This window comes from Somniosus microcephalus, chromosome 10 (assembly GCF_052327205.1).
Source record: "Somniosus microcephalus isolate GS21.2 chromosome 10, FLI_Smic_1.0, whole genome shotgun sequence".
Taxonomy (NCBI): domain Eukaryota; kingdom Metazoa; phylum Chordata; class Chondrichthyes; order Squaliformes; family Somniosidae; genus Somniosus; species Somniosus microcephalus.
In genome coordinates this window covers 203,552,489-203,696,667 of record NC_140996.1, presented here as the reverse complement: position 1 = coordinate 203,696,667, position 144,179 = coordinate 203,552,489, and the positions used below count along the sequence as shown (strand labels likewise).

At 43.5% G+C, this 144,179-nt stretch overlaps 1 protein-coding gene across 2 annotated transcripts; it reads left to right on the top strand.

Moving 5' to 3' along the window:
- The first annotated feature begins 25,453 nt into the window (after positions 1-25,453).
- Positions 25,454-115,659, top strand: rab6a (RAB6A, member RAS oncogene family). 2 transcript variants are annotated; one of them, XM_085999460.1, is made up of 8 exons: positions 25,454-25,771; positions 71,680-71,738; positions 78,969-79,022; positions 84,845-84,950; positions 95,463-95,574; positions 100,964-101,057; positions 112,085-112,151; positions 113,396-115,659. In XM_085999460.1, exons 1-8 carry the CDS (start codon positions 25,702-25,704, stop codon positions 113,458-113,460), a joined length of 627 nt encoding a protein of 208 aa, XP_085855586.1. In that variant the 5' UTR covers positions 25,454-25,701; the 3' UTR covers positions 113,461-115,659. The 2 variants fall into 2 exon arrangements, with proteins under 2 accessions (XP_085855586.1, XP_085855585.1); XM_085999459.1 differs by lacking the exon at positions 84,845-84,950 and adding an exon at positions 84,649-84,754.
- The last annotated feature ends 28,520 nt before the right edge of the window (positions 115,660-144,179 follow it).

Here is a 144,179-nt window from a genome sequence, read left to right as displayed (position 1 = left end):
CTGCTCTAAGGAAAACAATCCCAGCTTCTCCAGTCTCTCCACATAACTGAAGTCCCTCATCTCTGTTATCATCCTGGTAAACCTCCTCTGTAGTCTCTCCAAGGCCTTGACATCCTTCCTAAAGTGTGGTGCCCAGAATTGAACATAATACTCCAGCTGAGGCCTAACCAGTGATTTGTAAAGGTTTAGCATGACTTTCTTGTTTTTGCCTCCAATGCTCCTATTTAAAAATCCAAGTAACCCATACGCTTTCTTAACCGCCTTCTCAACTTGCCCTGCCACCTTGAATGATTTGTGAATATGCACTCCCAGGTATCTCTGCTCTTGCAACCTCTCAATATAGTACCATTTAGATTATACTGTCTCTCGATGTTGTTCCTCCCAAAGTGCAACAGTTCACACTTATCCACATTAAATATCATCTGCCATGTGTCTGCCAATTTCACTAGTATGTCTAGAATAGAGACTAATGAAATGGGCAGACACTAGTCTGTCTAGAATTTTAAAATCGAGGTGTTGCTTAACCAGGAGTCAATGTAGGTCAGCGAGCGCAGGGGTGATGGGTGAACGGGATTTGGTGCGAATTAGGACATGGGCAGCAGAGTTTACGGAGGGTAGAACGTGGGAGGCCGGCCAGGAGTGCGTTGGAATAATCAAGTCTAGAGGTAACAAAGGCATGGATGAGGGTTTCAGCAGCAGATGAGCTGAGGCAGGGGCGGAGTCGGGCGATGTTCTGGAGGTGGAAATGGCGGTCTTAGTGATGGTGTGGATATGTGGTCGGAAGCTCATCTTGGGTTCAAATATGACACCAAGGTTGCGAACGGTCTGGTTCAGCCTCAGACAGTTGCCAGGGAGAGGGATGGAGTCGGTGGCTAGGGAACAACATTTGTGGCAGGGACCGAAGACAATGGCTTCGGTCTTCCAAATATTTAATTTGAGAAAATTTCTGCTCATCCAGTACTGGATGCCAGACAAGCGGTCTGACAATATAGAGACTGTGGAGTGGTCGATAGAGGTGGTGGTCAGGTAGAGCTGGGTGTCGTCAGCTTACATGTCAAAGCTGGCACTGTGTTTTCGGATGATGTCGCCAAGGGGCAGCATGTAGATGAGAAATAGGAGGGGGCCAAGGATAGATCCTTGGGGGGGGACATCAGAGGTAACGGTGTGGGAGCGGGAAGAGTAGCTATTGCAGGTGATTCTCTGGCTAAGATTAGATAGATAAGAATTGAACCAGGCGAGGGCAGTCCCACCCAGTTGGACGACCGTGAAGAGGTGTTGGAGGAGGATGGTGTGGTCAACCATGTCAACGGCTGGAGACAGGTCGAGAAGGACGAGGAGGGGTAGTTTACCTTTGTCACTGTCACATAGAATGTCATTTGTGACTTTGATAAGAGCCATTTTGGTACTGTGGCAGGGGCAGAAACCTGATTGGAGGGATTCGAACATGGAGTTCTGGAAAAGATGGACACGGATTTGGGAGGTGACAACACATTCGTAAATCCTCAGATAATGAAGCAGTCCATTCCCGAATGCAGCAAGACCTGGACAGCATTCAGGCTTGGGCTGATAAGTGGCAAGTAACATTCGCGCCAAGTAAGTGTCAGGCAACGACTATCTCAAACCACTGTCCCTTGACATTCAATGGCATTACCATCACTGAATCCCACATGATCAACATCCTTGGGGGTCACCATTGGCCAGAAATTTTACTGAACCAGCCAGATAAATACTGTGGCTACAAGAGCAGGTCAGAGGCTGGGTATTCAGTGGTGAGTTGACTCACCTCCTGGCTCCCCAAAGCCTTTCCACCATCCACAAGGCACAAATCAGGAGTGTGATGGAATATTCTCCACTTGCCTGGATGAGTGCAGCTGCAACAACACTCAAGAAGCTCGATACCATCCAGGACAAAGCAGCCCGGTTGATTGGCACCCTATCCACCACCTTAAACATTCACTCCTTCCACCACCGGGGCAACATGGCTGTAGTGTGTATCATCTACAAAATGCACTGCAGCAACTCGCCAAGGCTTCTTCGGCAGCACCTCTCAAACCCGTGTCCTCTACCACCTAGAAGAACAAGGGCAACAGGCGTATGGGAACACCACCACCTCCAAGTTCCCCTCCAAGTCACACACCATCCTGACTTGGAAATATATCGCTGTTCCTTCATTGTTGTTGGGTCAAAATCCTGGAACTCCCTCCCTAACAGTACTATGGGAGTAGCTTTACCACACAGACTGCAGTGGTTCAAGAAGGTGGCTCACCACCACCTTCTCAGGGGCAATTAGGGATGGGCAATAAATGCTAGCCTTGCCAGCGATGCCCACATTTCATGAACAAATAAAAAAAAGTGAGCTTCTCTCTGTCTCCTATCCCATAGACAATTATGTACCCAAGTTACCAATTGTCCCTTTAATACTGAAGGGATAATTACTAGTCCTAGCCCCTTTTAGGCTACCCCAGATCAGGCGTATTCCCCAGACATCAGATAATATGGAGTTTTAGGGGTCACTGTCCCTGATGCAGATGCGGGCACATTATTAAGTGATAGCTGTACCTCCGAAATGATGGTGGTCCACTTATTCCCCCTGATTCTCAACAGTTTGACCAATAGCTTTTTTACTTCCTGGTTTTTACGTTCCACCAGCCCCGTTGATTGTGCATGACGTGGCATGCTGTGCTCTAACCCAATGCCCCTTTGTTCGCAGTAGTCTTTGAAGACCTTGGATACAAAGGCGCCGCCTTGATCGGAGTGTAAGATTTTGGGTGCACCAGCTACAGTAATGATGTCAGAAATAGCCTTGGTGAGTGCGTTTTCCGAAACAGTTTTTGTGGGGACCAGCCAGCAGAAGGAAGTGCATCCATCTACACAAACGAGAACATGTCTGTATCCCAAAGACAGGGGAAGTGGTCCAATAAAGTCAATAAATTTTTTTCCCATTGGCTCATCAACCTTCACATGAGCCAATGGTGGTGGCTTAATTAGTGATGACTTATTGGTTAAATAGCATGGCTCACAATTTGCCACGTATGTTTTACAGGCCACCAATATAAGGGGGTCAATTTGCAGAATGTTGTTCTGGCACCATAATGTGCTTGACCTATGCCCTCGTGAGCTTCTTTTACAAGCTGTTCTCGTTTGTGTCTCGGGGGTACTTCTCGGTTTCCCTTGGGCAACTTAACTAGCACAATACCCGTAGGGGTTTCCGAGTAAAAGTACTTTGATGGATATCTGGTGGATTCTCTTTTGTTGGGTCTAATAGCTGAATCAGTTCCTCATCCTGATTAGCTGCCCGTTCTGCCCTAGTGATTACACTAATATTGGCAGGCCCCTCTGGAGGGGGTGTCATGCAGACCGAACGTTTCGCTTGTTCGTCTGCAAGGCTGTTTCCTTTTGAGTGTACTGTCCCAGTGGTATGCCCGTTTACATGAATCACCTGACAATCTGTTTCTCCATTCTTGAACGGAGAATGTCTTCCCACAATGACTTATGTTTTATGGGTTTACCCATATGATTGGTAAAATTTGTTTGTTCCCAGAAAACTAGATCTTGGTTATATCCTCTTTTACAATAGTCACTATCCATACAGATTAGTGTGGGTTTAATAGGGTCTGCCTTTTCTAAAGCATACCGTAATGCTGCGGCTTCAGCATGTTGCGCTGTCTTATGGCCAAGGGGTATAGACAGTAATTCTTCTGGATAAAAAGAATAGGAATCTCAAAGTCCCTACTACTATCCCCATCCCAGCTGAGGATTGTTGGGATGTCCCTTTTTTAATCGTCATCAAAGATCCATCACAGTAAATGACTTGATGGTATTCTGTAAGCGGTCTCATAGGTATTTGTCTGATTCCCTCCTCCGTATCATCATCCTCCATGATGGGGAGATGCTCTAAGTCCATTTCCGAGGAGAAGAATTTAAAAATGAGTGTAGGATCATTCAAGAACGATGCCCATTTTGATTAAGACACCTTGTTCTGTTAGTTCTTTGAGTGTTGTTAGGAGATCTATTTTTCCTTTGTGGTCTTGAATAGGCCACTGTTTTTTAGGTTTGTGCCAGCCAGCATCAAGTGGATGGGGTTTGATGTCTATCTTTCCACATTGATTGGGATGGCGTTGTGGATAAGGGTAGTATCTATTAATGAGTTGCTCGAGGTGGTCTTTGCCTCCCCCCTCTAGGCAAGTTCAATCAAGTTGTGTCCGAACATGTTTTTCCCTGTCACCCTGATCTGTGGATGCTTCTACAGGTCTGGTTGAAATTTTAAGGTAATGTTTCATGTCTGGTTGTCCTATAATGAGGGAACAGGCCAGTTGTGGTACCAGTCCTACAGCTAGGGTCACCGTGATTCCATACATAGTAATAGGTATTTTGTAAAAATTAATTCTTTTGGTTTTGTCTTGTGTGAATCGCTCTAATGGTTTTTTACAAATTGGGCTCCCCAAACCTGTCCAGTTAGTTTTTATACTTGCAGGATCTATTACAGTGTAATCAGCTCCCGTATCAAATAGGGCCTTCACTTGTGTGTTTGTGGGCAAGGTTGTCAGAGCATAGGGAAATTCAAGAGGCCCTGGCTGGGTGCCAGGCCTCCAATCCTGAGATTGTTCATCCTCAGGATCCTGAGTTTAATTTGCTGCTTTGTCTTCAATTATTTTAACTGATTTTTGTTCCTCCCTCTTGGGGATATCATGTTTTCCAGATCCCTGAGGGGGTTTGTCGGACCGTTTATTATTTTGACGATCCTCCTGTTGGGGTGGACGTTGGTTCTGCCGGGAAGCTTTTTGATTCCCATTTCAGTTTTCTCAGTATCCTCCCATGGCTGTCCCCATAGGAAGTCCACTGTCCTTCGCTTTCCTTTCGAGGTCTAGCCCCTCGTCTATCTCATCTTTCTGGGGAGAAATCTTTCTCGTATTGTGGGCGAGTTGGGGGTGTAAACCTTCTGGAATATCCTCTTGGGGGTTCCGAGCCTCGAGTTTGTATCTGGGCGGGGTGGACTCGAGAGGTGGGTCTATACAGTCCTTGTTTCTGAGTACCAAAGGTACCTTCTCCGGTTTGTTTATCCCTAGTTTCTGATCTCATTATAGGTTTAGTTTGGGGTAGACCTAAGAGGTCATGATTTAATTGCTTTAAGTGTGGAGCGCGAGTCGGCGGGAACCACGGAGCAGAGCGGCGAGTATAAAAGGCTCCAGAGACCCAGGTAGGCCTCAGTGCGGAGCGAGAGTCAGCGGGAATCGCAGAGCAGAGCGGCTGTATAAAAGGCTCCAGAGACCCAGGTAGGCCTCAGTGCGGAGCGAGAGTCGGCGGGAATCGCGGAGCAGAGCGGCTGTATAAAAGGCTCCAGAGACCAGGTAGGCCTCAGTGCGGAGTGAGAGTCGGCGGGAATCGCGGAGCAGAGCAGCGAGTATAAAAGGCTCCAGAGACCAGGTAGGCCTCAGTGCGGAGTGAGAGTCGGCGGGAATCGCGGAGCAGAGCGGCTGTATAAAAGGCTCCAGAGAACAGGTAGGCCTCAGTGCAGAGCGAGTGTCGGCTGGAATCGTGGAGCAGAGCGGCTGTATAAAAGGCTCCAGAGACCAGGTAGGCATACTAATCTCCAATCTCACAGAGAGGGAGAGAAGTAAAAAGCAATCGAAGTGTGACGTCACCAGAAAGCAGGTAAGTGATTGGTTGGTGAGTATTTCTCTCTTTTTTAAACTTTAACTCTGTGGTTTATAGTTTCTAAAGTCTCTGTGGTGTAGCGGGGACTGTTTATAAACCAGGGCCCTTAAATATACCATTTAACTGTAGTGTAACTGGTGGGATTGATTTAATTTAATTTAATTGCAATTACTGAAAGGGTAAGTCATGACAGGACAGCCCGGCGCCGTGGTTTGCTCCTCCTGCGCTATGTGGGAGCTCGGGGACACTTCCTGTGTCCCTGACAACTATGTGTGCAGGAAGTGTGTCCAGCTGCAGCTACTGGCAGACCGCATTGCGGCACTGGAGCTGCAATTGGACTCATACTGGACCATTTGCGAGGCTGAGGACGTCGTGAATAGCACGTTTGATCAGTTGGTCACACCGCAGGCAAAGGTTGGACAAGCAGAAAGGGAATGGGTGACCAATAGACAGAGTACTAGGCACAGGCAGGTAGTGCAGGGGTCCCCGGTGGACATCCCCCTCTCAAACAGATACACCACTTTGAGTACTGTTGGGGGGGATGGCTTACCAGAGGAAGGCAGCAGCAGCCAACTTCCTGGCACCAGGGGTGGCTCTGCTGCAAAGGACGGGAGGAAAAAGAGGGGTAGAGCTATAGTAATAGGGGATTCTATTGTAAGGGGAATAGATAGGCGTTTCTGTGGCCGCAAACGAGACTCCAGGATGGTGTGTTGCCTCCCTGGTGCAAGGGTCAAGGATGTCTCAGAGCGGCTGCAGAACATCTTGGAAGGTGAGGGTGAACAGCCAGTTGTCATGGTGCATATAGGTACCAACGATATAGGTAAAAAGCAGGATAAGGTCCTAAAAGCGGAATATAGGGAGTTAGGAGGTAAATTAAAAAATAGGACCTCAAAGGTAGTAATCTCAGGATTGCTACCAGTGCCACTTGCTAGTCAGAGTAGAAATAGAAGGATATTTAAGATGAATACGTGGGTAGAGGAATGGTGCAAGGGGGAGGGATTCAAATTCCTGGGACATTGGAACCAGTTCTGGGGGAGGTGGGACCAGTTCAAACCGGACGGTTTGCACCTGGGCAGGGCCGGGACCGATGTCCTAGGGGGAGTGTTTGCTAGTGCTCTGGGGGAGGGTTTAAACTAAAATGACAGGGGGTTGGGAACCTGAGCAAGGGGACAGAGGAAAGGGAAGCAAGGATAAAAGCAAAAGATAGGAAGGAGAAAAACAGAAGTGGCAGTCAGAGAAACCAACGGTTTGAATCAAACATGGCCACAGTAAATAATAATTCTAATAGGTGTAAGAGCGTTAAAAAAACAAGCCTGAAGGCTTTGTGTCTTAATGCGAGGAGCATTCGTAATGAGGTGGATGAATTAGCTGTGCAAATAGAGGTAAACGAATATGATTTGATTGGGATTACGGAAACATGGCTGCAGGGTGGCCAAGGCTGGGAACTCAACATCCAGGGGTATTCAATATTCAGGAAAGATAGGCAAAAAGGAAAGGGAGGTGGGGTAGCATTGCTGGTTAAAGAAGGGATTAACACAATTGTAAGGAAGGATATTAGCTCTGAAGATGTGGAATCTGTATGGGTAGAGCTGAGAAATACCAAGGGACAGAAAACGTCAGTGGGAGTGGTATATAGACCTCCAAACAGTAAACGGAGGTTGGGGATGGCATTAAAAGGGAAATTAGAGAAGCATGCAATAAGGGCACAGGGTCATGGGTGACTTTAATCTACATATAGATTGGGCTAACCAAATTAGTAACAATACTGTGGAGGAGGAATTCCTGGAGTGTTTAAGGGATGGTTTCCTGGACCAATATGTCGAGGAACCAACCAGAGATCAGGCCATCTTAGACTGGGTATTATGTAACAAGAAAGGATTAATTAGCAATCTTGTTGTACGAGGCCCCTTGGGTCGGAGCGATCATAATATGATCGAATTCTTCATTAAGATGGAGAATGAAGTAGTCGACTCAGAGACTAGGGCCTAGAAATTCAGTAAGGCGCTGCCAGCTTTGCGGCCAGTTACCGCCCAAAGAGGGCTTCTGCGCCAATAGAGGAGTTTGCGCTGATATTCAGCGCAGCGGTAATGGCGGCGGTAGCCGTTAGCGCTGCGCCGGCACCGATGATGTCATCGGTGTGCGCAGTGCCCCGGTTCCGCCCCGATACCGGCCCGACCCCCATATTGAGTTGCGCAGCGGCCGCAAACAGCGATCAGAAAACGGGGCCGTACTGTAGCCTTAGTGGGGTGCTTTAAGGTGGAGGTGCGGCCGGCCACTTTTTCAGCGGCCGCCTGCCCGCACCTCCTTCCCCGGCCTCCTCCAACCCCCCTCCTGCGGCATTGCCGGCTGCTTTCCGCGAACCCGGCTCTTCTCCGTGGTGCCGGGCACATTTGCCGGCACTATCCAGCGGCGATCTCCCCGTTGCAGGCACCTCCCCCTTAAGAGAAGGAGGAGGCCTTCAGTACCGCAGCCTGCCGCTCCGCAGCGGGTGGCGCAGCGGCGCCTAGAGCGCTGAAATTCAGTTTCAGCGCCCCAAGCGGGGGCGGGCACACCCTGGAATAGCGCCCGGTTCCGACTTGGGGCGCAAAAACTGAATATCTGACAGTCGCAACTGGCTCCGCGCTCAGCGCTAACTTTTGGGCGCACGCCAGCTGGCGGGCCCAAAGTGAATTTCTAGGCCTAGGGTCCTAAATTTAAATAAAGGAAACTACGATGGTCTGAGGTGCAATTTGGGTAGGATTGATTGGTGAATGTCACTCAAAGGGTTGATGGTGGATAGGCAATGGCAAACATTCAAAGACCGCATGGATGAACTACAGAATTTATTCATCCCAGTTTGGTATAAAAATAAAACAAAAAAGGTGACTCAACCGTGGGTAACAAGGGAAATTAGGGATAGCATAAGATCCAAGGAGAGGACATATAAATTGGCCAGAAAAAGCAGTAAACCTGAGGATTGGGAGCAGTTTAGGATTCAACAAAGGAGGACAAAGGGATTAATTAAGAGGAGGAAAATAGAATATGAGAGTAAGCTTGCAGGGAACATAAAAACTGACTGTAAAAGCTTTTATAGATATGTGAAGAGAAAAAGATTGGTGAAGTCAAGCGTAGGTCCCTTGCAGTCAGAATCAGGGGAATTTATAATGAGGAACAAAGAAATGGCAGACCAATTAAATACATATTTTGGTTCTGTCTTCACAAAGGAGGGCACAAATAACCTCCCAGAGATGTCGGGGAACATAGGGTCTGATGAAAGGGAGGAACTGAAAGAAATCAGTATTTGTAGGGAAATGGTATTAGGGAAATTGATGGGATTGAAGGGTGATAAATCCCCAGGGCCTGATAATCTACATCCTGGGGTACTTAAGGAGGTGGCCCTAGGAATAGTTGATGCTTTGCTGATCATCTTCCAGCATTTGATGGAATCTGGAACAGTACCCATGGATTGGAGGGTAGCTAATGTTACCCCACTATTCAAAAAAGGTGGTAGAGAGAAAACGGGGAATTACAGACTGGTAAGCCTGACATCGGTAGTGGGGAAAATGCTAGAGTCCATTATAAAAGATGTAATAGCAGAGCACTTGGAAAGCAGTGACAGGATCGGACAAAGTCAACATGGATTTACAAAAGGTAAATCGTGCTTGACTAATCTACTGGAATTTTTTGAGGATGTAACTGGTAAAATAGATAAGGGAGAACCAGTGGATGTGGTGTATTTGGAGTTTCAGAAGGCTTTCGATAAGGTCCCGCATAAGAGATTAGCGTGTAAAGTTAAGGCACATGGGATTGGGGGCAAGGTGTTGACTTGGATAGAGAACTGGTTGGCAGACAGAAAGCAAAGAGTTGGAATAAACGGGTCTTTTTCCGAGTGGCAGGCAGTGACTAGTGGGGTACCCCAGGGATCGGTCCTTGGGCCCCAGCTATTCACAATATATATTAATGATCTAGACAAGGGAACTAGATGTAATATCTCCAAATTTGCAGACGACACAAAGCTGGGTGGGTGTGTATGCTGTGAGGAGGATGCCGAGAAACTCCAGGATGATTTGGACAGGTTGGGTGATTGGGCAAAAGCATGGCAGATGCAATATAACGTGGATAAATGCGAGGTTATCCACTTTGGTGCCAAAAACAGGAAGGCAGATTATTATCTGAATGGCAGTAGATTGGGAGAAGGGGAAGTGCAACGAGACCTGGGTGTCCTTGTGCACCAGTCGCTGAAGGTAAGCATGCAGGTGCAGCAGGCGGTTAAGAAGGCAAATGGCATGTTGGCCTTCGTAGCGAGAGTGTTTGAGTACAGGAACAAGGATGTCCTGCTGCAGTTATACAGGGCCTTGGTGAGACCACATCTTGAGTATTGTGTGCAGTTTTGGTCGCCTTATCTGAGGAAGGATGTTCTTGCCATGTAAGGAGTTCAGCGAAGATTCACCAGGCTGATACCTGGGATGGCAGGAATGACGTATGAGGAGAGATTGGGTCGATTGGGCTTGTACTCGCTGGAGTTTAGAAGATTGAGAGGGGATCTCATTGAAACTTATAAAATTCTGACAGGACTGGACAGACTAGATGCAGGAAGGATGCTCCCGATGGTCGGGGAGTCCAGAACCAGGGGTCGCAGTCTAAGCATAAGGGGTAGGCCATTTAGGACTGAAATGAGGAGGAATTTCTTCACCCAGAGAGTGGTGAACCTGTGGAATTCTCTACCACAGAAGGCAGTAGAGGCCAATACATTAAATATATTCAAGAAGGAGTTGGATATATTTCTTAAGGCTAAAGGGATCAAGGGGTATGGGGAGAAAGCAGGGACCGGGTACTGAATTTGAATGATCAGCCATGATCGCATTGAATGGCAGAGCAGGCTCGAGGGGCCGAATGGCCTACTCCTGCTCCTATCTTCTATGTTTCTATGTTTCTATGGATAATGCGATTGACATTATCCCATCTTTGTTGGTTATCTCGATAATCATTTAGAGCACCCTCACAGGCAAGTTTGAGGGCTGTATTTTGATATTGATTGGCCAGGAAACCATGGACAATGTCCCAGTTATCCTGCGTCAGTACTTTGCCTAATCTGTAGGCAGCTACCAGCCCTTTAGTTGTGGCTGTATTAGTGAGTATTTCCTTGATGGAACGCATTACATGCCCTCCCTGAGTTGCTGTGAGAACATAGGCGTATATATGAACCTAGTTGTTGCACTGGTTTAATGGGGGAATTAAGTCTGAACTTAGCATCATTTGCAGTAGTTGCCTCAGGTGTTGGGCATTCCAATCTTGACAACAGGTTTCCAATTTATCAAGGTTAGTTAGAATCTAGCAGGTTTTTTCCTGGCTGGTGTTTCCTGATCTACCACACATTGTGTAAATAGAGCTCAGGTTTACTTGACTTAGGGGCGCAATGTGTGGTGGTTGCTGGGGTTGGCTTACTGGAACAGTAATCATTGCGCCTCCAGCATTTAGATAAGAGTGAGCTAGTGCCTGTCGGCATTGATTATAATGGATTCTAAGCTGTCTATAGTTTTCTCGAAGATTTCGGTTATTTATTTCATCATGAGCTTGCCACCTTAACTAGAATCCATGGCCCCCAGGAGCATAGGCTGCTCCGGGTCCTGCTATTCAGCCATGGTTGCCACCACCTTGTTGGGCACCGTTCATTAGGCCTCCCAATTGTGCGGGTGTGCACCTTATCATTAAGGAATTTAGTGGATTTGGAGTATTTGTTTGATTATCCCACTGGATATTCTGTATCCCGTGGTTCTGGTGATCAACATCAATCGTGCCATGAGTTCTAACGGCTCCTTCGGCATCAAAGCCTTCTATTTCAAAAATTATCACTTGGTTTTGTGGAGGTACAGGGATAGGATTATTTCCCCTAATAAAGCAATCGTTTGAATTTCCTAATAAAAGACTTGGCCAATTCCGACAGGATTTGCGATTTCATCAGGACCTAACCTCGGTTAGGATTTAATATGAACTTTATAAGAAATTTCTAGACCTCAATGGTATATTGAGGGAGTTCTGATTTAAGTTCTACAAGGTCTGATCAGGGACTTGTTGTCTCTAGAGACTTAAATCTGGGTCTTAGTACCACTGTCAGTAAAACACTCCTTCTATACTTAACAATCTACAAGATGGATATAGATATAAATATAAGTATAGTGTTGTGTATTTTGAATGTGTATTAGAATTGTCCCACATGGGATACCGTAGTGGTGATTTGCAATGCACTATGGGAAATGTAGTGCATTGAGTGAAGAAGCACATTGTAAATAAAATGGCCGTTAACTAAACTCTCCACCCCGGAGTCCTTCTTAATTGTTATATAGATAAGGGTATAAAACCCCTTGAGACACAATAAAACTGGTGACGAGGATGATGGACTTGTGCATCACTTTGCACTGGAATCGGCGACGTTTAAAGTAATAAGTTCGGCGATGTTTAAAGTAAGAAGTTCCTGTCTTTTCTTAATGGCGCACCCGCAGTTTAGTGCTGATGCAATCGCCTCATAAAGGTGGCGGTTCGTGTGTTACACAAATAAGAAGGGGGAGAGTAACGATACAGTGAAACAAAGTGGAGGAAAAGGACTGTAAAAATTTTAAAAAAGTGGAGGAAAAGGACTGTAAAAAAAAATGGCTATGCTAACCGGAGCATTTGGACCATTTGATGAAACGGCGGAGCAATGGAGTGCTTATACAGAGCGTTTCGGATTTTTCGTGACTGCAAATGGCATTAAAGATGACGTGAAAGTAGCGACGTTCCTCAGTGTGATCGGAGCAAAAACATTTGGCTTGTTACGGAGTTTGATGCACCCGGATAAGCCCGGCGCTAAGACATATGATCAGATTGTGGAAGTTTTGGAAACACATTTCGCACCCAAGCCGCTGCTGATTGCCGAGAGGTTCAGGTTTCACAAACGAAACCAAGGGGAGGGTGAGTCCATAGCCGAATATGTTGCAGTGCTAAAGAAGCTAACTGAGCATTGTGAGTTTGGTGAAACTCTAATGACACTGTCCGTGATAGTCCAAAGATGTGCAGGTTAGGATGATTGGCTATGATAAATTAACCCTTAGTGTTAGGGGGATTAAATACGTGGGGTTAGGGTGGGATATGTGTTGGTATAGGGGTTATGGGGATCGGGTGGGATATGTGTCGGTGCAGGCTCGATGGGCCGAAATGGCCTTTATCTGCACTGTGGGGTTTCTGTGATTCTGTGATTCTGTGATAGGTTTGTGTGTGGATTAAGATGTGCAGCAACACAGAAGCGCTTGCTCACGACTGACAAACTGACGCTTAAATCAGCAGTGGAGCTCGCTGTGTCTATGGAGTTAGCAGCTAAAGATGCACAGCTGTTGGGGGCTGCAACAAGAGTGCACAGGGTAGCAGCTACACCGGATAAGCATGCAAGGGGCGCCAGAGAGTGTTACAGATGTGGAAGGTCAGGTCATCAGCCATCTGCCTGCTGGTGTAAAGACCTGACCTGTCGGAAATGTGAAAAGAAAGGACACATTGAACGTGTGTGTAAAGGGCAAAGCAAACAATCCTACACAGAGACACACAAAAACAAACAAGGAAACACATCCAACTGGCGTTCTAAAAAGAAAAACCTACACATGGTGAAACAAGAGCAGGAAGACAGTGACACCGACTCTGATGGGGAGCTGAATCTCCATGTGTTAATGGTGAATGGAGGCTCATCAGGCTATGGAGTCACTCCACTACTAGAGGGAATACCGGTCAAAATGGAGCTGGATACGGGGGCCGCTGTCTCCTTGATTTCAGAGAAGCTATTCAAAGAAAAACTGAACCACCTATCACTGACGCCGGCCAAGCTCATCTTAAAGACATACACTGGGGAAACAGTCCCAGTGCTGGGTAAGACGGAGGTCAAGGTGGAGCTTAATGGACAAACCGTGATGCTGCCAGTTTACGTGGTCAAGGGTGAGTATCCATCCCTGATGGGCAGGCCATGGTTGGAGAAAATTCATCTGGATTGGAAAAAAGTGAATGCGGTGTCAGTCGAAGAGGCGGGGCTAGCGGCAGTTTTGACAAAGCATGCGGCTGTCTTTGACGGAGAATTGGGGAGTATGAAGGGGATTACGGTCAAACTCAAGGTGAAGCCTGACAGCCAGCCACGATTCCTGAAGGCCAGGAATGTTCCCTACGCCCTCAGACCAAAGGTGGAGGCTGACCTGGAGCGTCTGTTCAAGATAGGGGTCCTGGTGCCGGTTTCGCACAGTGAGTGGGCCACGCCCGTGGTACCAGTGATGAAGAGTGACGGCGCGGTTTGCTTATGTGGCGATTTCAAAGTAACAGTGAATCCTGTGCTCTCAGCTGAACAGTACCCCCTCCCCATCATTGAAGATCTTTTCACGGGGCTAGCAGGTGGTCAGAAGTTTAGCAAGATTGATCTATGCCAAGCTTCCTTGCAGATGCATGTAGAAGAGGACTCACAGCAGTACCTCACCATCACCACCCACAAGGGCCTCTACAGGTACTGCCACCTACCCTTTGGTATAACGTCAGCACCAGCATTGTTTCAGCGGGCTATGGATCAGATCTTAAGCGGCATTCCAGGGGTACAATGTTATCTCGACGATATCCTTGTCACAGGAAAGGATGACAACGAGCATCTGCAGAACCTGACGAAGACACTGGGAAGACTTGAAGAATATGGCTTACACGTTCGCAAGGACAAATGCGAATTTTTCAAGCCATCAGTGGAGTACCTAGGCCATGTCATCGACGCGGACGGCCTACACACAGCACCGTCGAAAGTGAAAGCCATTGCCGACGTTCCTGCACCTACAAATGTCGGCCAGCTGCGGTCATTCTTAGGTCTCCTGAACTATTACGGAAAGTTTATTCCACAGCTGGCATCGCTGTTGAAGCCATTACATGAGTTGCTGTGTCAGGGCAAGGCCTGGGCATGGACGAAGGAGTGCGAAGCTGCATTCAAGAAAGCCAAAGCAGCTTTGACTGACCCCAGAGTGTTGACGCACTTTGGCCCATCGTTGCAGATTCAGCTGGCCTGTGACGCGTCGCCTTATGCGTCGGCGCGGTCGTGTCCCACATCTTTCCCTCGGGCGAAGAGAAGCCGATTGCATTCGCGTCAAGGTCCCTGAGCAAGGCGGAGATGAAATACCCGCAGATCGAAAAAGAGGCTTTGGGCATCATCTTTGGAATCAAAAAGTTCCATCACTACTTGTTCGGAAGGAAATTCACCTTGCTGCCGGATCATCATCCTCTGACATCGATCTTTGGTCCACACACAGGAATACCCTCCCTGGCAGCGTGCAGGATACAGCGCTGGCCGCTGATGTTATGCGCTCACAATTACAACATCAAATACCGGAGGTCAGCAGCACATGGCAATGCAGACGGATTGTCAAGACTTCCGCTGCCTGTGCCCTCTGAAGGCTGTGAGCAGAAGATTTTCTACTTTGACATGGTGAGCAATGCCCCTGTCACGGCCCGGCAGGTCAAGAAAGAGATCAGAGTGGACCCTACGCTATCCACGGTGCTGGATCGGGTGATGCGAGGAGATGGATCACGGGTGTCTGACGCACCACCTGAGCTCCTACCTTACCTGTCAAGAGGGAAGGAGTTGTCTGTCACATCAGGATGCCTCCTTTGGGGCATGCGAGTGATCATACCACCAAAGCTGCGGAAACATGTCCTCAACGAGCTGCACTCAGGACATTGTGGTATTGTCCGGATGAAGGAGCTGGCACAAAGCTACTTCTGGTGGCCCGGTCTGGATCATGAAATTGAAGTTGAAGCGAAATCATGCCCATCATGCGAGACAACCAGGGATACGCCAAGAGCAGCGCCACTGCATCCATGGGAATGGCCGGCGACACCATGGCAACGGATCCATCTGGACTTCGCGGGACCACTGGAAGGAGCGATGTTCCTGGTCGCGGTGGACTCCCATTCCAAATGGCCGGAGGTTGCAGTAATGTCCACTACCACTACGGAGAAAACCATCGAGACTCTGAGAGAGATGTTCGGGCGATTTGGTCTGCCGGAGCAGATCGTAACCGACAATGGAACACAGTTCACATCCCAGGAGATGGAGGAGTTCCTCAAGAGCAATGGAATCCAGCACACGTTCTCTGCGCCTTATCATCCATCCACGAATGGATTGGTGGAGAAATTTGTCAGAACGCTGAAACGCGCGTTGAAAGCTGCAAGAAGTGATGCTCCTCTAAAGCAGCGCCTGAATGCTTTCTTGCTGAAATACCGAAACACGCCTCATGCTACGACTGGAGTATCTCCGGCTTACCTACACATGGGAAGGCAGCTACGGACACGCCTTGACCTGCTGAGGCCAATGTCCACAGAAGCAGTGGTGCATGCCAATCAGCAGGATCAAGTCAGCAGACGAACTCAGAGGTCCAAAGAACGACACTTTGTGGTGGGGGGCAAAGTCCTCGCGCGTAACTACACCACCCCGGAGCGGTGGGCCCCGGCTACGGTCATTCAAAAGATGGGCCCCGTTTCATACCGAGTCCGCACCGGAGACGACCGAACATGGAGACGGCATGTAGACCAGTTACTGCCAAGACAGTCGCCACAGGTAACCCAAGAAACAGAGGATCAAGATCCTGCTGGGGGCTCCAGCAGGGACTGGTCATCCAACCCTGAGATGGGGGCACCATCCACTCTTGTGCCATTGAGGGAGGAAGCCACGCCTGCAGGGTCACGGGAGAGCCAGCCAGAGCCTGCTCCTGAGACTAGGCGTTACACCCAAAGAGAAAGGCAGCCTCCAGAGCGCCTTAGTTACAGTTACTGCTAACCTGTGTGCATGGGGCAGAATAATCCCCAGGGTTAGTGGAATGTAGAGGCAGTCTACCCTCTCTTCCAAAGTTATAGTCATTTTCAGTTATTCTGTTTTGTGGACATTCTATTTTAAGGGGGAGGAAATATGTTGTGTATTTTGAATGTGTATTAGAATTGTCCGACATGGGATACTGTAGTGGTGATTTGCAATGCACTATGGGAAATGTAGTGCATTGAGTGAAGAAGCACATTGTAAATAAAATGGCCGTTAACTAAACTCTCCACCCCGGAGTCCTTCTTAATTGTTATATAGATAAAGGTATAAAACCCCTTGAGACACAATATATAGGTTCTGTATCATCTCATTAACACACACGTTGGGCGCCAACTGAAAGGATTGTTACTAGTCCTAGCCCCTGTAGGGCTACCCCAGATCAGGCGTATTCCCCAGACGTTCACCTTCAACTAAAGTTAAAGGTAGCCGAACCCTAAAGACGCTTAATTGGGTCTAAAGGTCCAGACTATCTCTCCCTAATGGAAAGGAATGACCTGAAGATATTACCGTCCTCCAGATAGCACTTTTAATAAGTTTAGCTAGACTGTAACCTTCCAGATATTATGAGGGTCTGGAAAACTCCCCCAGAATTCTGCAACTCCTCACCAAAGAGTGTACAGAGATTGAGTTCGCGAGTTTGATACAGAAGTACTATGTGAGACAATTCTAAAAATATATAGATTTATTAAAGAACCGACATGTAATTACAGCTGGTGATTCAATCGCAACATTAACAGTTCCAAATACAGAAAACTTACAATTCTATTATCAGAGATCGTTATCCTCAAATCTTAACTTCGTTACATTTTTGCATTTCTTAGTCTTATTCCAGGATATCCACCAAAATCAAATACCTTACAATACCTTGATCCCCAAGATACAAAGAGTTGAAGACTTGCAGAGCTTGCCTCTGAAGCCTGAGAATCGCTTTGCCCCTTCAAGTGAATCTCTCTTCCCATTTGAAAGTTCTATATTTATACCCTTTCTCAGTGGTATATCCTTTGAAGTTTTCTGCTGATGTAAGCTAATTATCTCTAGTCATTTTTCTGTTGACTTCTGCTATTCTTACTGTCAGTTCAGCTGTAGCATTAAGAATTGTGTCCCCTCCTTTAGGTGTTCGAAGCTTATCATAAAAACAATGTGACAACAGTGGTTCTATTTGATATAATTTTTATCAAAGTCTCCTGTTTGTATCTTTTGCATTTAGAACACCTCAGCTGGTTGCAACACAGACTTCGGGCTGGATTTTCATTGAGGAGGCGGGTAGGAGGCGGGACGACAACTTTCGTGGTTGTAGTCCCGCCTCCATCGACTTGTGGCCAACCCACGCGATTTTGACTTGATTGACCTTGTTGAGCCCGCCCAGCAGGCTCAGCAGGCCAATTAAAGGCCACCCGGCAACAGGTGACGTCACAGATTGATATTTCATCTGTCAAGACCTTTTGACAGATGAAATATCAGCGTCAAACACTGACAATCTGTACTCCAGGTTAATTCCTTCCTCTCAGGATGATTTAGAGATCTCCCCGGAACAGAAAGCTGAATGCTGGAACTTTTGACAGATCGCGGCCATTATGCTTTCTATGCCGGTGAGATGAGGAACTCCCGAGACCCGAAGGAAGGAAGGCTGCAAAGGTAAGTACATGTAAGTAAAACTTCTTTAAACACTTTAAACACACCAAACACACTTACCTTTGCACTCATGCACCCATCACTCACCTGAACACCGTACATCTCGACCCCTCCAAGCCCTTCATCCCGACGGCCAGCCTTGCTAACTTGGCATGGTTTGGAGCCATCGGGAATCCCACATTTCACCAATGAAAATAGGGATTAGGCTAAAAACTGCCTGTTAACTACCTGTTAACAGGCAGTTAATTGGCACAAATCCCCTTCCCGCCTCGGGGAGGCGGGTCCCAGTGCGGGTCGGGTACTTGCCTCCTTTGAAACTGGCATGGAGGCGGATTGGGGGCGGGATGGGTTTGTGCCCCCCGATTTCGGGATTTTAACCCCCCACACGCCTCCAATCCTGCCTCCACGGCCCAATGAAAATCCTGCCCTTCGTGTCTCCTGGGTGTTCCAAGTTCAACACAAAAACACAAAAACAATGTGATGGCTGGTGCCTCCCGTGTTTCATTTGATGTCAGGTGTTTCTTTTACTTGGTGTCATTTTTACAAAGGCTCATATTTCTTTAATCTTTCTGTTTTTCTTTCCGAAGTGTTGGTTTATAACACTTAAACTGGGTATGGCTATTGTGTTCTTTCCAAGGCTTCAGACTTTTAGGAACCTTTAACTTTCTACTTCAATAGGGCTATTGTCTCAGTGTCAACAACTTATCTTATCTCAAAAGCCTGTATGCTGTTTACAGCTTTTGATTGTTAAGGCTTCCATACTTCCAGACCCAGTATGTCATGTTTTAATAAAGTCAAAATTCTGTTCATACGATGGTGTATTTTTCTGAATATGGCTATTCCTTCACAATACCACGTACTTCTACTTTCTGAATAATTCTGTTACGTGGTACTTTATCCAACGCCTTTTGAACATCCATGTATACAACATCTCAACCATTTGATTGAGGTTTTTAGGATTTTGAAAGGAATTGATAGGGTGGATAGAGAGAAACTTTTTCCGCTGGTGGGAGAGTCTAGGACAAGAGCCAGGCCATTCAGGAGAGAAGTTAGGAAACATTTCTTCACGCAAAGGGTGGCAGAACTGTGGAACTCTCTCCCACAAAAAACAGCAGATGTTAGCTCAATGATTGGCCCTGAATTCACGATTAGTATGATGACGTACTCTCAGAGTATGCCATCATGCTGCCAGTGAAATTGACTGCAAGTTTGGGATTTCCACATGTGCTAAATCCTGAACTTGTGATGTGTCAAGTTCTGACTGGGCATCGGCTTCACTGAACGTTTCACCTACCCATTCAAATCAACGTGCTGGCGGAAAGTTGGGCTAATTGCCAACCTACTGCGCATTAATTGCCCTGAAAATGCCTACGTCTGGTGCAAAGAGGCGCAGGAGCCTGTTACAGCGTAAGGAGAGGGGTGATGAGAAAATTGTATTAGTTTATGCTACAGCCCATAACACTGGTTCGTGTCTGAGCGGATACAAACTTTGTACGAAACTTTCATTTGTTCGAGTTTGAAAACAGAGCCTTTTCGTGTCACTGCCTTTGCTGCCCAAAAGCCCTTTGTAGTTTTGGTTTAATTCCCAACTTCTATTTAGATAGGATTTAATTCACTTTCATGATTTCCTCATGTTATCAGACATTTAAACTCTTGATTTTTTGTTTATTTAAATTAATCAAAAGTTATTTAGTCTAATAGCGGAGAAACTAATTCGATAGGGCTATAAGACTACTTAGAGATTTATGTGTTATAATCTTGGTTTGAGTATTAAATACTATTGCAATGATTGTAATTTATTAATAAAATAACATTTCTGGCTGCTAAATTATTTAAAATGAGTTGTGGGCAAATCAGCAATCTCCTCTGTTTCCTGATTGGCTAAGAGTCAGGAAGTGAAAGGAGCACCGCCCCACGTGATCCCAGGTTTGCATACGCACAACAGTGCGCCCCTGGGATCCGGGGGCCACTACGTTGCGCACAACTCTGCAGCGCTTGAAAGCAACTTTTTAAAGGGGGGTTCACACAAGGTAAGAGCGGATTTTGTTTGGACGTCGGCAGCGTAGTCCTTAGCCACGCCGCTGACTGCGAATTCAGGGCCATTCATTTTAAATCCGAAATCGATAGATTTTTGCTCGCCAAGTGTATTAAGGGAAATGGAGCCAAGGCGGGCGGATGGAGTTAGGATACAGATTACCCATGATCTCATTGAATGGCAGAACAGGTTCGAGGGGCTGAATGGTCTACTCCTGTTCCTATGTCTTGGTGTTCTTCTCTGATTTAACATAAAATCATAAAAATTTACAGCACAGAAGGAGGTCATTCGACCCATCGTGTTTGTGCCAGCCGATAAAGAGCTATCCAGCCTAATCTCACTTTCCAGCTCTCGGTCCATAGCCTTGAAGGTTACAGCACTTCAAGTGCATATCCAAGTACTGTTTAAATGTGATGAGCGTTTCTGCCTCTACCACCCTTTCAGGTAGTGCGTTCCAGACCCCCACCACCCTCCACCGCCCCCCCCCCCCCACCCCGACCCTCTGGGTGAAAAATTTGTTCCACAACTCCCCTCTAATCCTTCTACCAATTACTTTACATCTATGCCCCCTGGTTATTGATCTCGCTGCTAGGGGAAATAGGTGCTTCCTATCCACTCTATCTAGGCCCCTCATAATTTTATACACCTCAATTAATCTCCCCTCAGCCTCCTCTGTGCATTATGTGATCTGGTTCATGTACGGTGCAGATTCCCATCCCAGTTCAGTTACACTCTCGGCTCTTAAGATTTCATTTTTGTCCTTTTCTTCTTTCTTTCCATTTTGCTGAACTTGCTCTAACTGAGTCTAACTGACACCAAAGATAAGGCATCAACAACAACAACTTGTATTTATATAGTGCCTTTAACGTAGTAAAATGTCCCAAGGCGCTGCACAACAGTATTATAAGACAAAAAATTAGACACCGAGCCATATCAGGAGAAATTAGGGCAGGTGACCAAAAGCTTGGTCAAAGAGGTAGGTTTTAATGAGCGTCTTAAAGGAGGAAAGAGAGGTAGCGAGGCAGAGAGGTTTAGGCAGGGAATTCCAGAGCTTAGGGCCTAGGCAACAGAAGGCACGGCCACCAATGGTTGAGCAATTATAATCAGGGATGCTCAAGAGGGTAGAATTAGAGGAGTGTAGATATCTCGGGGGGGTTGTGGGGCTGAAGGAGGTTACAGAGATAGGGAGGGGAGAGGCCATGGATGGATTTGAAAACAAGGATGAGAATTTTGAAATCGAGGTGCTGCTTAGCCGGGAGCCAATGTAGGTCAACGAGCACAGGGATGATGGGCGAATGGTATTTGGTGCAAGTTAGGATATGGAGCTGGCTGAGACCTGAAGGACATAGCTGCCAGTCTAGGCCTGCGACAGGTGGTGAGAGAACCAACACGAAGGAAAAACCTACTTGACCTCGTCCTCACCAATCTACCTGTCGCAGATGCATCTGTCCATGACAGTATTGGTAGCAGTGACCACCGCACAATCATTGTGGAGATGAAGTCCCATCTTCACACTGAGGACACCCGCCATTGTGTTGTGTGGCACTACCACTGTGCTAAATGGGATAGATTCAGAACAGATCTAGCAGCTCAAAACTGGGCATCCATGAGGCGCTGTGGGCCAGCAGCAGCAGCAGAATTGTATTCCACCACAATATGTGACCTCATGGCCTGGCATATCCCTCACTCTACCATTACCATCAAGCTAGAAGACCAACCCTGGTTCAATAAGGAGTGTAGAAGAGCATGCCAGGAGCAGCACCAGGCATACCTCAAAATGAGGTGCCAACCTGGGGAAGCTGCAACACAGGACTACATGCATGCTAAAAAGCAGAAGCAGCATGCTATCAACAGGGCTAAGCAATCCCACAATCAACAGATCAGATCAAAGCTCTGCAGTCCTGCCACATCCAGTCGTGAATGGTGGTGGACCATTAAACAACTAACGGGAGGAGGAGGCTCCATGAATATCCCCATCCTCAATGATGGTGGAGCCCAGCATGTGAGTGCAAAAGACAAAGCTGAAGCGTTTGCAACCATCTTCAGCCAGAAGTGCCGAGTGGATGATCCATATTGGCCACCTCCTGAGGTCCCCAGCATCACAGAAGCCAGTCATCAGCCATTTCGATTCACTCCACGTGATATCAAGAAATGGCTGAGCGCACTGGATACAGCAAAGGCTATGGGCCCCGACAACATCCCGGCTATCATGCTGAAGACTTGTGCTCCAGAATTAGCTATGCCTCTAGCCAAGCTGTTCCAGTACAGCTACAACACTGGCAATGTGGAAAACTGCCCAGGTATGTCCTGTCCACAAAATTCAGGACAAATCCAATCCGGCCAATTACTGCCCCATCAGTCTACTCTGAATCATCAGCAAAGTGATGGGAGGTGTCATCAACAGTACTATCAAGCAGCACTTACTCACCAAAAACCTGCTCACCGATGCCCAGTTTGGGTGCTGCCAAGACCACTCGGCTCCTGACCTCATTACAGCCTAGGTCCAAACATGGACAAAGGAGATGAATTCCAGAGGTGAGGTGAGAGTGACTGCCCTTGAGATCAAGGCAGCATTTTGACCGAGTCTGGCATCAAGGAGCCCTAGTCAAACTGAAATTAAAGAGAATCGGGGGGAAAACTCTCCACTGGCTGGAGTCATACCTAACACAAAGGAAGATGGTTGTGGAGGTTGAAGGTCAATCAACACAGCCCCAGGACATCGCTGCAGGAGTTCCTCAGGGCAGTGTCCTAGGCCCAACCATCTTCAGCTGTTTCATCAATGACCTTCCCTCCAACATAAGGTCAGAAATGGGGATGTTCACTGATGACTGCACAGTGTTCAGTGCCATTCACAGCTCCTCAGATAATAAAGCAGTCCATGCCTGCATGCAACAAGACGTGTACGGCGCTCAGGCTTGGGCTGATAAGTGGCAGGTAACATCGTGCCACACAAGTGCCAGGCAATGACTATCTCCAACAAGCGAGAGTCTAACTACCACCCCTTCACATTCAACGGCATTACCATCACCGAATCCCCACCATCAACATTCTGGGGGTCACCATTGACCAGAAACTTATCTGGACCAACCACATAGATACTGTGACAACAAGAGCAGGTCAGAGGCTAGGTATTCTGCGGTGAGTGTCTCACCTCCTGACTCCCCAAAGCCTTTGCGCCATCTAGAAGGCACAAGTAAGGAGTGTGATGGAATACTCTCCACTTGCCTGGATGAGTGCAGCTCCAACAACACTCAAGAAGCTCGACACCATCCAGGACAAAGCAGCCCGCTTGATTGGCACCCCATCCACCAGCTTAAACATTCACTCCCTCCACCATGTGGAGATGCCGGTGTTGGACTGGGGTGGACAAATGTAAGAAGTCACACAACACCAGGTTATAGTCCAACAGTTTTATTTGAAATCACAAGCTTTTGGAGCGCTGCTCCTTCGCCTGATGAAGGAGCAGCGCTCCGAAAGCTTGTGATTTCAAATAAAAGTTTTGGACTATAACCTGGTGTTGTGTGACTTCTTACATTTGTCCACTCCCTCCACCATCAGCGTACCGTGGCTGCAGTGTGTACCATCTACAAGATGCACTGCAGCATCTCGCCAAGGCTTCTTCGGCAGCACCTCCCAAACCAGCGACATCTTCCACCTAGAAGGACAAAGGCAGCAGGCGCATGGGGACACCACCACCTCCAAGTTTCCCTCCAAGTCACACACCATCCTGACTTAGAAGTATATCGCTGATCCTTCATCGTCGCTGAGTCAAAATCCTGGCACTCCCTACCTAACAGCACTGTGGGAGTACCTTCACCACACGGACTGCAGTGGTTCAAGAAGGCAGCTCACCACCACCTTCTCAAGGGCAACTAGAGATGGGCAATAAATGCTGGCCTTGCCAACGACGCCCACATCCCAGGAATGAATTTTTAAAAATGTGGTTGGAAGCTCATTTCAGGGTCAAGTATGACACCAAGTTTGCGAACTTTGTGGTTCAGCCTCAGACAGATGTTAGTGAGAGTGATGGTGTCAGTGGCTAAGGAGCGGAGTTTGTGGTGGGACCAAAAACAATGGCTTCAATCTTTTCAATATTTAATCGGGAAAAAATGTTCTGCTCATCCAGAATTGTATGTCGGACATGCAGTCTGACAATTTAGAGACCATGGAGGGGTCGAGAGAAGAGGTAGTGAGGTAAAGCTGGGTGTCGTCAGCGTACATGTGGAATGTGATGTTGTGTTTTCAGATGATGTTGCCAAGGGGCAACATGTAGATGAGAAATAGGAGGGGGGCCAAGGATAGATCCTTGGGGGACAACAGAGGTAACGATGCGGGAGTGGGAAGAGAAGCCATTGCAGGTGATTCTCGGGTTACGATTAGATAAGAATGGAACCAGGCGCGTGCAGTCCCACCCAGCTGGACTATGGTTCATGGATCATTAATGGATTTAAAATCTGTTCTCTCTGTGTAGGTTCATTAGATTGATTCCTGGGATGAGAGGGCTGTCCTATGATGAGAGATTGTGTAGAATGGGCCTATACTCTCTGGAGTTTAGAAGAATGAGAGGAGATCTCTTTGAAACATACAAGATTCTGAAGGGGATTGACAGGGTAGTTGCTGAGAGGTTGTTTCCCCTGGCTGGAGTGCCTAGAACTAGGGGGCATTGTCTCAGGATAAGGGGTAGATGAATTAAGATCAAGATGAGGAGGAATTTCTTCACTCAGAGGGTTGTGAATCTTTGGAATTCTCTGCCCCAGAGGGCTGTGAATGCTGAGTCATTGAGTATATTCAAGGCTGAGATAGATAGATTTTTGGACTCTAGGGGAATCAAGGGATATGGAGATCGGGCGGGAAAGTGGAGTTGAGGTCGATGATCAGCCATGATCTTATTGAACGGCGGAGCATGCTCGAGGGGCTGTATGGCCTACTCCTGCATCTATTTCTTATGTTTATAACAAAGGTGTCCTTATGTCTGAAAGCAGCGACTAAATAAATGACGAGATGTAAAAAAAAATGGAAAAGACGTCTTATCATGTTCAGCGTTGCAATGCCCAACCCACTCCACAGGGCCAGGGCAAAGATCCCTGCGTGACAGGCAACGTCACCCGGGTGGGCGGGATGGTAACGTGGCGCTGTGAGTGTGCGCGTGCGCAGGTCACTCGCCGATCAACCAAACCCGACTGCGCGTCAGCCCCGCCCCTCGCCGCCGATTGGGTGGGCGACGTCCAGTCCGCCCGGCTCCTCATCCGTCCATTGGCTAGCTGGGTTGTCGATCAACTCTCTCCAGGGGAACGGCAAGCCATTTCCGGTCAGCGGGTTAGGTCGTCAAGCGGCGGTTCAGTATAGTAACCGTGGAGAGCGAAGTAAAAAATAAATTTTCTCACAGAGCGTCGGTGGATAACAATAATTAAAAAAAATAATAAGCCGGTAAAATCATTCCGAGTTATTTTTTTTGGTTTAAAATTACATTTCGAGCTGTGCGCGTGAGGAAAAAAGACGTTTGTTTTTTTTATATATATATACATCATTCTTCTTCTTCCGCGCGATGACTTCGGGAGGCGATTTCGGGAATCCGCTGCGGAAATTCAAGCTGGTTTTCCTGGGCGAGCAGAGCGGTGAGTAGCAGCGCCGGGCTTTCCAATACATGGGCCAGAGGGGCTGCCTTCTCTCCTTCGTTCGGATGACAGATCGAAGGCTACACTGAACTGTTGTCTCCAACACCCACTACCTCCTCACCCCCTCACCCACTACCCCCCTCACCCACCCACCCTGTGGACACACCTGAGGCCCGGGGGGTGGATAGCGGAAAGGAAATTAAGAGCGTATTTTTAATAAATGCATTGTTACCCTTTTTTTTTGATGCATAGAAGGGCTTGATTGCAAAAAAAAACCCACACACACACCCGCAGTTTTTGTTTGATTCAATCATTTTTGCAGTGATGGGTTTTGACTTGTGCATTTATTCGAAGATTTATCTTTTTTAAGTTTTAAATTACTTTTTTTTTGTACGGTGTGTACGTCGATGTTGTAGCTAGGGTGCAAATATTTAATCCACCCGTCTTTTTGTACAAATATCTCGGGATTAAAAGCTATTCCAATTCATCCGCATTTCGCTGCTGTGTCTTGCTGTGCACCAATTTGCTATTGACTAATCCTGTTTACACAATAAGGGCGTTTTAAAAAAAAAAAAAAAAAAATTGCTTAATTGTCTCAATCGTAATTGCCCCAAATCAAGACCTAGATTTTGGTAACATCTTTGTGCAACTGATTTTGCACTGGAGGGTGAAATATGCAGAAGAGATTTTTTATCTTTCAGCACTGGACTGATAGTGAATTGAAATCTGGCCTACTAACGAGAGTAGCGCTATCTTAGCGATCCAAACAACCGCACCTTGAAACGGTTTTGTGTCCAGTCCTAGAATAAGTAATCCTATCATTCTCCTGTAAATGATATTAAAACGATGAGTCTTGCAAACATTGTTGTGCAATGGTTTCATTGAAATTTGCCTCAATCAGATTCAGCACAGAAAATTTGCATTTTATCAGCGCATGAAACGGGCAAGGCTGCCGCTGATTTGAATCCACATCTTCATTGCGAATCTCGATTATGCAGCAACGTGACCCCATATTAAATAGGCAGATTAACTAGGAAGTAAATATTGCGTTTGATATGAAGCCTCAATGTATCGGTTTCCGAAATATGAATGCAGCTCGTAAAATATATATTAACATATAATTTGATTTCGATAAAGCTGATATGTAATGGAAATGGCCTATTGATTTGCGAGTAGAGATCGCCACGTTTTAATTTTGATTAAACGGTGTCCTGGGTTTTATGTGTTAACGATGCAGACATATGTTGCCGTCAGAAGAAGTTGAGTAAGAACAATTTTGTACAATTAAGGCATAGCCTTTTTCATGAATCACCTTTCCGACAGCCATTCAGTCCAATAGTCATGAATACCTAGATATAAAATCGTTATATATTCCCGTTGAAGTGTGTTTTTTTATTAGATTTTTTGTTGTTGTGTCGTAGTGTGTATTTGAGAGATGACAATCCTAACCTAAAATGTTGACCTTTAAGGTAATGAAAATTGTATTATAGAAGCATTAAAGGCCTCTGGAAGAACAATATTGAAAGCAAAACGTTCACTCGTTACTTTGATAAAAAAAGAGCCCAGATAACTGGAATCTGGGCGTGGTGAGCCAGTCTGCATCATTCACAGCACAGAATACAGTAGCGCAGGTCGATATTTTATTGTTTCTAGACACTAAAACTAACCACAACATTGTACACCAATGTGCCCTCGATTTTGTGTACTATATCAAAAGGCTGAAGTGTTTCCCGTCAGTGAGAATCTTTTAAAGCTATTACCTTCTATAAAAAACAGTAGAGGTTATTTTTGTGCACATTAATGCTTTGCAATAATTGTGCAGTTTATCTGGACAATTTGTGGAAATAGTGCTGTTTAGTCAAGTGAATAATTACAATAATTGATCTACATTAATTTCAACAACTGAGAAATGCTTGGTGTTCCAGACAGTTGGGTTAACCTGCCATTTTGGATAAATGGTCTTTGGGTAAAGAGCTTACTACTGTAATCTTTTCCGAATTTTTACTCTCCACATAGATTGTGAAATCATTTGTGAAGGGAAAGGGGGGAGTTGGGGGGGGGGGGGGGAAAGCCAGACAGACAGACGAGTAGTCTGGGCCCCTCTGCCTCAAAACCATTGTCAAATCACTTTGAGCCGGAGTTATCTTTGAGCTTATCTTTTCTGTTTAGGTTGACACACACACACACACACACACACACACACACACAGACACACACACACACATTCTGAACCTGCTATGAAGTTGTAGGTTGACTCTCAACAATCATTTCTTGCATGCAATTCCAAGCTGTAATGTCTTAAGTTAACTCTACATGTTTCAATGAGCCAATAAAAAATACATTTTTTTATATTGAAGCCATTTTGTGCAAGTAAGTGCACTGTTGCGTTTCTCCTGAGAAAATAACCCCCAGCCAAAGATCACTCTTGCCCAAAGTTCAGAATTTGAAGGAGAAAATCACATGATGCCCCACACAAGTTCCATAAATGTCACCCCTCTGAGATGAGTGCATGAGAAACTGCAGAATATTCTGGTTATTCACCATCATTTAGCCATTCTGGATGGTGGTCAGGGATAATCCAAGGGTCATAACCACCTCCTCAATTCCATAGAACATAGAAACATAGAAGATAGGAGCAGGAGTAGGCCATTCGGCCCCTCGAGCCTGCTCCGCCATTCAACGAGATCATGGCTGATCATCCAAATTCAGTACCCTGTCCCTGCCTTCTCTCCATATCCCTTGATCCCTTTAGCCTTAAGAAATATATCCAACTCCTTCTTGAATGTATTTAATGAATTGGCCTCAACTGCCTTCTGTGGTAGAGAATTCCACAGGTTCACCACTCTGGGTGAAGAAATTCCTCCTCATCTCTGTCCTAAATGGCTTACCCCTTATCCTTAGACTGTGACCCCTGGTTCTGGACTCCCCAACCATCGGGAACATCCTTCCTGCATCTAGTCTGTCTAGTCCTGTTAGAATTTTATAATCAACCCATTGCTTGTTGGCCTAACCCTGCTATAGTGCAGACTCGGCCCATAGACACATAAACCTGGATACGCCATGTGTGCGTACCATGGAGCCCCAAGAGCCACGTTTAAAGTTTAAGAATGTTCCCATATCTCAGGCAGTTGATTAGGATTTATTTGCCAGTGAAAGAGCAACGCTAAAAGCAGTCCTTTCAAACTTCCAGGTCCGTAACATGCAAACAACACAGACCAAGCAGTAAATGTATGCGCAAGTAGGCTTGAGCTGCCTGGGCTTTGGGGACTGCAGCTGTGGGCCTCCAAACAGCAAACATGGGTGAAACACCGGTCGGACACATTCTAATCCAAACAATGTTTGGGCTTCACCTAGAACTGGTGAACTCGCAAGTCGGCTCTGAACAAACCCTTTCCTACACACCAAGCCACATTACAGGAGGAGAAAGCAAATCTGCAATAGCGACTGACCCACAGATGAGCACGGCAGCAACCCCAACCAAAAGAACAGGATCCTTTTTGTTTCCTCAATCCCAGATGCCAAAAACAATGTTTCTCCCCGTAAACTGCATTATTCCTGGTAAAAGTACAGCCATCCTAAGAAAGTAATCTTTTAATGTGCTCTTCCTGCAAGACCTTATAATCAAAATGTGCAGTGACTTTACAATACATATGCAAATGTACACGCTTGACAAATTTGAAAAGAAAAACATTTCTAGCAAAAGGAAAGGTCATCCTTGTTTGGTCAAGTGTGGCCTAGCTAAATCAGTGACCTCACCAATAACTTATATTAATGTTGTTTCTTAAGCTTTGCAGCAAGGCATAGATTTGAACAATGCAGGAAGAGATATTTCTTGGTGCAGCTTTCTTCCCTGTCAACCTGGCTGAGTGGAAAACACTTCGATGTCTTCAGTCATTATTGATCAATACTGGGATTCAAACTTTCCTTTCATAGTTAAATCTGAACCTCTTTGGAGCTGCTGTCACAAATTTTTAACACAAACATTTGTAGAATAAAGCCTACTATTGCCTGACTCTGTGAAACTTAAAATGACTTCTATTTTTGGACATGTAAAGACTGTCTTGAAATGTTAGCAGAATTGTGATCTGCTCTGAATTTCGATAATTACAGTAATTCAGAGAAGTAATGTGATTTTACTGCAGGAGCCGTTTGTTTGATCCTGCTAAAATCAACCCAATAACACCACTGGGTAGTTCTGAAACCGTTTAAATTTTAATTGACAGTATTGAAGAATGGCAAGATGCGGGCTTGTCTGAAGCTTGCAATTGTCTCTAAGTAGCAAGAGATGCTGAATTAAGGGTTGTGACATCCCCTGGAAAAAAACATCATAGGCCTGGCTGCCAGAAACTAACAACTAGCTCAATGCTGCATTGGTCAAGGCCGTGACACTGGTCACTTGACCATCCTCTTGGTGATGTATGGATAAACAATTTCACAATGGAGTGACAGCTCTGAGGAAGGTCTTGCACCTAAAATGCTAACCTGTCATCTCTTTACAGATGCTGACCTACTTACTGTGTATCCAGTATTTTTGTTTTAGATTTCCAGCATTTTCAGGATTTGTGTTGGGTGATTTTTTTCTGATGTGTATAAAAAGCTATTTTCGGACTTGCTTTTGCAATGGGATATATTATTTTTTAATACATAGATGGGCAATATTCCAGCCACCTTGGAAGATTCTAAATCGTATAGCACTTGGATTATTTTAGTTTCATCCTAAAATTGTATTTGCTGTCTTGAATTTGATGCTGAGGTGTATAGATAATTACTTGCTAAACCAGGTTTGGAGCTCCCATGGGCGTGGTCTTTACCATTATTGCCACAGTGTATATTTTTTGGGTCTTTAATCACTAAAAGTCAATTTAGTAAGACAATAGTTCCCATTTCACAGAATCACAGAATCACAGAAACCCCACAGTGCAGATAGAGGCCATTTCGGCCCATCGAGCCTGCACCGACACATATCCCACCCGATCCCCGTAACCCCACGTATTTAATCCCCCTAACACTAAGGGTCAATTTATCATAGCCAATCAACCTAACCCGCACATCTTTGGACTGTGGGAGGAAACCGGAGCACCCGGAGAAAACCCACGCAAACACGGGGAGAATGTGCAAACTCCACACAGACAGTCACCCGAGGCCGGATTCGAACCGGGTTCCTGGCGCTGTGAGGCAACAGTGCTAACCACTATGCCACCGTGCTGCCTCTAGTTGCCTCTACTTATACACTTTATGGATAAAGGAATCCTGGATCTTTTGGACGCTGCAGTCTTTGATCTTATCACATGAGGCTAATCAAACTTTGGAAATTGGAATTGTACCAAAGGACTGGAGTGTGGTGAATGCTATCTCACCTTTTTAAAAAAAAAAAGGAAGGGATAAACCAATCAATTCAATTCAATTTTATTTGTCATATATGCAGCAAACGTGTGTACTGTACAATGAAATGTTGATTTTTACGATTCCTCCCAACATTGGAATAAATATGGCATAGCAATGATAATACTAATAAATACAGTAATAATAAATAAAAACAACAATAATAAATAATTATTCGTTCATGAGTCTTATGGCCTGGGGGTAGAAGCTGTTTCGAAACCTGCTGGTACGAGACCATATGCTTCGGTATCTCTTACCGGACGGGAGCAGGGCGAAGAGGTTGTGGCTGGGGTGGCTCGCGCCTTTGATGATTCTCAGGGCCTTCCCCCGACACCTCTCGGGGTAGATATCCTGGACAGCAGGTAGTTTAATTCCTATAGTATGTTGTGCAGCTTTCACCACCATCTGTAGAGCCTTGCGGTCTGTGGCGGTGCAGTTGCCATACCAGGTAGTGATGCAGCCGGACAGGATACTCTCGATGGTGCACCGGTAGAAGTTGGTGAGAATCTGGGGGGCCATTCCAAATTTCTTCAGTCTCCTGAGGAAGAACAGGCATTGGCATGCCTTCTTGGTTACGACGTAACAACAGATCAGTTAGTCACTTAAAGAAAATTGCTAGAAACCATATAACAGTAAATAGTGAACATTTAAAGAAAGATATGGGTTATAATAGGGACAGTTAACTTGGATTGGTCATGCTTGACTAATTCAGTTGAATTCTTCAAGGAAATTAACAAGTGCACAGACAAAGGGAATTTTGTAGATGTGGTATGCCTGGATTTAAGTGTCACTTAAGAGACTTGTTAATATTAAAGCCAAAGGTATTAAGGCAAAGAGATAGGATGGGTGAAAGGTGAAAAGAATAGGAGTAAATTGATGTTTCTTGAATTGGTAGGATATAATTTGTGCTGTGGCCCAGGAATTTATGTTGGCTTGTTCTTCGTGAAAATAAATGATTGGGTATAGAAGAAATATCAACATTTGCCTGTTGTACTAAAAAGGGACATGGCAAACATGAAGAATGCAGGGCACACAGGATGTGCATGGGTTAGGGAGTGGACTGATATTTGAAAAAATGTAATTCCGCATTGATGAATGTATAGTACATTGTGGGGGGGGGGGAAATTAGTATACACAAAACCTTGGCTTGGCCACAGTTAGTGCTGTGTATAGTTTTGGAAACTCCATTATAGAAAGTATAATAGAGCTATGGAAAAGGTGCAGCTCAGAATCACTCGGATGATGCCAGAGATGAGAATATTGTTCTGATTTAAGCCTTGGAAAAACTGGGTTGTATTTGGTGGATCAGAGACTGTTGAGGGGGATTCAAATTTGAAAGGGCCTGAAGGCAAATATTTCCACTGGCCTATGATTTGGTAATAAAGGGGCATAAGCATAGAATTAGTATTAGAAGCATAAAAGGGAGATTGGAAGAATGTTTTTCACGTAAAAGATTGTTGGAATATGGAATACATTACCACAGGTGGCTGTTGAAGCAGAGTTGATTGCAATGTTTGAGGGAACTGGATAAACACACAGGAAAATACAAAATGGTCTGAAGAAAGAGCAGTGGAATGGGATTAGAGAAGATGTTTCCAGTGTAGAGATGCAGAATGGCTACCTGCTGTATGAAAATTTCTGTTTTATATGAATTTTATCTTGTAAACTTTAAATTTGCTTGGACTCTCGCACAACCTGGTGCTTGAGCACTGAAATTTGAATATATGATCATAAACAGACATTGTCAGTAATTTGAAATCACAACAGAAAATGCTGTAAATACTCAGCAGGCCAGGCAGCATCCATGGAGAGAGAAAGAGAGTTAACGTTTCAGGTCTGTGATCCTTCATCAGAACTATTGTATTGTCAATTTGTTTGAAATTCCTATGCTTCACAGTAGACATTGAGTAAATTATACAACTGGGACAAGAAAAATATTCACTTTAATTATATTACAGTTCTCCCAAGGGTGGGATGCCCTGCTCTATAGAGTTCTGAGGATTGCTAGATGCTGCCTCAAGAAGTGTGTTTTTTTCCCCCCCAGTGCACTGGATGCCATAATTTTGTTCTGAGGCTTTTTACATTTAACACTTGTATGGATCTCCCTTACGCCCCCTGCTCCCCTCCCCCCCCAAAAAAAAACACTGAAGGGCTGCAAACAGAAGTATAGTTGCAATTGCGACTTTTGAACTATTGCATGCACCCAGTTGTTTGTGCTCACACTGGTGCTTTGGTGGCCACCCTGTAATACAAATGAGGCGAATTCTAGAGCAACCGCGGTATCTAATTGTGGAAGCAGTTATAAATTAGAGAATGAGAAAGGAAATGGTAGGAAAGGCCAGTATTTTAAATTAATAAGTGGAAAATTAGGTTGAATGTAACCTGCTGTTTCCTGGAAAAATGCAAGAAACTTTATGGATTTATGACCTGGAGTCAAATCTACTCTCCCCACGCACACACAAACTTGCCTTTCGCACCCACAATGCATCAAACCATGTTCAGCAAATTAATTACTTAAGTAGTCCAGTCACTATTACGTAGTCAAATGTAGATGGGTTTGCACAGACGTCCCACAACCAGCAAATAAGATGAATTGCCAATTAATATTTTTGGTGGTGGTGATTGAAGGATGAATGTTGGATAGGACACCAGGTGAGTTCCCTGTGATCTTTTATATCCGCCTAAACAGGCAGAGCAGGTCTCTCTTTAATGTCTCATTTTAAAGATGGCACCTCTGACAATGGAGCAATCTTTTACTGAACTCCAGTCTCAGCCTAGATTGTGTGCTCCAGCCCTTCTGACTTGGAGGTAAGAGTGCTAACAATGAGCCAAACAGACTCTAATTTGAGGAAATATCTGAGTTGACTTTTTTTTCTTGCCCAGACTCGCTTTAAACTTCAGCACTACTAATTAAAGATTTTGGAGAGAGTGAAAAGAACTGGAGCATAAATATCAAAAATGAAAATGTTGTTTTTGTTTCTTATGCAATAATTGCTCTAGAAATGGGATTCTTTAAGATTAATTTTAAATGTTTCAATTTAGTCCCAAAACCTCAGTAAATGTAATTCATTTGTTACAATTGTTTTGTGATCAAGTGGAGTTTTAAATTTTCTTACAAAAAAATTGAAATATCCAGAGAGAACGTGAGCAATTTTGTCTTCATACTACAAAGGTTTCCTGATAATACCTTGTACCTCTGCAGAACTATCAAATCCATTTAAAATTGTATAAACTTTTAGCATGTTCATAAGATTAACAGTGGTCAAGCTCTAGCTGACTTTAGTACACCGATCTGAAATGATGTGGTGTGGTTGCAATCATCAGTTTAGTGTTAAAATTTTGATGAGATTATGAGATGGCATGGTGCAAGAGGTTAGATTTTCCTGAGGCTCTTCTATAAAATTACAATACGTATAACTAAGGCTACACAAGTAAAGCATATATCTCACTCTATCGTGGCTTTCAAAAGGGAATTGGATAAGTACCTGAGGGGAAAAAATTTGCAGGGCTATGGGGAAAGGGGGGTGGTGGGGCGGGGTGGGGGGGGGGGCGGGGGCGGTGGTGGCGTTTGGACTAGCTGAAGTGCTCTTGCAGAGAACTGGCACGGGCTCGACAGGCTGAATGGCCTCCTTCTGTGCTCTAACCATTCTATGATTCTATAGTTAATAATCTCATTGAACTCTGGCTGTGGTAGCATTTGGTTCACTTGGTCTTTTTAAAGTACATATAGTGTGGCCCCACCACCACCTTGGGGTAACTAGGGATGCCAACCATAACCATATCCCAACAACAAAAAACAGAGCTTGTTTTAAAATAATGTTTAAACTTTACCTTGCTCTTTCCTTTCTCTTTCCCCCAGCCCTTTGCACATGCTCCATACAGACTTGTATAGCATCCCACTCTATAATTGAAATGTCTCCAAGCTCTCCAGACAATAAATTACTTTTGGAGCCGTAGTGGCCGTCATTCTGTGTCTGTAACGTCCTGTCAACAGCAGCAAGAAGAATGGTCAGTTAAGATTTTATGGTGGAGGGAATAGTGTTAGCTGGAATACTGGGAGAATGCCGTGCTTCCTCCTTTGAATAGTGCCATAGAATCTTTAACGTCCACTTGACCAAGTAGTTGAGACCTTCGTTTGAGACCTTCGTTTAATGTTTCATTCAAAGGAGGCACCTCGGGCACATCATTTCACTTGTCTGGCAAAGGTTAAAACATTTAAAGACTGGCAATTTTGTCTCCCACTTACCTGGGGAAAAAAATGTGACCATCAACAGAAAGTAATTGGGCTCTGTTCATACCCAACCTTTCCATTGTTTGATGTTAGTTAAATATTAATAACAAGCATACTTGGAAATTTTTTGTCGAGTTTGTGGAGAAATGCCCATGGGTGCCTTAAAGACCCGGTTAGTATTATGATTTCAAATAGGAAGGTCCAAATGGATACCAGGAGTGAGTTGATTGTAAGAACCCTGACTATTCACATGCATGTTGGCATTTCACATGTAACCTTTTAAGACTACTTGGGGAGTTGGCTATGACAGTTTTATTCCTCAGTAGTTTGCTTTGCTAAACTTGTTATATTTGTAGTTCAGGCTGAGCTTCGTTGTAGCTAAGCACAAACACCGAAAATGTTACAGAATACAGTATTCTACAAAAAAATTAAACACGGAGAATTTAGTTTTAAAGCATTAATTCCAAGAGCAGTTCAGATGTTTGGAGTTAATAAACTGTTAGTTTTTGTTCTGTTTTGGCTTCATCTAAATAACGGAAGCAGCATGCTATAGACAGGGCTAAGCGATCCCACAATCAATGGATCAGATCAAAGCTCTGCCGTCCTGCCACATCCAGTCGTGAATGGTGGTGGATCATCAACTAACTGGAGGAGGAGGCTCCAAGAATATCCCCATCCTCAATGATGGTGGAGCCCAGCACGTGAGTGCAAAAGACAAGGCTGAAGCGTTTGCAACCAACTTCAGACAGAAGGGCCGAGTGGATGATCCATATCGGCCTCCTCCTGAGGTCTCCACCATCACAGAAGCCGTTCTTCAGCCAATTCGATTCACTCCACGTGCTATCAAACGGCTGAGTGCACTGGATACAGCAAAGGCTATGGGCCCCGACAACATCCCGGCTATCGTGCTGAAGACTTGTGCTCCAGAACTAGCCGCGCCTCTAGCCAAGCTGTTCCAGTACAGCTACAACACTTGCATCTATCCGACAATGTGGAAAACTGCCCAGGTATGTCCTGTGCACAAAAAGCAGGACAAATCCAACCCGGCCAATTACCGCCCCATCAGTCTACTCTGAATCATCAGCAAAGTGATGGAAGGTGTCATCGACAGTGCTATCAAGTGACACTTACTCACCAATAACCTGCTCACTGATGCCCAGTTTGGGTTCCGCCAAGACCACTCTGCCCCCGACCTCGTTACAGCCTTGGTCCCAACATGGACAAAGGAGCTGAATTCCAGAGGTGAGGTGAGAGTGACTGCCCTTGACATCAAGGCAGCATTTGACCGAGTCTGGCATTCAGGAGCCACAGTAAAACTGAAGTCAATGGGAATCGGGGAAAACACTCCACTGGCTGAAGTCATACCTAGCACAAAGGAAGATGGTTATGGTGGTTGAAGGTCAACCATCACAGCCCCAGGACATCGCTGCAGGAGTTCCTCAGGGCAGTGTCCTAGGCCCAACTATCTTCAGCTGCTTCATCAATGACCTTCCCACCAACATAAGGTCAGAAATGGGGATGTTTGCTGATGACTGCACTGTGTTCAGCACCATTCACAACTCCTCAGATAATGAAGCAGTCCATGCCTGCATGCAACAAGACCTAGACGACGCTCAGGCTTGGGCTGATGAGTGGCAGGTAACATTCGCGCCACAGAAGTGCCAGGCAATGACTATCTCCAGCAAGTGAGAGTCTAACCACCGCCCCTTGACATTCAATGGCATTACCATCGCCGAATCCCCCACTATCAACATCCTGGGGGTTACCATTAACCAGAAACTGAACTGGACCAGCCACATAAATACTGTGGCAGCAAGAGCAGTTCAGAGGCTAGGTATTCTGCGGCGAGTGTCTCACCTCCTGACTCCCTAAAGCCTTTCCACCATCTATAAGGCACAAGTAAGGAGTGTGATGGAATACTCTCCACTTGCCTGGATGAGTGCAGCTCCAACAACACTCGAGAAGCTCGACACCCTCCAGGACAAAGCAGCCCGCTTGATTGGCATCCCATCCACCACCTTTAAACATTCACTCCCTCCACCACCGGCGCACCGTGGCTGCAGTGTGTACCATCTACAAGATGCACTGCAGCAACTCGCCAAGGCTGCTTCGGCAGCACCTCCCAAACCCGCGACCTCTTCCACCTAGCACCCGAACGACCAGATTTAGGAACAGCTTCTTTCCCAGGGCTGTCATCCTACTGAACTCCACAAATAAACTCTGAAGCCTGCACATCTGCCAATGCACTTTATTATGTTTATGTTTATGTATTACAAGCCAAATGAATGTTGAATGTTAAATGTCTTAATCAAAAAGTACACTCTTGGGAGCCGCAAGCCTACATTTCGTTGTACTGCACGTGTGCACTAACAGTGACAAAGTTGATTATTATTATATATTATATTATTATTAAGGGCAGCAGGCACATGGGGACACCACCACCTCCAAGTTCCCCTCCAAGTCGCACACCATCCTGACTTAGAAGTATATCGCCGATCCTTCATCGTCGCTGGGTCAAAATCCTCAAACTCCCTACCTAACAGCAATGTGGGAGTACCATCACCACATGGACTGCAACGGCTCAAGAAGGCGGCTCACCACCACCTTCTCAAGGGCAACTAGGGATGGGCAATAAATGCTGGCCTTGCCAACGACGTCCTGATCCCATAAATGAATTTAAAAAAAAAAAAAAAAAAAAAACTCAATGGAAGTGTTGTCTTTTAATACATTCGCTTCCTATGTATCTAACATCTGCAAGAGCTTTTACTGTCTCCCATTTTCCCCTCTCCAGCAGTGCGGAGCCATGGCATACAAAAATAGTGTACACAAACCTTTATTAGTGCATTTCACTTAGGTTTTTCCACTGAAGGGAGTTCATGAACAGGAGCGACAGTATGATCGTGCTTGCATGGTGAAAGTGTCAGGGCGTTTGTATAAGTATGGGGCTGTGTACGGAAAGAGCTTGCATTTTATATAGCGCCTTTCATGGCCTTGGGACCGGCCAAAGTGCTTCACAGCCAATGAAGTATGCAGTGTACATAATGAGTGATCTCTGCAATCTGTCGCGCTGGAAGCACATTACCAAACCATTTTTGTTCAATTTATCTGGGATCTTCTTTCCTTTTTAATGGTCTGTTGCAAGTAAGGTCCAGGAAACAGATAATGTATCCTTTCATGTCCTTGGGGCTAGTTTTAAAGGACAACTAAAACTAAAATGTAGCTCTTGCTAGAAGGTCATTAGCTATATTACTTCTGGTTACTTTGAGGCTTTTAATTAGGGTGCTACCATTGTGCTTTTTATGGAAATATGCAACTCGGGATGGGAGGTTTTTGTTACAAGTGTACCTTCCAGTGGGAAGTTACCCAAAATTGCATAATTTAAGAAGTCATTGTGGTTAGAAAGAGTTTGAAAAAAGTGGACTATTATTGCACTGTTAATTTTTTAAGAATGTTTGCACAAATTTGTGTGCCTTGAGATGCATCAGGATAGAAACCCAAGCATGGTAATGAAGCAAACTTGCTTATGTTTTACTATTCTAATATTTCAAAGAAGCAATTAATATTAGACATTAATTGTCTAATGGCTTGTGCCGGCTCTTTGAAAGAGAGATCCACTTAGTCTCACTCATCTGGTCTTTCCCCATAGCCCTAATGTTCCAGCAGAATATTTCTTCAAAGGTACAGAGTTCTTAGTACTTGACCTCGCACCTTTTTGATTTTTACAGGCGCTGTATCCCTTAACTTGGCGTTTTTAATCTTTCCATCTCCATTCTTTCAAGTCCAAGGGATGCAAGTTGAGCATACGAGGTGAACAGCAGTCTCAGACATTCATTGCCAAATCTGGTGTATCCACTTCAAGCTCTACTGGGACTTGCTCTCTTCTGCCAAAACAACCCACTATTCTAAGATCATCCTGGAGGACATTGATAATCCCAAGCTCCTTTTGTATGCTACCAACTGCCGCTAAACCCTTCTCTCCTACCTCTAATGACAAGTGTGAGCACCTCAGGAATTTCTTTGTCTCCAAGATAGAGACAGTCCATTCTACTCATTCTACTGCTTCCTCATCTTTCCCTTGCCCAGCACACCCAATCTTCCCCCTGTCCTATCCTCACCGTAACCCTGAATCCATGTCTCTCTGGTTTCTTCTCCCCATGCCCACTCCTATCCTCTCCAAGCACATCTTTACCATATGATCTTTCTCCTGTTCCTTCGACCCCATTCCCAGTACACTCAGCACCCATTTCCCTTCCTATTCTGTTATCGTATCATATCCTGCACCAAGTCCTGCTGGCCCTTCACACCCGTCCTCATTGACCTATATTCATTCTCGGTTCCCAAACGCCTCGTTTAAAATTCTCAATCCTGTATTTAAATTTCCCCATGGCCTTGCTATCTCTCTTAACCTCTTCCAGTCCTACCCCTTCGCTTGAATAGAACCCTTATTATTGATCAGCTTCAATATCTGCATTGAACATTATGGATGACAAGTGATCAGAATACTTTAGTGATGAGCAGACATGGGTGGGTTGGTGAGGGGGGAATTTTTTATCCACGGAATATAGTGACACAGTTGTACTCACACCTCCCCTAAAGTGTCTTTGTGATTCTCTGAGGACAGCAAGACAAAAGTTTGAATAAATTTGTGAATTTGGTTACCCAGCAAACTTTTTTTGAACCTGTTTTTTCTTGTGCTTGTCTTATTCTGAGTTGAAACAAGTGAATTTTGTAGTAGAATGTATTGCCTTATGATGGTCTTGGTTGACCAGGAAAAGGTTGAGCTCGTTGGGTTTTTATCTGGTTTTTTGCCTCTCCCAGGAGACCACATGGGTTCGGGAGAGATGTAGAGTGATAGTAGATTTGAGGTTAGGATCAGATCAGCCATGATCTTATTGAATGGTGGAGCAGGCGCGAGGGGCCGATTGGCCTACTCCTGCTCCTATTTCTTATGTTCTGCCCCACAGTGTACCAATATGCAGTGTCTTTCATTTAATTTGGCTAATTGCCTGTACAGAATTGACCTTGCATGCTTTAGTGGGGAACCAAGGGGCTAATAAGAGTGAGGAACTTAAAGTAATCAATATCAGTAGAGAAAAAGTATTCGAGAAACTAATGGGACTAAAAGTCCTAGGGTTCTGAAAGAGGTGGCTGCAGAGATAGTGGATGCATTGTTTGTGATCTTCCAAAATTCCCTAAATTCTAGAATGGTCCCAGCGGATTGGAAGGTAGCAAATGTAACCCTGCTATTCAAGAAAGGAGGGAGCGAGAAAATGGAACTACAGGCCAGTTAGCCTGACATCAGTTGTCTGGAAAATGCTGGAATCCATTACAAGAAACTCTCATTTAAATGGCACCTAATTATCCAGAATTCTCTGATAACTGGCAAAATTCAGGAGTAAGTTTTGAGGCTTCTGTATACTGTATAATTGTGGCTGTGTAACCAGGGATCTCGTACCTTTTGCCGTGTAACCATGGCTCCTGCACCTCTGGTTGTGTACCTGTACCTGTGCTACGGGGCTCCAGCACTTCTGGCTGTGCTACAGGGCTCTCGTACCGTGGGCCATTGTCACTCCATGTCCCTTCTTCCTTATCCGGAATTTTTAATCAACCGGCACCATCCTGGTCCTGTTGGTGCCGGATACCAAAGAGTTTCCTGTAGTAAGGAGGTGGTAACAGGGCACTTAGAAAATCATATGATTAGGCAGAGTCTACATGGTTTTATGAAAGGGAAATCGTGTTTGACAAATTTATTAGTTTTTTGAGGATGTAACTAGCAGGGTAGATAAAGGGGAACCAGTGGATTTAGTATATTTAGATTTCCAAAAGGCATTCGATAAGGTGCCACATAAAAGGTTGCTACGAAAGATAAGGGCTCATAATAATAATAATCAACTTTATTGTCATTGTTAGTGCACAAGTGCAGTACAACGAAATGTAAGCTTGCAGCTCCCGAGAGTGTACATTTTGATTAAGACATTTAACATACATTTGGCTTGAAACATAAACATAATAAAGTGCATTGGCAGATGTGCAGACTTGAGTTTATTTGCAGAGTTCAATCGGATTGGGGGTAATATATTCACATGGATAGAGATTGTTTTCTGTCTTTTAACCAGAGAGTAGGAATAAACTGGTCATTTTCCGGTTGGCAGGCTGTAACTAGTGGGGTGCCGCAAGGATCAGTGCTTGGGCCTTAGCTATTTACAATCTATATTAATGACTTCGATGAAGGGACCGAGTCTAATATACCCAAGTTTGCTGATGATACAAATTTAGGTGAGAAAATAAACTGTGAGGAGGACACAGAGCCTGCCAAGGGATATAGACAGGAGAATTGAGCGGGCAGGTGGAGTATAATGTGGGAAAATGTGAGGTTATTGTAGGAAGAATGGAAAAACTTTTTTAAATGGTAAAAAACTATTAAATGTTGGTTTTCAGAGAGATTTAGGTGTCCTCGTACAGGAAACACAAAGTTAGCATGCAGGTACAGCAATCAATTAGGAAGGCAAATGGCATTTTGGCCTTTATTGCAAGGGGGTTGGAGTACAAGAGTAAGGAAGTCTTACTATATAAGATTACATAAGATATACAGCACAGAAACAAGCCATTCGGTCCAACCAGTCCATGCTGGCGTTTATGCTCCACTTGAGACTCCTCCCATTTTTCCTCATCTAAATCTACCAGCATAACCCTCTATTCCCTTCTCCCTCATATGCTTAGCCAGCCTCCCCTTAAATGCATCTATTCTATTCGCTTCAACCACTTCCTGTGGTAGCGAGTTCCACAATCTCACCACTCTTTGGGTAAAGAAGTTTCTTCTGAATTCCCTATTGGATTTCTTGGTAACTATCTTATATTGATGGCCTCTAGTTATGCTCTTCTCCACAAGTGGAAAAGTTCTCTCTCTATCCACTCTTATCAAATTTTTTGTAATTTTAAAGACCTCTATTAGGTCACCCCTCAATTGTAGAGGGCTTTGGTGAGACCACACCTGGAGTACTGTGCACTGATTTGGTCTCCTTATCTGAGAAAGGACATGCATGCCTTTTGAGGTGGCACAACAAAGGTTCACTAGATTGATCCCTGGGCTGAGGAGAGATCGAGTAGATTGGGCCTATACTCTTGAGTTTAGAAGAATGGGAGACGATCTCATTGAAACATAACATGCTGAGAGGTGGTTTCCCCTGGCTGGAGTATCTAGAACTAGGGGGCATAGTCTCAGGATAAGGGATCAGCCATTTCTTCACTCAGAAGGTTATGAATCTTTGGAATTCTCTACCCGAATGGGCTGTGGATACTGGGTCATTAAGTATATACAAGGCTGAAATAGATTTTTTTTGGACTCCAGTGGAAAGTGGAGTTGAGGTCGAAGATCAGCCATGATCTTATTGAATGGCGGAGCAGGCTCGAGGGGTCATATGGCCTACTCCTAATTCTTAATTTCTTATGTTTAGCATTGTCTCTACACCTATAAGTTCATGCTGATGCAGGTTTCTATGCATCAACTTGGTTTGCACATTTAGGTGCAGGAAACTTTGTGATATCCGGCACCAACGGGACCGAGCTGTTGCCGTCCCATCAAAACTGCCGGACAAACCAGCGCTAATGTTGAAGCATACGGAGGTTTTCACCTCCGTATCTGACAACAAACACTGTTGCTTAGCAACAGCTTGTAAACAGTCGGCCCGTACCTTGGCAGCGTCTCTGTAGCTTAGCAACAGCTTCAAAGAGACTTTCCAGAGCCTGACTGTTGGGGGAAAAAAAAGCCACGAGAAGAAAAAAAACCTAACAAAACAGCTCCTGATTTCTGCCGGTAGATCGAGATTTCCGGACATACAACCTCCAGATAAACCAAAGTCTCCTGTACTCAAACTCATGTCCAGATTCTGCCATACTTCGATGTAATCCTAATTACATGTAGAGTTAAGAAAGATTCATTTATATAGCATCTTTCATGACCTCCGGGTGTCCCAAAGTGCTTTACATCCAATTTAAAAAAAGACTTGCATTTATATAGCGCCTTTCACGACCACCGGACGTCTCAAAGCGCTTTACAGCCAATGAAGTACTTTTGAAGTGGAGTCACTGTTGTAATGTGGGAAACGCGGCAGCCAATTTGCGCACAACAAACTCCCACAAACAGCAATGTGATAATGACCAGATAATCTGTTTTTGTTATGTTGGTTGAGGGTTAAGTATTGGCCAGGACACCGGGGATAACACCCCTGCTCTTCGAAATAGTGCCGTGGGATCTTTTACGTCCAACTGAGAGAGCAGACAGGGCTTCAGTTTAACGTCTCATCCGAAAGAAGGCACCTCTGACAGTGCAGCACTCCCTCAGCACTGCACTGAAGTGTCAGCCTAGATTTATGTGTTCCAGTCCCTGGAGTGGGACTATGAACCCACAACCTTCTGACTCAGAGTCGAGTGTGCTACCCACTGAGCCACAGCTGACACGGAAACGATTCTGAAATGTAGTCACGGTTGTAGGAAATGTGGCGGCCGATTTGAACACAGGTCCCACAAACAGCAATGAATTAAATGATCAGATTGTTTTTTTTTGATGTGATGTTGATTGACAAATAAATGTTGGCCAGGACACTGGGGGAAAAAATCTCCTGTTTCTTGAATAGTGCCATGGGATCTTTTACGTCCACCTGAGGACAGATGGGGCGTCTAACGTCTCATCCAAAGGACGGCACCTCAGACAGTGAAGCACTTCCTCTGTACTGTGCTAAAGTGCCAGCCTAGATTATGTGCTCAAATCTCGAGTGGGACTTGAAACATCCACCTTCCCATGAGAGTGCTACCACTGAGCCGAGGATGACTAAATGAATGAGGAGCAATATTGAATTAATTCCCTGTTCTGTTAACTCCACGTAACCTCAACCATTCTTGCCCCTCAATTCTCTTGCAGACACGGTGTTGCTCAGAGCTGTCAACTTAGTAATGCTTCAAGGGCAAGTAAGGCTTTGTATGTGAAAATGGTGAAAGCACCTAATGCTATGGCAAGTCTTTTAAGCAGACTGCATTCCTGGTGTGCAGCCTCATAAGATAACAGCAATTCTTTGTATGCGGAGGGGAAATATGCTCAGTGAGGAAGACCACACCTATTGCAGGGAATCTAATTCGGTTGACAGACTGGAAATTGTATGTAAAATTAATTCAAGGCATTGTAGCATTCATGCTGCCTGCCAAAGCTGCCATTTTACATGTTGGCAGGCTGAGCAGACTATTATAAATATATTCCTTCCCACCTGCAGGCTGTCCCAGTTTGCAGTTAGCATGTGGTTCAATGACGGTTGCAGAGGCACATTAAAATCATTTGTCTCGCCAGCTGACTTTGAAAGGAGATGGAATTGGGGGATTAATTCCCTATTTGAAAACCATTTGTAGAAATATATTTGTGAGGGTGCATCAAATTTACATTCAGAAAATGTATGTAGGTGCCTTAGGAGGTGCTGATTATCCTATCAGAAATGCAGTGTATTTAAATTTTAAAAAAAACTTGTTGCAGTAAAAGCCTTGAAGTTGTAAAATTTCAGATATTAAAACCAGAAATAGTCTGGATGTGTCGGCAGTATGAAATAACTTGTTTAAAAACAAATTGTTGATTGCTAGTTGTTAATCTAACATTTCCAGTAAAGTAACCATTGCCAATAATTTGGTAGGATGTCTACTGCGGGTATTGGTTTTACAGTACCTGATGTACCAGCAGTTTAGAGAATATTTTGATTAATGGTCCTAATAGAGCATTAGTGCTTTCCAATTCATAGAAAGACTTGCATTTATGTAGCGCCTTTCACGACCACCGGACGTCTCAAAGCGCTTTACAGCCAATGAAGTGCTTTTGAAGTGTAGTCACTGTTGTAATGTGGGAAACGCGGCAGCCAATTTGCGCACAGCAAGGTCCCACAAACGGCAAAGTGATAATGACCAGATAATCTGTTTTAGTGATGTTGGTTGAGGGATAAATATTGACCAGGACACCGGGGATAACTCCCCTGCTCCTCTTCGAAATAGCGCCATGAGATTTTTTACGTCCACCTGAGGGAGCAGAAGGGGACTCTCATCCGAATGAAGGCACCTCCAACACTGCAGCGCTCCCTCTGCACTGGAGTGTCAGTCTAGATTTACATGCTCAAGTCCCTGGAGTATGACTTGAACCCACAACCTCTGACTCAGGCGAGAGTGCTACCCACTGAGCCACAACTGACGCCAATGAATAGAATAAAACTGACACCAATGCTGATTCCGCAGATTTAATTTACAACACATGTACAATAAGTTTATTTAAGCCAGTTCCCTACTACAGTTGAAGGCAATAGTTGACCATATGGTCTGAAAACTGTAGTTACATTTTTTTAATAGGCTTCTGATGCTATAAAGTTGAAGAGGTGGGTAGAAGAAAGGAATGAGATTAGAATTTGGAATTTATGCCTGACTAGTTACCACTGCAGTTCACAATATTTGTTTTGCTTCCTATTTTGATGTCCTTTGCCATGTTCCTTGTCTTTTTTGCCTTTATGGATTCGCCTTGAAGTCTTCAGATCTGTTCACATGCTTGCTTTAGTTTCTTTATAGGGAGAGACACTTGGGGGTTCAGATATACAAATCTTTAAAAATTAGAGTACAAGAGGAGGCTCGATAGAGATGTTCAAAATTGAGAGGTTTAAATGAGCTTTATCGCAAACCTATTTCTACTGTTTGGTAAGTTGGCATAAATTTTAAGTTTTTTTTTATTCATTGGCGAGACGTGGACGTTTCTGACAAGGCCGGCATTTATTGGCCATCCCTAGTTGCCCTGCGAAGATAGTGATGGGCTGCCTTCTAGAACCATTGCAGTCTGTGTGGGGAAGGTTCTGTTAGGTAGGGAGCTCCAGGATTTTGGCCCAGGGATGATGAAGATAACACCGACATTTGTCTAAGTCTGAATAGTGTGTGATTTGGGGGTTGTGGTGTGCGAATGCACCTGCTGCATTTGTCCACCGAGGTGGTGAAGGTCGTGGGTTTGGGAGGTGCTGCCGAAGATGCCGTGGCATGTTGCTGCAGTACATCTTACAGATACGGGGGGGGGGGGGGGGTGGACATTTCGACTAGTGGATGAGGTGCTGATGAAGTGGACTGCTTTGTCCATGATGGTGTCGGACTTCTTGAATCTTCAGCACTACCGCCAGGATGTTGACGCCCGTTGCTGTGATCAATGTGTTCAACTGTTTCTTAATGTCATGTGGAGTGGAGTGAATTGAATTGGCTGAACTGGCATCTGTAATGGTGGGGACCCCTGGAGGAGGCCATGAAGGATCATCCACACAGCATTTCTGGCTGAAGATAATTGCAGGATGTTCCTTGTGTTTTGCACTCACGTGCTGGGCACCACCATTGTTGAAAATGAGAATGTTCATGAACCAATTTTCCTTCCTTTTAGTTGCTTACTTGTCTACCATCATTCATGACAAGATGTGGTAATGCTGCAGAACTTTAACCTCAACTGGCGGTTGTAGGATCACTTAGCTGTGTCTACGCTGGTTTTGCTGTTTAGCAAGCATGCAACCTTGTGCTGGAGATTCACCAGATTGCCAGCTCATTTTCATTCAAAATAGGAAAGGACAGGACAATGGGGTGAAGTGATGGTCTGAAAGGCTATCTTCTTCACTGTAAAGTTCTTTGATTCTAAAAAGGAAGCCTAATTCAGTATTAGTTTTACAATAGGAAAAGTACATTGGCTTTCCACTGATGGGTGAGACTAGAACTAGGGGGCATAATCTTAGAATAAGGGGCTGCCGTTTCAAAACTGAGATGAGGAGAAACTTCTTCACTCAGGGTAGTAAATCTATGGAATTTGCTACCTCAGAGAGCTGTGGAAGCTGCGACATTAAATAAATTTAAAACGGAGATAGACAGTTTCCTAGCTGATAAGGGAATTAGGGGTTACGGGGAGCGGGCAGGGAAGTGGACGTGAGTTTAGGTTTGGATCAGCCATGATCCGATTGAATGGCGGAGCAGGCCCGAGGGGCCGTATGGCCTACTCCTGCTCCTACTTCTTATGTTTCCAAGCTAGCTCTTGGAACAGGTTCCAAAGATCAGTAGTGGGTGGTTACATTTGTTTCCAATTAGATTTGTTTGATGTAATACTGTTTATCCTTTCTGTAAGTTAAAAGCCACATTTTGATAATTTTTGAACACATTTCTGTTGAAAAGTCAGATGGTGGATTAAGTGTACAAAAGTTCTAAACATCTGCAAAAGCCTAATCTTGCAAAAGCTTCTTGATCCTGAGGCTCAGATTCTCAATCACGTTCAAGGAAATAATTTGTTCCTGGTTCATCTTTAGGTTGTTCCCCTCAGCTGCTGATGTCAGGCCTCTTGTGTAGACGAATGTACCTGTTAATAGTCATGCAAAAGCACAGATCAACCCTAGTGAAGATGATTATGTTGGGAAGGGGAGGGAAAGGAGGAGAGGTAAGAAAGGGCTGTTGCAGCTAATAAAAAGTAAAGCAATTTGTAAAAAGAAAATTGACCACCTTCACTCTTAATAGGCAACCTATCGCCTGTTGATATAACTAATAATGTAGCAAAGGAACAAGCAACATTGGTATTCAGCTGCTTCAACTTCAGGACAATTGTTTCAATGATCCATGCAAGCGCAGGAGGTGCAACACATGCCCTTATACCTCCCCCCTTCCCACTGTCCAGGGCCCCAAACACCCCTTCCAGGTGAAATAGCAATTTACTTGTACTTCTTGCAATTTAGTATACTGTATTCGCTGCTCACGATGTGGTCTCCTCTACACTGGGGAGACCAAATGCAGATTGGGCGACCGCTTTGCGGAACACCTCCGTTCAGTCCGTAAGGGGGACCCCGAGCTTCCGGTGGCCTGTTGCTTTAATTCACCGCTCCATTCCCACTCGGACCTCACCGTCCTTGACCTCTTGCATTATTCCATGGAAGCTCAGCGTAAGCTCGAGGAACAGCACCTCCTCTTTCGATTAGGCACTCTACAGCCCTCTGGACTCAACATCGAGTTCAGCAATTTCAGATCATAACCTCGGCCCCTATCTCACATAATTTTCTTTTTTTATCCACACTTTTTGTTTGGCCTTTTTTTCTTCCCTCCCACATGGCAGCTGTCCTTCATTCTGCCAGCACAATTCACACTTCATCTAGAGCCATCCTTTGTTCCTTAACCTGTCCCATTACCACCTCCTCTTGCCTTGAATATCTCAGTGGGGGAGAAATTCAGTTGGTTGCGCCACCTGTTAGCGCCTTAAGAGGGCGATAAGTGGGGCGCGAGCCAGCTAGTGCCCGGGCGCGGTGATACCGGTGTCTCGCAAAATTGAGCGGACATTTAGCGGCGGCGCTAAACCGCAACGCCCGCTCAGCTGCGCACGCAGATCCTGACGTCATTTGAGTGCAGTGCCTTTGGGGCGCCGGACTGGAAATTCAGTGGCGTCCCCCTCCTCTCTGCCTGCCGCTCCCAACGACAGGTTGACTGGAATGGTTCCCAGTTGCTGGGGGGCTGGGGAGGTGCTATTTAAAGGGGGCTCTTCCTGGCTTCTTTGTGGTAGCCATTTTTGGACCACTCCTTCAGAGAGAGAGAGAGATTTGCAGAGAGACAAAGGGAGAGAGATTTCTGCATTGAGTCAGCGCTCGCTGAGGTACTTTTGGCTTCTGACCAGAACTTTGTAGTTGCTTTGCTTTTTCACTGGCATAACTTTGAGTGGCCACATACTATGGGGGCTGCAATGGATGGGAACGTCGGGCTTCTCCATTACATTGAGAGGGCACAGAGACGCCGAGAGAGAGTGCCAATCATGGCCAGACGGAGGAGGGCCAACAGGCGTCGGCACACGAGACCTTACGCACCCAGGGTTTTCCGCCAACAGTTCTCATACCTCAATATGTCTGAGGAGCAGTGTTTTCGGAGGCTGCGATTCAGCAAGGAGGTGGTCACTGAGCTCTGCCACCTCCTCCAGCCTCAACTGAGGAGCAGGACGTCTGTCGGTGGCAGTGAAGGTAACCGTGGCTCTCAACTTCTATGCCACTGGCTCCTTTCAATCTGCTACTGGGGACATTGCCAATATCTCCCAGTTCGCGGTGCATTGCTGCATCTGTCAAGTAACGAATGCCCTCTTTAAAAGGAGACGACATTACATCTCCTTCCCCATGACCCCAGACAAACCGCAAGAGCGCGCAATGGGCTTTGCAAGAATAGCGGGCTTCCCCATGGTCTAGGGCACCATTGACTGCATGCATGTGGCTTTGCGGGCGCCGCAAGAGAATGCCGAGGATTTCCGCAGCCGGAAGGGGTTCCATTCGTTGAACGTCCAGTTGGTCTGTGACCACAGACAGCTGATAGTCGCTGTCAATGCCCGCTTTCCAGGCAGCAGCCACGACGCCTTCATCCTGCCCCAGACTTCTGTGGCAGACCTTTTCGAGGCCCTGGCGCACCCAGGAGGCTGGCTTCTCGGGGACAAGGGCTATCCTCTCTGCACCTGGCTGACGACCCCGCTCCGTTCGCCCAGCACCCCTGCTGAAGAACGATACAATGAGAGCCATCAAGCTACCAGGAACATCGTTGAGCACACAATCGGCGTGCTCAAGCAACGGTTCCGCTGTCTGGACCATTCCGGAGGAGCCCTTCAGTACTCAACTGAGCGAGTCTCCCACTTTGTTGTTGTGTGCTGCATGCTGTATAACCTGGCAATCCTCAGGACTCAGCCACTGCCACCAGACATTGGAGCACCAGCGGAGGAGGAGGAGCAGCAGCACCAAGACAGGAGGGAGGCACAAAGTGCAAGGGCTGTCGGTCAGCGGCTTATAGCAAGTCGCTTCTAGGCCCCCTCTGAGGGAATGGCTTCTGCCATTCAAAGAACATGAATGGAACCATGCCGCAACCCCCAAGCCGGTCAAGGCAACAATTAGTTCAAAGAGCAAACATGCACATTCTGAATAAAGACACTTCTTTATTTAATAAACTGTGTGCCCTTCCCGCGTGACAAAGTAATAGAGAGAAACCCCCAAAAAAGCAGTCAGTCACATAACTGGCTCTCTCAACCTGGAGACAATGACCAAAACAGTAACAAAAATATGACCACAATCCTGGACCGTCAATAAAACAATTAACATTTTGCCATACCTACTTTTTGCCCTTCGAGGGTGATCTGCTTCGCTTGCGAGATTCGCCCCTTCCCACCCTGCAGCTCCTCCGCAATGAGACCCCAGTGGCTGCAGCAAGGCTGGGGGAAGGCTGCCGAGTGTCAGAAACTGAGACTGCAGATGCCCTTGAGGAACGGCCTGGACCAGCTCTGGGCCTGGAGGGCCCGGCTGCTGACTGCTCCAACTCTGCATGGGCGGCACCAGTCTGTCCTACAGGTGGTGGCAGCTGCAGTGGAGAAGTGACAGTGCTGGCAGCAGGAATGCTGTCATCCTGAGAGGACAGCATCTCCCTGTTCGGCTGACACACTGGCACTCCCACAGGGCAGCACTGCAGCATGCGGAGCAATCTACTGAAGCACAGACTGCTGGCCTGGTGCGGTGAGGGCCCCGGCGAGTCCTGCCCGATCCAGTGAGGGTGGCAGCAGTCAGTGCTCGTGTGGCCTCAATCTGCGTCTGCATGAGATCAGCCACTGACTGCATTGCAGCACTAAGCAATTGCTTGGCAGCTTCCTGTGCTGCGCCGACGTCCTGGACAATCCTTGCCTGTGCTGCGCCGAAGTCCTGAACACTCCTTGCCAGTGACTCAATGGAATCTGGCATCCTTGCCACTGCAGCCATGAGCTCAGTGTGCCTGTGCTCTGCCTGGGCTCTCATTTCAGCAAGGAGCCGCACCTCTTCTGCGCTCACTGTACCAGGACTCGAGGCCATACTCTCCCTCCGGGGAGAAGGCCGCTGAGCTTCCCTTCCTCCCTGCTCCCCTCCAGGGAAGACGTGTCCCCATTATGGCTATGGGCTGCCTCGGCTGAGGGTGGCACTGATGGTCCGGCTTCCTCCTCGTCGTCGCTTTCAGAATCACTCTCAGTGGCAGCTTGAGGGCCCGCCTCCTCACCTGGCGAATCAGCATCTGAAAGCAGGGAGGTACAAGAGTGGCTTCAGCGTGAGGACAGGGTGGCAGCGAGGGAGGCCTGAGTGCTGCAATGTACTGATTTGGCTCGAAAGTGGCAAAGGATGCTGGTGTGAGGAATAAGTGGAAGGAGAGAGGTCAAAAAGGTGATGACCTTACCATTGCTGTCCATAACTGGGTCGGCATCTCCAGTGGCGACGGGGCCAATCATCCGGCCTGCCATAATCCGTTGGACTCGCTCCAGATCGGTCAGGGCTTGAAGGTGAGGCCGGCCTCCCCCAGTCCGTTGCTGCTGCCTCCTGTTATGCGCCAGCTTGCCCTGCAAGAGAGAGGACGGGCTCAGAGTACAGTGTGAAGCCCTGATCTTGGCTGCACTGCCTCCCATGGTCAAATAGCCCTTAGTGTGTAAAGTGCTGAATGTGCGTGTGAGTTTCCTGAAAGGGCCATAGGTGTTGGATGAGGGCTGGGCATTGGGGCTTTCAGGACCCTTTGGCCATAAAGTGAGGTCGACCTGCAGGGATGAAGAGGATTCTGAAAAAGGCACTCACCCTGACGACCCGAGTGAGGTCGTTGAACTTCTTCCTGCATTGCACAGGGGTCCTAGCTACCATGCTGCTGGAGGTCACTCTGAGCCACCTCCCTCCAAGCTTTGCGATAGTCGCTGGGCAGCGGCCTCCTGCCACTGTCCGGGTACAGGAGAGATCGCCTGCGCTCCACCGCGCCAACCAGAACCTGCAAGGCCCCCTCGCTGAACTGCTGCGCTCGCTCCCTGGCCCCCTCCATGGTCCTTGGCTTAAGTATGTGGCAACGGGTCTGTCCAGGCAGAGATTCAGGGCTCCGATGCGCAGGGTGTGGCTGCAATTCAAGATCGACCCACCCCTTTAAGAGCTGACTGGCGCCAGCGTGTCTGTGCAATTGCTAACTGGCCGCACCTGCGCTGCGCCCGCCCATGGAGGTAGCACCTCGCTCCTCCGGCTTAGCGCCTTAAGACAGTCGTGCAGCGCCTGTTTTAGCGCTCCAAGCACCACCTGGGGCGAAGGAGGCCAATTTACCAGTAGGTGGTGATAATTTGCACCGGGCGCAAAATTTCGCGCCTGGCCGATACTTACGCCCCAAACGGGGCGATACCGAATTTCTCCCCCAATGTGTCTCAACCTCTCTTTCTGCTTTCTATCCTGTCACTGACCTTCCCTTTTGTTCTTTCATCCCCTCCCCCTTTTCCCAGCCCCTAAACTTGCTTTCCATTTCCTGCTTTTTTCCAGTTCTGACGAAAGGTCTTCGACCTGAAACGTTAACTCCGTTTCTCTCCACGGATGCTGCCTGACCCTGAGTGTTTCCAGCGTTTTCTGTTTCGGATTTCCAGCATCCGCAGTATTTTGCTATTGTCTCTGATTGTTTCATAACTAAATCTTTAATCTTTTGAATGAATACCATTATCAAAACACACAGCAGCAGCTTGCTTGTTAAAACTGTGTAGGATATTCAAAATGAGTTCCAAGTTATATTGGCACATTGTGTGGTGCAGTCCATTAAGTGGATTGAAACTGCATGGTGTCAGAACTAATTTTCCTTGTCAAGGCCTACCAGTGCTATAACCTGTCACTGCACTTGCTTTTTTCAACCTTGAAGATGGAATACTATAGGCTTTTGACTGATCAGCGCCTACTATTAGACTATGCTTTTGTGGGATAAGCAGTGATCTACCTGGCAGTATGAATGAAAACTGACAATATGCTGAATAGTTTCTGATTGCGTTTAAACGAATGGATGCTAGAATTTGAATTTTATATTCTGACCCCTAGTATATAGTAATCTACATTTTTTTTCAAGTCAAGTTACCTCAGGGGAAAAAAATATTAGTTAACACTATACCAATGTTCTGTATCGGAGGCCTTTGCCTCCAGAAAGCCAAAAATTAATTTGTTTTCCAGAGCCATTACTGTAATTAGCTGTTAGACATCAGCTGAAGAAATTCTGCGAGGTTGTGAAAGGAAAAATACATTACTAAAGCCAGCCCAACTTGTAATAGAAGAGACATAATGTAGGAGGGCATTTATTTGCTGGCCAGTGCTAATTGGATGTCACTAGGAAGAAACCAGATCCACCATTGGCTGTGCTGTTTATAGCCTGTAAATGTAGCTGACATAAATAGTTCAAAATATATATTACAGGCTATGTTTGAAATGCTGGCATATTCATTATAAAAGCCCTTGGGAGTACAGGTACCTACTTTATTGAGCAAAAATGAAGGAGGGATTATTTTGACTTCCATGGCTTTTAATTCTCCTTTCTCAGTATTTCCTTTTAAAAGGAGTTGTGTTTAGCATAGGAATTTAGATTTTTCAGTCTGAGGGCAAGTCCTTTTAAATTAGATGTTGTGTTTTCTGCCTAAAAGTTGGAGGTAGTGTATTGTACCGTTGGTGGAGGGGTTGATAATTCATGCCCATCTCACCCGTAACACTATTTTTGAACCTCTCCAAAGGTTCCTGCCCCTGCCACAGCACTGAAATGATTCTAATCAAAGTCACAAAATGACCTCCAATGTGGCTGTGACCGTGGTCCACTATCACTCCTCATAGGCAACTCTCGTTTAAACGGCACCTAAATATCCGGAATTCTCTATTAATCGGCAAAATTCTCACTCCGAAAACAACACCTCAATAACCAGCAATGTTTCCAAGTCTCCCGCGGTAGCCGAGTTAGTCAGTGGGGGTAGTTCTCCAAACTGCCACTACTCGGCGGCTTGGCGCTGTCGGAAGTCGGAACACCTCAATATCTCGAACAGGAGTCTGACTCACCCACACTGCCGGTAGTCTCTTCTGATCTGCCATTTTACAGGGGTACTGTGTGTCTCCCACGCTGCTGGTTGTCATTGCATTGCATTACCCTCAACTGGCAGTACTGTACTTAATCAAGCATCTTCCACCATCCATTTAACACAACATTCTGTAGGTGAGTACCCAATTACTGTATACTGCACATTTCTTGATTTTTTTTATTTTTGTTTGTTAAAAATAGCCTCGGTAGATAACCCTCTCCGTCATCCGGAATTTTTGATCAACCGGCACCATCCTGGTTCCATCGGTGCCGGATGCCAAAGAGTTTCCTGTACTCCTCTTGGGGGTTTTGATAGAGTAGGGAGAAACTGTTTCCACTGGAGGGAGGGTTGGTAATCAAAGGACACAGGTTTAAGGTAATTGACAAAAGAATCAGATGGTAGATGAGAGATTTTTATATGCAGGTCGGGATGGGAATAGGGCCACTAAGGGATGGACAGGATAATACCGCAGGCAGCGATAGAGATGGCAGAAATATTTAGTAATTACTTTGCTTCAGTATTTACCAGGGAGCAGAACAGGGGGACATGTTCAAGAAAGGGTGGAAGGACAATCCTAGTAACTACAGGCCGGTCAGTTTAACATCAGTGGTGGGTAAAGTTTTAGAAACAATAATCAAGGAAAAAATTAACGGGCACTTGGAGAGGTTTAAGCTAATTAAGGAGAGCCAACATGGATTTGTAAAAGGCAGATCGTGTTTGATTAATTGAATTTTTTGATGAAATAAGGGAGGATTGATGAAGGGAATGCAATGGATGTTGTCTACATGGATTTTAGGAAGGTGTTTGACAAAGTACCACGTAGAAGGCTCGTTAACAAAATTGAGGCTCATGGAATAGGTGGGTCAGTGGCAGCTTGGATAAGGAATTGGCTTAAGGACAGAAAACAGAGTTGTGTTAAATGGCAATTTTTCAGATGGAGGATGGTAGACAGTGGTGTTCCCCAAGGGTCAGTGCTGGGGGCCACTGCTTTTTTTGATATATATAAATGACCTGGATATTGGAACACAGTAGAATTTCTAAATTTGCTGATGACACCAAACTTGGGGGTGTGCCAAACAGTGAGGAGGATGCCAATTGACTGCAACAGGACATAGAAAGGCTAGTAGAATGGGCAGACAAGTGGCAGATGGAATTTAATAGAGAAGTGTGAGGTGTTGCATTTTGGCAGAAGGGAACAGGAGAGGCAATATACACTTAATGGCATAGTTTTCAAGAGTGTGCCGGGACAGTGGGACCTGGGAGTTAATGTGCATAGGTTCCTGAAGGTGGCAGAACATATTGAGAGAGTGGTTAGCAAAGCATATGGGATCTTGGGCTTCATAAATAGAGGTATTGAGTACAAAAGTAGAGAAGTTATGCTGAACCTTTATAAAATGCTGGTTAGGCCACAACTTGAGTATTGCTTCCAGTTCTGGTCACCACACTTTTTTAGGAAGGATGTGAAGGCCCTTGAGAGGGTGCAGAGGAGATTTACCAGAATGGTTCCGGGGATGGGTTATCTTAGCTACAAGGACAGGTTGGAGAAGCTGGATTTGTTTTCATTAGAGCAAAGGAGGTTGAGGGGTGATTTGATAGGTGTACAAGATTATGATGGGTTTGGATAGGCTAGATGGGGAAAGGCTGTTCCCATTAGTTGATGGTACGAGGACTAAGGGACACAGATTTAAGGTTTTGGGCAAGAGATACAGGGGGGATGTGAGGAAAAACTTTTTAACGCAGCGAGTGGCGAGGACCTGGAACTCGTTGCCGACGGAAGTGGTGGAAGCGGAGACACTCAAATGTTTTCAAAGGGAGACTAGATAGGCACTTGAGGGAAATAAACTTGCAGGGCTACGGGGATAGAGCGGGGGAATGGGACTGACTGAATTGATCCCCAGAGAGCCGGCACGGACTCGATGGGCTGAATGGCGGCGGCCTGTGCCGTTATGACTCTGACATGACATTGGATGATGAAATGAGAACTGCATTTAAAAGAGGAGAAATATTAAATAAACTAATCAAACTCAGGATAAAGCCACTGGTCCGGATGGATTACATCCGCGCATTTTAAAAGAATCTAGAAGAGATAGCGGAGGCATTACTACACATATTTAATAATTTGTTAGAAAAAGGTGTAGTGCTAGAGGACTGGCAGATAGCTAATGTAATACCTGTATTTAAGAAGGGAGATAGAACATGTCCAGGGAACTATAGACCAGTCATTGGTGATAGGAAAAATAATGGAATCCTTACTAAAGGAGAAAATAAAAGAACATCTAGAAACCAAAAATATAATAATGAATGGTCAGCATGGATTTCAAAGTGGAAAGTCTTGCTTGACCAATCTCAATTGAATTTTTTGAAGAGGTAAGAGAGTGTAGACAAGGGTGATGCAGTAGATGTAATTTATCTAGATTTTCAAAAGGCCTGTGATAAGGTACCACATAATAGACTAATGAATAAGGTCAGAGAATGCAGAGTCGGGGCAAGTAGCAGAATGGATAACTAGCTGGCTTCAAAACAGAAAGCAGAGAGTAGGGGTAAAGGCTAGCTATTCAGTGGCAGAAGGTGGGAAGTAGTGTTCCACAAAGATCATTGCTGGGACCACTGTAATTCACAATTTATATGAACAATTTAGACTTTGGAATCAAAAACACAATTTCTAAATATGCGGGTGACACCAAATTGGGGATAGTTAATACTGAGGAGGACTGCAACAAATTACAAGAAGACATTAATAAACTTGCACAATGGGCATATAATTGGCAAATGAATTTCAACACCGATAAATGTGAGGTATTACATTTTGGTAGGAAGAATAGGGAGGTCACATAGTACTTGGAAAGTACAAATCTAAATGGAGTAGAAGAGCAAAGAGACTTCAGAGTACAAATACACATCATTAAAAGTAGCGACACCCCATAAAAAAGGCAAACCAAGCACTGGGGTTTATTTCTAGAGGGATAGAATTGAAAAGTAGTGAAGTTATGCTAAACTTGTCAAACCTTGGTTAGACTCATTTGGAGTACTGCGTACAATTCTTGTTGCCATATTATAATAAAAAGGATATAGAATCACTGAAGAGGGTGCAGAGAAGATTTACAAGGATGATACCAGAAATACATGTACAAGGGTATATCTATCTGGCAAGGATGAACAGGCTGGGTCTCTTCACTTCAAAAAGGCTGAGGGGTGACCTAATAGAGGTCTTTAAAATTATGAAAGGTTTTGATCGAGTAGATACAGAGAGAATGTTTCCACTTGTGGGGAAGAGCAAAACTAGAGACCATCAATATAAGGTAGTCACCTAGAAATCAAATAGGGAATTCAGAAGAAACTTCTTTACCCAGAGAGTGGTGAGAATGTGGAACTCGCTCCCACAGGGAGTGGTTGAAGCGAATAGTATAGCTGCATTTAAGGGGAGACTAGACAAGCATATGAGGGAAAAGGGAATCGAGGGTTCTGCTGGTAGAGTTGGATGAGGAAAGATGGGAGGAGGCTCGAGTGGAGCATAAATGCCGGCATGGACTGGTGTTGGGTTGAATGGACAGTTTCTGTGCTGTATATCTAATCCTATGTAATGATCTGGAATGCATTGCAAATTGGTGGATGCAGATTTAATAGTAACTTTCAAAAGGGATTTGGATAAATAATTGAAGGGGAAAGAAATTGCATGGCTATGCGGAAAGAGCAGGGGAGTGGGACTAATTGGATAGCACTTGCAAAGAGCCGGCACAGACACTGAGCTGAATGGCCACCTCCTTCTGTGCTGTATGATTTCTATGATTCTCTGCCTCTGCAGTCTTTGACGTTGTTTCCCACAATTTTTTTAATTATTAATTCATTCGCGGAATGTGGGCATTGCTGGTAAGGCCAGCATTTATTGCCCATCCCTAATTGCTCTCGAGAAGGTGGTGGTGAGCTGCTGCCTTAAACCGCTGCAGGCCGTAAGAACATAATAGGAGCAGGAGTAGGCTATTCGGCCCTTCGAGCCTGCTCCGCCATTCAATAAGATCATGGCTGATCTTCTGCCTCAACTCCATTCACCGGCCCTATCGCCATATCCCTTGATGCCCTTACTAGCCAGAAATCTATTGACGACTTCTGTTTTGAATATACCCAATGACTGAGCCTCCACAACCCTCTGGGGTAGAGAATGCCAAAGATTCACCACCCTCTGAAGAAATTTCTTCTCATCTCAGTCCTGAATGGCCTACCCTTTATCCTGAGGCTGTGGCCCCTGGTTCTAGACTCCCCAGCCAAGGGAAACATTCTCCCAGCATCCACCCTATCAAGCCCTGTAATAATTTTGTGTGCTTCAATGAGATCCCCTCTCATTCTTCTGAATTCAAGAGAATACAGGCCTAGTTTACTCGATCCCTTTATACGACAGTCCCGCCATCCCAGGAATCAATCTCGTGAACCTTCGTTGCACTCCCTCTATGGCAAGTATATCCTTCCTTAGGTAAGGAAACCAAAATTGTACACAGATACATAGAAGATAGGAGCAGGAGTAGGCCATTCGGCCCCTCGAGCCTGTTCTGCCATTTAATGAGCTCATGGCTGATCATCCAAATTCAGTACCCTGTCTCTGCTTTCTCCCCATATCCCTTTAGCCTTGAGAAATATATCTAACTCCTTCTTAAATATATTTAATGAATTGGCCTCAAGTGCCTTCTGTGGTAGAGAATTCCACAGGTTCACCACTCTCTGGGTGAAGAAATTCCTCCTCATCTCTGTCCTAAATGGCTTACCCCTTACCCTTAGACTGTGACCCCTGGTTCTGGACTCCCCCGCCATCAGGAACATCCTTCCTGCATCTAGTCTGTCTAGTCCTGTTAGAACTTTATACGCTTCAATGAGATCCCCTCTCATTCTTCTAAATTCTAGCGAATATAAGCCTAATCGACCCAATCTCTCCTCGTACGTCATTCCTGCCATCCCAGGTATCAGTCTGGTGAATCTTCGCTGCACTCCCTCCATGGCAAGAACATCCTTCCTCAGATAAGGTGACCAGAACTGCACACAATACTCAAGGTGTGGTCTCACCAAGGCCCTGTACAACTGCAGCAAGACACCCTTGCTCCTGTACGCGAATCCTCTCGCTATGAAGGCCAACATACCATTTGCCTTCTTAACCGCCTGCTGCACCTGCATTCTTACCTTCAGCGACTGGTGCACAGTACTCCAGGTGTGGTCTCGCCAAGGCCCTATATAATTGGAGTAAGACTTTTTTTACTCCTGTACTCAAATCCTCTTGTAATGAAGGCCAACATACCATTTGCCTTCCTAATGGCTTGCTGCACCTGCACATTCACTTTCAGTGACTCATGTACAAGGACACCCAGGTCCCTTTGAGCATCTGCGTTCCCCAATCTTTCACCATTTAGGAAATACTCTGCCTTTGTTTTTTCTACCAAAGTGGATAACTTCACATTTATCCACATTATTATATTCCATCTGCCATGTTCTCGCCCACTCACTGAGCCTGTCGAGATCTCCTTGAAGCCTCTTCACAACTGACACTGCCACCTAGCTTTGTATCATCAGCAAATTTGGAAATGTTACATTTAGTCCCCTCATCCAAATCATTGATGTAGATTGGAATAGCTGGGGCCCAAGCACCGATCCTTGCAGTACCCCACTAGTCAGAACCTGCCATCCTGAAAAAGACCCATTTATCCCTACTTTTGTTTTCTGTCTGTTAACCAATTCTCAATTCATGCGAGTATATTACCCCCAATTCCACGTGCCCTAACTTTGTTCACCAGCCTCTTGTGTGGGACCTTATCGAAGGCCTTCTGAAAAGCCAAATACACCACATCTACCGGTTCCCGTTTGTCTACTCCACTAGTTACATCCTCAAAGAACTCCAATAGGTTTGTCAAACAGGCTTTCCCTTTCATAAATTCATGTTGACTCTGCCCAATCTTGCTATTCGTTTCTAAGTGCCCAGTTATTGATTGCATCCTTTATAATAGATTCCAGCATTTTCCCAACTACTGATGTGAGGCTAACGGGTCTAGTTCCCTGTTTTCTCTCGCTCCTTTCTTCAATAGCGGGGTTACATTTGCTATCCTCCAATCTGCAGGAACCGTTCCAGAATCTATAGAATTTTGGAAGATGACAACCAATGTGTCCACTATCCCAATGGCCACCTCTTTCAAAACCCTAGGATGTAGGTCATCTGGTCCTTGGGATTTATCAACTTTTAGTCGCATTAATTTTGCTAGCACTGCTTTTTTTACTAATAATTTCTTTAAGTTCCTTGTTCTCGACACATCCTAGGTTTTCTCGTATTTCTGGGAGGTTTTTTGTGTCTTCCTACGTGAAGACAGAAACAAAGTATTTATTTAATTTCTCTGCCATTTCCTCATTCCCCATTATAAATTCTCCCGTCTCTTGACTGTAAAGGACCTACATTTACCTTCGCCAGTCTTTTTCTTTTCACATGCCTATAGAAGCTTTTACAATCCATTTTTATATTTTTTGCTAGTTTGTGTTCCTATTCCATTTCCCCCCTCTATCAATTTCTTGGTCCCCCTTTGCTGATTTCTAAAAAGATCCCAATCCTCAGGCTGACTGCTTTTTCTGGCAATTTTATAAGCTTCCTCCTTTGACTTAGTACTACAGGAAACTTCGCGATATCCGGCACCGACAGGACCAGTGTGATGCCGACCTATGAAAACTTCCGACAGACCAGCGCTAATGTTGAAGGATACGGAGGTTTTCATCTCCGTATCTGACAACAAACACTGTTGCTTAGCAACAGCTTGTAAACAGTTGGCCCGTACCTTGGAAGCGTCTCTACAGCTTCAGAGAGGCTTTCCAGAGACTGTTTTTATAAAAATAAAAAAAAATGCTAGGAGAAGAAAAAAAAAGAAAAAAACCCTAACAAAACGGCTGCTGATTTCTGCCGTTAGATCGAGGTTTCCGGACATACAACCTCCGGATAAACCAAAGTTTCCTGTAGCTTTAATTTCTTTTGTTAGCCATGGTTGGATCACTTTTCCTTTTGGGTTTTTATGCCCTAGAGGAATATGTTTGTTGCAAATTATGCATTATTTCCTTGAATGTTAGCCATTGTATGTCCACCTTCATACCTTTTGTGTAGTCTCCCAATCTACCATGGCCAACTTGTCCCTCATACCCTTGTAGTTTCCTCTGTTTAGATTGAAGACCTTAGTTTCAGATTGGACCACATCACACTCAAACTTAATGTAAAATTCAATCATATTATGGGCACTTGTCCCTAAAGGTTCCTTTACCACAAGATTATTGATTAGCCCTTTCTCATTACACCGTACCAGATCCAGAATCGCCTGTTCCCTTTTTGGTTCCTCGACATACTGATCCAGGAAACCATCTTGCATGCATTCCAAGAATTCATCCTCCACACCATTAGTGGTAAATTGATTTGCCCAGTCAATATGTAGATTAAAGTCCTCCATGATTTCCGTATTGCCCTTGTTACATGCACTTCTAATTTCTTGATTGGTTACCACTACTGTTCGGTGGCCTATACACAACTCCCGCCAATATTTTCCGCCCTTTGCTGTTTCTTAGCTCCACCCAAACCGATTCCAGTTCTACATCACGATCTGCTGAGCCAAGATCTTTTAACTCTGCCGTACTGATCTCATCCCTTATTAACACGCTACGCCGCCACTTTTTCCTTTTTGTCTGTCCTTCCACGTGGTGTAGGTACTCCCACAGTGCTATTAGGTAGGGTTCCAGGATTTTGACCCAGCGACTATGAAGGAATGGTGATGTATGTCCAAGTCAGGATGGTCTGTGACTTGGAGGGGAATTTGGAGGTGGTGGTGTTCCCATGTGCTTGGTGCCCTTGTCCTTCTAGGTGGTAGAGGTCACGGGCTTGGGAGGTGCTGTCGAAGAAGCCTTGGCGCGTTGCTGCAGTGCAGCAATGTTGCGCCGGTGGTAGAGGGAGTGAATATTTAAAGTGGTGGATGGGGTGCCGATCAGGCAGCTGCTTTGTCCTGGATGGTCTTGAGCTTTAGTGTTGAGCTGCACTCATCCAGGCAAGTGGAGAATATCCCATCACACTCCTGACTTGTGCTTTTGTAGATGGGGAGTCAGGCTTTGGGGAGTCAGAAGATGAGTCACTCTATGCAGAATATCCAGCCTCTAACCTGCTCTAGTAGCCACAGTATTTGTGGCTGGTCCAGTTAAGTTTCTGGTCAATGGTGACCCCCAGGAGGTTGATGGTGGGGGATTCGGCGATGGTATTGCCATAATGCCATCTCCTGGAATTGTTTCTCTCATCGCTCCCACACCGTTAACTCTGGTGTCCTCCAAGTTTCTATCCTTGGTCCCCTCCTATTTCTTCTCCACATCATTTGAAAACACATCAGGTTTCGCATGTCTGCCGATGACCAGCTGTAGCTTACCACCACACCTCTCGACCCATCTGTGTTGTCAGGCTTCTTGTCTGACAATCCAGTACTGGATGAGCAGAAATTTCCTCCCAATTAAACATTGGGAAGACTGCCTCACTCCGTTCCCTAGCCACTAATTCCATTCTCCCTCTCTTGCCAGTGTTTCAGGCTGAACCAGACTGTTCATAGCCTCCGCTTCCTATTTGACACCGAGTTGAGCTTCTGACCCCAAATTCTCTTCATCACCAAGACTGCCTTATTCCACCTCCTTAATATCGCTCGTCTCCGGCCATGCCATCAGCTGCCTAGGCCCTAAGCTATGGAATTCCCTCCCTAAACCGCCCCCCCCCCCTTTTTTAAAACTACCTCTAACCAAGCTTTTGGTCACGGTTCCTGATGTCTCCTTAATTTGGTGCTGTCAATTTTAGTCTGATTACGCTCCTGTGATGCACCTTTTCGCTACACTATATAAATGCAAGTCATTGTTGAGTGCATTACATAGATCGTCTTGTAGAAAAGGAACTATTGAAAAATGGGGACTTGAAAGAGCAGATGGGTAGAGTTTGTATGTCTCACTGCAGTGAAAATACAGATTTAGGAACAGAGAAAGGGAATAGAATCCTTTGCATGTAAAAAAAAAAGAGTTGGAAACATGCTGATAATGCCTCGCCCTGTCTTTCTACATTTGAATGCCGTTTTCCTTTCATTAATATAATTCAGTCCTTTAACACATTGAAATTGTCACCCCATGGCAGCTTAAAGTGACTCGTAGTCGGTTATAAAATAGACTGCTCATAGTGAAAAATTGTTTGATGTACTAAATGGTCACTGCCTGTATGTCTGTGTTCATGTTTACTTCACATCCAGAGCATGCATGTTGCAGCAGTGGCCATAAACTGACATTTTCTTGAAGTGCAGATAAGCAGAGCTTGTGTGTGTCTCTTGTGAAAATGCAGGTTTAGGAACATAGGAAGGGAATAGAATCCTTTGCATGTAAAAAGTGTTGGAAATATGCTGGAAATGCCTCGCCCTATCTTTCTACATTTGAATGCATTCTTTTTCATTAATATTAAACCCAGTATAACAGCCTTGCTGCATTCTTGGTTTCTGCTATATCAAGCAAGAGTTTGAAAAAGTAGCTGGCCATGATTTGGAATCCAATATGATGGTAAATGGATTCGTGCATATCTCATCGTGATTGGAGTTGATTGATTTATATTGTAGAGCACTATTTTCTGCCATTTTGTGCACTGCAGTACCGTTCTGTATTTTTTCTCTTGCAATAGACTGCTTTCAAGAAATAATAAATATTTATGAAGTCCTCCTTTCAGCCTGCTGGCCTTTTATTTGCTTGGTTGATGTATGCAACATAATCACAATATAGTACTATGAACAGCCTTTTCTACTCCTGATTTGTGCATTGAGGTAATAGGTATACATCTTTCTAATGTGCTGCTACTGAGTGCTTTCATGATGTCAGTATGCTGAGTTGCCATTTGTTTCTGTTTCACATTCTGTTTATGAAAGACAGCTATGAAAAGATGCCGTGATGACTGGTTAATGCTTTATTTTGTGGGGGGGGCGGGGCGGAGGGGCGGCGGTGGGTTGGGGGTAGTAAATGGGTAGTTGCAGTTGATACAAATTAGTGTGTAGATCAGGATCCACATAAATTTTATACTGTGGAATGCATTCCAGATAAAAGCTTCTGATCCAGGCAAAAAAATTTAAGATGGTGAATTGCTTCTTGTCCATTATCATTATTGAATTCCTCATCGAGGCACACTGAATCTTGTTCTCTTCCCAGCCCCCCCAAAGAAGTTTTAAATGTCCAGCACATCACACATTGATTCACTCCTAAATATACCACTGTTAAAAAACATCATACAATTTACATAAAATTAAGATTTTTATGCTGAAAGATTGCTTCATTTTAAGGTTTCCCCCCCCCCCTTCCCTCCCTTTTCCCCTTGGATGTTACCAGGCCCCTGTCAATGAAACATGCCACTAGGAGGTGTACATGAGCGACCTGGGGTAACCGCTAAATTTTTCCAGTCTACCCGTCGGGCAATGCCTGTACTCCACTAGGTGCTTTCCAGTTGTGGTTGGGATTGCTATTCAGTACGTGGAAGGTTCTGCATGAAACTTGTGACCTACCACTCCTCGGTGCAGTGCACTGGCATTACTAATTTGCTATGCTTCAAATTTTTGTGTGTATTAAATTGCAGTAAGTTGTCCCATAGTAGGATGCTGGATAATAGCTGTTACTACCTACCTGATCTGATCTCGGTTGTGGTGTTCTTGGTTGCGATGAGACTGTATCTTGTGGAATATTTGAGGGGCAGAAAAATAACTCGGACCTTTCTTTCAGACTGAATTGGTTTGTGAATGGGCTGTGGTACAAAATGTTTTTTATAATATGAAGTTTACAAAAATTTAATGTGTAATCACGACCAAGTATAATTATAGGGAAGTATAACATTTAGCAAATTAAGTTTGTCTTGCTGATTTAACAGGGAAACTTAATGCAGCATTAACACTGTAACTAGTACTTTAAAGATTAATCAAGATTCTGTTGTATTAGAAGATCTAATCTGATTTAGCCAATATTGTTAAACCATTATGGGTTACAAGTATTTGGTCCTGATTCCTGACCTGCATGCTTTTTAATAACACTATTACTGTAAAACAGTACTGTATGAAATGAGAGCCAATTGCTTTGCAACACATCATTAAATCAAACTAATGAGGACTGGGCAATTTAGATAATCAAGTGCTAGTTTGAGACCTGTAGTATACTAATTTTACTGTGTCAAATCTGCCTGACTACACTGCCCTGGTTTTCCCAGAGTTCTATAACATTGAATACTGCACAGCACCACCTATCTGTGTAGCAAATTATTTTATTATAACATGCATCAATACAAGATCACAAGCGACTACCAGTTTTCATGAATGTTGGAAGTGCTCCTTCCCTTCAAATCCTATTTATTTTCGTGGGAGGGGGGTGGTTACATCGGATATACGGCACAGAAACAGGATATACGGCCCAACCAGTCCATGCCGCCGTTTATGCTCCACTCGCGCCTCCTCCCGTCTTTCCTCATCGAAATCTATCAGCATAACCCTCTATTCCCTCTCTCTAAAATTGTGAAAACAGTTGAGATTTTTAGTAGCACAGAAGCATAATTAACCGTTCAACCTTTTTGCTGCTGAGTTAACTGCTATAAGAGACATTACGTGGATCAAAATAACCTTAAAGTCCAGCTAAGGTTGCAAACGCTAATCTGACTTTTATGGCACAGTGCAACACATACCCCATTTATTTTAAGTGTTGCCTCTGATGCAAACATGCTGTCAGGTAGCTGTGTACACAAACCAACACCAATGCTTTCATTGGCACAAGAAAGGGGCTTTCCCAAGGTGCCAGAAAATATAAACAGCTGCCACTTACAATACTTTGGTCAAGTCACTACTTTGTCTGTCTTGAGAAGTGAATCCCTCTGCAGACCTTCTTGACATTGAGGAAGGTCTGGACAAGACTCTGCACTAATTACACATGCATTGCCAGATCTGATCTGCAGTGTAAAGTAAGTGGGGGAGTATTGTATGTCTATCATTTCGATACTAGTGAGCAGACATAAAGTAGATTGATTGGTGATTTATCTTTAACAAGGTTAAGTTACTGATTTTAAAAAGCATGGCCCAAGGTTATTTTGCTTTCATTCTTAAACTACTCTACACAATTTTAAAACCAGTTTTAGATGTCTTCTAAAATTATCAAGCAGCTTTTTTTCTACCTCCGCCACATTGCCCACCCTTGGTCCTCGCCACCTTCACTTGGACGCCTGATTTTTTTTCACGAACAAACAATAGGCTTTCCTGCCTCAGTCCTCCACAAGCCTCAACTCATCTAAATGCTGCAGTTCATGTCTTCATCTGTACGAAGTCCTGCACTTCGTCCTTTCCAGGCTCTTGCTCAGCAAGTTGACTTCAAAAGTTCTTATATTTACCGTCCAATATGGCCTAGTCCCACCCAACCTATATAATCTCTTTGTCCCTGGGTACACTTCCAACGTGGGATTCTCCTTCTCCACTGAAACATTGGTGGCTGCTCCTTCAGCTTGTTACTTCCCTTGCTGCTTTCAAAAATCTCCATTAAAACTGTGCCTTTGCTCCAGCCTAACTCGCTCCGTTTCCATTTTTTCACTCTTTTCCCCTCCTGCTTGGGCTCCCCTGTATTCAGTCATAGATTCACAACACGGAAGGAGGTCATTTAACCCACCAGACTGTGGCAGCTCTCTGAAAGAGCTATCTACTTAATTCTGCTCTCCTCATACTATTTAAAAATGTTTTTTTTCAAATATTTACTATTCTGGTTTCTACAGTGATCTTAAATTGATGACCTCTAATTACCAACTAGTGGAAATAGCTGTTCCCTATTCACCGTATCAAATTTTGAGCACCTCTGAGATCGCTTAATCTTCGTTCTAATGAAAAAGAGCGCCAATTTCTCTAGTTCGCATAGCTAAATCCTCATACCACCTTAGAGAATCTCTTCATGGCCTTCATATTCTTTCTAAACTAAGGTACTCAAAATTGGACACCATTCTAACTGCGGCCTAAAAAAAGACCGACCTCAGGACGTCCCAAAGCACTTTACTAGCAATGAAGTACTTTTCAAGTGTAGTCACCGTTGTAATGTTGGAAACGTGACAACAAATTTGGGCACAGCAAGCTCTCAAACAGCCATGAAATAAATGGTCAGATCATATGTTCTAGGTGCTGGATGAGGGCCAGGAGAACTCCCCTGCTCTTTAAATAGTGCTATGGGATCTTTTATGTCCACCCGAGAGGGCAGACTGGCCTCAGTTTAATGTCTCATCTGAAAGATGGCACCTCTGACAGTGCTGCATTCCCTCAGTACTGCACAGAAGTGTCCGCCTCGATTTATGTGCTCAATTCTCTGGAGTAAGACTTGAACCCATAGCCTGCTGACTCCGATGATAGCACTAGCACTGAGTCAAGGCTGACACCTAATGCTTCCATATAATGGTCCATTTGATTTTGCTTGATTTTTTTTTTGACATGCCTTTTGTATTTCTAAAATTTTGGGCCCTGCTATTTAGTGCTTTCTGAAAGATTTGAACTGATTGTACGCAATGGTAAATTTACTGCTGACCACATGTAACTTTGATCAGGAAAGTTGCGAACGTGCACATGTTTTTGAAGAGACTATTGATTAATTCATGGGTTAAATCATGTTGATATGGTAAAGGATAACTAAGTTTTAGGTTAGAACTTATTTTAAGTGTTGAGGCTGTTTTTGAGAGTGGACAAGGGAAAAGAAGGGAGAGGTATACAATGATCAAATTCAAACTCTTTTTGCTGCTTTGTTTTCTCATCTGCCAGTGTTCTCCAAGTATCTGACCATTCTATTTTATACTGACTACATGTGACATGGGATAGGAACCACTATTGATGCTTTTGGTCCTGTGGCAGAAAAACCGTGAATTACTGATTGTAAATGCTTACCAAGAATGGCATTTTAATATAGATTTTCTAGTGTACAGTATTTTGTTTTCCTCTACCTTAAGCTTGCTTCACGTGTAGATAAACACAACAGATGTTTATTAATAGAAATTTGCACTGGACTTTGAATTTTAGTATTTTCCAATGTATTCATATTAGATGATGAGTAATTTTTCACAAGCATATGCATTTTTATTTTGATTGCAGTTTGACTTCTTTATAGCCCAAACCAGACCCCTTTTGTGCAGTATGAATGATGCTTCAGCAATTAACCAGTTATTAAAAAAACTAACTGAAATGGTGTACATTTCAGAAGCGCTTCCATTTAAAGCTTTTGTGAATTGGGAAACAATTTTGCTAAATTCCTGTTGAGATGGTAATGAATGAAACATTTGAGAAATTGTTCATTTAGAAAGGAACACTCTGTACCAGACATCTCTCTAATTTGTAATACAGTTCAGTAGCTTCTCCGTGTAGCTATGTTACTGCCTCTGAATGCATTTTTTATCTTCCCGTTCTGTTGTACGAGTTCAAACACTGTTGTAAGGTGAGTCTGCTTTTACTTGATTACTAAGCAATATATATATTAATTCTCTGCCAGAATCCTAGAAATCTCAGCAACTTCTTCAGACTTCAGTATGTGCAGCAGCTAGCTCCACATCAGAGCTATCCGTCAATTCCATTTCCCCTGCTCTTTCCCCACACCCTTTAATATTTTAATCTTTTATGATGCTTCAGTCTGCAACCTTTTACATTTACCACTGTTCCTCTACACCACTGAGAATTTTACCATTTAAGGTATATTTCCATTTTTTCCCTAAATTTCCTCATTTATTAGATCTGCTGATCAAACCCAGCCTTTCTACAGCCCTTGTATAATTTCCTCATTTCTTAGTGGCATTTATGTAGATACGGAAATTACACCAATGGGGCTATTCCATCTGCGGTAGGCAGTGTTCATTGCTGAGAGCATACCCCCTAAAAGTAGTTATCTTGCAGTCTGGATTACACATACAAGCAAGGCTGTTTCAGGAATAAAGAATTTTCCACTGGATTTCTTTAATCAGCATTAACAAGTGTTTGACACCATTACCATCCTGTACTAGCATTTTATAATTTTGGTTTGATCTAGATATGCACCTATATACTTGGCTCAAACCTCCTAAACTGCAAGTCGTGTGGACATTAATACAGCTAGTGGGACTTTCAGTGAGGAAGCTTCTTGCTGCAGTCAGACGGTCTTTAGCTCTAGTCTATCCTTTGTGTGAAATGGAATGCTGTCATGTGGTTACTTGTGTAAACACCTGCCTTGCACCAAGTAGCACACATACCAACCTTGAAAACAAGCAATAATTTGGCCAACAGCTGCAAAAAGCTGGTAACTCAAACAAGTGCAGTGAGACATTGGCTTGTAGATTTAAGCTGCAGGTTTACCCAACATGCCTTAACAGGTATTCGAGGAAAATAAGCATAAAGGCTTGAAGGAGGATATAACCATCCAAGGCATAAAGTTTTCTTCTGAAGGGTGGGGGGGGGGGTGCATTCTGAAAGCATGCTTCCTCCTTTCCCCCCCTCCCCCCCCCCAAAAAAAAGTGTTTATTGTCACGGGTGTGTTTTCCAGTATATTTAAGTCTACAATGAACATGGGCATTGCATTTTTTTCCACTCTAAATAATGAAAGTTATTCTCTTTGCAATTTTGAAATTAATTATTTTTTCTTATTTTAAAACCCTTTCTCCTCTTAGCAACCAATAAATCTGTTACTGGAAGAAAGAGTTTAAGAATAAATTGGCTAATAGCAAATAAGGATTCAGATTTGGTCGCCTTGACTGTCCGAGTCAGTCAAATATTAGAATTGCAAAAATTCCTTCCAAATGTTGCCACCCACCTCCCCACATGGCCCCCTCCCAGCCAATGAAAAATGTTGCAATCTGGTCACTTTTATACTTGAGTTTTAATATAATGATTAGGACAAGTAAGTGATCTGTTGAAGACCTAAATGAATCGGACCACCTGGCTGTGCTCAACACCCTGAATTCCTGCCAATAGTATGCAGCCACATTCAGTTGCTTTGTCTTGCAGCAACAGCCATGCGTTAGTGGCAGTGGTGGGAAGGGTCCTGGTCTGAGATGATCTTCACTGATGCATATAAACTAGTTGCCCAAAACATTGCTATCCGTGTCCAGTGCAGATGATTGGAATGCATATGGTAACTGCTGTATAACCAAACGCAGATTGGGTGACCGCTTTGCGGAACACCTCCGTTCAGTCCGTAAGGGTGACCCCGAGCTTCCGGTCGCCTGTCATTTTAATTCACCACTCCATTCCCACTCGGACCTCGCCGTCCTTGGCCTCTTGTATTGTTCCACGGAAGCTCAACGTAAACTTGAGGAACAGCACCTCATCTTCCGATTAGGCACTTTGCAGCCTTCCGGACTCAAAATATTGAGTTCAATAATTTCAGATCATAACCTCGGCCCCTATTACTTTTTTCCTTTTTTTCTCCCCCCCCCCCCCCCCCCCCCTCTTTGTTTCTCTCACCTGGCAGCTGTCTCTTACCTGCCAGTACACTTCACACCTAATCTCAGCTGCCTTTTGTCTCCACGGGCCCATTACCATCTCATCTGGCTTCTAATACCTTTTATTGTCTCTTTTTTTCTTCTTTTGTTCGATCGCAGCTTTGCCTTCGATCTTTTTATTTTCTTTCCAGTTTTGAAGAAGGGTTTCAACCCGAAACGTCAACTCAAATTTCTCTCCACGGATGTTGCCTGACCTGCTGAGTTTTTCCAGCATTCTCTGTTGTTCTGCTGTATAACCTTTGTGGGCGATTTTAGTATTATAACCCAGCGTTTGTAGTGATCGAATATACAACTAAGCTTCCTAGACACTCTGCCATTATAATGCATCAAATTTTTAATTTGGGGTGAATTTTTTGCTAAAGGTGTCTTGTTTTGTTGCCCGGTGTCTGTGATGAGTACTCCTAGGTAAGATATAGCACTGCCAAGTACTGTAAAGCGTATTTGACTTTGCCCCAAGAATGGTTCTTGGCACCAGTCAATGAAATACACATTTTCAGTTGGGAATTAATACTGGTTTATCAGCTTGAGAGCGTACTTTCTGGAAGTATATATTTTGATTTAAATGAATGAACAGAAGATGAGCTGTTTATTTTTGAGGAACAAGAAATAAAACTCAATATGGTGCCTGGAATTTAAATTGGGAGTAATTTGATTTTGTCAAAATTGTTGACTTTCGGTCTTAGGTTTCCAATACTCTTAAATAAAACAGAAGAACTGCGCATCTCAATGTTTTCTAAATATTTTTACTGCTGCATTGAACATTCACTTACTGAGTGAGGATCCACTGCTATGAATGTATAGATTAAGGAATTACTTGTGTATTTCTATTTTGTGCCTTGCTGTGGTCAGTATCAATAATCCAAGGAATCTGGGGTAATTTATAAATTTATGCTTTTTGTTTTCTTTTTCAGTTGGGAAGACTTCATTGATAACCAGGTTCATGTATGACAGCTTTGACAACACTTACCAGGTAAAGGTTTAATTGGTAAAATGCTTTAATTCCTTTTGCCATAAAATGAAATCTGAGCTTTTTGATGATTAAAACATTTTGGTTTATATCAATGATTTTGTTCCCCTCTGAGGCAAAATGATTTCTGCCATAATTTACCGACAGAAGACTAAGAATGACTAAAGAAATATGAAGGAGCTCATCTCACCGTCTGACGTTTCTGCAGTTTTTAAATCCCATTCACTGTACTCTGATTGGGAGGGAATGAACCATGTTTTTCCCTCCCCCCACTTTTTGTGTCCCTTACTAAGTAGCTTTGCAGTCTTGTTTAAACTGGCACGAGAGGAGGAGATGGTGCTTTTGGGCAAGCATGAAAATCTCAGTGCTGCCTGTTAACCATCCTCATGACTGACTGAAAATGCATTTAATGCACTTCAAGGTTGTAGGTTTCTTGGCTTTGTGATTAGCAGGTGCCCTAATTAGTATTCCATTAGTTTCCAACATTAAAACAGTGACTACACTTCCAAAAAGCACTTCATTGGCTGTAAAGAATTTGAGCTGCCCTTGTCTCCAATGTTGTCCTAGTCCATTGACTCTTTACTTTGTCAAAATTTCTTTTTGTACAAAAAGAATCCATTGGCCGAGTTAAGTATATAATTTATACTATATCCACTTGAACTGTGAAACACCAAGCAGTACAGTTAGAGATGCCAAACTTGGTTAGTGTTTACAGAGAGCATTTTGAATTGTATAACACTAGGGCGAAGTGCTTGTGGGTATGTCCTTGGCAATGGTAGCAATTTGAGATGATTTAAGAATATCGCACATTATAGCATATTGATTTATGTAATTTTTCCTAAAGTGCATTGTCAACACTGCAACGATAAGCCTTTCCAAAAGACAAGTACTTACAAGCAGATTTTCTGCAGTTTTCAAAAATAGACTTGTAGTTTTGTATGCACATAGTGTTTGAGCTCTATGGAGGAGTTATTGATGCACTTCTTTCAAAAATATATATATTTTTTTAATTCTAGCGTTTCCAGTGCAGATACACTGATGTAGCACGTTCTCCTGCCAGCATAGTTTAAAAAAAAAAAAAAAGATTTTTCCTTTTCCTCTATGCATCTTTCCCAAAGGTGTATGATCTTGATGGGGTTTGGTTTGGGCTAGGAGCCCTATGGTACATTGTTTAGCTAGTCTTTATCCTTGGTTAGTGTCAGCAGGCAATTCAATCATTGAGGACATCTCCACCAAGCCCAAATCTGTTGGCCTTATCCACCCATGTGTTTTGTAGCCGTGGCCAATTGTAGTGCTCCGACTGCTACTGCAGCTGTGATCAGCTGACTCCCCATGGACCTGGGATTGAAATGAGCATCTTCTGGTTTGATGCTGCACCAGGCAGTGCCTTTATCCACAAGGTCACTGCAGGAGTTAACTACTACTAATGAACCCAAATGGAAAAAAAATTACCTTCAGGCCTGTGCTTCATTCCCCGTTAAAAGTGAACAAAGTGTATCCTGCATTGTAATTTTTTTCTGCCTTTCTTTCAACTTTAATAAGATCAGTACCCTTTTTTACTCCTTCCCCAGTTTCATATGTTTACAACTCAATGGACATTATAAACCAATTAACTTATGTCTAGCTTTATGGACATTATAAACCAACTAACTTATGTCTCATCACTATAGTGTTTTTGTTGCAGGAATCTTGAATTTTTTTGTTGAAAGAATTGCATCATACTGCAATGAAACTGATTTCTGCTGTTTAGTTGTCAGTGACAGCTTGTATTGAGCCCTGAACTATTGTTTAGCAGTATTATTCATTCAACTATATGCTATAATATGGTAGACTTGCATTTATATAACATCTTGTGTCTCAAGCCTGAGGGGTTTCCTATTAATTACTTTGGGTTGTTAAGTTTGCCTGCATTTTGTCTTTCACACAGCAAGAATCCCTAATAAGATGCCAATTAATTTTTTTTAGGTGCTGTTGGTTGAGAGTGGGATGTTGGCTAGGACACCAGCAGAACTTCCTGCTCTTTGAATAGTGTGTTGGCATCATAACATCTATCTGATGGATGGTTGTGACTGTTTCATGATGGTTTATGCTGCACAGCACATAGCTAATTAAACCCTTAACCATTAATGGATTCAGACTTTCTGTATGAAAGCTGGTGGAATGTTCTGACTATTAGTAATTGAGAAGTGCCAGTTGTGTGATAGAACTGGTGGATTACACCACACATTAATGTGTCTCTCTAGCATAATAGCTTCAGCAAGCTACTGCTTGGATTTGGGAATGTGACCGTAACCTGTGGGAACATAATTAGAAAAGGAGTCTCTTGGAAGTACAGTAAATCCCACTTAAAATGAACCTTTTTCTATTCTTGGGATGTGGGTGATGCTGGTCCCTAGTTGCCCTGAGGACATGACGAGTCAACCATATCATAAGGCACATACAGGCCAGACCAGATAGGGGTGGCAGGTTTTCTTCCCTGAAAGGCATTAGTGAACCAGTTGGGTTTTGTACGTCAATCCGGCAGCTTTTGATGGTAATTTTTATTGAATTCAATTTCACAGTTGCCATGTGGAATTTGAACTCTAAGCCGTTGTATTGCTAGTCCAGTAACATAGCCCCTACACTACTGCACCCAGCTCTTGAGCAAGCCCATTCAGCACCACCAGGGAAAGATTTCTTCCCAGTGAGGAGTTTAAAAAAATATATATATATTTTTTACTTTCAGCATTCTTCATAATCTGTGCTTCAGCAGAGAGCTTTCGAAGTACTAAATGATTGAATCTTGTGGTTGAGAGTGTAGGCGTTTAATATGGTAAAGGCCAGCAGTCCTACTACTCCACTTTCACAGCTTAATACTCATTATTGGTAAAAGTTCCAGCTAGTTTTGTTTAAGGCTGAATCTGTTATTGTGCAATGTATTAATGCTTGGCGTCTCGTTCTGATCTCCACAGCAGATTTTTCATTTTGGTACATGTATTTTGTAACTGATGTGACTAGTTTATTTTGGTAGACTTGCAAAACAAAAAGTGCCTACTTGCCCTTAAAGTATGCAATTATATTTCATTAAAAAGAAAGTGGACTGGATTAAAATCTTGGAAACAAATGTGCTATATTTAATGGCTGACAATTTTTCCTAGTGTCTCCTGAAAATGCTCAAAACCTTTTAGATTACCAATATTTTGCCACAGCATGCTATTGAAGCCCTCCCAATAAAGATTTCTATTTGTTCACTGGCCATAGCAGATGTGCATATTGTCAGAGGGGAGAAGTAGTTTAGTATGAAATGAGTGTTTGAGAGCAGTAAAGAAAATGGTGCAGGGCTGAAATGACAAAGCTGTAAGTGGGGACCAGACTTTATTACCAAATCCATTGGCCGGGATCAGTTACATTGCTTTTAGCGTTTTGTAATTTTAGTTTCAGATGTATGCCTTTTAGAATGCATTACTTGGAGGACTTTAAAGACAAGTAAATGCATTTTCTGCAAATAGAAAAACTGCCATCTGGAACACAGTAATTACACTTTCCGTTTCCTACATGCCTTATTGTAAGTTTGATTAATTGTGGTAGTTGATCTTGGTTAGTTTTTTTTGTCTTTACTATAGTCATTAATTTACCCAGAGCCAGTTCATGTCCATTTGTAGCAGAAGAAGAAATACCTGATTTGTGCACAAAAGCCTTCAAGTTCAGGATAGCATTAGGAAAACAAAGGGTTGGGCAATCCCACATCATTGAGGTGATGAGGTTCCAGCAGAAGTTTAAGGTAGCACCCTGGTCAGCAACAAATGTAATTTTGCACAGTTTTTCCAGGAGTCTGAACGAAAAAGTGAATGTTTGTTTCATTTGAGTTAACCTAGCTTTTGCTGAGGTATATTTCACTTCTGATTTACGTCTTGAGTGTAGCCTAAATACATAAATTGGAAGGATTAGCAATATGAGATCCCATTTACTTTGTTAAATTGGATATCTAAATATTTAATGTATGCAGACTTGGCATACAATTCCAGCCTTCTTGGGGCATTGTCATCACATAGACCACCAAACAGTTTAGTTAGTGAGCATGATTCAACGATGTGGGACATGGTTTTTATTTGTCCAGAAGAACATTTGTCGTCTCCACAAAGGCCCCATAGGTAAAGACTTGAGACGCACTGTCCTTGTTTACTTTGAATACAATTGAGAAGTGCCCAACTCTGACTACGCCATTTGAATCCTGATGGGGTCAGAGATGATGTGATTTATAGGAGCAGCTGCTGGCCACTTCACACCAATGAGTTTGTGAGGAAAAGTCGAAGGAATCAGGAAAGGTTGACCGTATTGTGTGTCTCAGAGAGCCACGCTGTTGGTTAAGAGAACAAATCCGAGTGAATTGGCAACACGATTTCGTCTACATTCCCAACTTTGCTTCCAGATGTTGACGTGGAAGAGTTATGTTGCAGAGGACTGCTAACCATGGGAGGGGGGAAAAGTGTGCAAGAGCAGATGAGCATAAAGTGGAGGCATTTACTCCCCAGGTAGAGCTAGTGTTTGACCATTTTTGGGTATTGACTTTCCCAGCAGTCTTCAGTACTGTAGATGGTTTTTTTGTTGATTAGTTACCAGTTGAGGGTGAGGAAGTAGACTGGGTGAGCACTATGTTTGATTAGAGCATTTAAGAGTTTGAAAGGTACTAGCATTATGCAAGTAAGAGCGTGGAGACAGTCTTTGTGGTGCTTGAGGATGCCATTTCAGGCTGTACTTCGTGATCTTCACCTCATTAGTGATTGTGGTTTCCACGATGGAAAAGTCACTAGTTTAAGTGGTAATGGCATTGCCATCAGCATAGATGACTTTCTGGGATCTGTTTGCGGGCAGGTTGTTTACGTACAGATTAAAAAGGATTGGTGCCAGAAATGATCCTTGAGGGAGGCAATTGATTTTGGTATCTTCCACGAGCTGGTACAGTTGCTATGTGTACTCTGAAATGTTGACCCCGTGGCAGAAATTTAACAAAGTAGGTGGCCCAATATGGCAGAACTCTTGATGTTCTCGGCAGAAGACCAGTATGTCGGACAGTGCCATAGGCTGTGTTTGAAGAAGACAACACAACAAGAAGGATTTTCTGAGAGCCATTTTCAATGAAAATAGTTACAGCAAGTACTTGGTCACAGGTGCTGTCGCTACAACGGAAATGTACGCTGGAGGACTAGCCACTTGAGCATCTTGTAACATACTCAGGAGGGAGATTGGTTGGTATCTACTACTAACTGTGGGTCCTTGCCTGGATTAACTAGACCAGTGATCTTTGCTCGTTGCCATACTGCTGAAATTTGGCCTTCAAGGATGACGCGAGTGAAGAAAAGTGATACTTACAAACATGTGCACCAAGGTTCTTCAGAAATTCAGGGTATAGGTTGTCATGGTGAAGGGGTGGGCTCCTGGTTTGGGGCATTTTTGAGAAACACATTCATGTATTTTCCATTCAAAGACTTTATTGCGGGGGTCCTTGTCACTTAGATTACTGTTAACAGCATTGGTATGTGCTCGTGGACACGTGCATCACCCAGACAACAAACGAGTCCATCTGTGAAGCTGACTCTACCCAAAAGGCTTGTCAAGCAACACCAGATTCCTTGAACAGTTTCAATACGGCAAAGCACCCTGTACAAGCACGGCGTGTACAAGAGGCGAAAGCCACAAGGGACCACAAAAGTATTTGTAAGGTTCCTTGATTAGAATGTTATGCCGTGCGATAGCAAAAATGATTCATTCAACAATCTCTGTAAACAAAGTCCACTTTGCTTTCCTGAAGTTCCATCAGGGTGTTTTTGTACTTTTCATGAATGGTAGTCACATGCCAACATGGATAAGTAGTGGTTGGTGTTAATAGTGGAAAATTGTCAAGAAAAGTGCATGATGATGACTGTTGATTGATGTGACCCCGCAGATGTTATGGGAGTAGACTTGACCCCATCTCACTGATCGATAGGTGCTGTGCTGTTTAGGATTGTAGATCAGAACAAGGTCGTACTAGATGCCCACCTTTTGTAACCAATCAGACTTTTTGTTGGATTATGAGTAACCCCAGTCTGTACGGTGGCTATGAAAGTCACCAATGTAGATAGCGGGGTAAGAAAGAGATAGGAATATGTTGGTTCCCCAGATTTCGCTTGGTGGCTTATAAATGTTTACATCCTTGAAACCACCAACCTGTATAACATCACAGTGATTAGCGGATAAAGCAGGAGTTGCATCTAAGATGTTGCAAAGCATGGTGGAGCTACCAATGTCTATGAAGTGCCCGACATACAAAGTTAATCCATCAATAGAAAACCAACATAACAACAGAAAATGCTGGAAAAACTCAGCAGGTCAGGCAACATCCGTGGAGAGAAATTTGAGTTGACGTTTCGGGTTGAACCCTTCAAAACTGGAAAGAAAAGAAAATAGATCGAAGGCAGGGCTGCGATCGGACAAAAGAAGTGAAAGAGACAAAAGAAGTAAGAGACAATAAAAGGTATTTGAAGCTAGACGAGATGGTAATAGGCTGAGATTTGGTGTGAAGTGTACTGGCAGGGCAATAGAAAACCAACCTTTATTTGTTGCCATGAGCGTTTCTTCAAGGCAAATTATGTCAACCTTGTGGTGGGTAACGCTAGTCCTCGTGGCTGATTGCTTCGCTGCTAAGGACATTCCACATTAAGTTGTAGGATTTGCAGCGCTGGGCCTATGGCCTGAAAGCCACCTGTCTGGCTGGAAGAGTCGTTGTTATTGTAAAGTTGATAGACAGGGATATGAAGATTCTCTGATTTCGGTCTGCTGGTTTCATCTTCCATCATTAGTTAAAATTAATTAAGGAAATAAATTGATTACTCCCTGAGCGTGATGAGAATGCTGATGCATTGACCCCACCCCCACCATGAAAAAAAATCAATTGTGAATTCCTCTATATAAAGTGGAAGTTGCCTCTTCTAGCTAGTAATATACATATTGCAAAAACCGAAGAGTGGATTTTGTGGTTGACTCCTGATACTTGGTTACAGGTGTTACTTGGGAAGAATTAGGCTACTTTGTACAGCATGTACTGTACTTCTGTTTGAAGGAAAGCTAATCTGAGCAGCCAGGGATCAACCAGTATACAGTGTACCACTATTTAGCATATTAAATCATAAGATATTACAAGCCTTTGTGATTCTATAACTTATAGTCTGTGTATTTTGCTGTAAATAAATCATTTTTTTTGTCCCCCCCCCACAGGCAACCATTGGAATAGACTTTTTGTCAAAAACTATGTATTTGGAAGATCGAACAGTAAGTAACTTAAAAGCATTATTTTTGTTCAAATTTGAAGACTAATTTTGAAAATTGGTTCTGTATTCTAATCAAATTCTGGGAAGTGAAGACACTGGTCAAAATACTATTTCCAAACACTGTACTTGCTAAGTAAGATGTTGGGAATAGTAGTGCTGGAGTAATATCCAGAGGTTATAGGAGTATAACTTTTACTCATCTGTATGAAGTGCCCTGATGTCTCAAAGTTGGTTGTCCTATCTTTAATGAATCCTGTTAAAAGCTAACGGAATTAATTTTAGCTGTATTATAACGAATCATTTTGGAGTCCAGTTTTTCTTTCCTGTAGCTATTGCGTGTGGAACCTTTTGTCCCCTGCGAAGAGTGTAGTGGCCAACCACTGGTGGAAACTGCCATTACTGTAGTTTCTACTGAAGGGTAATGGCACTCTAGGGAGAGGCTGGGGCACTTTGTACCAAGCTTTTCAATTCTGTTCAGCATTCGGTGTGGAAATACTGTTAATTCCCTTTCATTTCAATGACAGTCCGGCACCATACAGACTCATTGGGTGCTTTCACGGAGTTGGTCTTTGAGCCAGGAGTCCCAGGAGCCTGCTTTTATACTGCATTAAATGAGTATACCTCCTTTTATGAGTTGTTTAAAATTTTATCAGCTATTTTGGGGTTTGTTGGCAAGAGAGGAGTACATCTTCCTGCCTCTGTGTGATACCTTCAGATATAAAATTAGATTTTTCCCTTGTACTGTTTGGTTTTGCTCTAATCCACTCGTGGTATGTGGGGGATGGATACAAAAGACTTGGTCATCTGGGACACTGGGCCTTTTATTAAAAAAAAAAAATTCACACCTTTGCATTGCTAATTTATGTCAGATCTCCTTCCATAGAATATTTTCTACGTACTAAACTGGATCACTGTCACCTATGACTTGTCAACTGTTAACCATGCACAGAAAGGCTTTCTGTGTCAAAAGCAAAATGTATTGTTTCTATGTATTATAAATTTCTAGTATATACAGTAGTTCCTACAGTTGTGTAAAGATATTTTTAAGATGTTTTAACATTCCTGATCTTATTATTGATTGATGCATTTTGTTCTCGGTGTGCATCTTAGGTGGATTGTTTAGATCTTCAGCCTCCAGCTGATTCTGAGATCGGCAAATGCTGTGGTGTTTTCTCCTCTGATATCTACACCACCTGACTTTCAAAAATGTGAAGCTTCCAAACTCTGTTTTAATCTTTGCCAGCAGGATAACATCGCAATGTCCAAGCTCTATTCCAAATGCAAAGTGAGCTTGCATTCTTTCAAGACGTACAGCACCAAGTCAGAAAAAGATGCCTAGCAACATTCCATGCTGTCTCTTGTGGCCTGGGAAAAGGTGTCGGTGTCCTAGGTTTACACAATCTCAGTACAAGTCTCCTTAAATCTCATGGACGACTTTATCACCAAGATTGAGATGATTAGTTCTGTTGCTTCCTCTCCCCAGGCTTCTCCTTGTTCTAGCCCTGAACCCATGTCTCTATCTAGCTTCTCTCCCATCTTCTCCCCCCCCCCCCCCCCCCATGCCCTCTCCAAGCTCCTCTTGTCCTTGAGACCTACCTCCTACTATCCTGATGCAGTTCCCAATAAACTGACCAGCCAACTACACACCCTGACCCCCCATGCTTGGTGACATTTTCAATTATTTCCTCATCAGGTTCTGTACCTCTTTCAAAACTGCCATCATCATTCCCTCTTCATCAAAAACATACCTCAACACCTCTCTGCTAGCTAACTACAGACCCATCTCCAACTTCCGTTCTAAAGTCCATCCCTATATTTCTTGCAACTCCATGTTTGAATTTCCTATCAGATCTCCGCCCCTGCCGCAGCACTGACACGGCTGTAACCAAAGTCATAAATGCCTTTCTCTCTTGACTGACCATGCTGCATTATCCCACCTTGACCTCTCTGCAGCCTTTGACACTCAACCAAACCATCGTAGCCCAACCCCTCTCCTGCATTGTTCAGCTCGGTAAGACTTCCCTCGCTTAGATCCACTTTACCTATCTGATCATAGCCAGAGCATCTCCAGTAATGGCTTCTCTTCATACCTCTTCACTTTTACCTTCTGAGTCCCCCTCTTCCTCGTCTACATGCTGCCCCTTGGTGACATCATCCACACTCATGGGATCAGCTTCCACATGAATGCTGAATATATCCAGCTCTGTCTCCACCACCTCTGTCAATCCCTTCACTGCCTCTGTTGTCAGATTACTTTGCAACATAGTCTTTTAAATGAGCCACAGTTTCCTCCAGATGAACATTGGGAAGACCAAAGTCATCGTCTTTGGCCCCTGCCACAAACTCTGTACCATTGCCATTGATTCCAAACCCTTTTCCTGTCCACCATCTCAAGCTGAACCAGACAGTTTGTAACCTCAGTGTCCTAAGCAACCCCAAGCTGAGCTGCCGTCCTCATAACTTCCCCATTGCAATCATATTTGCCTATTTTTTGCCTTCATAGCTTTGCCCACTTCTGCCCCTACCTCAGCCCATCTTCAGCTGAATCCTCCATCCATGCTTTTATCACCTCCAGACTCGACTATTCTAATGCACTCCGCTGGATTCCATCCTCCAATTTAAAATGATCATACTCTTGTTGGAATCCTTTCATGACCTTGCTCTTCCCTATTTCTGTAACTTCCTTCTGCCCAGCAACCACACCTGAACTCTCCAATCGGTCTAGTTGTTTTAATGACTAATTCTTGCATGTCCACACAGCTGGGACTGGGATTAGCCTAGTACTCTCCAGTACCTTACCCAGGTGACCATTATTGTGTGAACCTTGATGGTGAATGTTGGCTATTCAACTATAGGAGCTATCACAGCTGAGCCAGATTATTTTCTCACTACATGCATATGCATACTTCCAGGAGTAACTGGACTGAAATGGAGGCAGCCACATTGGCCAGTTTCCTTGCTAACCTAGGAGTAGAGTCCAGTTGTAGCATTACTACACTGCCCCAGCTAAGATGACCTTGCCTGGCGCAGACCAGGTATTTAACCTGATCCTGAGCTTCTGATGTGTACTTTGCAAGCCTTAATTTGCAGCGCATGTGAACATTTAAGCTTTGGCGGCAGATTCGCTGTATCATGCTTGCCACTTCAATAGAGCACTTATTGGCCTACAGCTGCCATTTTTGGGTCATTGTATCTTTTGATTGTCTCAGGAAATGGTAGTGCTGCACTTTATCTTTGAAAAGAATATTTCACTTTGTTTTACTGGCCTTTAGCTTTCTAATTATAACCAGCCATATTTGTAGGCCAGGCAACTCTTTATCTTGGGTCAACCCATTGCTAAACAGACTCTATCTCATTGCATAATTTCTTAGCAGGACTGGGCCATCATGGCAAGTAAGAGCTCATTCTCCTTGTGCCAATTTTGTGGGCCAACGTGGGGAGTTTTTCCTCTTGTCTCCAAGCTAGCTACCTGGAAAACTTGCATGCTTTCTGCATGTACTGCTTGACATTTTGGAGCTACAATGCCCAAAGTTTGGGTCAATATTTGTACGGGGCAGTCCAGTGAGCAAGACTGAGCAACTTCCAGTCCACCCCTTTATTCTGTCTGCCCTCATGGTGAATAGTGGTAACCTACTCTCAAATTTAAACCAGAGTTCCTTATGGTCTCCAGTCAGAGTGAAAAGTAGCTTCTGTACAATGGATTGGACAAAACATAGCATAATGACAAATCATTAAAGGGCAATGTCGCCAGGTCATTTTTCTTCAGTCAATTCCCACTTCACTTCTCACAAGATGACCGTAATTATTTGTGGGAATTTTGAAAGCAAGAGGAAGAAAATGGCTGAGAGGTAATATAACAATTTTTACATGAAGTATAAAGCTGGAAATGTTTAAATTTGGAGACCATTTTCAGAATTCTACATTCCAAGTGGGTCAAAAAAGTAGTAGGCTTTCATTTTTAGAGGGGGGGGGGTGAAGAAAGTTAGGATAGGTTAGATTGAGTAGAAATAAAGTTTAAAATTTTCCTCTTTTTAAAAAAATTTTTTTTTTTTAAATGGGCAAATGAAGAATTGATGCTCAGTATTTTCTCTCTAATTACAATAGTGTTTCACGTGCTCTATGATTCTGACCTTGGAGTAACTTTGTTTCTGAAACTATATTTCAGTGTCGCAGTGAGAACTGTAAATTTCAAAAACTAAAGAGCTAATTGTTCGACCCTAGATGACAGTATTGTATTTTTGGTGATGGCAATATCAAAATAAGTCACTGGATATTGAGTTATACTGTTCAGCATAGAACACTATCCAGAAATTGCAACAGTCTGCTGCCAAAAAGTAATTTGCAGTTAGATTTGAATGCACAAAACTTATCACATTTGAACACTGCACAGATCCTTTTTGTTCTACAACCTTTTCTCTGCAAATGTTGCTGTATTTATGTACAGTAGAAGCATTCACACATACTACCATATTGATGCATCTGGACAAATCTATGCTTTATGTATTCCTGCAGTCACAAGTGGATGTTAATGATGCTTGTCTATTGTTCTGTAATACTATTAGGTCAGTATTTTGTACTTTGGGAACAGAAATTGCATTACAAGGTGATACTGCATTGTATTATGGTAACTTGACATTCACCGAATCCTGATATGCCTGATAATTAACATACACTGCAGAATTGGCACTGTGCTTATTAGCAAAGACGCCTAGAATCATAGAATGGTTACAGCTCAGAAGGAGACCATTCTGCCCGTCGGGCCTGTGCTGGCTCTCTGCAAGCGTACTTGAGCTAGTCCCACTCCCTGCGCTTTCCCCGTAGCCCTGCAATTTTTTTTCCCTTCAGGTACTTATCTAATTCCCTTTTGAAAGACACGATTGAATCTGCCTCCACCACCCTTTCAGGCAGTGCATTCCAGATCCTAACCACTCGCTGTGTGAAAAGGTTTTCCTGATGTCTCCTTTGGTTCTTCTGCCAATCGCCTTAAATCTGTCTCCTCTGGTTCTCGACCCTTCTGCCAGTGGGAACAGTTTATCTACTCTGTCTAGACACCATGATTTTGAAATGACTCCTGTTTGAACAATCTAGAAAGTTCTGCTGGACCAGTTCCCAGCCCGGAGTAGTTGTGGATGGGAAATCTGAACACTCTTATGGGAAGACCGTTTTGTTCTATCATCTTTATACATTATTATAAAGCTTTTATATTGGTGTCAAGGGGTTGGATGCACCACTGAGTGCTGAAATGTAGGTCTAGCACAACTGGGCCTTGGATGTTGAACTGTTGACAGCTCTGTGAGGCTCACACTTTGGGAGCTGATGGTGCAAACACTCCACTGACACCAATATAAAAGCAGCTTAAATTGGTACAGGTTATATTATTTGCATGTGCAGATGACAAAACTATGTAATGGAGGTGATTCTACACTTTTTCCAGCCCTTGATTATGTGACACCATACCATCTTGCTAGCTATGAGTTTAACATTGATTCCACATACTGGTTTTCCAGTCTCTGGCCATTGCGTTTTTTAGCCCCTGCGTTAGCTTTTTTTTTCTTTTTCCTTTACTTTGTGTACTTTAGTGCTTGCCATTGGTTTTGTTCTCTTTGACTTTTTTTCCCATCCTACAGATACGGCTTCAGCTCTGGGATACTGCAGGCCAAGAGCGTTTCCGTAGCCTTATTCCCAGTTACATCCGTGATTCAGCCGCAGCTGTAGTAGTTTACGATATCACAAGTAGGTATTTGAAGTTTTGATGTTCAAAAGGGAACAGCCCTTGATGTTCTTATTCCTCCCTTTTCTTGCTGTTGTTTGCCTGATAACTAGGTGCGGTTGCAGTTATGGGACACAGCAGGTCAGGAGCGGTTCAGAAGCTTGATTCCTAGCTACATTCGTGACTCTACTGTTGCAGTTGTTGTCTATGATATCACAAGTGAGTGGGGCCTTTTGCTATTCTAACATTGGCTTCTAATTGGCATGTGCATCCCCTTTGTCACTTGCATTATAGCATAACCTCAATAGGCCTGTGAAGAAAATTGGTTGTGTTTCTGGTGACCATGGTTATTTGTTTTAGCTTGGGTTAAACCCATTAATACTTGAATGTTGGGAAAGTGTTTTTAAAATTTTCTAGTTGGTGTGTAGCAACAACTTTTCAAACTGTATATATAACTTTCTCGTATTGCCTAAAAAAAAAACCTTCAATTTTCCAAGCTGTGTCTTGAGTATTTTACAAGTGAAAAAAATTCTCTAGCTTGTCCTATCAAGCTCTGGCGATACTAAGGCTTTTTATACATTTTTAAAATTTCATTCTCGAGATATGGACATCACCATTGACTGTCGCTGCCTTGAACCGCTGCAGTCCATGTGCTGAAGGTACTCCCACAGTTCCAAGACTTTGACACAGCGATGATTAAGGAATGGTGATATATGCCCAAGTTGGGATGGTGTATGACTTGGAGGTGATGGTGTTCCCATGCACCTGTTGTCCTTGCCCTTCAAGTGGTGGAGGTGGTGGCTTTGCGAGGTGCTATCAAAGAAACCTTGGTGAGTTGTTGCAGTGCATCCTGTAGATGGTGCACATTGCAGTCACGGTGCAACGGTAGTGAAGGGAATGGATTTTTAAGGTAGTGGATGGGCTGCTAATCAAGTGGACTGTTACGTTCTGCGTGATGCCGAGCTTTTTGAATGTTGTTGCAGTTGCACCCATCCAGGCAAGTTGAGAATATTCCATCACACTCCTGACTTGTGCCTTGTAGATGGTGGAATGGCTTTTGGGAGTCGGGAGGTGAGACACTTGCCACATAATACACGGCCTCTGACCAGCTCTAGCAATCACGGCATTTATGTGGCTGATCCAGTTGAGTCGATGACGATCCCCAGGATATTGATGGGGGATTCGGTAATGGGATTGAATGTCATGGGGAGGTGGTTAGACTCACTTGTTGGAGATGGTCATTGCCTGGTATTTGTATGGCGTGAAAGCTAGCTACCACTTATTAGCCCAAGCTTGGATGTTGTCCTGGTCTGGCTGTATGTAGGCATGGACTGCTTCATTATCTGAGGAATTGCAAATAGAGCTGAACACTGCAATCATCAGCAAACAGCCCCACTTCTGACCTTATGAAGGAAGATCATTGAAGCAACTGAAGATAGTTGGGCCTGGGACACTGCCCTGAAGAATTCCTTCAGCACTGTCCTGGGGCTGAGATGATTGGACTCCAACAACCGCAACCATCTTCCTTTGTTCTAGGTATGACTCCAGCCACTGGAGAGTTTTCCCCCGATCCCCTTTGACTTCAGTTTTGAGGGCTCCTTGGTGGCACACTTGGTCGAATGCTACCTTGATGTCAAGGGCAATCACTCATCTTCAGAAATTCAGCAGGTTTGGACCAAGTAATGACTTGTTTATCACATTATTGGCTGTCCTTTGTTCAATACTGACCACAGAATATCTGTGCCTTGCTCTAATTACTTGTCAACAGACATTTCCTTGTTCCACTTTTCCATACAAAGACAATCTGTTGATACTTCCTATATAATTGTAACAAACATGAGCAGAAATGTTAGGCTCTTATAAGATGCACAGACAGACATTACTCAACTTAACAATGTTGACATTCTGACTCTCAAACTGAACAGGTCATACTGGAACATAGGAACAGAACAGCAGGACTAGGCCATTCAGCCCCTTGAGCAAGCTCCGCCATTCTGAGATCATGGCTGATCTGTACCTTAACTCCATTTACCCACCTTTGATCCGTATCCCTTGATACCCTTACCTGATAAAAATCTGTCTATCTCGGTCTTGAAAATTTCAGTCGACCCAGCATCCACAGCCTTTTGGAGAAGAGTTTTCCAGATTTCCACTTTTGGACATTGGCTGGCCCATCTATATCCAGTACTTGGAAGGATTTTAATGCTTCTATGTTTTATTCATTGCTGCCAGGGCCACACCTTCAAGTGTCTTGCAATTTTGTTGCATCAAAATCTCATGGTGCCCCATTGGATGAAAGTATGGGCATTCATTCCTTCGTTTTTGGTTAGGATTTAAATTTCATTCTCAAGGAATTGATATCAGGCCTTTTGAACCCATAGTTTTGGCACGATTGTGTTTACACTGCAAAACAATTAATTTGGAAGTCTTCGTTTGGATACAGTACAGTGAGCTGGGTGCAGTGCCCAGTTGCTCACTCAATCGGGTGTATTTTCCTCTAGTTGCTAATGAGTGGAAAAAGTCAGTGCACTGATACCAGTCTCGGGAGAAAAATATATCCAAAGATAGCTAATTATTCTTTGGCATTTTTTTGTTAATGTATCTGACTTTCTCTTATCTCCGGTAATCATGCTGACTGTGTATTTATTACTGCATCCAGGTTTATCCCTTGTTTAATATATCACTTGGGTGTGCACAGAGCAGTAGGCATCTGTGTAGATATAATACAAGGTTTCTTTAAGTCCTTCAGAATTCTGTCTTTAGGAAAACCCATACACCAGGTTCCTCTTGAGGCCATCTGAAAGGCTTGAAACATCTTGCATGCTTTTACTAAGCATCACTGTATCGGATTAACATTGCAGATTCTAGGATGGCCTAAAAATGTAGGTTCTAGGTCCCATTACTAGTGTTTGTGCTATGCTTCTATTTGTCTATATAGGTTGAATGAGGAAGAAGGTTACTTGGCTTAAAGAAGGAACATCTAGGAAGAATACTTATAATTCAAATTTCTCCAGTTTATATTAGCTTGAAGAGAATTTGATTATTGTTTTAAATGTCAGTATTCTTGCTAGCGTGGAATTGCTGAAGTAAACATTCCTTTCTTGCTGAACTAATCTGGTGATGTCGCCGATGAAGAGAATTCCATAGGAAACAGCGTGGGTTGCGTCTTCAGACTGATCTGTGAGTTATCTGATCTCTGAGGCTAATGCAACCAGATGAGAATACATATGAGAGATTTCAGCTTGGTTTCTCTGTTCTGGGGCAACGCTCAGGTCAGCTTGAAGTTGTGACTGTTTTCTGTGGAGCCCTGTGGGATGCATGAGGTAGCTCCCTGGTGGTGGTGTCAGTGGAGCGGCCTGACAGGAACACAAACACTACTTGAGTATCTCCATGTTGATGAGAATAAAAAGTAAATCGGAATTCTTCGGAGACCATAAAATTAATGTTCCTCCTTCCTTCTTATTTTATTTGGAGGTTGTTCTTGAGCTGCTTCCCAGTCTTCTCGATTCTCTTTTTCTATTTATTCCCTGTATGGAAAATGCTGACATTTGCTAGCATGCTGTTACATGGTCACCAGAAGCCCTCCAGTATCTCACCCAAGTGACCATTCTTTGTGAATGGGCCGAGATGGTGGTGTTGCCAGGCTACATGAATGTGGGTGGGAACATTACAGCAGAGCATGTTCCTCATCTCTCCTAGCGTGCATTCACATGCACTTTTCCCGCAGGATCACTGGATAGAAATCAGAAACTGGAGCCCTTTTCTCCCCACCCCTCCCAGATCACTCTCTTCCACATGTGTGCCAAAGCCAATTACTACACCCCACCCCAATCATGGTCCTGGTTACGATCAGCTAATGCACTATAGATTGGGAAATGAACCTGGCACCTCCTATTATGTGATGCTTTTACTTGGGGCAGTGGCTGCAAATTTCTTTAAGGGACAGTATCCTCAGATAATTCCTTGCAGGATGAATTCACGATCTTGCATGTATTTGTATGTGGATGTCGAACTTGGGAGGTGGAAGTAGTTGTGATTGTGGTCACAGCTGCCTAGAATTTTTGTAAATTTTATACCTGACTGCAAATTTTGGGGTCAAGATGAGGCATGTCAATTGTAAGAACTTTTTTCCATTTTGAAAAGCCGTTGTTGTCATCAATTACTGCCAAGTCTGATATAGCACTGTCAGATGTGCAATAAAACTCCTCCTACTCCAACATCTTGCCTTAAAACCAGCCCTGGAGCACCCCCATTGCACCAGTATGAACAATTCTATTTCTTGTGCTGCCCATTGCCATGGATGCTCAGACTGCCAGTTTTGTGCTGAATTGTGGGCAGGTGTGCTGCACCAACCAATTACTGAGTTAAAACTAAGCATTCATTTTGTGGAGAATTTTGGATTTTAGAAGTAGCAGAGCCCGATCAGTCTAAGGTTGCATTTCAACTCTGGAGCCAAAGAGGTGACTCACTCAGACCTCCATGTGGAAGTCCCTCCATGTGGAAGACCAAGACAAATTTACACTGTCAACATGAAACACAACCATTTTCATTTAAGGCCGAGAACCAAGCAAAGTATAAATTCTGCATGTTGCCTTCTACATAGATGTGTTGCAATTGTACTAAGCATGTCTGCATGTAAATGTTGGTTTCAAAATTGAACTTGATTTGTATAAATGTTCTCTATTGAGACCAGGAGGAAATGATCCTGTCGTATGTTAGCAGTTCTTGGAATTCTCACCATACTGTTTTTAAAGGAGTACTCCCAGATGAGGTTCAACAGTGAACTTGTTCCAGAGATTGTAAATGAGAAAAATATGGATGCTAACGTTCTCTCCTTTTTAATCAAAGCATTCCCTTTCTTGGATCTCGTGGTGTTGTGCACCATCTCTGTAAAGACCGAAATAGCCTGGGATAACCCATCACTGCCATCATCACTCCCTTCTCCCCCTTTGAAAATTTGCAAAATAACTAGGATTTTGTTGCATCTCGGAGCAATGCAGTTGAAATGAGGACCTTGGGATGTAGCGGACCATATGCACGATACTTTGTGGTGCAGTATACTGGGGCTATATTATTCTGCTTATTTAAACTTGCCACATTTGTGGTTAGTTTGATGATGATCAACATTCGTAAAGCTACATATGGAAACTGGAAGTTTGCTCGCTTAGTTTCATCTCCCAGCATTCTTGCTCCACTTGAAGCAAAAATTAACCGGGGTGCTGGAAATAGACTAAAGACATTTCTTATTTCGGCACATAAACTTGGAATTGCTGTGAGGATGGTGGCCCTGTCCACAGGTTAACTGCATTGTATATAACATTTTAAAGTGAGATTAGAAAATTTCCCCTGCAAATTCTTGAGGTTAAAGCTATTATGGGGTCTTATCCAGCTATAATTCTCTTAAAAATATGTACCCCAAAAAACAGCCTTTTTTATTATAAAGTATTAAAAATGAGTACCGAGTCAAATTATCTGAATGCTCAATGTCATTTGTATAGTATCTTTATAAATGTTTCAACAGAGTTTATTAGATTTGAATTCTGCTTGGGACTGTCTTTTAACCCTGTTCCAATTAGTACTCTTCCTCATTTATTTTGATCTGACTCCATGTCAATCTCCATATACAATAGTGTGCTGCCTCTGCCATTTAAGAAATTAATACCCTTGTTTTTGCCAATTTGGCCAGTTTTTATTTCCCCAATCTGTTTTCCTGGAGAGAAGAATTGGGATACAGGCAAATCAAATGTTTGTTTTTAAATTCTATTATGTATTTATTGTAGTAATTCTTAGTCTTGTAAATGTTTTTGAAAATGATAGTTTTGAATTTTCAATAAATTTTGGAGATCAAAAGTTACCAATGTTGTAATATTAACTGCATATTGAATCTTTACACCTCAGTGTTTGTCTAGCCTTGGGCAGTTAGGTTCCAGTTGAATCTTCACTGGCCTCTATTGATGCCAAGCCTAGTCACAAGATCTGCATTTAACATTGAGATCAATATCTGCAACACGTGCATTACCTTTTAATGTCATGTGACTTAGAAACATAGAAGATAGGAGTAGGCCATTCAGCCCCTCGAGCCTGCTCCGCCATTCAATGAGATCATGGCTGATCATCCAAATTCAGTACCCTGTCCCTGCTTTCCCCTCATATCCCTTGATCCCTTTAGCCTTAAGAAATATATCCAACTCCTTCTTGAATATATTTAATGAATTGGCCTCTACTGCCTTCTGTGGTAGAGAATTCCACAGGTTCACCACTCTGGGTGAAGAAATTCCTCCTCTCCGTCCTAAATGGCTTACCCCTTATCCTTAGACTGTGACCCCTGGTTCTGGACTCCCTGGCCATCGGGAACATCCTTCCTGCATCTAGTCTGTCTAGTCCTGTTAGAATTTTATAAGTTTCAATGAGATCCCCTCTCGTTCTTCTAAACTCCAGCGAGTATAAGCCCAATCGACCCAATCTCTCCTCATACGTCATTCCTGCCATCCCAGGTATCAGCCTGGTGAATCTTCGCTGCACTCCCTCCATGGCAAGAACATTCTTCCTCCGATAAGGCGACCAAAACTGCACACACTACTCGAGATGTGGTCTCGCCAAGACCCTGTACAACTGCAGCAAGACATCCTTGTTGCTGTACTCCAACCCACTCGCTACGAAGGCCAACATACCATTTGCCTTCTTAACCGCCTGCTGCACCTGCATGCTTACCTTCAGCGACTGGTGCACAAGGACACCCAGGTCTCGTTGCACTTCTTCTTCTCCCAATCTATTGCCATTCAGATAATCTGCCTTCCCGTTTTTGACACCAAAGTGGATAACCTCGCATTTATCCACGTTATATTGCATCTGCCATGCTTCTGCCCAATGACTCAACCTGTCCAAATCATACTGGAGTTTCTCGGCATCCTCCTCACAGCACACACGCCCACCCAGCTTTGTGTCATCTGCAAACTTGGAGATATTACATCTAGTTCCCTCGTCTAGATCATTAATATATATTGTGAATAGCTGGGGTCCTAGCACCGATCCCTGCGGTACCCCACTAGTCACTGCCTGCCACTTGGAAAAAGACCCGTTTATTCCAACTCTTTGCTTTCTGTCTGCCAACCAGTTCCCTATCCAAGTCAATACCTTGCCCCCAATCCCATGTGCCTTAACTTTACACGCTGATCTCTTATGCGGGACCTTATCGAAAGCCTTCTGAAAGTCCAAATACACCACATCCACTGGTTCTCCCTTATCTATTTTACCAGTTACATCCTCAAAAAATTCCAGTAGATTAGTCAAGCATGATTTACCTTTTGTAAATCCATGTTGACTTTGTCCGATCCTGTCACTGTTTTCCAAGTGCTCAGCTATTACATCTTTTATAATGGACTCTAGCATTTTCCCCACTACCGATGTCAGGCTTACCTGTCTATAATTCCCCGTTTTCTCTCTCCTACCTTTTTTGAATAGTGGGGTAACATTAGCTACCCTCCAATCCATGGGAACTGTTCCAGAGTCTATAGAATTTTGGAAGATGACCAGCAATGCGTCTACTATTTCTGGGGCCACTTCCTTAAGTACCCTAGGATGTAGATTATCAGGCCCTGGGGATTTATCGGCCTTCAATCCCGTCAATTTCCCCAACACCATTTCCCTACAAATACTGATTTCTTCCAGTTCCTCCCTTCTTTCAGAAAACAAGGCTACACATTTATGAAAGGCTGTCCTGATGAAAGTACCCAAGTTTGATTCTTCCAGGTGCCTCATCATGGAAAGGCATCTGGGTCTTCCAGGATTTGTGTAACACTCCAGTTCTAGTCGCACAGTTGCTTGACTGAGCTCTTCAGTGGTCTGGTGCCACTTGACACTAGAATCAAATGCCTTCAGCTTTGGGCTTAAAGTTTCACCCTACAGTTCAAATGTAGCAGCTAGGGTGGTCAGTGGGAAATTGTCCTGTCACCTCTTACACCCCAGCAATGATTTATTGCTGATCCCTACATTGTTAGAACCTCTGGTTTCTACTTTGTGCTCTAGTCCCAAAAAGTAGGGGTGATTTTTTCAACCCAATGTTGGACCCAAGGGTCCTTTTGAAATACATTTTCTAAATTCTAATGTTACTGCAGGTGCTGTAGAACTGCTTGCACAAAGTTGTGTAGTGTCAGACCTGGGAAGAGCTACTGAATGCATCAACACAGAAGTTGGTGCTTTCACCCCTCCTGTTTCTAATTTACATAAATTACCTGCCAGTTGACACTTGGGTCTGTTCATTTGGAAATGAAACTAACATTTGGAGAGCAGTAGGGGTGGCTAGGCAGGCAAAAAACAAATGATGCCTAATACTGACAAAGTAAGGTATTGCATATTGGGTATATAAAATGACGAATGCAAGTATGCAAAGGGTAGAATAGGATTGCTATAGGGAGGTTTAGAGAGGGATTTGAAAGGAATAGTTATTTTCAAAACTGAGACAAATTGGCAAAGCAATTTTTTTTTTTAAAAAGGCGAATAAATTGTTTGGGATATGTGGCCAGAAGAGTGTAATACGTGTCTGTCGAGTAGGCCTTCTAGTGTGCTCCTCAGGAGAAACTCCAGGTCTGCACACCAGAGAGAAGGCAGTTAGGGCGTGCCCTCTTCAAAGTATGTAAAAGATCAAATGTATAGATATGTTGAAACCAGAATATTACTTTAAAATAAATCAGGCTAGTCGGGCCAAAGGCCACAAATTGGTAAAAAGTAATTTAAAAGCAGTATTACAATTTCTTCACTCAGTGTGACAAATGTTTGAAATCTGACAGATATATAGGGGTGGTAGATGCTGGACTGGAGAGTTGGGAAACTTTGGGATGTGCTTTAATGGGACAAATAACCTCTTCACATCCCTTGACTGCTTATGTCTTGGGTGTGGGATTGAGTTCATTGATTTGTCTTCATCTTGGGAAATGCACAATATATTGCTGATGGATGCACTTTATCTGGTGTGGGCATTTCACTGGTCCAGTCCTTCTCTCTCTCAAAATTGCTTTGAGTTTTCTTTCTTTGAAATCACTGGGTTGTAGTTCTACTGTTGCCTCAAATTCCATTGAAAGGAAATATTGTTTAGTTGATGGATGTAGGGCACCAACCTGTTGTGTTGATGCGAGGTAAGAATGCTCAATATGGATAGTTTTGTGTTCTTTTAGAAACAGCTTTAGTTAAACCCATTATTAAGCAGGGACGAGAAAATCTGATTTGTGGAATGCTAATCCTAGAATCACTATAATTTTACAGGTCAGAAGGAGGCTATTTAGCTCGCCAGACACCCCATCCACTTAGTCCCTTTCCCATGCCCCCTCTCATTTTTGTTTATTTTTCAGATGTTTATTCCCTTCCCTTTTAAAACCTATTATAAATTTTGTCTTCAGCGTTTTCTGGTAGGGCATTCTATATACTGAAGCTGAATTGGCGGGGGGTGGGGTGGTGGGGGGAGGAAATAGACATTTATTGTAACCCCTTCCATTGTGCTTTTGGCTGATCTTAAATCTATGCACTCTGAATTGAGACTCACCGGCCAATCAAAATAGCTCTTATTCGTATCTTATCAAAACGCCTCATGATTTTAAACATGTCTGATCACTTTTGACCTTCAAAAAAAAAAAAAAGTTTGTCATCTGACAGTTCTGGGTAAGTTATGTCTTAAAGAGACAACATCCCCAAATCCAAATATTTTCCCTTATGGTATAATGAACAGCATCCTATTTTATATGTGGAGATTGAAATGCAATCAAAGGAAGAGGATGAAGGTGAGTGAATTAACATTTCCTTAAGTTTTAGTTATTATTGAAGAAAGGATTCAAAATATATAATTCTAAAGGAGAAGGAAACTAGAAGCATTTTTCCAACAATTCATTTTTTTTTAAACTGTCTCTTACAGAACTGGAGGTAATCCTGGGGTTTGTGAATAGGATTGGATTCTGTTCCTTGGGGAGGTGGGGGGTGTCAGTTTAGTAAGACCATTTGGAGGATGCCACTTCGTAGCAGTGTGACCTAAAATGGAACTTTCTTTTACACCTGCCAGCTACATGCCTGTCTGCTGTGCCTAGTAACCAGTCCAAATGAGTAGCACTGCTACTGAGACACACTTAATTGAAAGTATCCATAATCCTATTTAGAGTCTTCTGGTCCTGACCATTTTTCTTGCAGAGATGTTTATTTCATTTATTTGTGGTTTAATTTTGATGCCAATGACTAGTTTGCCTCCTGCAAAATGAAGCACTTATTTTATGTTGCTCTGACAGTGTTTTGAAGGGGGTGGAGATTCTACAATATGTAGTGCAATCATTGTTCAATTATCTGTTCCTTTCTCCTCCTGCCTATGTTGGCATCAGGTTTTTTGGTGTAGCAGTTTACTGCATCAAGTTTTCATGCAACAATGTGCAAGTTCGTGCCAGTAATTCTTCAAGCAAGTTGTTCATCGATGTTTGGTCTTTTAGGCAAGCTGCTTTTGCAGAAAAGGAATATCTGGGATTTTCCTAGGTCACTTGTTCAGTTGATTGCTATGTCTTGCACCTGAACATTGTAATGTTAAAGTAGTGAACAGGACGAATTAATTATAGTGTCAAGTTTGAATTTCTTTCAATGAGTTTCCTGCTCTGTAAGTCTAGGTTTGTCTCATTGGACACATTTTTAAAAACTTTTAACTTTTTGTGTTTGCAATGCTGGGCCAATTTGCATCTAATACTCAATCTTTTTTTAAAACAAAAGATGTAAACTCCTTCCAACAAACCACAAAATGGATTGATGATGTCCGAACAGAGAGAGGAAGTGATGTTATCATTATGTTAGTGGGAAATAAGACAGACCTTGCAGATAAAAGGTAAGAGATTTTTCATTGAACTCAGTAATGCCAATTGTGAAGCCTCCACCACTAGAAAGTAATCATTTTGTAATCTTCTACATATTATCCCCCACTTCAAAAGTTTTCAGCAACTTTCTGCACTTATTTGTATGAAAATTACTGTGCTGGTAATTACCCATAAGTGTCTAAACCCAGGTAGCCTTCACCTCCATTCTTGATTGGTGACCTATTGTCTGTCTGTCATGTGGAAGTGGAGGATTTCTTGATAATTTGTTTGAATTCACTGCATTACTATGGCTCTATAATGAAGATGAGTTAATCACTTGCAGATATTCATTTCAAAATGTTACCATTTACTGTAATGGGGTGGAAATCTACATTTATAAGTTGCAGTACTTTAATATAAAGCTATTCATTGGAATTACTACATAATCCTAACTATGAAGAAAACCTGTACACTTGTGTTCCACTCCACTATCTCTCTCATTAAAAATCTTGTGCATGTACTTCCTGTTGTCACTATTTTGGACACACTTTTGTGTCGGCATTTACCATTTGTAAATTGTGGTCAACATTTCCCATTAAATTTGTTAAGTCAGCTGTCCTAGAAGTTACAACAACACAAACCGGTCATTTTACGTGACCGCTCGTGTCTGCGTTTACCCTATTAGTTCTGATCACATTTCCCCACCCTATTTCCATAGCCCTTCAACCTCCTTTATCTACCTATCCAATCTAATATTGGATGTTGATATAGGTCTGGAAATTCCTCATAACTGCTTCTACTCCCATCAGCAGCGGAAACCCTGCACACACACGCAAATGGAGTTTCCCTCTAACTTCCAGCGAAGCAACGTGAAGCAGCTCGGAGAAACTTCCCGGCCATAGTTTCTGCTTCAACCACTAAGCTTGAAAGTGTATTCCACAGCCTCACAACTGTAAAAACACATACCTCTTGTTCTAAATCTCTTGTACCTATAGCCCCTCAACTACTGGAAACAGTCTGCCTACCTGTCCAATCCTTTCATCATTTTAAACACTTCTGTCATATTGCCCCATAACCTGCATTTTGCTAACCATTGTTCAAGTCTGTCGTATTTATAGTTTCTCATACCAGGCAGCATCCTTGTGAAACTATGTTTTATCCCTTTTAAAACCTCGGTGTCCTTCCTCTGGTGTGGAGCCCAATACTGCACATAGCACTCTGATAATCATATTAAGGTTTTATATAGGATCGTCATTACCTCTTGGCTTTTATATGCTATACCTCTTGAAAATACCCAGAATTCCAGGTACTATAGGGATACTTGAATTTTTAAAACACATTTGGATTGTGGCCATCGATCCTCGTTCAGGATATCGCTAGAGGGCAAAGTCTACTGGCTGGTTGGTTCATAGAGGCCAAATCTTGGCTGTCCTCTAAGATGTTGACTTTGCAACAGGGGATGACTGCCAAGTTGGAGCAGAAGATGGGCTCTCTGCTGTGAATGATTGTGCTAAGGCAATTGAGTACATGAATATTGCTGATTACAAAGCCTGATTTCCGTGACTACTGGGGTTTTTTGAATACATTTGACTAATTCAGCTGAAGTTTTCATTTTATTTGTGGAACTAAAAATATTGATGGACCATTGCACTACTGTGCATGTTGATCTTTGATAAATTCATGAGTCGATCAATGTTTCATATCTGTTAAATAATGTAAATGATAAATTAGCCCATAGCCTATGAAGAACATTTGAAACTGTCTATCTGAAACATGTTTTTAGAGATTATGTAAATGTGTGTGTGTGTATCCCTGAAGTTCATTTGTGAGGTGGCTGCATGAAGCATTCTACAATTATATTCTAATTATAAGCACTTGGTGTGTTGCTTCCTTGACTCCTTTCAGACCCACTACACACAATTCTATCACTACTTCCAATCCCATTTCCAATTTGTCCATAGCACCAAGACGGCTTCAATCAAAGTAATAACATTCACAGAATCACAGAAACCCCACAATGCAGATCGAGGCTATTTCGGCCCATCGAGCCTGTACCGACACATATCCCACCCTATCCCCGTAACCCCACGTATTTAATCCCCCTAACACTAAGGGTCAATTTATCATAGCCAATCAACCTAACCCGCACATCTTTGGACTGTGGGAGGAAACCGGAGCACCCGGAGGAAACCCACGCAAACACAGGGAGAATGTGCAAACTCCACACAGACAGTCACCCGAGGCCGGATTCGAACCCGGGTCCCTGGCGCTGTGAGGCAACAGTGCTAACCACTATGCCACCGTGCTCAGTCTTTCCTTGTTCTCCTTAACCTCTGTACTGCTGTCAACACTTGACCATTGCCTTCCTAATGTATCACTGCTCTTGTGGGTCCACATCTGTCCTAATGCAATCACTAGAAAGAAAAGTTGGGGAGGTTGCTAATACAAAAGCAAAATACTGCGGATGCTGGAAATCTGAAATAAAAACAAAATGCTGGAAATACTCAGGTCTGGTAGTATCTGCGGAGAGAGATAGAGTTAACGTTTCAGGTCGATGACCCTTCGTCAGAGCTGGAAAAAGTTGGAGATGGAACAGGTTTTTAAGCGAGGGCAGGGAAAGGGGGGAGGGGAGGAAAGAACAAAAGGGAAGGTCTGTGATAGGATGGAAGGCAGGAGAGATTAAAAGACAAAAGGATGATGGTGCGAGGCAACAGGAGATGGTAATGGGACAAGTTAAGAAACAAAAGATGACTCTAGAAGTGTAAATGGCAGAATGATCGACAGCTGCCATGTGTGAGAGAGAGAGAAAAAACAAAATGGGGGCCGAGGTTATGGTCTGAAATTGTTGAACTCTGTTGAGTCCAGAAGGCTGTAAAGTGCCTAATCGAAAGATGAGGTGCTGTTCCTCGAGCTTACGTTGAGCTTCATTGGAACAGTGTAAGAGGCCGAGGACAATGAGGTCAGAGTGGGAGTGGAGCGGAGAATTAAAGTGACAGGTGACCAGAAGCTTGGGATCATCCTTAATGGACCGAACGGAGGTGTTCCGCAAAGCGGTCACCCAATCTGCGTTTGGTCTCTCCAATGTAGAGGAGACCGCATCGTGAGCAGTGAATACAGTATATTAAATTACAAGAAGTACAAGTAAATCGCTGTTTCACCTGGAAGGAGTGTTTGGGGCCCTGGACACTGGGAAGGGAGGAGGTAAAAGGGCAGGTGTTGCATCTCCTGCGCTTGCACATGAAGGTGCCAGGGGGAAGGGGTGCTGGGGGTGACCCTGAGCTTTTCCAGTTCTGACGAAGGGTTATTGACCTGAAACATTAGCTCTGTTTCTCTCTCCACAGATGCTGCCTGACCTGAGTATTTCCAGCATTTTCTGTTTTTATTTTGGGGAGGTTGCTAGTTGCAGTTGCAACTACTACCTTTTAGATCTTTGCTGGCTTTTCTAATTGTCTGCTGTCAACATTTTAAATAGAATGAAATACATAAGCAGCGTTAGCAAAGACAGTTGTTTTGAAATGATCAAGCCGAGTGTCTAATTACTAAATAAAGCAAGAATGGAACTTTAAAAATGACCTCTTAACATAATGAGCAATCGATCAACAAAACTGTTTTTGAATAAGCTGGTGTTTTCAACAGTCGGCACTAAAATTTGTTTGAGCAATTTTGAAACTTATCATATATTGCATCTTTTAGAAATGTTTTTAAAAATTTGCAATTACTGCCAGCAGCACTAAGCTTATTACTTTAATAATCATGAGTAACAAGTTGCCGTTGTATTGGCTGTCACTAAACGTTATGGCATTTTAAAAGCTTGCCATGATCTTAAAAACCCCAAGATGCCTGTTGATGTGTCAGAGTTTTACAGCACAGAAAGAGGCCCTTCGGCCCATCGTGTCTGCGCCGCCCATCCCTCCCTGTCCAGTCTAATCCCATTTTCCAGCATTTGGTCCATAGCCTTGTATGCAATGGCATTTCAAGTGCTCATCCAAATGCTTCTTGAATGTTGTGAGGGTTCCTGCCTCTACCACCCTTTCAGGCAGTGAGTTCCAGCTTCCAACCACCCTCTGGGTGAAAAAGTTCCTCCTCAAATCCCCCCTAAATCTCCTGCCCCTTACCCTGAATCTGTGCCCCCTTGTTATTGACCCCCCTACTAAGGGGAAAAGTTCCTCTTTATCTACCCTATCTATGCCCCTCATCATTTTGTACACCTCAATCAGGTCCCCCCTCAGCCTTCTTTGCTCCAAGGAAAACAACCCCAGCCTGTCCAGTCTCTCTTCATAGCTGAGGCGCTCCATCCCAGGTAACATCCTGGTGAATCTTCTCTGCACCCTCTCCAAAGCAATCACATCCTTCCTATAGTGAGGCGACCAGAACTGCACACAGTACTCCAGCTGTGGCCTCACCAGCGTTTTGTACAGTACCTTTTGAAATGGTTCTATGTAATTTTGTACAACTTTTTACAATCAAAATTCCACTTTTGGAAGTTAATGATTGAAGTCTAAATGACCACCATTGGTGCGCACATTTTCTTGTGACTGCGCCTGTAAATGTTTGCTCTACATATAAAAACGTGGTTACCTATGCATTAGAAAAGTAAAATACTGCTGTACTTGCAATTCTGTAGTGCTCTTAACATGCAGGAAGATGTCTCAAATTACTTAACATTGAGGAGAAAATGGATAGTATTACTTACTGGAAGGGTACATCAGTGAGACTTGCATGGACATTAATATTTTATAACGATTATGATTTATAAAATTATTTAATAAATGTGACAATTTGTTCAGTTCATTACTGTGCTACAGACTAAAATAGATGAAGGATGTATAGCCCTTGTCTGAAAATATTCTTGGAGAATTGTCTATTCATCCTTTTGTCCTATAACATTGGCAAAAAAAATCTAGTGACCTAATTTAAAAACAAACCTCCATAACACTGCCCTAACATCGTACACCCGCATGTTGTCAGTTCTAGAAAATATTAGACTTCTCCCTTTGTTAAAGATCTTTTCCTTACATGGGGAATTCTTGTCTTAGCCAAAAAATTGTTACCCTGTGCTATTTAAATAAAATTGGATAAAGTAGCATTCTCAATAGCACGTACTGTCAGCTAGAATTAAAATATAATTTAGAATTTTTTTTTAAACCAGAAATCAGACATCCATTTCGATGCAGCTTTCTGTGTAGTGGTTAATTTAATTTGAAGCTACAATATTAGGCTAGGATCATCTATAATTGGAAAAGTTTGTATTTTGTTTGGGGCATCACTTTATTACACATGCATTACTTGACATTACAACAGGCTCTATATACAAGTTCCTGTTCCCCAAAGTGCACCTACAGTATTTGATTTCTCTTTCCCATTCCCACCCCCTATATTGGCTTTAAAATTCATTGTAAATTGTTATTTTATCTGCTGCAGGCAAGTTGCAATCGAGGAAGGAGAAAGAAAAGCCAAAGAACTGAATGTAATGTTTATTGAAACTAGTGCTAAAGCAGGCTACAATGTAAAACAGGTGAGTGAGCAGTGGGAGTACGCTGCAGGATTTGCTTGTTTCTGTGGCTACAGTAGAAAACCAAAGCTGCTTTTTATATTGGTATTAGTGGACTGTTTGGGTCAAGGGTTCCTGAAGTGAGAGTATCATGCAGCCAGATGCACTCCCATTGTGAGCCTGTGCAGTTCGCTAACGATAGCATCCAGAAAGACCAGTTTTTCAGTTAATCTTTCTGGATTCTGGCTGTAACAAATTTGACAAGTGAGATTTTTACTAACTGCACAAGATCAGCGCTTTGGGACCCTGCACTACATAACACCCCATTGACAGTAATACAAAAGCAGCTGAAGACTGGTGATGACTTTTTCATACAATCTTAAGATCAGATCACGTTACTTTGAGGTCTCCGCCCATTTTTGTACAGCAAACCAGGACCAATCCTGTTTGTTTTGCCCCCTCAGCCAGGTCTCCGAATAGTACTTAGTGAATATTTCACGCACAAGCAACAATGAATATCCAGATGGAGTTTTTATTTTGCTGCACTGCAGAATATTTTTTATTTAAATTTTGGCCTGGTCCTCTTAAATGTAGCCCATATATCAAGCAAAAACTGCAGTGTTCAAATGTATGTGTGCTTTGTTTTAAAGTTTGTGTTTCTGTTCTGTGTCTTGATACCTGCCCAGGCAAATAACAAACGAAGGTGGTGAACAGAGAACCAAAGACCTGAATGTTCTGTTTATTGAAACCGGTGCAAAGATAGGATACATGTCAAGCAGGTAGAGCTTGCTGTATTCATGGTGTGCCATTTATGGTGGTGTTTAGTCATCCTGCCGTCTGCCAAATGATTGCATGGTTCCAATGTTAAGAAATAAAAATATTGTATCTAATTAGTTAGGATTTAAGTTCAAAAATAGCAATTCAATGGTTGAGTCTAATGTCTTGTGCATTTGTTGGAAACCTGCTAGAATTTCAGGGGCTTGCATAATATAATTTATTGAGATTGCTGTTTAGTTGATTTGCTTAAAACTCAAATTACTGTATCCTGCATTTTGGCGCCAAACCCTGCTGACCTGTTCAAATTGGCTGTTTTTGTAGCCATTTCAGAATTTCATTTTGGGATTACTTTGTTTAAATGTTTGACATTCATTTTGCAACATATTTTCAATAAATTACAATTTCTTTGCTGTAAGACACTGGTGGAACCAAATTTCAGGATGCTTGTTTTCTGATTAAACTTTGGCTTTACAGATCTGAACCAGTTAAACAACCCTGCAGTTGATGGGAATTCCGCTTTTAGATTCTTTCTCACTTTGTTGGACTAATTCATTAAAACCTCTCCCTCATGAAGGTTATTTGTTGCAATTTTTTCTTACATAGTACAGTATTTGCAATTTTATTGGCTCTTGGTTAACCAGATATTTTTTGCTTCTTGCCAGGGCCACTCTGGAAAAATAGCTTTGAAAATCCATTTCTACTAAGGAATTCTTAGCACTCAGTTCTTTTTCTTACACTAAAACATGCAGCCTGTTTACCTGTGTGCTGCCAAGCGAGAAAGGTACTAATTTTCTGCGCTGCAGAAATCTTAGGATGGATCTTGGTATAACCTGAACTTGCTTTGGTTACTTATTTAATAGCCCTTTTTTGTGTTATTTTGTTGAAACATTGGGTGGCGCTCACAATTGCAATTGCTTCTCGTACTGGGGTTTTTGTCGTGCATGAAGCCAGAACTTAATTATGATCATTGTTGAATTGATTACTACTGTACATTAATTGGGAATGTTTTAAAGCTTTCACTGGGCTTGAGAATCCTTATCTGATGCTTAACAGCGCTAAAATGAGGATCGTTCAGCGTGAGTAGGTGCAGCAGGGGAAGAGCATACCTAGCTAGATCTGCGAAAGTTTGAAGACCATATCCCTAATGGTGATTTCTTTCTCCTTGCTGTGTGCTTTTTTTTTTTTTGCATTCCCTCCCCCCTTCCCCCCCCCCCCCTCCCAATGGGAGGGAGGGAAGTTACGACTTGATTTCTGAAGTTTGAATTTCAAAGAACAAAGACTCAAATGGTACAAATCATTTAGCAAGCTGAGGGTTCTGCAATTTGTTTCTGCCTATTATGTATGCACACAGACTTGTGATGCCATAACTCTGAGGATGTGGAGATCTGGACCCTGGTGCAAAAGGACTGAAAATTGAAATGGAGAAATTACACAACACGTGGGTTTTTTGGGATCCATTAGCAGCTCTATTGTACCCAAGAGGCTAGTTCGATAGAATGCTGTTTCTCTATTTTGACAAAACCACCGACATAACTGGCTGCCAGAGAGTGGGTTACTGCTGTGTTGTCCCTTTTCTTTTCCCCCAGGACAGTCTGGCAGTGATTATAGTTCATCATGTAAGAAATTGTAGATGTTAACCTGTTCTTCTTTTTTTATGTGGAACATAACCAACTGACTGCAACAGTCTTTTCCTAGTGCATTTTCTAAAGGAACCCACGCAGTTGATTCTCAAATATGCCATCCTAATCGGTTTTTTCTCTCCAAAGATCCTAAATTGAGTATATTAAAATCAATTAATATGTCCATGTTGGATTTAAATTGGTATTTTAAAAAATTTAGTTTCCCTTGTATGAATTTGAAGCTATGGTGGAAGTGAATAATTTGCATAGTTGCATTTCCATTGTTCTGAATTAAATGCTTCAGCACAAACTAATGTGCAGTCCAATTACATTATACATGCAAGGTAAACCTGGCATATTCAGACAGTTCTGATAAATAAAACCCCGAGTGCTAACATTTGAAATAGAAACAGAATGCTGAAATTGCATAGTAAATTGATCATTGAAAGAGAAAGATGGATTAACATTTGGGTGTAATCCATTATTTTCTTTCAGATTCTGATCAGTCTGCTGTGCACTTTGTTGGTATTTTAGTTTAGACAAGCGGTGTTCAGAGTTCATTTACTAAAGGTTCTTCTAGTAAATATAGTTTTACTTGCATTTAAGTCAATCTGAATTGGGAAAGATTTATGAAAAGGTTTACAATTTTGACGGGCACATTTTTCAAAGTCTGTGCAGTAGCAGTTGGCAGATGGCACAGTTTCCATAAGTAGTAGATTCTGAAGTAATGCTGCATCTTTCGAAGCATAAATATACTGTACTATAATGGAGGGAATTCGAGTGCAGCTGCTCAGGGACATTAAAGCATAATATGTAAAAATTGTAATTATGCATGGCTTAATTTTTACTTTGGTGCAAGAATAGTGTAATCTTTCATTCTGAAGGAAAATTTCAAGATGGTACTGCTATTGCATTTGCCGGAGCTGGGCTTGAGATACTTCTGCATTGGAATTTGAAATGCACATGGGGTTTTTCATCCATTAAGTTTGCTGGCTTGCCTTGGATCAACATTTGATTAGTCCTTAGTCTACAGAAGGTATATGTTTACTTTTCAATACCTGGCTCTTCAGATCTCTCAAGTTTCTCTGAGCCAACTATCAGCAGACCTTGAGTTTACAAGGTAGAATGTGCTTCATTGTGAATACAGCACCCAGTCTTCGTAGCATCCAGTTTCAGACAACACTGCATATTCTCACTGCTGTTGGGCAATGCTTCCATTACCAAACAGGATTCAGGATTGGCTCTGCATACTAGGATGGAGTTGATGGTACAAAGCATTTTCACGGTCCCTGGCGTTCAGATGACCATTGCAGATAGGTGCTGAATTACATAAAATGGCAGTCAAGATATGTACAATCTCTTCCCGTGATATCTCCCTCACTTGCAGGATAGAGTGCAGATTTACAAGGGGCAGAGATTTGGAGAGTGGACATCGTTGAAACACTTCCTAACACACAAACCAGCTCAAACTGCATATTGTGTGCATGGCTCTTATGCTTTTCAAAGAATAGGACCTGGGCAAATTTGTGAGGATTCGGACATATCATGGCACCATAGTGAAGTACATAAACAATGCAGCACGTCGCAGTGGATGGCCTTCGCAGGGACAAGGTCCAGCCTTAAAAATAGTCTTTCAGCAGAAAGTCAGTTTGAGTTATCTTCAAATCAAATCAAATCAAATCAACTTTTATTGTCATTGTTAGTGCACAAGTGCAGTACAACAAAATGTAGGCTTGCGGCTCCCGAGAGTGTACATTTAGATTAAGACATTTAAACATTCAACATACATTTGGCTTGTAATACATTAACATAAACATAACCATAATAAAGTGCATTGGCAGATGTGCAGGCTTTAGAGTTTATTTGTGGAGTTCAGTAGGATGACAGCCCTGGGAAAGAAGCTGTTCCTAAATCTGGTCGTACGGGTGCGAATGCATCTGTAGCGTCTCCCAGATGGCAGGAGGGCGAACAGACTGTGGCTGGGGTGGGTAGGGTCTTTGATGATGGACCGTGACCTCCGTAAACAGCGTTTCTGGTATATGTGCTCTATGGTCGGGTGCCGGTAATGCGTTGGGCAGTTTTGACTACCCGCTGCAGGGCTTTCCGGTCATAGTAGCTACAGCTGCCATACCATACTGTGATACAGTTTGTCAGGATGCTCTCTATTGTGCAGCGGTAAAAGTTAGAGAGGATCGGGGTGACAGGTTACATCCCTTCAGCCTCCTTAGGAAATATAGGCGCTGCTGGGCCTTCTTCACCAGAGAGGAGGTATTGAGGGACCAGGAGAGGTCTTCTGTGATGTGGACTCCGAGGAACTTAAAGCTTTCCACCACAGCCCCATGGATGTGGATGGGGGTGTGACTTCTGCCTTTAGACTTCCTGTCTCTTTAATCTATTTCAAGTAGACAAGTCCAGAAATAGATTAACCTTTCAAAACTAAACGTTGCTGAACAGGGTCGGCTGAATGATTGATAGTTTTCAGCAGCTTGTTGATCTCCTGGAATGGGAAGTTTTTCTACAACTTCCATCAATTTCTTACACCCAGGGTCAAAGATTGATGTGTAGCCATTTGGTGATCTCTTAGAAAACTTGTTTTTTTGAGCTACCTCATTGTAAGCATTGCAGCATCCTTCTAGTTCCCATACAGACACGTATGGATGTAATACAGAATGTTACTGCAGATCATTTCACAGAATCACAGAAACCCCACAGTGCAGATAGAGGCCATTTCGGCCCATCGAGCCTGCACCGACACACATCCCACCCGATCCCCGTAACCCCTACACAACACATATCCCACCCTATCCCCGTAACCCCACGTATTTAATCCCCCTAACACTAAGGGTCAATTTATCATAGCCAATCAACCTAACCCGCACATCTTTAGACTGTGGGAGGAAACCCACGCAAACACGAGGAGAATGTGCAAACTCCACACAAACTTTATAAGTAGTCTTGCTGTAGATGCCAACTCTTCAAGTGTAGTTACCCAGAAATAGATCTCAAGAACCTTTCAGAACCAATGGTTGCTTGAGCAGGACAGCACACACATTTGGAGGGCTAGATATTATACATTATACCTCCGTGCCTCCATTTTATGGCTTGTCTCTTGAATGCATCAGACTCTTGAACACTATTCTGTTATCTACCCTGACAGGAAATTCAGTTCAATGTCTAGCGGTGTCCCAAGTTTTACGAAGAGTGTTGGAAATGTTCAGGCCATTTGACCGTTAATGTTGTCTTGGGATTTCAATTTTGCATTAAGCCTATTCCCTTTAAATCTTTGAGTTTGTGTAATCCTAAATTTCCTGTATTTCAGACTGCTTGATTTCAGTTGAACCTATAAATTTAGTGATCCACTTTATTTGGCACTAAAACCATATTTCAGTGTTGACATGGTGCCCACATTGTATCTACAACTCCATACCCCTTCACATTTAAGGAAATTACCACTTTGTGTATAAAGTGTTGATGTTCTACATGGAACAAGACCGCATTCTTCATTCCATGTAATTAGTTTTGATAGGAAAAGGAATTTACTAAACCCATTACTAAGCAGGCAAGAGTGAATTGGGTTTTAATGCATCTCTTTATGCTCTCATTAGTCAAGAGCCAGCAGAAAAAAAATGACTTTACTGTATGTGGAGGGTTTTTCCTTGATGCTCAGTTACTTAGAGTAACAAGTGATTTTACTAAAATGCTCATGATCTAATGGATCAAGTCAGATGCTTTGTGGCTGTGCGCAAGTTAGATCATTAGAGTTCTCACCTCCAGTTTTGTATTATGCTCTAGTAGCAAGTGTGCTAAATACTGAACCCCAAGACTGATGGTAAACCATTTGGTGGCGATGTTTCTTAATGTCTGTGTTCAATGCCTCAGTCAGTGCTTTATGCTTCAGTATTGGTTCCATCCACTGTTGCCTCCAAATAGTAAATATAGGCCTCCAAATAGTAATATGGAGGTGAGGGAAGGCATAAAAAGGGAAATTAGAGAAGCGTGCGATAAGAGCACAGCTGTCATCATGGGTGACTTTAATTTACATATTGATTGGACTACCCAAATTAGTAAAAATTCTGAGGAGGAGGAATTCCTGGAATGTTTTCGGGACGGTTATCTGGACCAATATGTCGAGGAGCCGACTCGAGATCAGGCCATTTTAGACTGGGTATTGTGCAATGAGAAGGGACTTATCAGCAATCTTCTTGTACGAGGCCCCTTGGGTCAGAGCGATCATAATATGATCGAGCTCTCAGTCGAGATGGAGAGTGAGGAAATTGAATCAGAGACTAAGGTCCAGAACTTAAATAAAGGGAATTACGAGGGTATGAGACGGGAATTGGGTAAGATTGATTGGGTGGTGTTTCTGGGGGGATTGACAGTGGATAGACAATGGCAAGCATTCAAAGATAGAATGGAAGAATTCCAGAACATGTTTATACCGGTTTGGCATAAAAATAAACCTAAAAAGGTGACTCAACCGTGGATAACGAGGGAAATTAGGGACAGCATAAAATCAAAAAAAAGGGCATATCAACTGGCAAAAAAAAGCACCAGACCGGAAGATTGGGGGCAGTACAGGATACAGCAAAAGAGGACAAAGGGATTAATCAGGAAGGGGAGAATAGAATACGAAAGTAAACTTGCAGCAAACATAAAGACAGACTGCAAAAGCTTTTATCGGTATATCAGGAGGAAAAGACTGGTAAAATCCCAAGCCGGTCCCTTGCAGTCCGATTCGGGAGAATATATAATGGAGAATAAGGAAATGGCAGACCAATTAAACTCATACTTTGGTTCTGTATTCACAAAGGAGGACACAAATAACCTCCCAGGAATATCGGCAAACATAGGGACTAATGAGAGGGAGGAGCTGACAGAAATTAGTATCTCTAGGGATATGGTGTTGGGTAAGTTGAGGGGACTGAAGGCCGACAAATCCCCGGGGCCTGATAAACTACATCCTAGGGTACTTAAGGAGGTGGCCCTGGAGATAGCAGATGCTCTAAGGATCATCTTCCGGAACTCCATTGACTCGGGAACAGTACCCGTGGATTGGAGGGTAGCTAATGTTACCCCAATATTTAAAAAGGGGGGTAGAGAGAAAGCAGGGAATTATAGACCAGTAAGCCTTACATCGGTTGTGGGCAAAATGCTAGAGTCCATTATTAAGGATAAAATAGCGGAGCACTTGACAAATGGGGAAAGGATCGGACAGAGTCAACATGGATTTACAAAGGGTAAATCGTGTTTGACTAATCTGCTGGAATTTTTTGAGGAAGTAACTGGTAAAATAGATGGGGGAGAGCCAGTGGATGTGGTGTACCTTGACTTCCAGAAAGCCTTCGATAAGGTTCCACACAAAAGATTATCATGCAAAATTAAGGCTCATGGGATTGGGGGCAAAGTATTAACGTGGATAGAGAACTGGCTGGCGGATAGAAAACAGAGAGTTGGAATAAACGGCTCGTTTTCGGAGTGGCAGGCAGTGACCAGCGGGGTGCCGCAAGGATCTGTCCTGGGACCCCAGCTGTTCACAATATATATAAATGATCTGGATCAGGGAATTGGATGCAATATTTCCAAATTCGCTGACGACACTAAACTAGGAGGAGGGGTGGGCTCTGATGAGGATGTCAGGAGGCTACAGTGCGATTTGGACAGGTTGGGGGAATGGGCGGATACGTGGCAGATGCACTATAATGTGGATAAATGCGAGGTTATCCACTTTGGGGGTAAAAACAGGAGGGTAGATTATTATCTAAATGGCAAGAGATGGGGAAGTGCAGAGGGACCTGGGTGTTCTTGTGCACCAGTCACTGAAGGAGAGCATGCAGGTGCAACAGGCGATCAAGAAGGCAAATGGTATGTTGGCCTTCATATCAAGGGGGTTCGAGTATAGGAATAGGGATACCTTACTACAGCTGTACAAGGTGCTGGTGAGACCGCATCTGGAGTATTGTGTACAGTTTTGGTCGCCCCATCTGCGGAAGGATGTTCTTGCCATGGAAAGAGTGCAACGGCGATTCACCAGGCTGATACCTGGAATGGCGGGAATGACCTACGGAGAGAGATTAAATAGTTTGGGCTTGTACTCACTGGAGTTTAGAAGATTGAGAGGGGATCTCATCGAAACATATAAAATTATGGCAGGCCTGGACAGGCTGAATTCAGAGAGAATGTTTCCAATGGCCGGGGAGCACAGAACCAGGGGCCACAGTCTAAAAATAGCGGGCAAATCATTTAAAACAGAGATGAGGAAGAATTTCTTCACTCAAAGAGTGGTGAGCCTGTGGAATTCCCTGCCACAGAGGGCTGTGAAGGCTAATTCAATAAATATTTTCAAGAGAGAATTGGATATATTTCTGAAGGCTAAGGGGATTAAGGGTTACGGAGAAAAGGCGGGGACGGGGTACTGAACTGGTAAGATCAGCTATGATCTCAGACGAAGATCAGCCATGATCTCATTGAATGGCGGAGCAGGCTCGAAGGGCCGAATGGCCTACTCCTGTTCCTATCTCTATGTTTCTATGTTTCTATGAAATAGCCTGTTAACTGTAGATAGATGCTTTCCTCAATTCGCATAGCAAGTATGCTGGTGATGAATGCTCCTGCTTATAGCAGTTTGAAGTTGTCAGTGTTTTAACAGTAGTCTTTTGTTGTATTAAAGATATCCTTCTGTTCTTCATTTATCTGTTTCTCTTGATCAGGAAAATTCAAGTTTCCTTCCCTGAGTCAGTTTGGTGATTTCTGCAGGTAAAGCTGGCTGTATACAATCTCTCATGAGTTAAAGGGTCAAGCTGCTCAACAATTGAGTGGGGACTAGGGGTAGTCTCCAACTTTTCCTTAAGGCCTTGAGTTGTTAGTGTCATCTATTGGCTCTGCCCGGCTTCTGGAGGAAAAGATGGTATCACTTGGATGGATACTGGGTGTCACTTACAGTCTACTACTTTTTGAAATAACCTAATTACAAAATATTCCCTAGAACTTTGAACACTTGTAAATAGGACAGACTTCAAATTTGTAGTCGTGTTAGAAAAGTAGTTCCTCAATACCGCAGGGAAGCTAACTTCTACAAATACTTTACAGTATCAGACATAAATAATGCTATTCTATCAACTTAACATGAAAACTCTGAAGAAATTTAAACACTGCTTGGTGCTCAGGGTCATCTGGTCAGGCGGCCTGCTTTCCTTACTGAACTTAAAAAGTGTACATTTTCACTTTCATCAGTTTACCCATTCTATTTCACAATTGCATTGGCCGTACTGAAAGTAATTGTGCTCACATAGTAGCCCAATTCTCCTTGGCTTTCTGGATCTTAGCCTTCAGCTGCTGTAGAGACTTGATATCTTGATAACAAATTGTTCCACTCCTTTCTTGTGTCATTTCCTTAGGGTATGCTTTCAGTGTGTGCGTCTTTCCTCCTCTCTCTCGTCGTAGTAGTTTCAGTGCATGAGGAAGTATCCTTCATATGAAACATCCTTTACCTCCTGGTGAAGCTTGGCTTTTGTAAAACGGTTTCTGTTGGCTGGAGAATTTCCTGAGTGGGTTTACTCATTAATTATAAAATATCTAATATTTGTGGGGTAAACCTAAATTTGTGTGTGGAAGAATCCTTGGACCCATAATTTTTTGGTAAGAAATTTGTTTGGCTATCGATGCCTTTAAAACTCAAGGTAAGATTTACTAATTCAAACTTGTAACTCGGTTGGGTATTTTTTACGTGGTGCTTGTAAAGGGAAGTACCAGTAGCTGCTAGGAAACTGAGGCCACATTTGGCAGATTATTCTGGATGGGCTCTAATTATACAGGAAACTCTCGTTTAAACGGCACCTAAATATCCAGAATTCTCTCAACGGCAAAATTCATACTCCGAAAACAACTCCTCAATAACTGGAAATGTTGCCGAGTCAGAGTCTCCCGCGGTGGCCGAGTTAGTCAGTGGGGATAGTTCTCCAAACTGCCACTACTCGGCTCCTTGGCGCAGTCGGAACACCTCAATAACGGGAGTCTGACTCTCCCGCGCTGCCGGTAGTCTCTTCTGATCTGCCATTTTCTGTTTACTGTATAAGTTTTGTTTTACTGTTAAGTAATTGAAAGAGTTATGGATTACCCTCAACTGGCAGTACTGTACTTAATCAAGCATGTTCCACCATCCATTTAACACAACATTCTGTAGGTGAGAACCCAATTACTGTATACTGCACATTTCTTGATTTTTTAAAATTTTTGTTTGTTTAAAATAGCCTCGGTAGATAACCCTCTCCGTCACCTGGAAGTTTTAATCAACCGGCACCATCCCGGTCCTGTCGGTGCCGGATACCAAAGAGTTTCCTGTACTACACAGTTACTGCATTTAAAAAAAAAAACTTGAATAATGCATTTGTGATATGAGAATTGCAGAAATTTATCCGAGTTGCTTAATTGACCTGAACTCTTAGGCGTTTTGGTTGTGAATCTCAAAGACGCATAAAGGACGAGCTCAAAGGGCTGAATGGCCTACTCCTGTTCCTATGTTCTTGTTCCTAATTATATCTAATCCTTTCCCCCCTCCCCCCCCTTAATTTCTAGTCATTTTTATCTACGGTTTTCTATAAACCAAATAGATAACAAAAGCAAGTGTCAGTTTTTATATGTATGTATCTCTTTCCTCAGCTTTTCCGGCGTGTAGCTGCTGCCTTGCCTGGAATGGAAAGCACACAGGATAAGAGCAGAGAAGACAGTATCCTTTTCTTGGCTTGTACTAGTAAACTTTTGCTTGGTTTTCTTACTGAATTTTTATTTGTTCAATGTAGCAGAATTGTAGTTTCTTGGGCAAAAGCTAGACAATTTTGGCAGAGCATTTGTCTTGTTCTACATTCATAAGTTTGAATCTTGCAGGATATTGGAGATTTTTAATTTCCTTATGTTCTCAAGATAATGCTGGAATTTCCATGAAGGGAAAATGTGTAGTTTAGATCATGGTTAGCAAGTTATTTAGTTATAACATGGAAGGAAATTCAAAAGTAATCTTTAGCTGGATGTGAGTGATGAGAAGTGATTCAGAAGGAACCAACTAATTAGGCCGCAAGGAATTGAAAACTGGCAGAGTAATGAATATAAGGCTGGTGCGCATTGCATCAAATTTTAGTGTGCAGAGTTAAGTTACACATCTCAGGAGTTTTTAAAAGCATGCAAAGGTGACCAGCATGTAGTGATGCGTACCAGAAAGGAAAACAATGAATGGTAAGTCTTAAACAGATCATTAGGGCAGTGAATGAGGGCATAAAACTGTGCGCCATAAATTTGCTTAATACAAGGAATAATAATTACATGGAAATCAGATTGAGGACAAAACAAACTGATTTAAAAAAAAAAAAAAGGTCTGGCACTCTTCAGCTAAACAAAGGAATGACTATTTTTTGCCTCCAGTACTGCATTTTCCCATCTTCACAAATTTTAAATTGGAGATCAATTGAGCTATTTATCCAGCCTGGTGAGAAAGGAACAAGGCCGGAGGAAAATGTTTGGGTAGTAATCACAATGGAGCAGTGGATCTCCAATGATAGCTGGAGATTGCCAGAAAATACATAGAAACTAGAGTGGAGTGAAGAGTACTGCAGAAAGGGCAAAGGAGTAATGAAATGGAAGTTGAATGGTGGGATTTGATGTGGAGAGCAAGCTTGAGCCAAATATGGCATCAGTTCGAACAAGCTTCTTAAATTGTTTCCAGTACTGATGCAGGAGTTTGGTTCTTAGATTTGGATTTTCTTCGACAAACTGTCACTTCAAAGTTTGGTGTATATATTTAAAAATTGGCACATGCTTTGCAAGTATATTTCGGGGGGGGAAAGTGTTCAAACAGCATTCAATTTAGGTTGCTCATTTGGTAATTGCTATAAAGGTTTTATGTTTAAAGAGGAAAAGCTTTACACTTAAAAATCGGTAGAGTATGATGAAAGTTTCCTTAACACAGTTGACTTCCAGTGATCGATATAAAACTGGAAAAGACCCAAGAGCAACCAGTCAGTGAGGGAGGCTGCTCCTGCTAATACCGGCTCTATAGGCCACTGCTTATTTGTCATTACCATCCACCACAGTGTGAATATTGGCTAGTAATCTTACCCTGTTGGTAAAGTATTGCAATTCATCATTGCTGGCTGTCTTGTAATTGATCTATTAGCTTCACAAGCACAAACGTGGAGAAAATGTCAGTGTCTTCATTGGAAATAAATACAAAAAAAATGTAATTGCCAAAACTCAACTTGCATCAGTTTACTTTTAATCGGAAGACACATTTTGTTCTTTGCGTTGTATAATATTGCACTTTTAATGATGGAACTCTGTAACTGTTTAGTGTAAAGGACAGTTTATGCAGATAACATCTGAATGCTAAGTGGCTTTATGACAGTGACTACATTATCTGAACAATGAGACACCAGTGAATTAGACCTTTTTAATTGTTTTAAAGTGAGGTTTCTCATTGTGATCTGTTGACAATAACTAAATTTCTCAAGGGTGCAAAGAGAACTAAAAAAAAATTAATTTACACCAAACATCACTTGCAACTTTACAAAAACCTGTTAGTTTTAACAACAGTTCCAGTATGAGATATAACACCCAAATCTATCATGTGCATGATTCATCTATAATGCCATTTTTAATTTTTCGGTTCTTTTTCAGCACCTTCTGAGTCCAACATCTTTTATAAGGTTCTTTCGAATTGTTTGGTTGTGTACTAAGATGGTGATGGCCACTCAGATGTGCATTTTCAAATAATTATGCACTATTTCCAGCTAAAGGAATTTGCATTTGACCGGGCAGAAAATGATCAAAAACAAATCTTTGTTGTGCTGTGGAGGGTGGAAAGTTCTCTTTGCTCACTTGCACACATTAAAAAAAAAAAAAAAAATGTCATCTAGCATACAGAGATCACTTCAATTGTGCATTCGAAGGAAGGAAAACTTTCACATGCAGGACTTGTAAAATTATGCATCTTTTATGCCTTTTTGTTCTAGGGCTTCCATATTGGTTAGGATTTTGTAATTCTGTGTAGTTTGATTAACCTACCCGGAATAATATGATTTAGCATTTTTATTTAACTGGATTGTTTATCTCCCCTCTTTAATTTATTTCTGTACTCCAGTTTTAAGTCTTTTAGATAAGTGCGACCAATTTGATTGATTTTTTTTGACGTTAGGTTTTTCTCCATAGAACACTATAGCTTTATTTTACTTGTGACTTTCTTTCTGATCCAAGTATCAAAGTATGTTTAGACTAACTGGTTGTGGGGTGGAGAAACTGTTTCCAGTTAATGCTGTACACCGCTTATTCTGTATTTCCTATTGGAGAAAGTAAAACCATATGAAACTGTGTCATGCCCTCCAGATAGGATTTTTTGCATCCTTTAAGTGCCTACACCCCATGCGTTGTTAAAGTAGGGCTGCAGGTATAGTTGGTCTCACTGTTGCTAAGAATCATAATTCTGCCTTACTTTTGGTGTGGCATATACAGGCATAGAGATTTCCTGGTCTTCACGAAACTTGACCCTGTCTATCAAACTTCAAGATGTTGCCTGGAAATGGCCACTTTTCCCCCCTGCATGCCAGAGCTGTAATGTATTGCAGATTTTTGCTTATTCATTGTTAGATTACTAATTTTTTCATAATTTTGCTACTGAAAATACTGTAAGATGGTGTGGCTTGGGTTCTTTTTTGTGTGTTTTTGCCACTTGTGTTTTTTATGTAATATTTTTCTTGGGAGTACAAGAAAATAACACTAAATGGGTTGGCCATGCAATTTTTTTTCCGCCGAATATTTAAACAATTATTCAAGCTCAACTGGGGAAGTTCTTTGACCAAACAAGAGCATGCTGATTTTTATCAGAACTTCTTTATACACTGACAAAACTAACAAGCTTGTGAACACTGTTTCGAGAGCAGCATTTTTCTTTTAAGTACGAATGAAAATTCTTTCACAAGCTGAGCTCTCAAGGCTTCTGTGGTGCAGTAGTGTGCAGTTTCAGTAGTACTGGTTTTTGAACAGAATATGGCTTACTTGGCTTGACTGTTGTACCCATGCGACTGTATATTCATTACTACTTTTACATATGTCTTGTTACTATGATAACCCTTGAAGTTACAAAAAAAAAGGAAAATTTTGTCCTGGAATATCACTAGTACCTCCGCTCTGTTTGATAATGTAAAAAAAAAACCCAAAGCCTGAACAAAATAAACACCTGCCTATTGAAAGTGTGTTTTTTGCCTTCTATTTCTTCTGGTCTAAACTGCAGACTCGAAAGTTGTCTAATTTTATGGTTGAAATATCATTTGAGATTTGTGCTCATTAGTAGCTTTGCACTTCACTGTGGGATGGGAGTTGAGGGGAAGGAAAGAGAGTGATGAGAAATGAGTGTACTTTTTAAGTGGATCATAGAATGGAGGCGAGGCATTTGCAAGGTGCTCGACGCATATCTTTGCATATTCTTGAAGCTGGAAGTTGCATGTGCTCAATTCAGAAATATTCCATGTTTGAACATTTTGATCTTTTTCACTAAAGTGAGAACTAAGGCATTTAGTTTATTGACCAATCTTCCTTTCAGCTTCAAATTGACATGACGGCTACCATTTTACCATGTTTCTCACATTTTGTAGTGCTGCATGGGATTGATTTATGATTTGGAGTAGGCCATTTGAGTCTGCTGCACCATTTTGTTGGTTATGGCACCTCTTTATCATTAATTTCAATTCCTGTCTCCCCTTCAAATCCCTGAGCACCATTACTTCTCAAGTACCTTTTTCTTATTAAGTACCAATTGAATCTGCATGTATGCTTTTTGGGCAGTGCATTCCACATTCAGCCCTTTTATGTGAATTTTTTAAAACCAGCTTCATTCTAACTCCAAGCTTATGTCCTCTTTACGTTCACATGTTCCCTTTTTCTGGATTTCCCTGCTAAAGGGCAAAGTAGTTCTCTATGTACCCTATCAATTCCCTTCATTGTGTAGCAAATCAAGATACAGGGTGGGATGAGCTACCTTTTTATTTAATAGTTGGTTATGTCTCGGTAGTGGCATATTTGCACATGTATTCAATCTTGTGGGAAAATGTCCAGGCACAGGCATGTTATTCAGTCCTCTTCAGGTTATGATTTCACTGTGGAATGGAATTGAGATAAGGTTGATTAACATGCTCACTTGCTGTTGAAGGCTTCATGAAATGCAGAACAGCTTTGCATCTTCACTTCAGCATAGCCAAATAACATTTTATTGACCAATGTCCACATGAACTAACTTTGCTGAGCTTCAGGTGAAGCCAGAGGAAAATACTGGTACAGATCTCATGTTAACAAACATTATTTGTAATATCAAGGTTAAACCAAAAATATTAATGGAATTGATTTGCAACTGCCCCAGAATTAAACACATATATTCAAAGTTTGAAGTGTTCTGCCTTGGATGAATGGAGGTCTGCAGCATTTTTGTAGAGAGTTTGACTCTCTGGCAGTGTTGATTTTCTGATGCAACTGAATTAATTATAAATTATCTCAATATTAAAATGCCCTCCTTTTTTGACACTATTCTGTTCTTTTCAGAACTTGTAATTATCTGAAATTGTCAAATCCATTGATTTGTGTATTCATGGCTAATTATCTGAAACTTGCTTTAATGCAGAAGATAATGCATTTGAGGCAAGTCCTTGAGCAGTAATAATTCAAAATAAATGTCATTAGTAGAACTAAATATTTTGACCCTTTTGGGAATTTTATCTCCCAGTAGGTATGACAGCCATGCATTGCCCCTTATCCTGGAGGGGGACAAGAAGGCAGACAGACTGCTAACAGTATTGTCAGTTCAGTCATGGTGCAATACTCTCAGCAGTTTTGATAAAAATTGACAAAATGGCATCCTTAATGTCATACAGAACTACAGTGGTGAAAATGTGAAATAAGAAACCTGGGGGACTAATGATTACACTAATCACTGTGTGTGCATGTGTCCATGACTGAATAGTGTACCAGCCCCACAAATCATCAGCTTCATGAATCAAAATATAATTCACTGACTTTGAAAGATTAACAATATGGGTATAGTGGTACAAGAAAATGCTTGAAGTACCATCAGCATCTGTGAAGACAACAGGGGAGTTGACAACAACCTGAACTGTTAACCCATGTTTTCTGTTTCTCTTTTTTTTCCAGCATTTGCAATTCTTAATCTTGAGGTATGATGGAGTGTTAGGGTATAGATTCGTATCCATATTTCTACATCTGGTACATCCCTAGCCTTGGCCAGACCAATCTGAACTGCTGTGAAATTCAATAAACCTGAAAAGTGGTCCCCACAGGCAAGCAAAGAAAATGTGTGAGCCAATGTTGGCCATTCTGATGCACCTCCAAGCAAATGGTTGCAAAATGACCTGGTATAAGGCCTGGTAGCACTTTCCCTGCAAGACCTCCTGGATGGTTGATGGTGTCAAGATGTGAATGTAAATGAGCTAAGACTGATACAGTAAAATCTTCTGTGATTATTGTCCTTTAAATCCACCCCCCCCCCCACCACAAAAAACTAATTTCAAAATTAAAACAAAATAAAATGGTTCAGTTGAAACAGGTTCATTGATAACATGGTCATATTTTCTTTTAACAAGCTATTATCTCTGCCTCATTTAATAAATGTAGGCTTTTGGATTCTGTAATTAAGATCTACTTAATCTCGAATTGAGCATTTAGTTTGTAACCATTATAATAAGGAAGATAAAATCGCAGAGCATATAACTAAGTTCAAGAACATAATCTAAAATTTATTCCATAGAATGATCCCAGACTAAACAGTAACTGCCTCCACTGGCAATATGTGTCCAATTTCATGATCTAACAAAGATCAACACTGCACCACAGTGGAAAAACAGGATGGCCAAGTGTTTTCAGTATCAAATTTTGTAAATGGACAGCTATCCATTTCCCCTCAAACTTGATTGGATATGAAAATGCTGTGAATATTTTCAAAGAATACTAGCCTTAAAGATTTCAATTTTGTTTTAGAATCTCTCATTTGCACCACGAATGAAATTAAAAATGTATGGTTTGTTTTGATTCCACAACTGACCTATAACTCTGGGGATACAGCATTGTTGCCTCTCCAACAACCACTCATCCTGCCGTACAACGAGAAAGAAAGTCATAGATTTTATCTTCAGCAAAACAGCTATTTGCTTAAATAAATGGAAACAAATTACAGCAGTTCAAGGGAAATCTTGAATGTAAAAAGAGATCTTTCTGTAGTTGCATCTCTAGGTTATGCTCATTATATGCACCAACACTAAAATTGTAGGTATGGGGAAGAGCCAAAGGAAGCAAAATAACAGTTTTATATTTATCCTTAGTTTATATCAAATGAAATTAGTCTAAATTAAACCCATAAATCCATTCTTTGTTGCTGGTGTCAATCAGCGATCATTTAATTTAGAAAAAGTTTTTTTGCCTAAAAACAAAAGGGCTATTTTGGGATTAACTGAAGTAATACTCCCCAGCTATATTAAGTTGCTATTTTACAGCTGGGAGTGCTGGGGATCAATTTACATAATTAACCACTGCCAATGGTATTTTTATGCTTGTAGTAATGTATAATGTCACTAGAAAGTGCTAGTAGAGGTTATCTGAGCTGGCAGTTAAGTATAGACCAGATTCCTTTTTTAGGAAAAAAATTGAACCATGTACCAGTCCTGGCACTTATGGATGTAACGCCAGCCATTGAACCATAGAATTTTATAGGATTTAAAAATAGGCCATTTGGCTCAGTATATCTATGCATTCTTCTTGCTAAAGTAATCCAAAACTAATCCTACTGCCCTACCCTCTCTATGACCCAGCATCTTCCTCTACTTCAGATGTTATTCTACTCTTCCCACAAAAGATGCAATGATCTCTGGCTCAGTTACTCCCTGTGGCAAAGCATTTCTTGCTCAAACAATGCTACAGAAACTAAGTGTACTCTCGACAATTTTAAGTTGACTCCAACCAGAAAACCCCATTAAAACCTTTATTAATTTTGAAAAGCTCTATTAAATCTCTCTCTGCTTATTCAGTTCTGGTGGAAATAATCTCTATCTCAAATATTGGAGTTTTCCATTCCTAGTATCTGAGGGCTTCAGGGAGGGAATGAAGCCTAGGCAGCTGCAGCTATGGCTGCTAATGGTGGGGTGATACAAAAAATCACCATTGCCGAATCCCCCACTATCAACATCCTGGGGGTCACTATTGACCAGAAACTTAACTGGATCAGTCACACAAATTCTGTCGCTACAAGGGCAGGTCAGAGGCTGAGTATTTTGCAACAAGTGTCTCCTTTCTTAATGCCTCAAGCCTTTCCACCATCTACAAGGCACAAGTCAGGAGTGTGATGGAATACTCTCAATTGCCTGGATGTGTAGCTCCAACACTCGAAGCTCAACGCCATCCAGGACAAAGCGGCCCGCTTGATCAGCACCCCCTCCACCACCGGTACACCGTGGCTGTCGTGTGTACCATCTACAAGATGCACTGCAGCAACTTGCCAAGGCTTCTTCGATAGCACTTCCCAAACCCGTGACCCCCATCTAGACAGACAAAGGCAGCAGGCGCATGGAAATACTACCACCTCCAAGTTCCCCTTCAAGTCACACACTATCATGACTTGGAAATATATCGCAGTTCCTTCATCGTCCTGGAACTCCCTAACAGCACTAAGGGCGTACATTCACCACACTGCCTGCAGTCGTTCAAGGCGGCGGCTCACCACCACCTTCTCAAGCGCAATTAGGGATGGGCAATAAATGCTGTCCTTGCCAGTGATGCCCAGACCCCAGGGACGAATTCGGGGGGAAAAAAAGGCCAGGGTTGAAGGAAAGGAGTGTTTGCGGGAGGGTGTGGTTGTAGAGCCGGAGGAGGTGATGGAGCTAGAGAGCGAAGAAGCTATGAAGGGATTTAAACAAGATTTTTAAATTTGAAGCAGTGGGAGACTGGATTCAGCTTCTGTTAGTGAGGCTGACTGATCAGTGAGCAGGACTTGGTGCAGGATAGTGTGTTGATAAACTGAAGTTTATGGGGGCTGGTAGGCTGGCCGGGATTGAGCATTGGAATACTTAAGTCGAGGTGACAATGGTGTGGATGAGGGTTTCAGTACCATTACAGGCAGAGGTGCAGGCGGGCAATGTTAGAGGTGGAAGTTGGCAGTCTTTGTGATTGTGAGGATATAGGATTGGATGCCTAGCTCTCAGTCTGACAGGGTGCCAAGCTTGTGAACAGTCTGGTTGAACCTGAGACAACTGCTGGTGAAGCGTTTTGTTTTTTAATTTTGGGTGAATGTAATGGATTGGAAGGGAAAGGGTTAATCAGGGTAGCTGCAGAATTCCTGCAGCTGAATTGAAGTGATACGGTGAAATTTGCTAGTATGGTACTGCCAATGATTTGTTGCTATTCTAATAAGCTTACTGAGCATATTGTAGCTGTGGGAATAGACAAGATAGCACATAAATTCCCTTGTGGCAAATGCTGAGACTTCGAAGGGTCTGAAGACCTGGGAATCAACAGCAGCCTCCCAAGGTTGAATAGTTATCAGAGATGGAAAGAATGTGCTGGGTGATAAGTTAGCTCGCATTTACTGGGGCTGAGTGCCAAGACACCAAAGTGCTATGTCAGCAAAGAGTGCCATCTGCTCAGACAAATGGAATAAAGTTTATGTAAATCCTGGGAAACAAAGGGGAGTAAGGCACGCTGGCTGACACACAGCAGTGATAAGCAAGCGTATAAAGAAAGTTCGTGCCTAGGAGCTGAGCTACAGTGTATCCCACACAAAATAAAGAAACCTCGGTTGGTGTAGCTCCCAAAACGCACTGTTCTGATTGGTAAGGTTACCTCATTGTGGAATATAGTTGCTGGTATACTTGAAGTCTGTAACACACAAAGTTTAAATTGATTTCAATATACATATATATATATATATAATATTTGTTTGTGTCTGATTTGGCAGGCCTGAACCCAAATTATACTTAGAGACAGGGCATACCATTTGGCTAACTGTTTGGAATTGTTGGTAAGGGTACAGAGTTTGTGGTAAGGGCTGAAGACACTGGCTTTGGTCTTCCCAATGTTCAGCTGGAGAACAATGTGTCTCATCCCGGACTGGATGTTGGACAAAGCAGTCTGACAGCAGAGGCAGTGGATGGATTGAAGTGATGAAGTTTGCTGGGTGTCATCAGGTTACATGTGGAAGCTGAGCTCATGTCTGCGGATGATGTTGCCAAGGGGCAGCATGTAGATGGAGGAGGAGAGGGGGCAAGCTGAGATCCTTGGATTGAGGGGGGTGGGTGGGAGTGCGGCAGTGGACACTGGAGGTAACGATGCACAGCCTGGACAAGAAACCATTGCCAAAGATCCTCTGGCTATGATTGGATCCACTCTTACCTACCCAAACAATTGTAGTCCCACTCAGCTGGACAGTGGAGGAGAGGCGTTGGATGAAGGCGATGTGGTCAACCATGTCAAAAGCTGCATAAAGGTCAGGGAGAGATGATGTAACGTATTGGCATAGTCACAAAGAATTGTTTACGACTTTGGTTAAGGTTCCATTGGAGTAGTAGCAGAAGCCTGATTGGAGAAATTCAAATGGAGTTGCAGCAAAGATGGGCACAGATTTGGAAGGTGACCGTGCATTCAAGGACTTTGGAGTGGAAAGTAAGGTTGGAAATGTGGTGGGGTTGAAGTGTGTTTTTTGAGGAAGGGATTATGATCGTTTTGAAAGGGAGGGGATAGTACCTGGGGAGAAGACCCATTTACAATGTCAGTTTGCATGGGGGTCAGGAAGGAATGTTGTGTGGTCAGTGTTTTAGTGGTGCTGGGGTCAAGGGAATAGGAGGTGGGTCTTATGGACAAGGTGAGTTCGGAGATGGCTTGGGGAAGAGAAAGCAGAGACACAGTTTTGGGTCTGGGATGGGGAGATTGGGTCTGGGGGGTAAGGGGAGAGGGAGAAACAGCAGAGGCAGCTGAATAGATGAGTCTTGGAGATAATGAAGCCCATGAGCACCTCACACTTGTTAGCGGTAAGGGTGGAGGAGTCAGGAGAGTGGGGTTTAAAGAGATTGCATCAGATATACTCAAGCCTGCACTGCTTTGGACTTAAAGCTAAAGTGGTCATACCAGAGGTAATGACTGGGGTGGGAGATGGTTACGGTCTTGTTGGGGCAAAAGCATCAAGGTGAAGGTGAGAGAGTGGTTGAGCAAATCGACTGCAAAGACATTGTGGCAAATAGCCAAAGGCAAAATGGTTGGGTATCTGACGTGGTCTTGTAAGTGGCAGAGTTTTTTCCCCCCAGGGGTAGATACAGAAGAAAGTGGGTTTGGAAGGGGTTAGCAGGCTATGGGTGATGAAGGAATTGGTTGGAGAAGGCTTTGTCAGTGATTGAGACCATGAGAGTTGAGAGGCCATGGGAGCTGGCAAGGCTGTGAGCGTAAGGATAGGAGAGTTTATATGGAGGGAGAAGTTTAGGGGCGCAAAGGAGAGCGGTAAATTTAAGAGAGAGGCCAAGGGGAGTTGAGACCTAGGTTGAAATCACGAATGAGTTGCTCAGTGCAGAGGTTGAGGAAGGAAAGGAGGGAGAATAGCTTGAGCAGAAACTTGGGATGGGGTTTGGGGACATGGTAGACTGAGAATTTTCAGAGAGGCAAGAGGGGTCAAACGGAGTTCAGAGGAGAAGGTGCCAGAGGAGATGATAGAAGATGTCTTGGCGATGAGGGCCACACCTCCACTGTGGTTGTTTAGGCAGGGCACGTGTTAGAAAGTATAATGAGGGGTGGAGGGGGAGGCTTTGGTAAGGAGTAGTGTGTCACTACCCATCAGCCAAGTTTCAGTCAAAGCCAGGATGTCAATGCAATCATCCACAATCATTGATGGTAATAGTTCTATTTGCGAGTGAATAGACGTTGCGAGGGAAATGTGAAGAGGGATGGTGATTATTTATCCACTAGCAGAGTTCAAGGAAGCAGTGGTGGGTGGAGTCCGGGAGATGGGAAGGCGTTTGGTGAGTTTAGCCCCCAGAAGGCATGCTGGGTGGGAAGACTGACGAGAGAAGGATGACCAGTTGGGGTTGCTGCTTAGAAAAGAGGTGGCGACAACTGCCTTGGTGGGGCCCTGTGGAGAATGTCAAAAGAGGCACAAAGAGTAGCTGTGGGATTATTCAAGGGGCTTTCAAACCTGGTAGATGACAGGAGAGTAGAAAGGCAGAGGAGTAGTAATGGGATTGGGGGGGTGGTGGTGGGCAATGTAGCTGAGAGGGAGAAGTGTAAGGTGACGTGATGGAAGAGGAGGAGAAAAGTCCTGAAAGGCGTTTGGGGTGGCTGGGAAAGGATTAAAAGGTCGGGTCTGGGGTGGTAGCCAAATGGGCACGGAATTTGGGTTACAGAAGCACGGCAGCGATTAGGTGATATATGTCCTAATCATAAACAGAGGACAGGGAGGAGACAATATGAAATGGCCCAAAGTTAAAGCCTGATGTCCTGTAGTAGGATGGAGTCAACATGTAGATGGTGTAGAGTCAGATTGGAACATTCATGAACCAATGTCCAGGTTTGGACCAGAGCTGATCCAGGGATCATTTGAGGGGTATAGTATCAATGGTATAAGTTGTCCAGTGATACCACAGGGCCAAGGAGGAGTGGAGAGTACCATAAGCTAGCAGAGGTTGATCCACTGCACTTTGTAGATGATGTATCCATTGTTCCAACCACAGAGGAGCCATTCTATGCCAAACATCTGTGTTTTTGGAGTCTAGGGTTGATGATGAGCACCACTCCAGGCTCCGACCTGATACTGCACCAGGAGGTGGAAGTTTATTGCACGCAGTGGACAGGAATTCTTAAATCTATTGCAGGATCAAGAATTCCCACTTGCAACGTACAGCACAATCCCATCCTCCACATCAGGTGGAAGGTGAGAGTGGAGGGGATTCTTAATTTGATATAGGTGAAGCTGCAATGGCCCTAGTTGCCGTGAGATGGTGTTAGTAGGCTGCCTTCTATAGTGATTGTTTGTATAACTTGAGTGGCTTGCTAGGCAAGAGTCACGTATAGAGTGTGAACTACAGTCACGTGTAGCCCAAACTGTTTGGCAGGTTCTCTTCCCTTTGGGACTTTAATTTACAAGGAGACAGTTGGGTTTTTACAACAATCCGGCAGCTTTTTTGGTTTTTTTCCTGGTGCTAGCCGGCCACTTTCCAGGTTTATTGAACTCAGTTTTGCATCTTGCCATGGTGGGATTTGACCTCGGTGTCAGCCGTGGCTCAGTAGTCAGCACACTTGCCTCTGAGTCAGAAGGTTGTGGGTTCAAGTCCCACTCCAGGGACTTGAACACATAAATCTAGGCTGACACTCCAGTGCAGTACAGGAAACTTTGTGCTATCCGGCACCGACTGGACCGAGCTGTTGCCGTTCCCTCAAAACTGCCGGACAAACCAGCGTTAATGTTGAAGCATACGGAGCTTTTCAGCTCCGTATCTGGCAACAAACACTGTTGCTTAGCAACAGCTTCTAAACAGTCGGCCGTACCTTGGAAGCGTCTCTGTCGCTTAGCAACAGCTTCAGAGAGACTTTGCAGAGCCTGACTGTTGGGAAAAAAAAGCCACGAGAAGAAAAAAAGGCCTAACAAAACGGCTCCTGATTTTTGCCGGTGGCTCGAGCTTGCCGGACATTTAGCCTCCGGATAGCACAAAGTTTCTTGTATTGAGGGAGTGCTGCACTGTCGGGGGTGCCGTCTTTCGGATGAGACGTTAAACCGAGGCCCCGTCTGCTCTCTCTGGACGTAAAAGTTCCCATGGCACTATTTCAAAGAAGAGCAGGAGAGTTATCCCCGGTGTCCTGCCATAATTTATCCCTCAGTCAACATAACAAAAACAGATTATCTGGTCATTATCGCATTGCTGTTTGTGGGAGCTTGCTGTGTGCAAATTGGCTGCTGTGTTTCCCACATTACAACAGTGAATACACTTCAAAAAAGTACTTAATTGGCTGGAAAGCGCTTTGAGACGTCCGGTGGTTAGAAAAGGCGCTATATAAATGCAAGTCTTTTCTCCCGACTTTGCATTGCTAGTCCAGTACCACAATCAATGCACTACTGTACCCCACACAAAGGATGCCAGTGTGAGCCAAGGGAAAGATTGGAGAAGAGTGTCAGCATCAATGTGGGTGGTGGGCGGGGGGGGTGGGTGGTGCAGAAGAAAAGTGTTGGCATGAACTGAGGTATGGAGGAAAAGAGGTTGAAATCAGGGGGAGGGGCCAGATTGGCTGCCATTTGGCTCTAGCGACATAATAGCAGGCTGTTAAATAACCTGTCAACATTGTCCATTTCAGCAATTTGTGCACTTGGATTGAATCTACTTAAGCTTTTCTGCAGTAAAAACAAGTACAGCTCTGGGCATCTCCTGACAGTTCAGAACTTATCCATTTTGTCTTTGAATTTTCTCCAATGCATTGATGCTCTCTCGGTCAGGTGACCACAATTGCAGACACTATTTTAAATTATAATCAAATGCCCCAAGATGCACTGTGGTACTTAATTAACCTTGTTGTGAAGATTTTATATTAGGTGTTTTTACAGTAGTACTTCTTAAAATGGATGTGGGGGGGTGGGGAGATTGGTCTGTGAGTCAGTGCTACATCTGTGTCCATTAACCCCAGTGGCAGAATAGTACACTTAGTGGGTCTCTAATTCCACCACAGAGAGAAGCCAAATTTAGCAGTGTAAAGGTTGGAAGTCTGGATTATAGATGCCGGCCAGTCTACTGGCATCCGAACTGGACAAACACGTGTGAAAGTGCCGATTGCTTGGAAGCTTCTAGTGAATGGCCAACAATTACAGCCAAAACTTTTTATTTTTTAATAAACTGGTATTAAAGAATCCTTGACATAAACTGGATCCTTAAAGTTCTGATGCAGCTTGCAAATGCTTTTCCCACTCGATGTTACGCAATGGTTGGGACAGCACAATGTTGCAAATAAGTTCACCAGTATCATTTGTGCCATGTGTATCACTTTTGGCCTCGTTATTGATAATGTCTTTACAATTATCTTTTCATGTAAAAGTGAGAAAATGTTAATATTTTTTTTTAATCTGTAAAAGATACATAGGAAGCCAGCAGATGGTGCTGTGTTATCATCTTGAGTGCTGATGCTGTAAGGCGATTTTAAACTGCATTGTGAGGAGTCCGGCTGCGTGACAGTAGAAACATCCAGTCAGGCTTCTAACAGGCTGCAAATACGTATGATTTGCAGAGCCAGCAGCGAGGTCTAATTGCATATTTAAATTTATTGCCAGCAGCATTTTACACCTGAAGTGTGTTGGCAATACTGCCATTGTACAGGGGTGCAAAAGATACCTAACCCAGTAGTCCATTACAGTTAAATGCAGTGTAATTTTAACATGCAAACTCTCCAAACCCCACTGAATCCAGCTTCTTCAAGTAATTTTTTAAAATTTGTTTATGGGATCAGGGCGTCGCTGGCAATGCCAACATTTGTTGCCCTTGAGAATTATAGACCGGTAAGCCTGACATCGGTAGTGGGGAAAATGCTAGAGTCCATTATAAAATATGTAATAGCAGAGCACTTGGAAAACAGTGATAGGATTGGACAAAGTCAACATGGATTTACAAAAGGTAAATCATGCTTGGCTAATCTACTGGAATTTTTTGAGGATGTAACTGTTAGAATAGATAAAGGAGAACCAGTGGATGTGGTGTATTTGGACTTTCAGAAGGCTTTCGATAAGGTCCTGCATAAGAGATTGGCGTGCAAAGTTAAAGCACATGGGATTGGGGGTAAGGCACTGACTTGGATAGAGAACTGGTTGGCAGACAGGAAGCAAAGAGTTGGAATAAACTGGTCTTTTTCCAAGTGGCAGGCAGTGACTAGTGGGGTACCGCAGGGATCGGTGCTAGGACCCCAGCTATTCACAATATATATTTAATGATCTAGACGAGGGAACTAGATGTAATATCTCCAAGTTTGCAGACGACACAAAGCTGGGTGGGCGTGTGTGCTGTGAGGAGGATGCAGAGAAACTCCAGTATGATTTGGACAGGTTGGGTGATTGGGCAGATGCTTGGCAGATACAGTATAATGGGGATAAATACGAGGTTATCCACTTTGGTGGCAAAAACAGGAAGAGAGATTATTATCTGAACGGCAGTAGATTGGGAAAAGGGGAAGTGCAATGAGACCTGGGTGTCCTTGTGCACCAGTCGCTGAAGGTAAGCATGCAGGTACAGCAGGCGGTTAAGAAGGCAAATGGTATGTTAGCCTTCATAGCGAGAGGATTCGAGTACAGGAGCAAGGATGTCTTGCTGCAGTTGTACAGGGCCTTGGTGAGACCACACCTTGAGTATTGTGTGCAGTTTTGGTCACCTTATCTGAGGAAGGATGTTCTTGCCATGGAGGGAGTGCAGCGAAGATTCACCAGACTGCTACCTGGGATGGCAGGAATGACGAATGAGGAGAGATTGAGTCGATTAGGCTTATATTCGCTAGAGTTTAGAAGAATGAGAGGGGATCTCATTGAAACTTAAAAAATTCTAACAGGATTAGATGCAGGAAGGATGTTCCCGATGGCGGGGGAGTCCAGAACCAGGGGGTCACAGTCTAAGAATAAGGGGTAGGCCATTTAGGACTGAGATGAGGAGGAATTTCTTCACCCAGAGAGTGGTGAACCTGTGGAATTCTCTACCACAGAAGGCAGTTGAGGCCAACTTATTAAATATATTCAAGAAGGTTAGATATATTTCTTAAGGCTAAAGGGATCAAGAGATATGGGGAGAAAGCAGGGACAGGGTACTGAATTTGGATGATCCGCCATGATCTCATTAAATGGCGGAACAGGCTCGAGGGGCCGAATGGCCTACTCCTGCTCCTATCTTCTATGTTTCTATGAGAAGGTGGTGGTGAGCCGCCGCCTTGAACCGCTGCAGTCCGTGTGGTGAAGGTACTCCCACAGTGCTGTTAGGTGGGGAGTTCCAGAATTTTGACCCAGCGACGACAAAGTATCGGCGATATACTTCTAAGTCAGGATGGTGTGTGACTTGGAGGGGAACTTGGAGGTGGTGATGTTCCCATGCGCCCGCTGCCCTTGTCCTTCTAGGTGGAAGAGGTTTTGTGGGTTTGGGAGGTGCTGCCGAAGAAGCCTTGGCGAGTTGCTGCAGTGCATCTTGTAGATGGTACACACTGCAGCCACGGTACGCTGGTGGTGGAGGGAGTGAATGTTTAAGTTGGTGGATGGGGTGCCAATCAAGTGGGCTGCTTTGTCCTGGATGGTGTCGAGCTTCTTGAGTGTTGTTGGAGCTGCACTCATCCAGGCAAGTGGAGAGTATTCCATCACAGTCCTTACTTGTGCCTTGTAGATGGTGGAAAGGCTTTGGGGAGTCGGGAGGTGAGACACTTGCCACAGAATACCTAGCCTCTGACCTGCTCTTGTTGCCACAATATTTGTGGCTGGTCCAGTTAAGTTTCTGGTTAATGGTGACCCCCAGGATGTTGATAGTGGGGGATTCGGCGATGGTAATGCCATTGAATGTCAAGGGGAGGTGGTTAAACTCTCGCTTGTTGGAGATAGTCATTGCCTGGCACTTCTGTGGTGCGAATGTTACCTGCCACTTATCAGCCCAAGCCTGAACGTCGTCCAGGTCTTGTTGCATGCGGGCATGGACTGCATCATTATCTGTGGAGTTGTGAATGGTGCTGAACACTGTGCAGTGATCAGCGAACATCTCCATTTCTGACCTTATGTTGGAGAGAAAGTCATTGATGAAGCAGCTGAAGATAGTTGGACCTAGGACACTGCCCTGAGGAACCTCTGCAGCGATGTCCTGGGGCTGTGATGATTGACCTTCAACCACCACAACCATCTTCCTTTTGTGCTAGGTATGACTCCAGCCAGTGGAGCGTTTTCCCCCCGATTCCCATTGACTTCAGTTTTACTAGGGCTCCTTGATGCCAGACTTGGTCAAATGCTGCCTTGATGTCAAGGGCAGTCACTCTCACCTCACCTCTGGAATTCAGCTCCTTTGTCCATGTTTGGACCAAGGCTGTAATGAGGTCGGGAGCCGAGTGGTCTTGGCGGAACCCAAACTGGGCATCAGTGAGCAAGTTATTGGTGAGTAAGTGCCGCTTGATGGCACTGTTGATGACACCTTCCATCACTTTGCTGATGATTGAGAGTAGACTGATGGGGCGGTAATTGGCCGGGTTGGATTTGTCCTGCTTTTTGTGGACAGGACATACCTGGGCAGTTTTCCACATTGTCGGATAGATGCCAGTGTTGTAGCTGTACTGGAACAGCTTGGCTAGAGGCGCGGCTCGTTCTGGAGCACAAGTCTTCAGCACAATAGCTGGGATGTTGTCCGGGCCCATAACCTTTGCTGTATCCAGTGTGCTCAGCCGTTTCTTGATATCACGTGGAGTGAGTCGAATTGGCTGAAGACTGGCTTCTGTGATGGTGGGGACCTCGGGAGTAGGCCGATATGGATCATCCACTCGGCACTTCTGGCTGAAGTTGGTTGCAAACGCTTCAGCCTTGTCTTTTGCACTCACGTGCTGGGCTCCACCATCATTGAGGATGGGGATATTCATGGAGCCTCCTCCTCCAGTTAGTTGTTTAATGGTCCTCCACCATTCACGACTGGATGTGGCAGGACTGCAGAGCTTTGATATGATCCGTTGATTGTGTGATCGCTTAGCCCTGTCTATAGCATGCTACTTCCGCTTTTTAGCATGCATGTAGTCCTGTGTTGCAGCTTCCCCAGGTTGGCACCTCATTTTTAGATACGCCTGGTGCTGCTCCTGGCATGCTCTTCTACACTCGTTGAACCAGAGTTGGTCCCCTGGCTTGGTGGTAATGGTAGAGTGAGGGATATGCTGGGCCATGAGGTTACAGGTTGTGGTGGAATACAATTCTACTGCTGCTGATGGCTCACAGTGCCTCATGGATACCCAGTTTTGAGCTGCTAGATCTGTTCTGAATCTATCCCATTTAGCACGGTGGTAGTGCCACACAACACAATGGAGGGTGTTCTCCGTGTGAAGATGGGACTTCGCCTCCACAATGACACTGCGGTGGTCACTGCTGCCAATGCTGTCATGGACAGATGCATCTGCGACAGGTAGATTGGTGAGGACGAGGTCAAGTAGGTTTTTCCCTCATGTTGGTTCACTCACCACCTGGCGCAGGCCCAGACTGGCAGTTATATCCTTCAGGACTCGGTCAGTTTGGTCAGTAGTGGTGCTACCGCGCCACTCTTGGTGATGGACATTGAATTCCCCCACCCAGAGTACATTCTGTGCCCTTGCTACTCTCAGTGCCTTTCAAGTGGTGTTCAACCTGGCGGAGTACTGATTCAGCAGCTGAGGGAGGGTGGTAGGTGGTAATCAGCAGGCGGTTTCCTTGCCCATGCTTGACCTGAAGCTATGAGACTTCAGGGCCACTCCTTCCCGACTGTATACCACAGTGCCACCAGCCCTGGTGGGTCTGTCCTGCTGGTGGGACAGGACATACCCAGGGATGGTGATGGACGAGTTCGGGACATTGGCTGAACGGTATGATTCTGTGAGTATGACTGTCAGGCTGCTGCTTGACTAGCCTGTGGGACAGCTCTCCCAATTTAGGCACAAGTCCCCAGATGTTGGTGAGGAGGACTTTGCAGGGTTGACTGGGCTGGGTGTGCTGTTGCTGTAGCCGGTGCCGAGGTTGATGCTGGGTGGTCTATCCTGTTTCATTCTTCTTTTGTTTCGTAGCAGTTAGTTACAACTGAGTGACTTGCTAGGCCATTTCAGAGGGCAGTTAAGAGTCAACCACATTGCTGTGGGTCTGGAGTCACACATAGGCCAGACCAGGTAAGGACAGCAGATTTCCTTCCCTAAAGGACATTATGTAATGTGGGTTAATTGTAACAACTGATTTCTGCTGCCCTACACTAATAAGCCATCACTGCCCTATTGGGTGGTTAGTGGAAAATAGGCCACAAATTAAGTCAATGAAAAACTAGTCATTGACAATACCACTCCTAGGATGATTCCCCCAATGATTCATTGATACTTTGCTGTGCAGAAAATCATTATGTAATGTAGTTTAATTTACAAATCATATTTATGAGAACATCCTAAAAATCTCTTTCAAAGTACAAGTATAGTAATAGAAAATCAATTGACAAAGATGACCAGTTTTTTTCACAAAAATAGTACACAATAGACATTACATTATCACATCCACAACTTCAAACTTACCCTGGAGCCAACCACTAAACATCAGAACCATCCTCTACAACCCCAGTGTTGTCTAATCTTCAGATGTGGAATTCTCTACCCCAGAGAGCTGTGGCTGCTCAGTTGTTGAGTATATTCAAGACAGAGGTCGATTAAATTTTTGGGAACAAGGGAGATATGGGGATAGTGCGGGAAGGTGGAGTTGAGGTAGAAGATCAGCCATGATCTTGTTGAATGGCGGAGCAGGCTCGAAGGGCCAAATGGCCGACTCCTGCTCCTATTTCTTATGTCTGATTCCTAATGACTAGATGCAACCAGATGCAGTCTGCATCTGCTCTAAATTTGAATATGCATTTCAAATCGTGCAGTAGTTAGCATCTCCCTGAACACACTTCTGAGGTTTGTCTGACTTGTTTTCTTCTCGGAGCATTGCACACATTTTCTTGCCAACAGCACACCTAAAAGAACCATTCTGGTCTAACGAATTTTGTTTCATAAACCAAACTAAATGACAGTGACAGATTGCTTAGAACATATTGACGGAATGCAATGATAGTGATGCCCTCATGGATTCCTGGAGAAATTTGCATATGCTGTGACGTACTGTTCTTTGGGATATATCTGACTTGCTGCATTGTTGCCTGCAAGGAAGAGAAACCTTCCAAGATGTTGCTGCAAAGGAGAGTTGTAGATTCGATTATCTTGACTTGCCCTGCCAATTGCTGCACATTTCGGAGTGAAATCCGGAAGCAATTTTGCACACAAAGGGTAATGGAAATCTGGAACTTTCTTCCTCTAAGAGATCGCGAATGCTGGGTCAATTGAAATTTTCAAGACTGAGATCTCCGTTCTGCTTCTCCCGCCTCTTCTGTGTTGTTGCTCAGTGGGCACAGGTGCCACCTGCTGTCAACATAGAATAAACATGTGGGTTAACGATGACGTGGAGAGATTTGAGCAGAACTGAGAGAGAACACACTTGCTGCAACCTTACCTGGTAGTCTCTTGGGGTTGTGCTGAAGACCGGAGTCTGCAGAGTGCTTTTAAACAGTCACACTATTGTGGCATTCAAATTTCCTGGAGTTCAGCTGCTGACACTTGTGAATTATCCCAGATCGAACACGTTCATCTGCAAATAAACTTGCCCAGGAAATTTCCGTGCTAGTCCCCCTGCTGGTGAATGGTGTTATTTTATGGCATTACAACCGTGCTACAGACATTGAGAAAATGAAGAGCCTATGTTTATATATTTTTTTAGCAATTCTAAAGCTTGTCGTTATTATTTTCCATTATATGACTTCTGGTGCCATTAGCAGCTTCAAGGTAGTTGGGGTTAGTGCTAGTTAGTGCAATTCACAGAATTTAATTTCATCTATATCTACTCTTGTGCCTCTGCAATACAGTTAAAGCTTTAAACAGATGTCTCCAACATAAAGGGGAATCCAAAGGTCTTCTATAGGCCTATTAACAGTAAAAGGGTTGTCAGGAGCGGTGGGGCCGATTAGGGACCAAAATGGAGATCTATTGATGGAGGCAGAGGACATGGCTGAGGTACTAAATGAGTACTTTGCATCGGTGTTTACCAAGGAAGAGGACTTTGCCAAAGTTATGGTAAATGAGGAGGTTGCTGGGATACTGGATGAGATAATAAAAATAGATAAAGAGGAGGTACTAGACAGGCTGACGGTAATTAAAGTGGGTAAGTCACCCGGTCTGGATGGGTTGTATCCTAGGTTTCTGAGGGAAGTAAGGGTAGAAATTGCGAAGGTGCTGACCATAATCTTCCAATCCTCTTTAGATACAGGGTGGTGCCAAAGGACTAGAGGATTACAAATGTTACACACATTCAAAAAAGGAGAGAAGGATAAACCTGGAAATTACAGGCCAGTCAGTTTAATGTCTGTGGTGGGGAAGCTTTTAGAATCAATAATCCAGGAGAAGATTAATAGCCACTTGGATAAGCAAGGACTAATAAAGGAAAGCCAGCACAGATTTGTTAAGGGAAAATCATGTCTGACTAACTTGATTGAGTTTTTGATGAGGTAACAGAGGATGGATGAGGGCAGTGCAGCTGATGTGTATATGGACTTTCAAAAGGTGTTTGATAAAGTACCACATATTAGGCTTGTTATCAAAATTGAAGCCCATGGGATAAAAGGGGCAGTAGCAGCATGTATACAAAATTGGTTTAGGGATAGAAAACAGAGAGTTGTGGTGAATGGCTGTTTTTCAGGCTGGAGGGAAGTATACAGTGGCAATCCCCAAGGTTCTGTACTAGGACCACTGCTGTTTTTGATGTACATTAATGACTTGGACTTGGGGTTACAGGACACAATTTCAAAATTTGCAGATGACACGAAACTTGGAACTGTAGTAAACAGTGAGGAAGATAGTAATAGACTTCAAGAAGACATACAGGCTGGTAGAATGGGCGGACACATGGCAGATGAAATTCAACGCTACAATTGTACAGGGCCTTGGTGAGACCACACCTGGAGTACTGTGCACAGTTCTGGTCTCCTTACCTAAGGAAGAATATACTTGCCTTGGAGGCGGTGCAACGAAGGTTCACTAGATTGATTCCTGGGATGAGAGATTGTGTAGATTGGTCCTATACTCTCTGGAGTTTAGAAGAATGAGAGGTGATCTCATTGGAACATACAAGATTCTGAAGAGGATTGACAGGGTAGATGCTGAGAGATTGTTTCCCCTGGCTGGAGTGTCTAGAACTAGGACATAGGGTTGGATTTTCATTGAGGAGGCGGGAGTACAACTTTTGGGGTTGTAGTCCTGCCTCCATAGAGTTCTAGCCAACCCACGCGATTTTGACTTGATTGACCTTGTTGAGCCCGCTCAGCAGGCCAATTAAGGGCCACCCGGCAACAAGTGACATCACAGATTGAAATTTCATCTGTCAAGACCTTTTGACAGATGAAATATCAGCGTTTCACAGCTGTTTGAAGCTGTCAAACACTGACAATCTGTACTCCAGGTTAATTCCTTCCTCTCAGGATGATTTAGAGATCTCCCCAGAACAGAAAGCAGAGGCTGCAGATTTTGACAGCTGGCGGCCATTCTGCTTTCTGTGCCGGTGAGATGAGGGACTCCCGAGATCTGAAGGAAGGAAGGCTGTAAAGGTAAGTAAAGGTTAATAGAACTTCTTTAAACACTTTACACAGACCAAACACACTTACCTCTGCACTCATGCACCCATCACTCGCCTGAATACCGGACATCTCGACCCCTTCATCCCGACAGCCCGCCTCACTAACTTGGCGTGGTTTGGAGCCATCAGGAATCCCACATTTCAACAATAAAAATAGGGATTAGGCTAAAAACTGCCTGTTAATCCCCTTCCCGCCTCAGGGAGGCGGGTCCCCGCCTCCTTTGAAACTGGCATGGAGGCGGGATGGGGTCGGGACCCCCGATTTCGTAATTTTTACCCCCCATACGCCTCCAATCCTGACTCCACGGCCCAATGAAAATCCAGCCCATAGTCTCAGGATAAGGGGTAGGCCATTTAAGACTGAGATGAGGAGGAATTTCTTCACTCAGAGGGTTGTGAATCTTTGGAATTCTCTGCCCCAGAGGGCTCTGAATGCTGAGTCTTTGAATATATTCAAGGCTGAGATAGATAGGTTTTTGGAATCAAGGGGTATGGAGATTGGGCAGGAAAGTGGAGTTGAGGTCGATGATCACCCATGATCTTACTGAATGGTGGAGCAGGCTCAAGGGGCTGTATGACCACCTCCTGCTCTTATTTCTTATGTGATACATTTTGGTAGGAAGGATGAGGAGAGACCATACACACTAAATGGTACAATTTTAAAAGGGCTGCAAGAACAGAGAGACCTGGGTGTGCTTGAAGGTGGCAGGACAGGTTAACAAAGCATATAGGATCCTGGGCTTTATAAATAGAGGCATAGGGGGTGATTTTGTGAATGGAGGCGCGTTGGAGGCTGGACTGCTGCTTGTCGGGTTTCAGTCCCGCCTCCATCGAGTTGTGGCCAACCCGCGCTATTTTCCCTTGATTTGAAGAGATTATTACTAGTCTTAGCCCCTTTAGGGCTACCCCAGATTAGGTGTATTCCCCAGACGTTCACTTTCAACTAAAGTTTGAGGTAGCCGAATCCTAACGACAGTTAATTGGGTCTAAAGTTCTGGACCATCTCTCCCTAAAGGAAAGGAACAACCTGAAGATGTTACCGTCCTCCAGATAGCACTTTTAATAGGTTTAGCTAGACTGTAACGTTCCGGATATTATGAGGGTCCAGAAAACTCCCCCAGAATTCTGCAACTCCTCACCAAAGAGTGTACAGAGATTGAGTTTGCGAGTTTGATACAGAAGTATTGAGAGACAATTCTAAAAATATATAGATTTATTAAAGAACTGACATGTAATTTACAGTTGTTGAGTCAATCGCAACATTAACAGTTCCAAAAAGAGAAAGCTTTCAATTCTATTATCAGAGATCGTTATTCTCAAATCTTAACTTCGCTACAGTTTTACAGTTCTTACGGTTTATTCAGGATATCCACCAAAATCAAATACAGTACCGTTGATCCCCGAGATACAAAGAGTTGTAGACTTACAGAGCCGCCTCTGAAGCCTGAGAATTGCTTTGCCCCTTTACAGCGAATCTATTATCCTATTTGAGAGTTCAATATTTATACCCTTTTCCAGTGGTATCTCCTTTAAGGTTTTCTGCTGATGTAAGCTAATTATCTCTAGTCATTTTTCTGCTGACTTCTGCAATTCTTAGTCACTTCAGCTGGTAGCAATACAGAATTATGTCTCTCCTAGTTGTTCGAAGCTTACCATAAAAAACGGTATAACAGCAGGTGCATTTCATTTGATGTCATTTTTACTAATGCCTTCTATTTGTGCCTTTTTACCAAGTGTAAATTAGAACACCTTATACAGGGTGAACCATTGTCTGCTCCCAAAGATTCAGACCGTCGGGAGCCTCCAACCTTCCGCTTCAATAAGGTTATTGATTCAGTGTCAACAACTAGCTTATCAATAGCCTGTATGTTGTTACAGCTTTAGATTGTTGAGGCTTCCAATTTCCAAACCCAGTTTGTCATGTTTTAATGAGGCCAGAATTCTTTCATAGAATGGTGTCTTTTTCTGAATAGGTTATATGGCTTATTCCTTCACAGATTGACCTTGTTAAGCCCGCTCAACGGGCTTAGGCCAATTAAGGGAAAGCCGGTTGCAGAGCACGTCAACGTATGACGTGTCATCTGTCAGATGAATTGTCATCGTTTGATAGCTCGGTGAAGCTGTCAAACAGTGACAATCTCTGCAGTCAAGACCTCATCAACCTTCCTTCACTTACAGAAATGAGATGTTTGTTGCATATGAGAATGCAACAGCCATCTCTCATCTGCAACACGGAGGTGGGAGACTCTCCGTGTAGAAACTGACTGAAGCCTGCAGGAAGAAACAAAGGTAAGTACACTTTTAAAAACACTTGAGGCTTACCTCAGATACTCACTTCTACACTCATCACTTACCTTCACACCACACATTTGCAACCCCAGACCCCCCACTCGCCTCGCTGAGCTGGCGGGTTTTGGAGCCATCGGGAAGCCCGCACTTGTGAGGGCAAAAAACGGGTGATGCACTATCAATTGCTACAAAAGACTGGAGATTGAGAAAGTAATAAACAGGCTTTTATTACCAAAGAACAGAGCATGCCTCTTGTGGTTGCCTGGTATCCAAAAGGGCCGGAGGCTTCTGAGCAGCGACCTTTATACCCAGCCATGAGGGTGGAGCCAGGGGCGGAGTCAGCTGAGGCATGCACAGACAAGTACAACAATATGCAAGAGTGAACAACAGTACTAACAGTGAACAACAATACTAACAACAGTGGTTTACCACAACGGGATAATTCTATTTTCTGCCTGTTAACTACCTGTTGGGCTTTAATCCCTTCCTGCCCCAGCACGGGACGGCAACCCGCCTCCTGGGAAGATGGCATGAGGCGGGTTGGGGGTGGGTTTGCCACCCGCCCCCAAATTCTGCCATTTTCCTGGCAGTCCCTCCTCGGGGCTGAGAAAATCGCCCACATAGAGTACAAAAGCCAGGAAGTTATGCTAAACCTATGTAAAATACTAGTTTGGCCCCAGTGGAGAATTGTGTCCAATTCTGGGCACCACACTTTAGGAATGATGTCAAGGCTTTGGGGAGGGTACAGAAGAGCTGGAATTGTTCCAGGGGTGAGGAAATACAGTTACATGGATAGATTAGAGAAGCTGGGATTGTTATCCTTGGGGCAGAGAAGGCTAAGAGCAGATTTGATAGAGGTGTTTAAAATCATGAAGGATTTAGAGTAAATAAATAAAGAAATGGCTGATGGCTCAATAACGAGAGGTCACAGATTTAAGGTGATTGGCAAAAGAACCAGAGGCGATATGAGGGAAAACTTTTTTACGAAACGAGTGGTTAGGATTTGGAATGCACTACCTGATAGGGTGATGGATACAGATTCAATAGCAAGCTTCAAAAGGGAATTGGATAAATACTTGAAGGAGAAAAATTGTAGTGATACGGGGAGTGGGACTAACTGGATTGCTCTTTTGAAAGAGCCGGCGCAAACTTGATGGGCTGAATGGCCTCCTTCAGTGCTATACTATTCTATGATTCTATGTGGCTATTAAAGTCTTGTTAAACACAGTAAATCTCAAGCTGCTTAATCTTCATCTAAAGACGGTATCCTACTCCCAATAACTGCAAGCCCCTCAATGGATTGGAGCTTGTATCCTCTAGATATCCACAGATACAGATTCAAATTCCCCAACAAATTTTAGCTGCTATAAAATTGCATATTCTGTTTAAAAATATACCCAGCAGCAACGATTTACTGATCTTTGTTACTAACATTGAGACCATACATTCAGCTGCCTCTGCTTCATCCCTCCCTTCTCTTTGCCCACCAAGTCAAGCTTCCCCCAAGTTAACCACCCCACCTCGTCCTAGCCCTGAACGTGCATCTTTCTCTACTTTCTCTCCTACCTCGCCTCATTCCCTTTACAAGCTCATTTGGTCCCAAAGATCCTGCTCCTACCTCGCCTCATTCCCTCTACAAGCTCATTTGGTCCCAAAGATCCTGATCCTGTTTCTGCTCCTGCCCTCTATCGAGCCTATTTCCACTAAACTACTGACCGCCCAAATTCCCTTCTTGGCCCCCATGCTAGCTGACATTGTAAACCATTCGCTCTCCTCAGGTACTGTCGCATTCCCTTACAAATCTGCTGTCATCAGACCCTTCCTCAAAAAACACATCCTTGACCCCTTTCTCCTTGCAAACTGCCACCCATCTACAACTTTCCTTTCCCCTTCAGAGTCCTGGAATGTGTTGTCGCCTCTCAAATCTGTACACATCTTTCCCACACCTCCAGGTTTCTGCCACTTCCACAGTACTGAAACAGCCCTAACCAAAATCACAAAGGACATCCTCTATGACTTTGACCCTGGTGCACTATTCCTTCCAGGGAACCTGTGCAGGGAGACAAAGGAAAGGGAAGCAAGGATAGAAACAAGACAGGAAGGAGAAAAGCAAAAAAGTGGAAGGCAGAGAAATCAAGGGTGTAAATCTAAATGCTACAGTAAATAATTCTAAAAGGACTAAGTGTTAAAAAAAACAATTTGTATCTTAATGCGAGGAGCATTCGTAATAAGGTGGATGAATTAGCTGCGCAAATAGATGTAAACAGATATGATGTACAGGAAACTCTTTGGTATCCGGCACCGACATGATCGGCGTGTTGCCGGTTGATCAAAAATTCCGGATGACGGAGAGGCTATTTTTAACAAAGAAAAAGAAAAAAATCAAGAAATGTGCAGTATACAGTAATTGGGTACTCATCTACAGAATGTTGTGTTAAATGGATGGTGGAAGATGCTTAAGTACAGTACTGCCAGTTGAGGGTAATGCAATGCAATGACTACCAGCAGCGTGGGAGACACACAGTACCCCTGTAAAATGGCGGATCAGAAGAGACTATCGGCAGCGCGGGAGAGTCGGACTCCTGTTATTGAGGTGTTCCGACTTCCAACAGCGCCAAGAAGCCGAGTAGTGGCAGTTTGGAGAACTACCCCCACTGAGTAACTCGGTCACCGCGGGAGACTCAGACTTGGACTCTGCAACATTGCCGGTTATTGAGGTGTTGTTTTCAGTGTGAGAATTTTGCCGGTTAATAGAGAATTCCGGATATTTAGGTGCTGTTTAAACGAGAGTTTCCTGTAATTGGAATTACGGACACATGACTCCAGGGTAACCAAAGCTGGGAATTCAACATCCAGGGGTATTCAATATTCAGGAAGGACAGGCAAAAAGGAAAAGGAGGTGGGGTAGCATTGCTGGTTAAAGAGATTAACAATAGTAAGGAAGAATATTGGCTCTGATGATGTGGAATCTGTATGGGTAGAGCTGAGAAATATGAAGGGGCAGAAAACTTTAGTGGGAGTTGTATACAGACCCCCCAAACAGTAATGCTGAGGTTGGGGATGGCATTAAACAGGAAATTAGAGACGCGTGCAATAAGGGCACAGCAGTTATCATGGCTAACTTTAATCTACATATAAATTGGGCTAACCAAATTAGTAACGATACTGTGGAGGAGGAATTCCTAGAATGTATACGGGATGGTTTCCTGGACCAATATGTCGAGGAACCAACTACAGATCAGGCCACCTTAGACTGGGTATTATGTAATGAGAAAGGATTAATTAGCATAGAAACATAGAAGACAGGAGCAGGAGTAGGCCATTTGGCCCCTTGAGCCTGCTCCGCCATTCAATGCGATCATGGCTGATCATCCAAATTCAGTACCCGGTCCCTGCTTTCTCCCCATACCCCTTGATCCCTTTAGCCTTAAGAAATATATCCAACTCCTTCTTGAATATATTTAATGAATCGGCCTCTACTGCCTTCTGTGGTAGAGAATTCCACAGGTTCACCACTCTCTGGGTGAAAAAATTCCTCCTCATTACTGTCCTAAATGGCTTACCCCTTATCCTTAGACTGTGACCCCTGGTTCTGGACTCCCCGACCATCAGGAACATCCTTCCTGCATCTAGTCTGTCCAGTCCTGTCAGAATTTTGTAAGTTTCAATGAGATCCCCTCTCTTCTAAACTCCAGCGAGTACAAGCCCAATCGTCCCAATCTCTCCTCATATGTCATTCCTGCCATCCCAGGTATCAGCCTGGTGAATCTTCACTGAACTCCTTCCATGGCAAGAACATCCTTCCTCAGATAAGGCGACCAAAACTGCACACAATACTCAAGATGTGGTCTCACCAAGGCCCTGTACAACTGCAGCAAGACATCCTTGTTCCTGTACTCAAACCCTCTTGCTACGAAGGCCAACATACCATTTGCCTTCTTAACCGCATGCTGCACCTGCATGCTTACCTTCAGCGACTGGTGCACAAGGACACCCAGGTCTTGTTGCGCTTCCCCTTCTCCCAATCTATTGCCATTCAGATAATCTGCTTTCCTGTTTTTGCCACCAAAGTGGATAACCTCACATTTATCCACGTTATATTGCATCTGCCATGCTTCTGCCCAATCACCCAAACTGTCCAAATCATCCTGTAGTTTCTCGGCATCCTCCTCACAGCACACACGCCCACCCAGCTTTGTGTCGTCTGCAAATTTGGAGATATTACATCTAGTTCCCTTGTCTTGATCATTAATATATATTGTGAATAGCTGGGGTCCAAGGACCGATCCCTGCGGTACCCCACTAGTCACTGCCTGCCACTCGGAAAAAGATCCGTTTATTCCAACTCTTTGCTTTCTGTCTGCCAACCAGTTCTCTATCCAAGTCAATACCTTGCCCCCAGTCCCATGTGTCTTAACTTTACACGCTAATCTCTTATGCGGGACCTTATCGAAAGCCTTCTGAAAGTCCAAATACACCACATCCACTGGTTCTCCCTTATCTATTTTACTCGTTACATCCTCAAAAAATTCCAGTAGATTAGTCAAGCACGATTTACCTTTTGTAAATCCATGTTGACTTTGGCTGGTCCTGTCACTTTTCCAAGTGCTCTGCTATTACATCTTTTATAATGGACGCTAGCATTTTCCCCACTACCGATGTCAGGCTTACTGGTCTATAATTCCTCGTTTTCTCTCTACCACCTTTTTTGAATAGTGGGGTAACATTAGCTACCCTCCAATCCATGGGTACTGTTCCAGATTCCATCGAACGTTGGAAGATGACCAGCAATGCATCTACTATTTCTAGGGCCACTTCCTTAAGTACCCTAGGATGTAGATTATCAGGCCCTGGGGATTTATCGGCCTTCAATCCCATCAATTTCCCTAACCATTTCCCTACAAATACGGATTTCTTTCAGTTCCTCCCTTTCATCAGACCCTATGTTCCCCGACATCTCTGGGAGGTTATTTGTGTCCTCCTTTGTGAAGACAGAACCAAAATATGTATTTAATTGGTCTGCCATTTCTTTGTTCCCCATTATAAATTCCCCTGATTCTGACTGCAAGGGACCTACGCTTGACTTCACCAATCTTTTTCTCTTCACACCTATAAAAGCTTTTACAGTCAGTTTTTATGTTCCCTGCAAGCTTACTCTCATATTCTATTTTCCCTTTCTTAATTAATCCCTTTTTCCTCCTTTGTTGAATCCTAAACTGCTCCCAATCCTCAGGTTTACTGCTTTTTCTGGCCAATTTATAGGTCCTCTCCTTGGATCTTATGCTATCCCTAATTTCCCTTGTTAGCCACGGTTGAGTCACCTTTTATTGTTTTATTTTTATGCCAAACTGGGATGAACAAATTCTGTAGTTCATCCATGCGGTCTTTGAATGTTTGCCATTGCCTATCCACCGTCAATCCTTTGAGTGACATTCCCCAATCAATCCTACCCAACTCGCGCCTCAGACCATCGTAGTTTCCTTTATTTAAATTGAGGACCCTAGTCTCTGAGTCAACTACTTTGTTCTCCATCTTAGTGAAGAATTCGATCATATTATGATCGCTCCGACCCAAGGGGCCTCGTACAACAAGATTGCTAATTAATCCTTTCTCGTTACATAATACCCAGTCCAAGATGGCCTGATCTCTGGTTGGTTCCTCAACATATAAATTGGCCAGAAAAAGCAGCAAAACTGAGGATTGGGAGCTGTTTAGGATTCAGCAAAAGGAGGACAAAGGGATTAATTAAGAGGGGGGAAATAGAATATATGAGAGTAAGCTTGCAGGGAACATAAAAACTGACTGTAAAAGCTTCTATAGATATGTGAAGAGAAAAAGATTGGTGAAGTCAAGCGTAGGTCCCTTGCAGTCAGAATCAGGGGAATTTATAATGGGGAACAAAGAAATGGCAGACCAATTAAATACATACTTTGGTTCTGTCTTCACAAAGGAGAATACAAATAACCTCCCAGAGATGTCGGGGAACATAGGGTCTGATGAGAGGGAGGAACTGAATGAAATCAGTATTTGTAGGGAAATGGTGTTAGGGAAATTGATGGGATTGAAGGCCAATAAATCCCCAGGGCCTGATAATCTACATCCTAGGGTACTTAAGGAAGTGGCCCTAGAAATAGTAGATGCATTGCTGGTCATCTTCCAAAATTCTATAGACTCTGGAATAGTTCCCATGGATTGGAGGGTAGCTAATGTTACCCCACTATTTAAAAAAGGTGGTAGAGAGAAAACAGGAATTATAGACCGGTAAGCCTGACATCGGTAGTGGGGAAAATGCTAGAGTCCATTATAAAAGATGTAATAGCAGCGAACTTGGAAAACAGTGACAGGATTGGACAAAGTCAACATGGATTTACAAAAGGTAAATCGTGCTTGACTAATCTACTGGAATTTTTTGAGGATGTAACTGGTAGAATAGATAAGGGAGAACCAGTGGATGTGGTGTATTTGGACTTTCAGAAGGCTTTCGATAAGGTCCCGCATAAGAGATTGGCGTGCAAAGTTAAAGCACATGGGATTGGGGGTAAGGTACTGACTTGGATAGAGAACTGGTTGGCAGACAGGAAGCAAGAGTTGGAATAAACGGGTCTTTTTCTGAATGGCAGGCAGTGACTAGTGGGGTACCGCTGGGATCGGTGCTAGGACCACAGCTATTCATAATATATATTAATGATCTAGACGAGGGAACTAGATGTAATATCTCCAAGTTTGCAGACGACACAAAGCTGGGTGGGCGTGTGTGCTGTGAGGTGGATGCAGAGAAACTCCAATATGATTTGGACAGGTTGGGTGATTGGGCAGATGCATGGCAGATGTAGTATAATGTGGATAAATGTGAGGTTATCCACTTTGGTTGCAAAAACAGGAAGAGCTTATTATCTGAACGGCAATAGATTGGGAGAAGGGGAAGTGCAATGAGACCTGGGTGTCCTTGTGCACCAGTCGCTGAAGGTAAGCATGCAGGTGCAGCAGGCGGTTAAGAAGGCAAATGGTATGTTGGCCTTCATAGCGAGAGGATTAGAGTACAGG

Bases quoted from the DNA above. Each gene is read 5' to 3' on its own strand.
- rab6a (XM_085999460.1), top strand. From the start codon at position 25,702: ATGACTTCGGGAGGCGATTTCGGGAATCCGCTGCGGAAATTCAAGCTG. The intron at 79,023-84,844 runs GTAAGTAACTTA...CCTGATAACTAG, and splicing joins TGTATTTGGAAGATCGAACA to GTGCGGTTGCAGTTATGGGA. The intron at 112,152-113,395 runs GTATCCTTTTCT...GTTGACTTCCAG, and splicing joins GGATAAGAGCAGAGAAGACA to TGATCGATATAAAACTGGAA.